Source organism: Punica granatum, chromosome 2 (genome assembly GCF_007655135.1).
Source record: "Punica granatum isolate Tunisia-2019 chromosome 2, ASM765513v2, whole genome shotgun sequence".
NCBI classification, from domain to species: domain Eukaryota; kingdom Viridiplantae; phylum Streptophyta; class Magnoliopsida; order Myrtales; family Lythraceae; genus Punica; species Punica granatum.
The window spans coordinates 4516747-4630475 of NC_045128.1; the positions used below are offsets into that span (position 1 = coordinate 4516747).

General features: G+C 37.9%; 11 protein-coding genes and 3 pseudogenes across 13 annotated transcripts; 5 read left to right on the top strand and 9 right to left on the bottom strand.

The window, feature by feature from the left end:
* The first annotated feature begins 2184 nt into the window (after positions 1 to 2184).
* On the top strand, positions 2185 to 4548 carry LOC116197779 (annotated as a pseudogene).
* Positions 4549 to 21816: 17268 nt separating this feature from the next.
* On the top strand, positions 21817 to 25716 carry LOC116196702 (protein NUCLEAR FUSION DEFECTIVE 4-like). The gene is made up of 3 exons (XM_031526561.1): positions 21817 to 22268; positions 23940 to 24823; positions 24910 to 25716. Exons 1-3 carry the CDS (start codon positions 21927 to 21929, stop codon positions 25382 to 25384), a joined length of 1701 nt encoding a protein of 566 aa, XP_031382421.1. The 5' UTR covers positions 21817 to 21926; the 3' UTR covers positions 25385 to 25716.
* Positions 25717 to 26246: 530 nt separating this feature from the next.
* Positions 26247 to 28767, bottom strand: LOC116196703 (thaumatin-like protein 1). Its single transcript, XM_031526562.1, has 4 exons — positions 28552 to 28767; positions 27750 to 28089; positions 27235 to 27564; positions 26247 to 26777 (listed from the first exon to the last, which is right to left on the bottom strand). The coding sequence occupies exons 1-4, from the start codon at positions 28625 to 28627 to the stop codon at positions 26468 to 26470; spliced, it is 1056 nt and encodes a 351-aa protein (XP_031382422.1). The 5' UTR covers positions 28628 to 28767; the 3' UTR covers positions 26247 to 26467.
* A 1845-nt stretch (positions 28768 to 30612) lies between these two features.
* Positions 30613 to 33789, bottom strand: LOC116196704 (thaumatin-like protein 1b). 3 transcript variants are annotated; one of them, XM_031526564.1, is made up of 3 exons: positions 32544 to 33789; positions 31536 to 31639; positions 30613 to 31131 (listed from the first exon to the last, which is right to left on the bottom strand). In XM_031526564.1, the coding sequence occupies exons 1-3, from the start codon at positions 33341 to 33343 to the stop codon at positions 31115 to 31117; spliced, it is 921 nt and encodes a 306-aa protein (XP_031382424.1). In that variant the 5' UTR covers positions 33344 to 33789; the 3' UTR covers positions 30613 to 31114. The 3 variants fall into 3 exon arrangements, with proteins under 3 accessions (XP_031382424.1, XP_031382425.1, XP_031382423.1); XM_031526565.1 differs by lacking the exon at positions 30613 to 31131 and adding an exon at positions 31152 to 31423 and having other exon boundaries at positions 32544 to 33787; XM_031526563.1 differs by lacking the exon at positions 30613 to 31131 and having other exon boundaries at positions 31152 to 31639; positions 32544 to 33785.
* Positions 33790 to 34995: 1206 nt separating this feature from the next.
* On the bottom strand, positions 34996 to 36030 carry LOC116196706 (glycine-rich protein 2-like). Its single transcript, XM_031526566.1, has one exon. The coding sequence runs from the start codon at positions 35927 to 35929 to the stop codon at positions 35333 to 35335; it is 597 nt and encodes a 198-aa protein (XP_031382426.1). The 5' UTR covers positions 35930 to 36030; the 3' UTR covers positions 34996 to 35332.
* Positions 36031 to 48572: 12542 nt separating this feature from the next.
* On the bottom strand, positions 48573 to 50955 carry LOC116194360. The gene has a single exon (XM_031523163.1). It carries the CDS (start codon positions 50720 to 50722, stop codon positions 48782 to 48784), a length of 1941 nt encoding a protein of 646 aa, XP_031379023.1. The 5' UTR covers positions 50723 to 50955; the 3' UTR covers positions 48573 to 48781.
* A 14804-nt stretch (positions 50956 to 65759) lies between these two features.
* LOC116194598 (chaperone protein dnaJ 11, chloroplastic-like) lies at positions 65760 to 66609 on the bottom strand. Its single transcript, XM_031523447.1, has one exon. It carries the CDS (start codon positions 66560 to 66562, stop codon positions 66044 to 66046), a length of 519 nt encoding a protein of 172 aa, XP_031379307.1. The 5' UTR covers positions 66563 to 66609; the 3' UTR covers positions 65760 to 66043.
* A 2103-nt stretch (positions 66610 to 68712) lies between these two features.
* LOC116194743 (ankyrin repeat-containing protein BDA1-like) lies at positions 68713 to 72254 on the top strand. The gene is made up of 2 exons (XM_031523633.1): positions 68713 to 70448; positions 70883 to 72254. Exons 1-2 carry the CDS (start codon positions 69843 to 69845, stop codon positions 71711 to 71713), a joined length of 1437 nt encoding a protein of 478 aa, XP_031379493.1. The 5' UTR covers positions 68713 to 69842; the 3' UTR covers positions 71714 to 72254.
* Positions 72255 to 72371: 117 nt separating this feature from the next.
* LOC116194744 lies at positions 72372 to 73600 on the bottom strand. The gene has a single exon (XM_031523634.1). It carries the CDS (start codon positions 73473 to 73475, stop codon positions 72510 to 72512), a length of 966 nt encoding a protein of 321 aa, XP_031379494.1. The 5' UTR covers positions 73476 to 73600; the 3' UTR covers positions 72372 to 72509.
* A 7215-nt stretch (positions 73601 to 80815) lies between these two features.
* Positions 80816 to 81905, bottom strand: LOC116197152 (dirigent protein 21-like). The gene has a single exon (XM_031527197.1). The coding sequence runs from the start codon at positions 81874 to 81876 to the stop codon at positions 81301 to 81303; it is 576 nt and encodes a 191-aa protein (XP_031383057.1). The 5' UTR covers positions 81877 to 81905; the 3' UTR covers positions 80816 to 81300.
* A 985-nt stretch (positions 81906 to 82890) lies between these two features.
* On the top strand, positions 82891 to 84933 carry LOC116197283 (annotated as a pseudogene).
* A 6576-nt stretch (positions 84934 to 91509) lies between these two features.
* On the bottom strand, positions 91510 to 92205 carry LOC116197301 (dirigent protein 21-like). Its single transcript, XM_031527397.1, has one exon. It carries the CDS (start codon positions 92168 to 92170, stop codon positions 91595 to 91597), a length of 576 nt encoding a protein of 191 aa, XP_031383257.1. The 5' UTR covers positions 92171 to 92205; the 3' UTR covers positions 91510 to 91594.
* Positions 92206 to 105368: 13163 nt separating this feature from the next.
* On the bottom strand, positions 105369 to 106258 carry LOC116197989 (dirigent protein 21-like). Its single transcript, XM_031528279.1, has one exon. It carries the CDS (start codon positions 106179 to 106181, stop codon positions 105606 to 105608), a length of 576 nt encoding a protein of 191 aa, XP_031384139.1. The 5' UTR covers positions 106182 to 106258; the 3' UTR covers positions 105369 to 105605.
* A 639-nt stretch (positions 106259 to 106897) lies between these two features.
* On the top strand, positions 106898 to 109670 carry LOC116197302 (annotated as a pseudogene).
* The last annotated feature ends 4059 nt before the right edge of the window (positions 109671 to 113729 follow it).

A 113729-nucleotide genomic window follows, 5' to 3' on the forward strand; every position in this document is an offset into this window, starting at 1 on the left:
AGGCGATTGTAATTTACCTCTAAAAGAATATATTGGGGCAAATACAGTTGGATTTAGAAGCAATTAAATCTTTTGCTTTCTAAAAGCGGATTTAGTGACAAATTTTCTATATGTATCTACTTATATGTTTCCAAAAGTTGTTTTTTAGAAGCAAAATAATTATTTGCTTCTAGAAATTGTGATATAGATTTACTATTTATTAAAGTATAAATATTTGGTGCTATAGAGACAAATAAAATCCATATAAGAGGTATATATTATATTTGTCTCAGTATAAGAGTTTTAGAGACAAATTTTGTAATTGCCTCTTAATATTTGTCTCTAATAAAGGTATTTCTTGTAGTGATATTTCTTGGAATTGATAATTGATATCTGATTAATTTGGACCCCACGCACATAAGTTTCATAAGCTTCAAGTAGTTTCTACTGAGAGGATGGTCCATTCTATGCGATTAGTCACACTTACAGAAAGACATCAACGTCGACATGCACACAAATTAGGCGCGGATAAGTACATTTTAACAAAGAAGAGAAACCACCATCGTGTTTGTTTTGAAGGATGGTTCTGCTTTAGGATTGATGAAAAGATAATGCCTGGGGTCTTTCCCTGCCATATCTAGTATTTACGTACGTACGACGCAGTAAGCTAATTATTTGTTTCTAGAATCGATAATTGATATCTGATTAATTTGGACCCCACGCACATAAGTTTCATAAGCTCCACGTAATTTCTACTTGAAAGCATGGTCCATTCTATGCGATTAGTCACACTTACAGAAAGATATCAGCGTCGTCATACACAGACGACGATAAGTACATTTTAAAAAACAAGAGAAACCATCGTCGTGTTTGTTTAGAATGGTGGTTCTGCTTTAGGATTGAGCAAAAAATAATGCCTGGGCTCTTTCCCTGCCATATCTAGTATTATACGACGCAGTAAGCTAATTATTTGTTTCTAGAATTGATAATTGATATCTTATTAATTTGGATGCCATGCACATAAGTTTCATAAGCTTCACGTAATTTCTACTTAAGAGAATGGTCCATTCTATGCGATTAGTCACACTTACAGAAAGACATCAGCGTCGTCATACACACAAAACATTTTAGCAGACAAGAGAAACTATCGTCGTGTTTGTTTAGAAGGATGGTTCTGCTTTAGGATTGAGCAAAAGATAATGCCTGGGCTCTTTCCCTGCCATATCTAGTATTTACGTATGTATGACGCAATAAGCTAATTATTAGACCCTTGTAAGGGTGAATAATGTCTTTGTCACCCTCTCTTTCCGTCAGTTGTGTCTCCAGTTTTTTAGGATATATCTATTTTCGTTTAATTGTAACATGTATAGATTCTAGAAGTAATTAATCAGTCTTTCTTGAAAATCTAATATAACTTCTAGTGATATTCAATGTAATAGTTCATTCGTGATTTTCAATTTTCAATTCAAAAAGTTCTAAAAATGAGAAATCTCATTAGATGTAATATCTGAATTTTTTTGTTTTGGTAAGATTATAGGTATTCTTAACTTTGATGACTGAAATCAATCATAGATATCTGATTTTTTTTTTCTTTTTCTTAGGAAACAATATTATTGCAATTCCAAAGACTTTAAAGCATTTAAAGTTACTCTCCTTCCCAATACGTGGACTTCTCGGAAATCCAACTCGTATTCTCCTCTTTTACGGGATTGATATCGCTTATCACGTAATCAATAATTTATTGACAGGTACATGTATCATTTCAAATAATTTATTTATTTCACCCCAGAAAAGTTTATTTATGTATTAAGTTTTGTCTTTCCCTTGAAGTTTATGACTTTTCCTAATCTCATGTATGTCTCAATCTATTCTAAATCTGTCATATTTTCTACTCCTAAATTTATTAATGAAGCGATCACCACAAACCAGATATCTTAGATAATTGTACTTCCTAATAATGTACTTCAAATGATGATTAATGAGATGCTACATTTTTTTTTCACCTTAGTATGCAGAAGCCCAATTGGGATCTGACTAATCTAGTCGGGAGATCGAGTATTAAAGATTATTCTCTCTCCCAAGAAGTGCGCTTCCCGAGGTTCGAACTTGTATTCCCCTTCTTACGGGGGTGAGCTGCTTACCACTCAATCAACATTTTTGTTGGTAATGAGATGCTACATTTACAAACTATAAATCAAGACATTTTTAGTGTAAAATTAAAGAGAGATTCAGTTTCCAATGTCCATTTTCTGGTGTACTGCTTAACTCTCATCAACCTGTTAGTTAGCTAGCTCCATTGATCGGTCCAATGAGATTCCGACAAAATCTTCCCAAGACCGCCTTCACCCTGAAATGGCTCGGGTTTGTTACAGCGGTGTGGGTGCAGGCCATCTCCGGCAACAACAACTCATTCTCGAACTACTCAGATGCCCTCAAGTCCATAATGAACCTCACTCAGCTTGAGCTCAACATTCTCTCCGTCACCAAAGATGTAGGAAAGGCCTTTGGGCTCCTCGCAGGCCTGGCATCCGATCTCTGCCCACGTGGATGATCCTTCTAATCGGGTCGGTTGAAGGGCTAGTCGGTTACGGAGCTCAGTGGCTCATTGTCAGCGAGAAGATCACAGTTTCCTACTGGCAGGTAAGTTGCAAAGACCTTAATCCGCATACATTTTGATAGTTCGTTCTAAAACAACGGAATGATCATCTAGATATATAGAATGTTGATGTTGCATACTTGCATTTGAGTTTATAATTTGGCCTTAGATACAAATCTAACAAGCAACTGGCAGAGATTAGTTGCTCCATCGAATTTGACCTCAAGTTGTTGCAGAACTTTGTCTCCATGCTCTTTATTTTTCTTCTCGTTTTCAATGCAATGGAAGACGAACATAGGATTTTCCGTCTGATGTTGCGGTTATCCTAAAATACTTAAAATTGTATCCCTAGATGTGCATTTTCGTATGCATGGGAGGCAACAGCACGACGTGGATGAACACAGCGGTACTCGTGACATGCATCAGGAATTTCCAGAAGGACCGGGGCCCCGTCTCGGGCATCCTCAAGGGCTTTGTGGGCCTAAGCACCGCAATCTTCACCAATGTCTGTAGCGCCCTCTTCTCTGACAGCGCCACCTCCTTCCTCCTCATGCTCTCCCTCGTCCCATTGGGCGTATGCCTCGCTGCCATGGTCTTCCTCCGTGAGGTCCCGCCCGCTGACAATCAGCTAGAGGAGAAGGAAGAGGCCCGGTATTTCATGGTCACTAATGGCATCGCCATTGTGGTCGCGCTCTACCTCTTGGCCTACGACTTTAGTGGCTCACATGGACAAGTATTCTCGCTCGTGTTTGTGGGAATACTCCTGTCTCTATTGGCCTCACCTTTGCTGATTCCCCTATACGCTTTTTTCAAGACTTTCAAGACCGGATGCATTATCGAAAGCAATGATGACGAGGGGATTGACGAGCAGTTGCTTAGTCAAGAAACTGCATTTGAGACTCAACAAACGGCCCAACAGACATTGACAGGAGCAACATCTGAGGCAGAGACAGAACTTATTGAAGCTAAGAGGAAGCCGGTGATCGGTGAGGACCATACGATACTTGAGGCTGTAAAGACTTCTGATTTTTGGATATTGTTTGCGTCATTTCTTTTTGGCGGGGGGCCAGGATTGGCAGTTAATAATAATATAGGCCAAATCGGGTTGGCTCTCGGGTATGATGATGTATCGGTGTTCGTTTCACTCTTTAGTATAGGGGGATTCTTCGGCAGGATCATATCGGGTTCAGGTTCAGAATACCTCATTAAGTAAGTTCCGCCACCATGCTCGACTAGGCAAATGAGGATGATCTACTATTTCATTCTTAAACATCATCAAGTCCATTGAGTTCGACAAATTTTCGAGAGATGACAAATATATACATGTTTTTTTTTTTCCCAGGAAGATGGGATCGCCAAGGCCTCTATGGACCGCAGCTTCCCAGATCATAATGTCCCTGGGGCTCATCGTGATGGCATTAGCCTTACCCGGTTCCCTTTACATTGGCTCAATAGTCGTCGGCCTCTGCTACGGGATACGCCTATCAGTCACCGTGCCGACCGCCTCAGAGCTCTTCGGTCTCAAGCACTATGGCCTGGTGTATAACGTTCTAATCCTCAACCTCCCGCTTGGCTCCTTCCTCTTCTCCGGCCTGCTCGCGGGCCTGATATATGACATGGAGGCAACCACCACCACGGGTGGCGGGGACACTTGCAGCGGGGCTCACTGCTACCGGCTCGTGTTCATCATCATGTCCATCACCTGCCTCATAGGGTTCGTGCTAGACATGTTGCTTGCGATCAAGACCAAGGGTATCTATGCCAAGATCCAAGCTAGCAAGAACTCAAATAAGTCGCCGGGTTCATCGGAGTGAAATAATCGACCCATGAGAGATCTGTAAGAAAGATGTCATTAAGTAGTCTAATCCACCATCAGTTCTTGTGGATAATTTTCCAGTTTTTTCAAAATTTTGTAATAATAAGAAAAAAAAAATTATTACCCTCTGATTTATAATTTTGGTCCATTAGATCTATGCAACAGTCTCGGCCCGATCCAATACGCACCAAGGCCCACTTAGGCAGACCCACTTAATAATGCAATCCGAAATTTCTAAATTGTATGAATGAAAATGAAAAAAATCACAAGTGATGTTTCAAAGTGCTCTTTACAATATATATATTCCAAAGTGAAGGATGGCACATCAATGATCCAATTCTTGTCTCCGAAATTGTACTTTCAAAGGATTGGAGTGACTTTTTTATTCAAAAATTTACTTTCAAAGGATTGGAACGACTCTTTTGATTCAAAAAGCGTAAATAACTTTTATGGTATATCATTTAGCAAAAAAAACTTTATGGTATATCTTGAGCTCTTTCAATGTCTTTTTCAATGTCCGCGCAAAATAGATAATATCCTGATTTTAAGTAATTCTTCCATAGAACCTATATCTATCTATATGAAAAATAAATTGTGTAGAGACAACTGCGATAGTTTTTCACATTTTTGGAGTAATTTTCAGAAAACCAAACCAGACCGCGAAGAAGTTAGGAACAATAAAGAAGTATCTAAACTGGAAGAAACAAACAATGGGGAAAAGTATGATGCCTGATTTATGATCAGAAACATTAATTTGATCAACGACAATTCCCGAAATGTGCACAACAATAGACCAGACACTAGAGGTCGTGTCGTTGTCAGTTTTTACGGTAGAAAAACATTAGAAAACATAATTCCGTGACTTATTTGGTTTTCAAATGTGATTTTAAATTCACAATTTTAATTTAATTTTACTTATAATAAAATAAAATAATTCATACAAAGTCAAAGAGTGGACCCCATTTATATCACTATTTTTCAATAACAAAATAAAATAATTCATACAAAGTCAAAGGGTGTGCTCCATTTATATCACTATTTTTAAAAATCAAAATCTAATTTTAAAATCATACTTTGAAACCAAACGCAAGATGAATTCAGTGAGATTAGATTTCACTTTGCTGACTGCGATTTGATGAACAATATTTCATACCAATACCAAAAGTTTTTGCAAAAATTTCATCCAAATGCAAAAAAAAAATTGCACTTAGAAGTTAGAAGAACAAAGTTTCGACATTTTCATCTTAGAAGAGCAATTTTTTTTAAAAGAGAAATATATTTGTACTAAATAAAAAAGCAGTTGCGCGAAAAAATTTTATAATTGATTTCAAAAGTTTTGTATCGATAAACTCAATACGGAATATTATTTCCTTTTGTTTGAAAAGATTTTTGCACAAGTAAAACAATATTTCGTACGCAATATTTTCTCTTGAACGAAGCGTTTTTCTCTTTCGGGATAAAACTTTTTCGCTCAAGAAAAACAACATTCATACATACTTTTCGCGAATATCGTTCTATGGAATATTGTTCTCCAAGTGTGAAAAATTTTGGCACTCGGCTAATTGATCCGACTGAATGCTAGGATTTCCGCATTAAAATATTCGGTGTATGTATGTGGTCATGCATACATGTATATATGTATGTATCTACGTATATATGTACAAGATAGCACATGTATAGGAAGGGAATCTTCCTAGAAAGCAGCCCTTTTTGACCAAAACCAAACCTTATCAGGAAATCTCTTCTTCGCGTCACAAAATGTGTGAAGTTCAATCAACTCTCTTTTTTTTTTTTCCTTTAGATTTTTTTGCAAAATAATTAACTAGACATGTAGAAATTCATCTGATATGTGGATCTCATATTGTGTCAGTGACTGGTGAAATAGTTGAGTTGTCAATACAGGCCCCACTCACAGTCGTTTTTAAATTTCCGCCGTCGATTGAATTATCAATTAATTATAATAAGAACAAACGAAAAAAAAATGCGAAAAAAAAAGTTATGGATATGGATCATAGATCTCTTCCAGTACGTTTCTGGAGTATTTTCAATGACATACAGAGCTGGACATTATGTTCATTAATGCCAATAAATAAATATGATTGCCTGCAAACGAAATCAATAACACATAGATATAAGAAAAACATCATGCCTTATTTTTAGAACGACTTGGAAGATTTTCAAAGAAAATCAGAAGAAAGAATAGTTTCATTTATATCACAATGAGATTAATTGTCTGTGGTTTTGGCAATAGCAAAAGGGAATGACTGAGGGGTACTTCTAAGGAAACTCATCCAATAGAGATTGTATAATATTCTCAATTTTTTTTTTTATGAAATTATTGATATTTGCTCACTAATTCGAAAAACGTGACAATGATATGCAGAAAGAGATAAGATCTTGAAAACGGATGATGGTATGATCAGTTTCTTCGGCTAATCATTAAAGTGGGAAATAAAGTGAACAGAGCTACGGCTAATCCATGGAGTTGATGCAGAGAATTATGATAACGAAGGATTATTGATCGATGTTGCATAATCAAGTTGGTTTAACAAAAGTTTGAGATCTCTCCTCAGAGTCAGTATATGATCGATCTGTGAGGGACACTGAATAGAGACTGGATCGCGATTTCCAATATGAAATGGGATCAAAAGGGATGCAAGTGGGATTACTATTATCATGTTAGACCGCAAATCACACAAATCAATCTTCAAAATCTTTGAATTTTCATTATATTTACAGAATTAGCATCTTTTGTCTCATCTTATTTATTAGTATTCTCTTTCAAATGGAACCAGGCTGTCAAAAGTACCGTACGGATTAACCTATCCCGCCAACACTACATGTGGACGCCTTATATGCCACATGCATCATGTCGACATTGTCATTATCTTTGATTTTTCTTTATTCGAGTTGCACTGCAATCTGTTATTAGTTTAGTAGCTGAGATTTATCTCAGCTCGAATATTAATGTGCTGTGAGACCTCTAATCACGAGATGCTATTGTTATCAATGGATTTTTTTTTTTATCTCTTTACTGTAAATAAACATCACCTACTGTCAAAAATGGATCGAGAACGCTAAAGTTATATATATTGTTCCCTTAAAATTTTCTCAAATTTGCATGTACTTTTTAAAATTTTGATAAATATTTCTTATTTTTCGTTGTCTAGTTTGGAATTTTTTTTTATCATTTGTTTCCATAAGGATCCCTCCAAATCCAAATCTTGGGTCTAGACTGTCCTGTGGCTACTGTACGTCACGTAAATTGCGCAACCACTCATGATATTAATTTATTTTTTTTTTATTTTTCCGTCTGATAGGCCAAAGGATAATATTTTGCTGGACAGATTTGATTGATAAGCAGCGGACCTTATGCGAAATGAGGACCGTGTATTTCATGAACTGCATCCAGAAAAATCTAATTTCACACGATAACGATGTCCAATTGGGGTTCATATATATTATTTATATTCTTTACAGCTCACTCTTCTCTGTCCTTTTACGATTGAGTCCTTATCATCATCATACGACAAAGAAATATTTTTATTTGGAAATTATTATATTATTCTCCTTATATGCAACGTGCGTGAAAAATTAATTATACTGGACTACAGTATATATATATATATAACAGCTGATATATTACACAACCATGCAATTCGGATCTATATATGTGAAATTCGAGCATTAATGCTCCAACCTAGGCTGAGAATCGCCTGTTAATCCTTCCATCGGAAGTGTCATATCTATTGAACTTTCTTCTACGACCGATGGCATATATTATGTCAAGTTATGTTACTTTATCGTGTAGTTGGTGTCAGTGATTTAAACTGGACAATGGCAACTAAATTATTTTTTTTTCATTTTTTTTCTATATTTGACGGAATTCTTTCGCTTGTAATGTTGAAGAGTGCAAGCAACATGGGTATGTTCATCGGCATTTGATTTGGATCAGTTGATTGACTAAACGGACTGGAAACGAATTTAGACCCTGACATGAAATTATTTGAAGTTCATATTGGAATATATTGTCTTCATAGTGACCACACCACTTCGTTGGCGAGTTCGAACGACGGTGTCAGAGCATCTTTTCCCTCTCTCTGTTTTTATTTTTTTATTCAGATTTTGGCAGAGTTGTCGGATCATCTAATCAATCTATGCAAAATGCCAATTTAGCTGTCTTACATCGTTCCACTAACTTATCACTCTGTCGTTTCAGCAAAAAAGAAACTTATCACTCTCTCTCTTTACCAAACAAACTAATAAGCAAATAATAATGAACTCAGCGATGAATGAGGGAGGGGTTGAAGGCGGAAGTGATTTCTTTAAAATTTTAACACTAAAAGAAAATTTACATATTTTTTTATTAGTTTACGATGAAATTACTATTATTTGTCCCCTTAATTCAGAAATTTATCTTCTCATTTACTCCTTTGAACGCCGCTCTCTCCCCAAATCTAATTTTTGCATCCGTTGTATGAATGAATGATTGAATGAATAAACGAATAAATAAATAAATGTTGGAGAGCTACATATGTGACACCTGCAATTTGCATTATCCTATGTGCTTTTCGATGGTTTATGCTTCCCACTTGCGCAGTATACCCTACATAGTAATTGTAGCAAATAGTTGACTGATTGAAAAGGTTTCCAATATGCTGCATTAAACTGTTTAAAATTCCTCTTAACACATACTTTGCTTTCTTTGATATCTCACCTTTCACGACGAAAAAAAAAATAAAAGACACGATGCAAGGGATATAATATAGCGGCACAATCTCTCAATTTGAAATTAAAATGATTCTGAATTCAAACGCTTCCTAAACTAATAGAAGCTCCATAACCTTTGATTCCCCTTTTCCGACTAACTATCATATGGGATTTCCTCAGCAAAATATTTTCGAAAAAAAAATATAGGAAGTGGAAGATGGCGAAATGTTGAGATTTGGATGGTAAAATACAATTGATCTTTCTCATGATCTCTCCTTTACTTTTGAAAATGATAAGATTCGGCTACTTTTTGAAGCAATATAGACTACCAACAGAAAATGGTTAAAAGGCATGCCCATTGCCAATATAAAAAATTAATAATGTTCCTTGAGATATTTAAAAGCCAAGGACACCAATTAAATTTTTTTTATAATATTGTAATATATTTTTCTCGGAGGTGGTTGTTTTGGCAGTAACTTTTAATGGTCGGAATCTTTTGGAGGAGAGGCCTCATCTCTCTCGCCGTTCCGTACAAATCAGGTCCCATCATTATAATTGATGTGTATGGAGATAAACTAGTGCACGTTTCGGGGTACATGTGCACTAAATAGATAAATAAATGCTAAGATTGTTTAACTAATTTCTTACAAAATTTTTAAAAAGTTATTGCTTAGAAGTTGAAAATTAAATTCCTCAACCAACCACACAACGCCCCACCCCCCCCCCCCCCCCCAAAAAAAATCCGGTATAAGGGATGGGTTTAGAAATTTCTTGAGGGAAGCAATACATAATATTGTATCAATCGGAACTGTGTGCTTGTCTGTTCTGAATATTACACCCAAATTAATTTAATTACTTAATTACCTGTAAGTTTCTTCATTATTTTTTATGCCTGCCTTCGACAACCAAGACTTTTTATATTTTTTAGCATAGTTTAATTAATGTAAAAAAATAGCCATCTAACCCGAATGTTACACGGACTTTTTACCAATTTTTATTTTATGTTAGTATTATTGTATTTATGAATTTTGTAATAACAAAAAATTTGGAATGAATAATCTCCTAAAAATATATAATATATAAATATATCATAAAAATTTGAAAGTAAATTAATTATGAAAATGAAATATATGTATATATTAATGTACAAGGAATGTGAATAGTTGCTCTTCCAGGAACTGAGAGTTACAAACGGAAACTCCTCACTAATCGAATGAAGATCACGCATGAGCTCTCGTTTCATATAAGGAATCTAAATTACATAACATGTAGATTACATTGTGCATTCTCAATATTGTGCAGACTCAAAAGTTTATATATTCCCGGATCTTGTCAAATATAAAATTTTAAATCTCCAGAATTTCCTTTATCTACCAAATTCAAGTTTTAGACTACATAAAATTTTGGAGGACAAAGATTATATATTCTAAAAAACGAAAATTTCATACTAGTTTTTGGAATTCTAAAAACCCAAACTGAGAACAAATAAAATTCTTTATTCTCAATTAAGCAGGACAGGAGCAAAGCAATAACCCCACAACTGCGTATTATATATATTAGCTTTAAAACATATGAAGAAATGTTTTCCAATGTGCCATACGTCTTATCAAGTTCCAATGGGCTGAGCTTTTTTGTACTCTTAGCAGATTTTTAATTAGGAGTTGCCAAACTTTATATATAAACATATACATATATCTATATATATATATATTTTATGAGTGATGCTATCACGGTCGGCTAGTAAAAACAATCTTATGATTATTTTTCCAAGCCGGTAGATCCTCTTACATAAAATCCCAACCGTACACATATTGAATATCTTTTTACTTTAAAATTCATCCCTCATGATTTAAGCATCAATATTCTCCACCACATATCTTCTCAACAACACTCGATCATGCTCGTGAACTATTCGGATCTGCTTTGATATTAAACCGAACCGAAATCTACCGATTCAATCAAATAAAATACAATTTAATAACTTTAAAAAAAATAAAAGGAAGAAAACAAATAATAAACAAACTTTAAAACCAACTAATATATATATATATATGAAAACGAAACGAGAGCGGAATTCTTACGTCGTCACATTATAAAAAATAAGAGATGAATCTCTCTCACGTTGCCATGTCATCATGAAAATATAAGGGAATTTTATATTCTTTTATCATGAATATTTTCATATAGATTGCCAATGAAATATATAGATTATATCCACAAATAGCTAACATAATATATGTATATATATATATATATATTATATACGAGGCAAGAATACGCAGTAAAATACTTAAATTATATATACATTGCCCAATATATAGATTATATACAATCGACTAATATAGCCCAAACGTATATATATTGTTTGCATATATATATATATATATATATATAAGCTTGTAGCATCTATATATGTAAACTATATGCCGTTCGTGTACATATACATATATATAGTGTATTGATTATATATATCGTTTGTATACATATATATATATATAGATGTAAACTATATGCCGTTCGTGTACATATACATATATATAGTGTATTGATTATATATATCGTTTGTATACATATATATATATATATATATATACACCATCAAGAATCAAAAATTGAATATAGTGCGTGGATTCTCGAAGGAAGAAGAACATCCTGATTCGCGCATGAGTAAAGGTAACTATGACCTCTCATTTCCTATATATCTGATAGAGTGTGTGCTTGGAAAAGATTAAATTCATGCTCATGTGTGATACAACTCATTTTTTTATTAATTATCTTTTCGATGTATAAAATTGCAGATTTTTGAGACGCTACAATGGATCATATGATAAAAGATTGAGAATTGAAAATGACTTAAGGAAAATTAAAGCAATTCACAAATTGTGAGATGTCGTGAACGCGATGAATAATGAAATCATTAAGTTTTTGAGATGATGATTTCTTTTTTATGAAGCAACTCATTTTTTTATTAATTAAAACTTTCATGTATAATATTGCAGATTTTTTAGACGCTACAATGGAATCATATGATAAAAGATTGGGAATTGAAAGAGACTCAAGGAAAATTAAAGCAATTCACAAATTGTGAGATGCCGCGAACACAAGGAGGAATTAAATCATTAATTTTTTGAGATGATGATTTTTATTATGAAGCAACTCATTTTTTTATTAATTATCTTTTCCATGTATAATATTGCAAAGTTTTGAGACATTACAAAGGAATCATATGATAAAAGATTTGGAATTTAAAAAGACTCAAGGAAAATTAAAGCGAAATTCACAAATTTTGAGATGCCGTGAATGCAAGAGTAATGAAATCATTAATTTGTTGAGATGATGATTTTTTTTTATGAAGAGGTATGTTTTGCACTTTTGACTAAATATATTTGCTTTTAATATAAAATTTGATAAATTATTAAATTGATACTTCTAATGAAATTAGATTACATTAGAGCGATTTGTTCCAATTGTTAATTCGTAAGTAGGCTTATACACCGTCAAGAATTTCAAAATAACCACATTTATGTTTCATGCACCACCAAATAAACGCTAACGTAAAGAGCCATATATTAGTGGATCAACTTTGTCCAATCGATATGAGTAGCAATACTGCACTTTTTCTTTCTTGGATATCAATTCTTATTTCCTTTTAACACATCATATTTAAAAATAATAAAATATTTATTATACAATTTAAATAAAAATAAATATGCATTTAAAACATTTAGAATAATTGCAATAACAATTGCTTTGAAAAGAAAATATTTACCAAATATAAATTTAAGATACGTTTGGAGATCCAAATGTAGAGTTATATTTAATTATTATATAGCCACCAAAAAAATTTATAATCGCATATTACGACATAATTAATTCAATATACATGTAAAGAATATTTTAAAATAATATATTTAATCTTTATATTATTTAATTGATAGGGCCACTCGCACAACGCGTAGGTACTCATCTAGTTGTTCATTATACGTTAAAATAAACATAGAACAAAATCCATGAAATTGAATCTCAAAATTCAATTCAATATCAGCACCGCCCTCAAATAGGCATCAATGTAATTGGATTTTATGGCCATAATTCGAGAAGAGAAGAAAACAATCTCTGCAACAGCCAACATCTTACTATCCAAAGCTAAGAAAACCCCATCTAATCTTCGAGTTCATCTTGATCATCAGTCTTCTGCCCGAACCCTCTGGGGCTATAGCTGTTGCCCTGACGTTAACCTTCTTCGCCCCACACAACCACACCCCAAAACCCCCCCCCCCCCCCCCCCCCCCCCCCCCCCCCTTCCCTTCTTCTTACCTGCCTCTTCCTTCTCAAACTAAAATTCCGTCACTCCAACGTAGATAATCTGGTGAAAGCACAAATTAAGAATTGGCCACAGACCCACGTTCCAAAATTACAACTTTGGCCCAATTTCGGGAGGAAACAATCGATCCGAGCTCTGAATAGAATAGGCATCAATTGGTCCGTTCCAAAACCCCTAAAAATAAATCACAAAATTCACTTGTTTTCTTGAATCGTAAGCACTGAGGAAGCATTCCTCAACTGTACCCCTCAAACGGGCATCAATGTATATATATCAACCTAGAAAACTTTAGCTCATGTAATTGGATCAACCCGTTGTCCAAAAAGCTCATTCATATGACCGTGGAGATTGCCAGTGGGAATCCTTTCTCGCACAATAGCAGGCTTCCTTAGACAGCTTATCGAAGAGCAGAAACGATATTGGATTTAATTTTGAGATTCAATTTTAAGGGTTTTGTTCTCTATTCAATTTAGCGTGTAATGAACAATCAGATGGTTTTAAAGTTTGTTTATTATTTATTTTTTTTCTTTTCTTTCTTTTTTAAGTTATTAAATTGTATTTTATTTTATTGGACCAATAGATTTCGGTTCGGTTTTATATCGAAGTGGATCCGGCTAGTTTACGGGCGTGATCGAGTTTCGCTGAGAAGATACGTGATGGAAAATATCAATGCTCAAATTATGAGGGGTGAATCTTAATGTAAAAGGATTTTGGACACGTGTACGGTCCGGATCTTACGTCAGGGGATCTAATTGCTAGAGAAAAAAAATAACCATGATAGCTATTTTTGCTAGTCAACCGCGGTAGGATCACCAATATATTTATATACTTTTGTATTTCATTTATAAACATATGTTGTTATTAAGCTAAGTACGTTTTGAACCTTCCCATCCATTTTATCCAATCATGAATTATTATTAATAACTAGGTCGGAAGCTTGTGCGCCTTTGAAAAACATAAAATTTAGTTTGATGACACGCCATGTGCCTTCTCTATAATCGAAAGAAAAAAGATACCAAACAAATGATAAAAGTTTGTGGAGAAATTATAAAAATTAGAAAAGGAATGCCAAAAATGCTTTAGTTAATTATATTATATATAGATAGTTATAGACATGGTAATTTTAAAATTTTTTGGGGATGTAAGGAAAAATCAAAGGGTTGGACACTAAAGAGATATAGGACGTAATGCAGAGTAGTTTTCTCTTGAAATCAAAAGGTTCTTGATTCGGTTGTCTTTCCAATCTCTTTATTTGACTTTTTTACATTTATCTTTATTGAGTTCATGTGCCATTTTTGTAACCCAAAAAAAGCTAGGGAGAAAAATAAAATACAATTATAGTTTATAGGAGAAATCACATAATTAGGAAAGTTAAGGCAAAGAAGGGACAAAAAAATCAGGCCCCGTTTGGATAGTGGGTTAAAATCACCATGGTTTTAACTTTAATTTTAACTTTACACTACATAACAAAACACACATTTGAAAAGTCAAACTGGTGGGCCACATATCTTATTCAAACACACAATCTCATTATACACAATTATCTACTACATCCATTCATTTTATTTATTACCGACTTCATCTTGTTTCCGCTTGCCATATTGCATTTGCAATACGGTAACGTAATGCATCCATTTCCCTGCTTCTCATGTTTACGTCAACCCGATCTCCAATTAGATGAGGAGGATTTCGGAATTCATCGTAATATTGCCATGCATTTCCATGCTCTGCGAATAATCTGTCGTGATAATTATTAAGACGAATGAAATTATGCAATACGAAGCATGCAAGAGTAATTTGTCCTTGGCAAACCGGGCCGTAATTTGACATTGACCGCAGTATGGCAAATCTGCTCTTCAGCACCCCAAAACACCGCTCGATAACATTACGAACGGATGCGTGCCGCTGATTGAATAACTCTTTCTCCGTCGTTGGTGGTGTGTCGTCATTAAAGTCACTGCGGTGGTACCTCTGCCCTTTGTAAGGAGCCATATAACCGGGAATATTGGGATATCCCGCATCAACTACATAATATTGTTCTGCAATATTATAAATATAGATCTAATATATAAGAGTTGTAAAATGAAATTATGGAAATACATACGCAATTGACAAGAAAACATGCGATATGAGTAAGAACTTACCACCATATGGAGCGGGGAATGTCTGCAATGTAGCGGCATCGGACAAAATTCTCGAGTCGTGAGCCGAACCCTCCCATCCAGTCACGACATGTGTGAACATCATGTCATGCGAACAAGTGGCGAGAACATTTTGCGTAATCTCGTTATTTCGATCGCGATACGCGCTTCTCATCGATGAAGGAACAGTAGCAGCCACGTGTGTTCCATCGATTGCTCCAATGCAATTCTACGAGAATAATGGAAAGAATACGAATTACAAATTAATTGGAAAACTTAACTGCCAAATTAATATCTCAGATGTATGAAAAATACCTTTTCGGCATCTCTGAATGGGTACCATTTTCGGCATCTTTGAATTTCAGGCTGCACGTCAACGTTCCTCCGTCTTATGTACGTTGGTGACAATGAATGAATTCCTCTAACTATTACCTTGATGAGCCGTGACACCGTCTCCTTAGAATGCTGAAAGCGTTCGGCAACCACAGACAATCGCGTACTATGTGCAACAACCATTAAGAACATGCCGACCATTTCCTCGACGGTTGTACCTTTCCTGGTATTTCTGATTCCACAGTTTGCCCTTAGCGTATCGCACAAGTTATGAAATACGTGAGGGTTCATCCTGAAATTCTCGAAACACCTTGTGTCATTGGCAAGAACTTCCTCTATGTAATGTCTACCTTGTAGCGTTGAGGTTCTACAATGAATGTTGCGCGGGACATGTTGTTCGGCCGCTGCATTCTCAAGCGCCAGATAAATCCACATAAGCTCATTGTCGTAATCTTCTTCATAACTTGGTTGAGTTTCATTTCGCCGTGAATTACCATGTCTTGACATCGTGCATTCCCTTTTGCTCAGCAGACTATAGTGACAAACAATATGGCATCAACTACGTAATTTGGATTTATAAGGTGAAACGAAACGAGTTTAAAACACTGTATACGAATGCAAGACCAGTGCACAAACAAAATAGACAAATAGCACAGTATTCACATATAACCAAGGTAAACAATCAAAGCAACGTACTTGCACACACAACAAATATAAAAGGGAAGTGTTTAGTTAATGTCATAGCATTTAAACGATACAAATTATGACAGAGTAAAGGATGCATCATGCCCGCTCAAGGGGCAACAAGGCGACGAATCCATGGAAGCCTTGCTTCATCGAGAAAGCACATGAATATACGCCTTGTCTGCTCATCCTTGGATAGACAGTCACTGGCCACGAGGTACTCTTCAATGGACAGTTGTGGACGCAAATCATTCAGTACAGCCATAGACTCCTCGATAGAACCCGCAGCTGGTTTCTCGGGGCTCGTCACGGATTTACTTCTCTTCGATGTCGGAGGGGTACAATTTCTCTCCTTCTCCCTCCTGCTCATATTGCACTTCAACATGTCGAGGCACTCCTGCAATCGGGAGTCAGCGTTGGAACTCCTTGTACGCACTTGACGACGGGACGCTGTAACAACAGGTTCGGTAACCTCATGGACCGGGTCATCACCATCGCCGGAACCCTCTTCAAGATTGACTGGTTCTTTTCCTCGACTTGTCGCTGCTGCTAGGAAGTCCTCTTCCATGCGTGCATAAGTTGCTGGGCTCTTTGGTGGTTCTGCAGATGAAATACGTAACGCACATGTTGCTGTCTTAGATTTGAACAACTCATTTAATGAGTTGTAATGCTTGCAGCCTTTGGCTTGGAAACTCTTGTACCCACTGTTCTTCTGCATGTAAATAAAAATGAACAGTTGTGCAGTAACAACTTACAGTGAAAACATACAAATTGGAAAGAGCAAGAAACACAGGTTATTATTACTATACATTAATAAATTTGTCCCACACATCAGCACTCGCCTTTACGGTGTTAATTGTCTCATCCCAACCGACACCAGTGTGCGAAACAAGCTCAGTGAACTGGGTGTATTGGGTCCGCAGCCTGCGAAGCTTCTGTTGTAACTTCTTGCTGCCGAGAGTGGTGCCTAGAAATTGCTCTTCCAGCTCCTTATTCATTTGTTCCCAATCCTTTCCTTTCCAAGATGTAGTATGCGTCCTTGTGAACTTCTTGAGCAACACGTCAATGAATGCACTCTCCAATGCATCTGTCCACTCAAGTATGCCATCACCCTTGGGGGCCATCTCTTTCTAAATGCTGCAACAAAAACTTACAAAGCCACGCACGTAACTACCATTATGAAACCACGAACTGATTAGCGCAAATATCAGTCCAATGCAGTACAGATCAGATTCACACGCAGCTTGCCAAGAAGGGAGTCCACAACGGTAAAGCAGCAAAGTCGTGATAATCGCAGTATGGCAAATGCAAATACATAATGGTACCTAAGTCTAGGATAAGCGAAACACAGCTGCCAAGAAACACAGGTCATACTGTACTGCTCATACAACAAGCGAAGTGAAATCAGAGTACAACAAAAAACAAACGAACTGAACCATCCGAGAGACAAGTTTCGATCAAACACAATATCAGTCCAATTCAGCGAACACAAGGAGTACATATCAGCGAAACACAGCTGCCAAGAAACACAGGTCATACTGTACTGCTCATACAACAAGCGAAGTGAAATCAGAGTACAACAAAAAACAAACGAACTGAACCATCCGAGAGACAAGTTTCGATCAAACACAATATCAGTCCAATTCAGCGAACACAAGGAGTACATATCAGCGAAACACAGCTGCCAAGAAACACAGGTCATACTGTACTACTCATACAACAAGCGAAGTGAAATCGGAGTACAACAAAAAACAAACGAACTGAACAATTCGAGAGACAAGTTTCGATCAAACACAATATCAGTCCAATTCAGCGAACACAAGGAGTACATATCAGCGAAACACAGATGCCAAGAAACACAGGTCATACTGTACTGCTCATACAACACGCGAAGTGAAATCGGAGTACAACAAAAAACAAACGAACTGAACCATCCGAGAGTTACAACAAGTTTCGATCAAACAATTTCTCACATACATTTCATCGAACAAATGCAGTACAGATCAGCGAAACACAGCTGCCAAGAAACCAAACGTTCATACTGTACTGCTTATATAAAAGCGAAGTGAAATCGGAGTACAACAAAAAACAAACGAATTGAACCATCCGTAAGTTATAACAAGTTTCGATCAAACACTTTCTCACATACATTTCATCGAACAACTAATGTACATATCAGATTGTGTTCTGTGTTAAGCAACCAACGTCGGTAATAAACACAAAGTGACATGAAATTGGTCCAACAAATTCACCAAACAAATGCAATACAGAACACAATCCAACGGAAATTAACAAAAAAATCGAAGAATGCTTCGACCCTCAGTAACGGCATTGACATTCTCGAAACCCTAACCAGGAATTCAACGATACAATTCAAATTGGACATGAAATAGGTCGCAGAAATTACCTATAATGTCGATGTGGAAGTTGGAAGTGAGCTCAGGCACTTCTTAAGAAAAGAAAGAACTGGTAGGGGACCGGCTTTGTTCGTAATACTAGAACTGATGCACTGCCGACACGATGCTTCAGAGGTAGGTGTAGCGGCTACTCTTTCTCGCAAAGGACAAGCAGGGTAGAACAGATTCGACTCGTTAACCTTGAGATGTCGAGCAGAGGAGGAAGAAGGATGGGGGGTCGGCGTTGTGTCGCAGGGGAAGAAGACGGTTGCAAAGGGGGGGGTTGGTCCTCCGTCTTTTGCCAAGAACCCTGAAAGTCAAGGGGACAGATGAAGGGGGCCCACAACGGTAATAAAGCCCTTTTGCCTTCTTTCTCAATTAAAATCAAAGTTAAAGTTTCGTGACTTTAACTCCGAATCCAAACGGCCCGTCAAAGTTTAAAAGTTAAAAAGAGAGGGCTAAAATGAAAGGAAAAAGAATGTGATGCCAGAGACCTTTACACAAGAGATTTAAAATAGTAAATTACAATGGTAGTTCAAAAAATTTTACAAATATTTCAATATGGTACAAAAAGGTTTTTTTTGTTACTTGATGGTACAAAATGTTTCAAAGTTGTTTCAGTATAGTATAAACTGTCATCTCACCATTGACGCCGTTAAGCTGTCCTTTACAAGATCTGTAAATTTTGCACTACCATGTAACTTACGTAAAACATTTTGTACTATTAAGTTACAACTTCAAAACATTTTGCACCATGTCCCACTAAAATCGATTTTGCACCATCAGCGTCAGCTTGATGGCGTCAATGGCGAGATGACGGTTTGTACTATATTGAAACAATTTTGAAACATTTTGTACTATCAAGTAACAAAAAAAACTTTTTATATTATATTAAAATATTTGTAAAACTTTTTGAATTACCAATGCAATTTACCCTTAGTATATATTATCTTATGTTTTCTTATTCCTTTTTGAGAAGAGATACTCAAAAGTGGAGTTGAAGGTTACAAACCTCGAAGATATATATTTAATTGCTGAAAATTATTGAAGCTAGAGGTGTTGCTTCACCGAACAGTCACGTTTTCCTTCGTCTGCCATGATATTAATTATATTTGCTCGGAATTTAATGAAAAGATGGGGAGCGTGCACGTCGGAAAGTATATATGTGTATATATACATACGTATATGTGTGTGTGTATTGCGCAAGGTTCAATTTTATCCAAAAATCACTTACGCCTTCACTCTCACTCCCTCAAGACTTCAACGCTAAGAAAATCCATCCTTCGCTTTAGATTATTAGAATCAGTTTGCAAGAAGAAAATACTCATTTTGATCAAAAGAAATGCCTTTCCCTTTCTAAGAAATTAATTGGTAATTATATGGAACGTGGAAGGAGAAATGCCTTTCTCTTTCTAAGAAATTAATTGGTAATTATATGGAACGTGGAAGTTTGTCTTTAATTAGACTAGAAGATGGGGGGAGATACTTCTCAGTTGTTTCCAAAAACAGAAAATTCCGGTTTCCAAATGAAATGCTTCAATCATAACATTCAAGATATATGTATAGTGTAGGCAGGCTGAACTTATCTCGGTAAGTTATTACGTTTACTATCAATATATATCCCGATAATTAATTTCCACACAATTTCAATTTATACAATTCATCGACCATTGTACCCTTTATTCAATGTAGACCAAGTTTTGCCACGTAAACGTTGATCGGTTTATCGCCCTATGGACCGACCATGGAGAATTTGGCTTTTGGCTGGGTGATATTGATTGGCTTTTGGCGTACCGACACGATTTTTGTTAGTTCATCGGGCTAATTGTACTTCATGGTTGCTCAAAGTCAGGCAAACGGGGCCCTCACTTGTAATTATATTGACTTTCCCGGATTTACTCCTCGTCCAATGTCTATAATCCTTGTCGGAACAATGGTTTGTATGTTTTGCAAGTAAAAAACGTGATGATTCCTTGATCTCATATTTATATTTTTTTTATGAGATCATAAGACATTCTCAATTCATTAACTGAAATCAATTTTAATTTGATTACTGATCACATAATATTTTCACATATATCCAATTCTCACGTCACGCTGCCATGAAGCCTGCACCTACTGCGATAGCATGATTATTATTTGATAGTTAATTGCACCAGCCCTCATATTAATCTCGTATTAATTCGTCACATATACATCCACTTGGAGGAAAAAAGAAAAGATCATAGAATGCATGTACATAAAGGACTTTTCACTTGCCCGGCGCCCTACGTCAGCGTGTGTCCCTTTGCGTTCTACCACCTTGGCACCTTCACCCCTAGAAACCCCCTAAACCATTTTTCTATTTCCCTTTATTACTCATGAGATTCGAAAGTGTTTTCAGTCAATTCACTCTAATCTCATTCTAGTATATCAGTTTAGCTCTAAATACGACTGGAGCGTTTGGTTTCAGAGTCAAAGTAACTTTGATTTTGATTGTGGAAAAGGACAAATGTTGTATAGTGTGTTGAGTTAAAGTTAAAGTTGACTTGGAAAATATGTATTTTTGTTGTGTAGTGGGTTGAGTTAAAGTTAAAGTTAAAATTTTTGTGATTGTAACTCTGAAAACAAACGGGCTGAATAAGTTTTCAATGAATTTCCGACTATGCATTGCCAATAAAAGCTCGTTCACATGAAGCATTATTTGGTAACCGCGACAAATTTGGTAATTTTTATTTTTTACAATTTCTTTATTCCTTTGAAAATTACTCTCAAGAGTCCACTCTCTCTCTTGCGTGTGATGGAAATTCCGAGCATATTATCTCTCTACACATATATTTAAGAACCCTCTCCTCCTCTGTCTCCACTTTCCTAGCAACCCACCATTCAAACTCTGTAACCTTTCTCCTCTCTCACCTCCCGCTAAGACCGGCCGTTAGTTACAACCCGGTGACTTGACCGAAGACCAATGGGCTCCCTCCACCTGCTCTCGGCGCGGCCCTCCACCGCCGCCCTCAAGTGGCTCGGGTTTGTGACCGCAGTGTGGGTGCAAGCCATCTCCGGCAACAACTACACGTTCTCAAACTACTCCGACGCCCTCAAGTCCCTCATGGCCCTCACCCAGCTCCAGCTCAACAACCTCTCCGTGGCCAAGGACGTAGGGAAGGCCTTCGGGATCCTCGCCGGCCTCGCCTCGGACCGACTCCCCACCCCCGTCATCCTCCTCATCGGCTCGGTCGAGGGGCTCATCGGATACGGGGTTCAGTGGCTCGTCGTCAGCCGAAGGATCCAACCTCTTCCCTATTGGCAGGTGATCAATACATAGATAATAAAATCAACTATTTTGATTGAAAGTATGGTTTGCATTCTAAGCGACGGTTGTTCCTCTCTCTCACTCAAGAAGTCAAAAGGTTTAAAGCTTCATCGGTTTATCAAAGGGAAAATTGCGATTTGCACCCCGAACTTCGAACCTTTCACGTTGGCTAGGGCTCTCTTCGGATACTTGCCATGTTGCTTTCTCTTCCGGTTGATCCGAAATTGCATTCGAGGATTCCCATTTTGTCCTTGAAAATGAATACTGACAATAAAAACGTTTCGGGTATGTTACAGGGATTTGGTGTATAACGGGGCACAAACTTATACTTTAGGGTGCATATTAGGACATAACAGACTTTAGGGTGCAGAAACTGTAAAAATAAAATTAAGTGTCAAAGTCGGCTCATCTTGTTGTTGTCTTTTCTTTTTTTTCGCCTTTCTGTTGCGGTAGAGGCCGGGCATAATAAAAGAGAATGTAAATAAAGAGGCGCAGTCAATTCCTATGAAGTTCTTTATTCGATTTTTTGCCAGTAAAAATCTCCAAATTTGTACCAATTCATTTTTTTTCCTATTATAAGGGAAATCTATGGTTTAATACAATAATAAAAATAACAAAACTAACTAAATGGGTATAAAAATCTCACTGAATTCGAGACCTCATGTTTCCGTACAACATCTTGCATTAGGAGCGAAGCCAATGTATTGACAGGGGAATAACTGCCTCTCAAACTTTGAATTTTTTAAAATTTACCCCAAAAGTATATTTATTTATAAATTTTTCTATGTAAAATCAGTATTTTATTCTCCAAAAAAATATTTATATACTATTTATATGAAGTAATATTTTTACTTTCCTGAATAAAAGTCATGGCTCCCCGATTCATGTTTGTTGGGGGTAATTTCATAATAGACAATTACAAATTAGGGAAAGAGACAAAGGTAGTTGTCGAAGCACCTCTTTTACTCATTCAACAGTTGGTGTACGGTGTAACCTTAATTTTTTTTTAACAGGTGTCATCTTAATTTTCTTATTAAATAAAATTCCCCGAAATTTGATTAGTCTAATTTTGTTACTTTGGTCATGATTAATTAAATTTTGCCAGCAATTAACAATACGATCTTCTTCCTCGTATATGCTTATGTCATTTGTGTGGAGGTCTCTCTTAAACCGTTGATGCATTAGATCAGTTTACTATATTAAAGGTCTGTGAAACCGATTGGTATGGGTCTCTCTCAGTAGGTACATTAAATCTCTTACGATATTAAGGTTGCGTTTGGTTTCATAATAGGATTTTAAAATTAAATTTTGATTTTGATTTTGAATGGAATAAATGGAGCTCACCCTTTGACTTTGTATGAGTTATGTTATTTTGTTGTGAAAAAAAGTGATATAAATGAGATCCACTCTTTGACTTTATATGAGTTATTTTATTTTGTGATTGGTAGAATTAAGTTAGAATTGTGATTTTAAAATAGAATCTTGAAACCAAACATGTCCTAAGATCTTTGAAACCCATCGGTACAACCCGACAATAGTCTAATAAATTGTTCCTGTGACGACTGGTCCCACTGGTTAGCATTAAAACTATTGCACTTTTTTCTTATGAATGTTAATTTTGTAGAAGTAAAAAAAAAAATAATTTGACATCTCTATGTGTGGGGACAGATGTGCATATTCCTTTGCATGGGAGGGAATAGCACTACGTGGATGAACACGGCGGTGCTGGTGACGTGCATCCGCAATTTCCGCCATAACCGCGGCCCTGTCTCCGGCATCCTCAAGGGCTTTGTCGGTCTCTCCACCGCCATCTTCACCGACCTCTCGGCCTCCCTCTTCCCCGACCCTTCGCCCTCCACCTTCCTCCTCATGCTCTCCGTGGTTCCCCTTGCCGTCTGCCTCTCCGCCGTCATCTTCCTCCGCGAGCTACCCCCGACAACCTCCTCTTCCTCAACCTCTACCGTTGAGGATCCCGAAGAGGAGGCAAGTTACTTCGGGGTCTTCAATGCCGTGGCAGTGGCCGTGGCACTCTACCTCCTTGCTTTTGATGTCTCTGGGCCCCACGGCCCCGTCTTCTCCAAGATATTTGCCGCCGTCCTCCTCATCCTGTTAGCGTCCCCAATATCAGTACCGGTGTATTCCTTTCTGAAGACTGTGCAGTTCAGCGGCAAGCCCGTTCTAGATGTCGAGAGGCCCGAAATCGCCGAGCCACTCCTAAGCAGCCATCAGGAGAGTACAGTGGCGGTGGAGAAGGAGGTGGCAGTGGAAAAGAAGGCTGTGGTAACCGCAGCAGAGGAGGGTCCGGCTGTGACTTGGCGACCAGTGATAGGAGAAGACCACACGATCATGGAGGCAGTGACAACAGTCGACTTTTGGATTATGTTCGTTTCGTTTCTGTGCGGAGTGGGAACAGGGCTCGCAGTTATGAACAACATGGGGCAGATGGGGCTTGCGCTCGGCTACTCCGATGTTTCGATGTTCGTATCACTGATGAGTATCTGGGGCTTCTTCGGTCGGATCGGGTCGGGAACTATATCGGAGTATTTCCTCAAGTAAGGCAATTATAACTTCTGCAGCTAACAATTTTTGGGTTGAACTCGAATCATTAAAATGATCTTACTTGGTTACAATTTTACAGGAAGGCTGGAACACCGAGACCTTTGTGGAACGCGGCGTCGCAGGTCCTGATGGCAGTCGGCTACATACTAATGGCTCTGGCCCTGCCAGGATCCCTGTATATTGGCTCGGTCGTGGTCGGAATCTGCTATGGGGTCCGCCTCGCAGTTACGGTGCCCACTGCCTCTGAGCTGTTTGGGCTCAAGTACTACGGCCTCATCTACAATATCCTGATCCTCAACCTTCCCCTGGGCTCATTCCTGTTCTCGGGCCTGCTTGCTGGCCTGCTGTACGATGCACAGGCCACGCAAACGCCCAGTGGTGGGAACACGTGCGTCGGTGCCCACTGCTACCGGCTCGTATTCGTGGTCATGGCTATGGCGTGTGTCGTTGGGTTCGGGCTGGACGTGTTGCTCGCAGTCCGGACCAAGAGAGTCTATGCCAAGATCTATGCAAGCAAGAAATTGAAGAAGCAGGAAACCTCCAATGGGCAATGATAAATATACTCCGGCATATCGAATCAGGATAGGAGGGCAACGATCCAAATTATACGAAGGGATCTTTTGTCTGATGATATCCTTTCGTGTTACACTCGACCGCCTCACAATTCTTTCCAAAGAGCGTCAACTATACATAGTAGATCTTTTCCTCTTAACTTTTTGAATGGGTCTATGTATAAGGCCATTGATGTTCCTGCAACGTGTGATTTTGGATGATCTATGTATACTGTGGCACACATTCTAGGTCCATCTTTAGGCAGTGTAATATAACAAAATCGGCACAGACAGACATCGGCTCAGAGTTTGGCGCTAGCCGTTTCACGTTCAAACGTTATAGCATATCAGGTATGCGGTTCTAGTTTCTGCAATAAACTGGCGAACCAACTGATGGCAGAGTAAATCTTAGAACAGAATTTGTGCTCTGCCAGAAAAATGATACAAATATGTTTCGAGTGCGGTACCTGAATTTGACCGCCCTGTTCTGGAGAAGGATCTTCCCATCGAATTTTACGGGTGATCTCGAGAATGTTTCAGAGGTGCAGATCCCGGCTAGGATTAAAGTAACAAAACAATAAGAAGCTGAAATTAAAGTAACAAAACAATAAGAAGCTGAAAACGATACGTTCTCTAATTAAGCCAAGTGGATTAGCCCTACTACCTTCCCATAGTAGAGTAACGGGCAAAGAAAGGTCAGCTCAACATCTCGAAAGTAATCCCAGCCGGATCACTTCTTGAAGAAGTCCTCGTAGGCCACCTACTCGTAGACACATCCGTGAAGATTACTATAATCTTCCATCTTCCGGCATTTCATTAGCTGAAGTAATAGCGTATTCTCGGAATCTTAAATCGAGCTAAAGTGAGATACGAAATCGAGGCCGCTCTCATATAGCAATTTAAGTATTAAAATGCTTACAAACAGCGCATTCATCAGAGACATTAATCAATGGGAACTCACACTTCTAATAGCAGCCATTCATATTAAAAGGCCATAACAAAACCAAAAGCAGGGCTGCAAATTTTGGTCGTATATACACTTAACCAAACCAAAAGGGGAAACCATGGGATTGAGACATTACGAGTTTACGAGCGAAGAAGAACTAGCAGGAGAGTCAGAGTTGACAGTAGGGCAAATGGGGGGAGGGACTCAGTCCTCGGTGGTGAGCCTCCCATGGCCAAATCAGCAAGATATGACCCGTCGGCCAGCAGCGCCCCGCTCCCTTCTTCGGTGGATCCCATATATGCCACCGACCCTGACTCCGAGTGTCCTGACCCGAACTCCAGCTCAGAGCCGGGATCCGACACGAAATTGGAATCCGAACCTTGTGGTGCTGCTGTCGTTTCTGTTGTGGGCCCTGTTACGGGTGTGGAGTAGTCCCGAGACGATTTCTGACTGCAAATTGCACACACTCCAGATTAGCAGAAGATTTAATTTAGGGGTCAGAGCTTTTGGTGGATACATTTGAAGCTGTGCATCGAAGACCACCCGATGACCTCTCAGCAAACACCAAGAAACACCAGGACAGAGTCAAGCCGACACCCGAACTAAAAATTAATCTATCAATAAGCCAAGAACATCTTGTGGACTTCCCGAAAAAAGAATACATACAATGGAACAAAGAACAGAGCACAAAGCAAATACACAGCCCCAAAAGAAGAATCTCTGGCTTTGGTCCTTGCCCTTTGCATGTACCAAGATAAAGTTGCCTACTTTAATGCAAAAGTTCCCATGAACCCATGAAAAACTTATTACTTTTAATGCAAAATTCATACCAATGAAACAACATCTCGGAATCTCGAGCTCACGCATTCCAAGAACGACTTCCAAGAAAGTAGTGGAGGTAGCTTACCTTGGAGTGGAGGGGCAGAACGTCACAGTGTAATCAGCCCCAGTGCACGTGAATGTGCTCGAGGCGTCGTCATATGCATAGCTATATGACCTGGGACAGGCCGCCTTGAACATCTCGGAGTAGATGTTGGGGCGGCAAGTAGCGGGTGTGCTGTATGCGCCGCTGCAGCAGTACTCAGGGCTGCCAAATGCACCACATGCACTCTTGCATGCGCCGCCCCCTTCCGCTTTCAGTTCCATGGGGCACTGCTCGTTCAGGTCCGCCAGACACCCAGTTGTCGTGCATGCACCCGAGCCGCCGTTAGGTTCTACTATCATCGGCAAGTTGTACCTGTAAATGAGAAGATATCAGTGAATTATATTCCGAAGACCACATTACAGTATCCCCAACGTCTCTGGTCCGTCCCCTTTAACCACTCAATCAACGCGGAGAAAGTCCTATTGAACTTTATGCATGGTAATAATAATAAAATGTTGTCGAAATAGGAAATAGGAAATGTGCAGAGACGTATTCACCCGTCTACGAGGCTAACATCGTAGAAGTCCTGACTGCCCATCCCGAGAGTGAACTCTGCGAGTGTGGCGGGCGGAGCAGCTCCCAGCCCATTACACTCGACCTGACCCGACCCGCAATCAGCAGTTTGGCATGAAACCGAGCTGGACCCATCAAAGTTGCAGCCTGTCCGGCCCCAGAACCTGCCAGACCAGCCAGTTGGGGCCTGAAAAGAGCGGGAGGAGCCTTTGGGGAGCTCGAACCCGGTGCTGTCGAGCCTAGGGCTGCCTGCATTCGCGAGAATGCCCGGCCAAACCGTGTACTTGCATCTGTTGACAAAGGTGAACGTTGCTCCTAATACACCTGAAGTAAAACAACCAAAAAACCCCCATCTTTTTCATTATTCCCAGATTTACCAGCACAGGAAGCTAAGGCTACTAAGAGACATCAACACGAAGGAATCAACCCAAGAAGCTAATCTAAGTGAACAATGAGCACTGCAGCTGAAAATGGAAAACAATTTCAGGTTTGTCTCCTACGATGTCTGATTTCCTACCCCATTTTCCAGTTCTTTAAGGAAACAGAAACTAATTTCTCCTGCCAGGAAAGCTCTCCGAAACATGAACTCCAACATAGGCCTCTCCTAATCTGCATTGTCTCCTAGGAACAAAGAAAAATGGGGACAATGGAAGAAAATCCTACTACTGCCGAACAATCTAAACAAACAACCAACGACCAATGGCAGACATAAGCACAAGACCAAGCACATTTCAACATAGTAAAAGCTCGGGAAAATCTATAAAAGAAAATGTGACACATACTCACCAGTGGAAATGGAGAGAAGGGCTACTAGTATGCCCAGAATGCTGAGAAGGGAAGAGCGCCTGACGAAAGGACCCATGGGAGCGAGCGGCTGCAAATGGGGGGTGACTGTGATCTTGGTGAGAGTGAATGAGTGAGCCTTGGGGTGAAGATAAAGAGGGGAAGTGTTGGGGAGAGATTTTAGGGAGATGGAAGAAACAGAGCAGCTGATGGGACAGGGCACTGGTTAGGTGTTGGGGAAAGGAAAATGACGAAATGGTAAAAAGAGCAAAAAAGAGCGGGGTGGGGCTCTTGCTCTTGGCCTATTTCAGGACTACACCCAAAATAAACATAATCTACGAGAAAAACGGTGCAATACAATGTCACTCGCCCTTAATTTGAAATTAAGAAGTCGTACATTAGTCATTGGCGCTCTGATGATTACTCTCCAGTGTATTTTGCAACATGAAATCCAGATTATACCATACTGCTACAATGTTTACTTAGTGATGCTCGCACTTAACAAGAACGTAAAAGATTTTAAATTTGTAGTTTATTAGTGAATCTTTTTCAACCCTCTTTTTTTATGTTTTCCTATCTCGTGTTAGGGCAAGCGCTCTCTTGCAACGTAACTGATAACTAAAACAAGTAAATGAATAGATCAATGATCTGCCTCTATGGCAAGAAGCACTCGCACGTTCTTCAAGTTGTGGTGCGAAAATGGGACCAAACCCAAAATTATAGGGAGCAAACTGGGATAATGTCAGTCTCAAGGACTGAACTAAAACCAGTGGTGATTTTCAGAGTGCAAAATACAAATTTCCCGTTAGCCTGAGCTTATTGATATTAAATGAGTAATAATCAATCAAAATGGTTATAAGTGGGAATTTATGAACTCATTATGTGTCCAATTTTTCGTTTTCAAATATTATGATCGAGTGTTAAACAGTTAAATGATTAAATAATATTCACGAGATACAGCGTGTCTTATTGACTGCTGGCTATGGCAAATTATGGAGCTTTGGGACCCTCTCTGTCCCTCTGGTCCTGTCAATTATATGCTGGTGGGTCAGACTTTGTGGGAATAGAAACCCTTCTCGTGTCCTTAATTATGGAGGAAATTTTACCATCTCTTCGGTCCCTTTAATTATCGTCTCTCACCCTTTGCAAACGTCTTTACACAGTGACTGTTTCTGTTCGAGGAACGGGATCGATCTCCCGTGTTCGATAACTCATCGCTGATGAAGCTGCTGTCGCTGAGTGTCCGGGTGGAAAAGCCGACACACCGTAGTTTTGCTAGTAAATTTGGAGTCTTTGTTTCTTTGGTTTCTCAACTTTTCGCCCGAGATCCGTATTCCTAGATCACCGTCCTCGACCATAGTTTTGTTTGCCTACAAGGCCATATGGCTGAGACCGACATTCGAGTTGGTGTAACATACTTCAAAAACCATAGCTGATCTCGAGCCATATAACGTAACCCAGTTTGCAATCTAAGACAAACCCACCTTATGACTTGTGTCTTTATAGGTTTAGGAATGAGTAAAGTTGTTTTAGCTGCAATTATTTCCCTGGCCTAACAAAATATCCAAAAGCCTAATTCCTTTGCAAATAAATGTGAACAGTAACTTACGTACCCTCATTTTCGTTTACGTGCATTGCGTGGTCTCATTGATCTATTGCCTTAAGCCTCTCGGTCTCTTGCCGCGGTCTACGTGACCGTTGAATTATCTCATTGCATCTCGAGATAATGAATCGTGACGGCATTGGATTCCCTGCTTGGGCGCTCTCTTCTTTTCAAGCAGGGAAATAATAATAATAATAATAATGTCTCTTAAAAATAATAATGACACGTTTGATTTCGGATTAAAATCATAAAAATTTTAATTGTAACTTTAACTCAACACACTACACAATAAAAATACACATTTCTCAAGTCAAAAATTTTAACTTTAACTTTAACTCAACACACTACACAACATTTGTCTTTTTTCACAGTCAAAATCAAAATTACTTTAACCCTAAAATCAAAACTACTTCTATTTTTCGATTGCACCACCTGATAGCTGTAAACAAAATGCGCCCAACTAATTTAAGTTCCAGTCCAATAAGGTAACTAAGAGTTAAAGCTCACCCAATAATGCATTTTTTCTATTCACAATATTTGAAACCGACTTTTAAAGGGAAAAAAAAAAAAGTGTCTAACCACCTAGACGGCTAGACCCATCCACTTTGTTCCGTTCAAAGCTACTTTACTTTCACAGATTTTGCAGAGAAATGGAATAGATATTGATCAGAAAAGGGAGGGACTTTGGTGTAAGAACAGAAGAGATGAAAATGCAAAAAGATGAGGATACCCCTCACTTTTGTTGTTCCATCATTGCCGCAAATCTGAGGCCACCCTTCGTTGCTGTAAAGCGATGATCCGCTTGATTTTTCGAGTGCCAAGCTTGCGTTTCGGGCTAAAAGAGCGATGCGCCCTTTTCTGTGCCAGCTGTTGAAGATGAACACGAATATGCAAAGCGAAAGACTCAGCATTCTCTTGCTGCAACATGGACATTCCAACGTGCAGTGCTGAGTTGGGCTGACATCAAGTTAAGACTGAGCCTACAAAATGCATCCTCACATCATCCTTAATGACTGCGATTTCTTATGACGCGGTACAGTGGGATTCAGAACTAATCAGAAGCAATGCATACTGACGGTTCAACGACTACAAAAATTATCAATACCCACAGAGAATGAATATACAAGATTGCTCATGGAATTGCAATCTGGCTCGAGATGGGGCGTTTTGCATCTATATCATCTTCCACTGAACTGAACCGACCTTTAGACAGACTGTGCAAATAAATACTCTATGAGGACCTGCTGCTCTTGTGACGGCTTATTTATCTGTCTGGGAGTTTTCAGGATTGGAGTCAGTCATGAGGGAGACAACAGCGAGTAAAAGAGCACATGTGCTGTGAGAACAGAAGCAGCGAGACTGATTAATCGAACTTTGACCAGACCTGGGGATGAAGCTGCATTCGGGTGTTTGCTTGGAAGGTACATCGTGGTCTTGTTCACCAGAGGCAGCGGGACTCCATCATTTCTCGCACTCAGGACTTTCTGACTGCAAAGACAAATGATAATCGAGCTTATATGCTCTGCAGGGATTCTTAGGTAACGCTTCCTACTTACGCGAATAAGAAAATGCCAATATGATCGGCCGAGTTGTTTGACAATAATATATGTTAGAAGCACACCATTATCCTCAATATGACTCAATGGAACAAGCCACACAATCATTTTTAACTACTCTAGCAACAAACAGCATTATTGATCATTCAGTTAAGGCAGCTCATGTTCTCAATCTGGCCCTCCGGGCAAATAAAACATTGCAAAAAAGCAGTCGATGGTTTGGCCTCACATCTACATCGAAACCCAGAAAAACTAACAAAAATCATCTAAAAGGGTCAACATTTCACTGTGCAATAATGCCACCAAAGTTAAAAGACAACCCTGAAATTAATGAAAAGCAGTTTCCAACAATGGAAAACATATACACGCCTCGACTCCATTGCAACTTCAGCTGATCTTGTAAACAAAACTCCAACAGAACGAAGTCAACTACACATACATAAGGGCTGCAGGGATTAACTGGAGCTCTATTATGGAATCCCCACCCTCAACAGACTTACTCGTCTTACCCCCATTTCCACAATCGCAAAAGAACTCAAAGAGTGCGGTGACGGCGCGATATAACTTTCCAAATAGATTGAAAGCACGAATCATTTACAATATAAGCCACGAGCTATGCTAAGGGACTACTAATACTTCTTCGGGTAGAATCATAAACAGCTATAGTCCCTTCGTTCACCATTAGGACCCCTTTGGTACTGTTCAATGGATTATAAGCTATTCATCTAATCAGTGCCAAGTGTGACCAATCAATAGCTACATGCTTGATGCAGCAAATAATCATTCCGACAAAGCTCATCCAACTGAACCAAATTAAGCAATCTAATCGAAATTACCTTGTGTAAGGCAATGGGCAGAATATGATGATGTAGTCGCCGGAGGCACAGGTGTAAGTGCTCGTCTTATCGTCGTAGGCGTAGCTGTACGACCGTGGGCAGGCGTTCTTGAAGAAAAGGGAGTACGGGGATGGAGCGCAAGTGTCCGGTGTCGAGTACGCCCCACTGCAGCAGTATTGTGGGTCTCCGAACGCCTCGCAGGCGCTCCTGCACGCGACGGACTCCCTACTCCGGTTATTGCGGGCCACTTTCAGGGAGCTCGGGCACGCCCCGTTCAGGTCCACAAGGCACCCCGTCGCGCTGCAGCTCCCGCCGGAGGAGGATGCGTTGGCCGGCCTCCGCCCCTTCCCCCTCGCGACCACCAGCATCGGGAGATTGTACCCGTCGACGAGGCTGACGTCGTAGAAATCCAGCCCCCCCGCGCCGTTCAGGGTGAACTCCGCCAGGGTGGCGGGGGGCTTGGCGCCGCCGCCGGCGCACTCGACCTTCCCGGAGCCGCAGTCGCCGGTGAGGCAGGAGAACTGGCCCGTCTGCGGGTCCTTCCCGCAGAGGGCCCGGCCCCAGATCCGACCCGACCATGCCTGGGGGATGGTAATGGTCCGGGACTCGCCGCTCCGGAGGGTAAACCCGGTGGTGGCGAGCTGGGCAGTGTTGGCGCCGGACAGAAGGCCAGGCCACACCGTCCGGCGGCACTTGTTGACTATCTTAAAAGAAGCCGAGCTCACCTCCGACGGCAGCGAAAAGAAGAGAAGATAAAGAATAACGGTGCTGCCGGCGACCGTGGAGAGCCTCCTATCCATCCGATCGGCCGGAAAGAGCTCAGAACCGATCAAAATTTTGTGGGCAATCCGGGAGCTTTCATGGGAAGCTCTTCAGTGGAAGTTGTGACCATCAAAGATCGAACTTTACTTTCCTTGCGAAAGGAAAAACAGCCATTGTTGCGTTGTTGCTTCTCCTTCTACACTCTACTCAACTTTCGCTTTTCCCAATTTCTGACCTTTTGCTGTTTTTTTATTGATTTTTTTTGGCTCGTTAAGGATTCACTCAAACAAGCTTGTCCCGTGCTCGGACATAAATTGTTGCATTCATCACATCACAACCTTCATCAACATCCATTAGTCGGGACGACAAGGTCCCGGTCGAAAGAGGATACGAAATGCGGAATCTCAAACATCTCTTTCACCATGGTATAAAAGCAAATGCATTTATTCCCGCTTTTAATCCTGATCCAACTCTTCCATTAGTTGTTCCTTAATAGAGCCAAAAAGATTATAAAAAAAAAAAAAAAAAAAAACCTTCTATTCTTGAAGGATCGGATCAAGCGAACAAAGGATTTCCCATAGAACGGTCCTGTGGTTACAACATGGAGTCCCCTCTTCCATCAGACGAGCTTGGGATGCATCCATGAATGAACTTGATTTCCAGTAGCAACTTACCACAATAGCATATCGTTCCCCACCAAAATTCTGCACCATAGGCCCGGGTGCCTCTATGTGCATCGAGAAAAACCGTATTAGGATTACCTCTGAGGACTTGATCCTCCATCATTTCTTCGGACCAAGTTAGCCTATACCAACTACCCCAGTGGATTCCGGATGCTTCCTCCTTTTGCCTATTCATTTACTGAGGGACAGCTGCAAAGGGCAATTGGATATACGCATTTTGGGCCTAATGGACACGGACAGTACAGATATTCTGGCCCACGGACACTCGGGTCGGGTCAAGAACCAGCCCAATGAGGAAGAATTGATCAGACCCGTCTCGTAGCCGATGCCACCGTAATTCACTTCATTATATGATGACCTTAATCATGATCAAGGAGGATGGCAACCTTCTAACTGTTGGCATGTAGTGATCCATCACTTATCAAAAAGAAAAATAATGTAGAGATCCATGGAACGGGGCATTGGAGCACCATGCCCATGATCATGCCGCCAGCTTCACCATTTGAATCATGAATGAGCAATCCGAGATTAACCGTCAGATCCCAACATAGTGTTTAGTAACGAAATTAAATTTGACAATACAAACTACGAGCTATGCTAATGGACTACTAATACTTCTTCGGGTAGAATCATAAACAGCTATAGTCCCTTCGTTCACCATTAGAACCCCTCTGGCCGAAACAGAACAGCAATAGAGTATAATGGAGCGAAGTACAAATAGAGTCTAATGGAACGCCATACAAATTACACGCTGCAGTGCCATAGTTTCCTTTCGATTTCTCTATCCCGGACGGGCTATCGCTGTTTTCTCCAACGAGAATCGAAATGAGAAGAGATGCATTCAATCAACCATGATATACTTACTTCGTGCTTCTCAGTAAGCATATGAGATCACAGTGAAGGTATCGACCTCGAGAGTACACGTGAGATAAAAAATAATGTAAGGTAATTGAAGAACAGGATGGATCTCGATATTTTCATAATGAAAGTTAATCAGTCCAATCGAATCGAATCGAATCAAAACGAGCATGTATAGATATTTGCGTTGCCTCTATGAACACTTACAGAGAAGAGCGATCAAAGATCCAAACCTCATCTCCTCAAATCTACCTAAAAGCGGAAACATCAACACCATGCCATTTGATTTCGACATCGATTAACAAAACCGGAACACGCGAATGTAGAAGTTCTCGAAACAACCCAGAAAAGGCTATAACGATCGATCAAAACGAAGGGCAAAACCGCAAAAAAAGAAAAAGAAAAGTTCCATCAAATCAAAAGCCACACTACTACTTGCAGGCTGCAGCTGCTACTGCTGCTGCTGCTACTGCCCATTGATTAGTCTCAGTTGGCAGCCTGAGTGCACTCGCGGGCGAAGTGGCCCGGCTCGCCGCACTTGAAGCAGTTCCCGCCCCCGCCCCCGCCCCCGCCCCCGCCCCCGCCCCCGCCCCCGCCGCCGGAGCCACCATACCTTCCTCCACCTCCGCCGCCGCCGCCGCCCTGGTAGCAGTCCCTCGCCATGTGTCCTTCCTCCCCACACTTGAAGCAGCCCCCGCCGCCGCCTCCACCTCCGCGTCCGCCGTACCCGCCGCCATAGCCACCACCACCACCTCCTCGGCTACTGCGGCCGCCGTAGCTGCCCCCGTAGCTGCCGCCCCCGTAGCTGCCTCCACCGTAGCCTCCTCCCTTGCCGCCACCGCCGCGGGTGCTGCCCTGGACAGAGGCGCCATCGGGGCCGGTCACGTCGACAGCCTTGGTGCGGTTGCCGTCGGCCTCGATCTGGAACTCGACGGTCTCTCCCTCGGAGAGGCTGCGGAAGCCATCAGATCGGATCGAGGACTGGTGGACAAAGAGATCTTCGCCGCCGTCATCGGGGGTGATGAAGCCGTAACCCTTCTGGTCGCTGAACCACTTCACCTTGCCAGTGATCCTCTCCCCCATTGTTTCTGTGACGGCAAATCGCTCAACCCTAACCCTAACAACCCACAGATCCCTTCACTCTCTCTCTCTCCTTTCCTCTCTTATCGTTGAGGTATTGGCGTAGCAGACCTCGCATGATTTTATACAGGGATATATATCCCCATTCGGTGCCCATGCTATTCAACATTATCGATTTCCTCCCAATTGTTTGCTCTTGTATTCAGTCTAGTCCTCAGCTTCTATTTTATTTATTTATTTATTTATTTTGGGATAAGTGGTTAGCTTCTATTTTGTTTTAAGCCTCTCTTTGTATACTTGGTTCAAGGGAAATTGTCTATATGGAGAAATGCATTGTCTAGTTTAATAGTTGGCGGCGAATTTAATTAACACCCATATGTTTGGATGGACGCAAGAGAACTGACCCTAGATCCGACCTGACCAAGCTTAGGGAATGGAGATGGTTCGAAGTTAGCCGGTTCAACGGTGAATTCTCCATTCAATCAATAGTTCATCCATGCAGAAGCATTTTGAGCACTTGAAGTTACACTTTTTTTATATGTATTGCTCCTAAGCTTGCTAGGGATCTCAATCATTTGAGGTTGCAATACATGGGACATAGTTGGTTTTTCACTCCTCTTGAAAGTTTAAAGTTGATCTTAATATAAAATCTCTCCCATGTTTTTTATGTGAAGAATTTGGAAATGCTTTTGAAGAGTATTAATGACGAGAAAGTCTAAAGTTGATCTAGACATAAAGTCTCCTTGTGTTAATCATGTGAGGAATTCGAAAATGCTTTTAAAGAGTTCTAATGATACATTGTGATTATGATGTATAAGGCCATATGTTCGCAAAAGTGTCTCGGAAACTTCATCAGCCTGACAATTTTTTGAAAGGGGTTGTTATTTCATGGTAATTCCAAAATATAAAAGCAAAAGAGGATCATTCGATTTAAACGAAATTGGTTAGCCTAATATATGGTAACTTATTAATTTTCTATTCGATTCTTGTGTAAAGAAGTACTATAGATGCAATAAGAGGAAAAAGACTATGTAAAGAGATAATAGTGGACCTTGGATTCGTTTTGTTTCATAGTTTGAATTTTACATTACTCCATTCCAATATAATAGGGACCAAAGTATGTATTATGTATATAATATATGGAAAAAATATTATTAAAAAATTAATTGTAATAATAATTATGAAAAAGTATATGTAAGAAATTATTATTAAATGGAAGAAAAATATAAATATATATAGATGTAAGGATTAATGGTCCAAAAAAACATGAACTTTGATCATATTTTAATTTTGGCACGAGCTTCATTTTTTGGCAAAAAAAGCACGAACTTTAATTTTCTTGTCAAGTTAGATATTTGTATCATTTTCCATCAATTTTGCTGACGTGACGAAAAATCGTGACTAAATAGCAAATGGTATCACATTATGTTAGCAGAAATAATAAAAAATTTAATTAAAAAAAAAAGAGAAATACTTTGATTGGATAAAGGGTGAGAGCCTCGACTAGCTACCGTAACCCCGATTGGGGTCGTTGGTGATCTTAGAGGGCGTCGGCTACCTTAATCAGGGGATGGTGACCGAGATTGGAGTTCTACCTGTTGAAATCAGGAGAATCCCCAAGGGTGATAGCCGAGATCGAGGTCCCACCAGCTGAAATGGGAATAACCCCAAATTTGAGGATTCTCCCAATTTCGCCTGTCCATCACTCCCCTAATTAGGTTTGTCGGTGCCTTCTAGATCACCGGTGACTCTAATCGGGGGGTGGTGGCTCACCCTTTCTCCGATCACCTTTATCACTTTTTTTCCTTTAATTTTTTAAAATTTTTGCTAAAATGGCAGGACACTATTTACAGCATAGACATCGTCTTCTGCAAAGTCAACAAAATGGATGAAAAATTGTACAAATGCTTAACATGACAAGAAAATCAAAGTTCGTATATTTTTTAACTAAAAAATAAAGTTTGTATCAAAATTGAAAAAAGTTGTCAAACTTCATGCTTTTTTGGATCATTAAAGTAGAAGTAGATGATGAATTTATTTTTAAAAAATTGTGTAATAATGGTTACGAAAAAATATGAGTGAGAATTTATTATTAAATAAAAAAGTAATGATTATGTTATTAAATTGAAGGAATAATAGAATTAGAGTGGAGCAGAATATAATTTTTTTCAAAACCAAACGGCACCTTGATCTCTTGAAATTGTGATAGAAAAAATTTCCACTATTTTGTTCACTAAAAACTTATATAGTATAAATCAATAAACCAACCTTAAGCAAATAGGGAAAAAAAAGGATATAAAAACACAAGGGACTAAGAACAATAAGAAAATTTATATGGACTTATTTGCTTAAACACGAAGGTATAGGGCTATTTCTGATAATATAATTTTATATACCCGAGGCACACATGTGTGGCGAGTGCCGATTCGGATATACTGTTTAATAATTGATTTAACAATTGGTGGGACCTACCTATCCTTCTCCTATTTAGGAATCCCAACGACGGCAAAGGTTGGGGCCCGCTTCATCGGACGGCTAGGAGTGTGGCCTGGTGTCACAAGAGATATGAAGCGTCAGATCTGGATGCAAAATCTTGGAAATGGTCAAAGTTTTATTTTCAGCTTTTATCCTTTCTGTGCCAACTAACCTAGACATAAAATATCTTTTCTGGTGCTTGCTTTTAAAATAGGAAAAAAAACGCTTTATTATTCAATGGCTTGGCACCAAAATATTTATTAAAAAAAAAAAGCAAAATAACTTTAAAAATATATGGTGTCAAGGAGGAAGAGTAGCAATGGCATCCATCCTTGAACCTGAAATCAAGGGATTACATCATAGACATGCGACCTTCTTAGTCCTTTCTTTCTTCCGTCTCTTACTATGACGAACATCATTTATATCCGAAAAAGAAAAAAAAAGTATAGAAAAAAAGAACATCATTTATATAAAAAAAATAAAATAAAAGAAAAATAGGACAGTATAGTCTCGCCTAGAGTTGAATGAACTAGAGCTTTTCCAAATGCCATTGTTATATCGCGTCGCCATGTATAGGACTAATGATAAAATGTCTAATGACTTATTGTATGGAGTGTGAAATATAAGGTATTCACTCGTTGTTATGGCACCATGAGAGCATATGCATAAAATGTTTTCTTAGTCACGATAACAACGAGATTCACGCGTATTATTTTAACGTGAGGGGTTTTAAGCAGAGATCAGTTTGCCATTTATTATTTTCGGTTATTAGAGAAATAGATAGGCCTAATATGATGAAATAAAATACTTAATAGCCAATAAAAGGCATGAGTGGCTCAAGAGAGAGTATATTCCTTTGGCATGCATGACAACAGGAAGATAAGGCGATCATCCGTGTTTGCAGGAACAAAGTGTGGAAATGGCCAAGAAGGGATGACCCACAGGCTGAGGCTGGTAAGGCAAATGGTTGATCAGAACCTTGTGTGTTAATGAAGCTATGGAAAGCCAATAGCAGACTTCAAGAATCGGGGATTCATGTTTTATCGATGGAATGCGAATTTTGTGGTAACGAAGTTGAAAAGAGAGATCACCTCTTCTTCACATGCATGGTTACTGAAATTGAACAATTAATACAACTTAAAATAACTCGGGATGTTTTAATTTTTTGATCGTGTACATTGTGACAATTTCTTGTTATGAAATATTCGAGTTATTGGAAACTTTTGATGAATCCTCCCATCTATTCTTCTAATCAATATGACGGGATGTAATTTTTACTAGTTTTCAATGGTATTTTAATAAATATGAGTATTAGAAGCATAATTAGGTATACTTTTTAAAAGGAATTGATTATTGTTTATCTTATTCTTAAATTGTTTCATAGTAGTAACAAAGTTTACTCATATGACTTGATCTACGACCATTACATTTTCTATTTCTGTAACTTAAAAATTAATAATTTCTCAAAAATTGATAGGTAGGCAGACATCTAGAGCTTAGAAAATTGTTTTCCCTACCATCAGCCCCACATGTTTTCTGTTTTATTGTTGTTTTATTTTATAGTTTTCTTCTTCAGTTGACTTTTTAAACTTCTTTCCTCCGACATGAACCTTCAAATCATACCCGCTCCATCTTCTTTCCGGCCTTTCACTTTTTGCTCGATTTTTTTTTTCATATTCTAGTTTTTAACCTTTTATTTTAAGGCTTGTTTGGATTGTGAATGTGATTTTAAAATCATAATTTTAACATAATTCTATCCACAACAAAACAAAATAACTCATACAAAGTCAAAGAGTGGGTCCCATTTATACCACTCTTTTTCAACAACAAAACAAAATAACTAATACAAAGTCAAAGGGTGGACCCCATTTATAACACTTTTTTCAAAATCAAAATCTGATTTTAAAATTTTACTTTGAAACCAAACGCAGGATTAATCTCTTCAAAATCAGAATAATCAAAACGGGGAAAAAAAGTCCAAATCTAAAAAGTTTTGTTTAGAATCGGAGAATAAGAAATAAAAATTTTGCAGGAAAGATAGAAACGGCTCAGTATAGTATAGATTTTAGTCTCAAGTTCTATTTACAAGGGGAAAAAAAGAGAGAATGTTACCCCTTAAGAGTTTTTTTTTCTTTTTTTTGCTCGGCTACCCCCTTAAGATTTTTTTCCCTGTTAAGTAGATTCATTAAACTCCAAAAAAAAATGGATACTGGAAAAAAAAATCCAATCGGTTATTACAATATTGGAAAAAATGGTTTATCTGCCATGCAAAAGACAAAGGAAAAATAAGTGAAAATTTTACTTCGGATAAAACAGATACAACTGATATTTATCATCTTAAAATCATAATTCCGATCACGATCTGCTAGCTACATTCATCATGGAGGGGAGGACCACAGCTTCGAGGGCGGCCATTGTCTTGAGGGTACATCGAGCTTGACCAGAGGAGGGGATGACTGAATCAGCCAAGGAGACGATGTCAGCCGCTAGTCAGCCACAAGAGAGGGTGATCGGGACGCCGAGACGGCCTAATTGCACAGTCGAGCCTCACTGCCTATAGCACCACCACCATTCGATCGGAAAGGAAAGGGAAGGAGAAAGGAGAAAGGAAAAGGGAAGAGAAGAAACCACTACCACCGGCAAAGAGAGGGGAACCCCAGCGACCGGGTGGCGACGGGTGTCACGCTCGGCCGGAATTGGACCCGCCAATAAGGAGGTTGAATTTTAGGTTTTTTGAAGTTTTGCATGGAGAGAAAAGTCAGTGCTAGTAGTTTGGCGCTGGCTACCCTTTATGGGTAGGTTCACCTTTTCTCAAAAATATATTAAGAAAATTGTTTTGATGTGTTTGTCATGTTACATAGTTTATTATGTATATAGAAAAACTCAAAAATACAGACAAAAAGTTTCATTTAATTCTAATTTATCCAAATAATATGAATAACCATCTTTTTAACGGAGTTCTAGATTCAAGTTTAGGAATTAAACAAGAAAACCATGACCGAGAAATTTCTTGTTTATGTTTGGCAGAATCAAGCTTTCAATAACGTTTTATCATAACAAGGGGGATTAGTACCAAAAACAATAGAAATTTTGCGTAGTTTCTTTTTTGGTGATAATGAGGGCCATTAGTTTAGTACAAGAAAATCTAACTAATAAAAAAGAATGAATATTACACCACAATAATCGAACATAAAACTTTTTAATTATAATTTTTACGTGAATTATTCACATTTTTTAACAACAATATTTCTTATTAATAAAAGTAAGTGATTAATTTGAAACTTACAACAATAATCTTCAATAACATTAGATTAAGCATAGTAGTTCAATAATAATTTTGCTACTAATTGTCCTATTCAATGTTAATCATATATCGTTTTAATCATTAATATATTACAAAGATTTATCAAGAATATTCAGTTCATGCATTTATTAATTTATAGATTTGTTGTTGCTCTAAAAATATTATTTTGGGAGCTTTTAATTTTCAAATGTCAGTTTTATTTTTATTTATGAATCATAAGTTCATAAAATTAGCAGGTAGTGATTAATTTTAAACTTTTCAAATGATCTTAATGTCATTAAATTAATGTCTTGTAATATTCTTTTTTTAATTACCTAAATAATCAATTAGTCTTTTCTTTTAGTTCTATCTATTGCAGTGCACCGGTTCATCACAAACCATATATAATTTATTCATATTTCTGCAAAAAAAACTTGCTTTTAAGTTAATTAATTAATTAATTAATTAATTATGTTGATAATCTGAACAATATTAATTTAAATTTGTTATATTTATGAAATTATGCATTTTTATTTATATAAAAAATTAGCTGAATTATATATGTATTAATCTACATATTGGATTGAACTCTATCTAGAAAGCGATTTTACATTTATTAGTTCTTAATTATAATTTTCTAAGTTAGATTAGTTTGAAAATTTAAATTTGTTATACTTATGACATTATGCACTATCATTTGTATAAAAAATTAGTTGAATTATATATATTAATCTACATATTAGATTGAATTCCATCTAGAAAGCAATTTATGCATTTATTATTACTTCTTGTTAACAATTTTCTAGATTATATTTATTTGAAGGAGCTTGCTCAGAGTATGGATATATGGGTTCGATAATTAAAATATGATGTTGCAATGATATAAATAATTTTGAATTATATTCTATCTTGTACCTTTACTAAAGAAATTAATATAGTAATAGATACAGATAAACTCCTTTTTGTATTTGTTTTCAAAATTTAAAATAATATAAGAAATTTATACAAAAATTATTAATAGATGAAGCAAATTGACAATTTTAGCTCTATTAACTATGGCCCTATTAAATGTCCGTGGGAGTCAATTTTACTTATATATGGATATGGATACATATATGGATAGTTTTAAAAAATTAAATGCATCTGAACAAAAATGTCATATAAAATCATTTACCAAAAATATATATATATATAATCTTCAGAATTTTCTTTTCAGCAAAATAATAATAAATGCCCTTGCATGTCGCAGTTTTATTTTTTTTTGAACATGCATTTCATAGTATTTTATTTATTAATTTTGCACTTAATTTATTCGCTAAAATAAGGAGGAGCATATCGAGCAAATGAGAAATTGAAACAAACTTGTTCGGAATGTGAAATAAGAAAGTTTTCATTTGCCCATACAATGAGAAGATGGAGTACTCGCCTTAGGCGAGGGTAAACCACTCTCATGTGCGTGTGACGTACAAATGAATATGAAAATCTAGATTTTAAGACAAAAAAGCATTTTCTTTAGAGAGTGAACTTCCTCCACTTGAAGTTTATTATCGGATATCTCAAGATACGTCAAAGTCCTTATGTGGTATGAGATTAACCTTATTGAATAACTTCCTTGTTTCTATCTTGAACTTTTGAGATGATTTTGAAATAAGGACTTTGCTAGGTTAGGGTACTCTATCTATAAAATGTTAGAAGATATTTTATATTGAACAAAGAAAGGATATCTCAATCAATGATCTCTTTGTAAGAGACATATTCGTACGGGATACACTTTCGCCCAATCGTTTCCTTTAGCAAATTTGTTATAGACGAATTTCAACTTTGTAAAAAAAATATGAATTAAGGAAAATATAACTATTCACTCCCTAAACTATAACCAATTTTTAACTGTCATTCCCCAAATTTGAAAGATATAATGTTACTTCCAAACTATCAAAAATGAAAATAGGGCAAATTACAAAAAAAAATTCAAATTTTATAAAAAGTTTCAGTTTTGTCCTAAATTTTGTTTTATAACAAAAAAAACTATAAGTTTTTTAAAATGTCTCAAAAATGACATCCGCTATAACTTCCGTCAATTTTTGCTGCTGATGGTGGGTCCCTTTAACAGTCCATGTAGGTCACACGTAGGCAAAAATTGACGGAAATTATAACGGAGGTCATTTTTGAGACATTTTGGAAAACTTATGGTTTTTTCTGTTACAAAACAAAATTTATGACAAAATTGAGATATTTTACAAAATTTGAGTTTTTTTTTGTAATTTACCCATGAAAATATTACTTAATCCAGTAGAGTTCCTAAATTGCCGACTAATAATTAAAAAAACTAAAAAATAAAACAGGGTGAGAGAGAAGTGGTCTACTTCCCTTTCCTAATAAAGCGAAAGCGGTGAAATTCATTGCAATCCATAAATCAATTCCCACTTTCATTTAAAAAGTACAATCAAATTTTGCTACATTCCTATTATTTGAATTTTCACCCATGGAGACAAAAAATGAACAAAAAATTCTCTTGTAACATTTGATAGCTTAAACAGGGATTTTTTAAAGAAATCTAAAATTAGAAAATTTAATATCAAAACGAATCTCCATAACATATAACTTAGGAAAAGAGTTAATAGGGTTGATAGAGAAATGAGATATAAAAAAATCTACTATAACGTGAAACAATTTTGTCGAACATTAATTGAATAACGCTTATTTTCAATTCAATAACACAATTATACTTTTTTCTTTTTCTTCAATTTTTTTAACTATTCAATTCAATTTTTAATACTAAATTCTCTCAACTATTCATTATTTTTTCTACAATTCAACAACACAATCATTATTTTCTCCAAACTATTTATTACTTTTTCACACTTTTTCTCATAATTCAACAACACAATCATTACAAACCAATTAAAACCAAAACTCAAATCAACTCAACTCTAATACCAAACACAACCTAACATTTTGACTTTGTTTATTATTTTTATTTTTATTAAATTTCCATAAAAAATTATATATCCTTCTATTCCTTTCATTGATCAAGGATTATTATGTCATTTTGCAATGGTCGGGAGCAATATTTTTATTTATGATAGTATAGTAGAAATTTCATTTTAAAAATTTATGGAGTAACATCTACAAGTGTTAAAGTATAGAGAGTGCTAGTTATAATATTTACCATATGAATTAATTTCAAATGTTTACTTTTAAAGGAATAAATGGTCTAGCAACCATGTAAGGGGTGGATTACGAAAGTTAATTTTATCTAAATATATTGAAAAAGGTAAAAATAAAATTATGAAAAATTGAGAGACTTTTTTTGTTTTATACTTTCGTACTAATATAATAGTAATGATAATATACAAATGGTCTAGGAATATAGTAAGGGAGTTGTGGAAAATTAAAGTTCATCTAAGTATATCAAAATGGTAAAAGTAAAATTAAAAAAAAAATCGACAAACTGTTTTTCAGATCCCTACTTTTATAATAGCAAATAAATTTACATTAAACTTATATGAATCTACGCTCATATCTACTTAAAAGTTTAAGCTAATGAGGGGTAATACTTAAGTCTCATATAAATCGATAGTTATTCTTTTATTTATTTTTATGTGGGATTATAATTCCTAACACCCGCCCTCACGTGTAATGTGTGGTTTATTTTTACCTATACGTTGTCACGTGTCCTTAAACACTCGCGCTCAATAACTGACCTCGAACCAGGCTTATCTTCCATGCTCGGACGAGGGAGGACTAACACGAGACACTCTTTTGATTGCTCTCGATATTGGATCGGCATAGTGTGAACCTATGTGGGCGCACGAAAGCGTAACCTGTTATGATATTACGAAGAATGTGCAGTAGATTATAAGCTAGTCAAAAGAGTCGATAGATAGTCAAAACATTCAGCTGGATAAGACTTGAGAATGTGTCTTTCGTCTTTTTATGCTCTTAATTGCAGAACATCATCGAGTTCATCTTCATTCAATGAGCCCATCCTGTTGAGTTTTTGACATGACTGAAAGTAATGCACTAAGAGAGAAATTTTATTCTTATTACTCGAGGGTAAATCATAGAAGAAAACAAACGTGAGTGTGAATGCTCGTTTCGATTAACCCATCTTTGCGGAAAAATCAAAGCAAGTAATTCATACTCATCGAGGAGAACTCATAGCAATATTCCCTTCATCCCGGCTTCTCGATTGGTTCTCATGAACAAAAGTCCACTTTTCTGCAGTGGTAAAAATCTCGAAGAACGCCGAGGAAAAAGCCCGTGGGTGAAGCCTAAGTGAGTCTGAGATAGCCTCGACAATGTCATTATTGGACCCATTGAGAAATTGTAAGGGCTCGAGGATTAGCATCTTCTGGGTTGGCCAGCTCCAACTTCACTAGAGTCCTCGAAATTTAGTACTGGGCCTGCTACAATTTGTTCTTTTTTTTTTGGTGAACTGCTACAATTACAGTTTACCAAACCAAACCTATGTAAACTATCTAGGGAATGTGGCCAAAAAAAAAAACTGTCTACGGATTAAAAGGAATAATTATAGCGAAACCAAAATTGACAAGAAAATCTATGTGCAATGCACGTGAGAACTAGTATAGTATAACCAGTATAAATCTATGTACAATGCACGCGACAACTTTTTTCTTTTTTTGTATTACGAAAAAAAATTAAAATAATATAGAGACATGTTAAATATAGATGTCAATATAAAAATGTATCTGCAAGACTCGAATATATAATTTTGAAAGCTAGTTATATATATTTGACTACCATCATATTATATCTTATATGAATTTTTAAAGAAACTTTAACACATATAGATCCATGCTTTAGCAATAAAAAAAAGGTATTTAATCCAAGAGAAACTGAAAACTAAACACAAAATAGTTAAAATAAATTTGAAAATGTATGACTTAATTAGCCTCTTGCAAAAGAAGTATGTTGATTAATCATGGAGAGATAATGCAAATAATATACATTACAAAATCTAAAATATTTCTAGAATGGTATAGGATATTTGCGCGTTATATAAAGGTGATTCATAACACAGTTATACAAGAGTAAAATAGAGTTTATCTTAACGAACTTTTTGCGAATGCAATAACTTCGTTTTCCTTTTTGTTCTTTGTTTTTATTTTTTTTGCTCAATTACGAATGCAATAACTTCTTCTATAAATGGAAAAGAAGTTCCTACCAAATTAACTTAAATAAAAATAGCAGATAGTGGAAAAATAAATTGGAAGTGAAAGGAAGCTAGAGGGTTAGCCCGTGAAATAATGCTCAAAATGCAAAGGAGCAGAGATGCGTGGGCTGCCTTGCAGAGGGAAAAGAGATAGAAGGGTGAATATTGTTGGGGGAAAATAAACTGGGATTTTACCCACACTACTTGAAAAACAGGGTTTAGGAACCTTTGCTTGTCGATAAAGTGTCACTAAAACTTACGCTATAGGTGCTGAGAGGACACTATAAAAAGCGGTGCCGCAGGTTTGATCTTTCTTGACACTCTTTGAAACTTCGGTGAAAGAAATGCTGAAAAATGCTACTACGCTAATGGTTCTTGATGTGTTGAAGAGTCGCGAAGTTAACGGGCATTTAGGGTATTCTATTTCTGTGAATCCCTTCGAGGCTGAAAGCTTTGTCAATCGAGTAGCTGAAAGACTACGAGGTTAGTCCTAAGGTACCTGTCGGGGCTTTAACCTCTCCCGGCGGAAGAAAGAGACCTTTTGCAAAACTACCATGTTAGGTATGGAGGGAGATAGGACCAAGTCATTTCCCATAGCGACCATGCCCCGCTCTGGCTACGAAAGAATTTTTTTCCCTTTAATTTTTATTTTTTATAATTCAAACGTGGTACTATATTTTTCTAAAACCGTCGAGAAATCTGTACCAATAGCGGAGCTGCCGACCCTTTTAAGCATTGAGTGACCTCGCCGACGCTAAAGGCCCAAAAAATTGTCAGAAAGCCAATGCCGATGTTTTCAGTGAGGGGGTGTGAGAGGACAGGTAAAGTTTTTGTCAACCTCTTGCTCTGCCACTTTCAATTTTCACGGGATCCATAATAGAGTTGTTTCGCAGGGATTTATTGAAGAGTACAAAATGTAAATTAATATCATGAAAAAATGGCTGGGGAAGACCCGATGTTTTTCTCTGCGTAGGACGATCTGATCGTTGTTATGTAGGGTGTCACCGTAGCTTTAATTTGCCCACACATGAAGTTAGATCTTCAGGTCCAAAGTGTTCTTATCATTGACCGTGCTTCTGCTTTCTGCTGTCTTCTATTTCTGTTCTTATATCACTTTTGATGCTTCCTTGTTTTCTGTTCATATGCACTAGACACTGTACTATGGGTACTAGATTCGTTCTGGAACTATGCACTAGACACTGTACTATGGGTACTTTGGTTTGGTAGTTAAAATCAACTTGATTTTAATTTTAATTTTAACTCAACACACTACACAATAAAAATACACATTTTTCAAGTCAAGAATTTTAACTTTAATTTTAACTCAACACACTACACAACAAAAACACACGTTTTCCAAATCAAATTTTTAATCCCAACTCATTTGTTTTTTTTCACGACCAAAATCAAAATTACTTTAATTCTGAATTTAAACGCACCGTTAAATGCTGCCTTGAAGTACATTGCAGAGGGAGTCTCGGAGTGTTCGGAGACAGTTTATCATACAATTTATCATCCAACGATCGGTCCAATCATAGTGCTAGTTATAGGCATACAGATCGATGGCTGTTATTGATTCGACTGAAGAGAGTCGTGTATACAGTGGACTGACATCTGCCGGAGTGGACAATGGAGTGATTAGGATCGATCGAGCATTTGTAGCATAGCAATTTAACGGACACAAAAGCTAGAAATATAATCAAAGATCAACGAACAGGAGATCCCGTTACTTACGGGAAGAATCGTTTCAACATTTACGAGAACAAGTCTAGACACACATTAGCAATAATGCCGGTTTATTTACATTTCAATGCGACCAAAGAGTTGAGAAACCAAAAAATTTTCAAATTTTTGGCCCTGCTGGATTAGCTGAACATTAATGTCATGTAGACAAATTGCATCGACCGGTCGAACTGATTATTCAGTGGAACCGTCTCGAGCTTCTCGATTGGTAGAGCTCAAGTTGGCTCTGGGCCTTGGGCAGTAAGGCCTTGATGGCTGGGTCATTGATCAGGTGCGCCTGCTTCGTTGACCACTCGATCACGGTGAATGCGTCCTCTTGGGCGAGTGTCTCACTATCGGGGACATGAATTGCAACATAACAGAGCAGGACCAGTGCCGGAATTTGAATTGGGTGATCCCCGGTGTGGACGAGCTGGGTCAGATGCCTCAGACCGCCTGAGGCCACAATGGCCTGGCAGTGATTGACGTGGAGGAAGTTGGCAGTGCACGCGAACTTGCCAAGCGTGATTGCAGCCTCTGCCTTCACCCGGGTGTCTCGGTCCTCCCCATCGAGCAGCTTCACGAGTAGCCCGATAATCCTGGTCTCAGTGGCCCTGAAAGTCCTTGCTAGGCTCCCGATGGCTCTGATGCAAGGGATCAGGACATCAGAGTCGGCCTTCTCAATCACCATCATCAATTGTTCTACCACGGCCTTTGCAGCAGGAGAGGTGGGTTTGAACGCCGAGTGCCTTAACTCGGAGTGGTGTTCTGCGACGGCGGTGATTTCCATGAGTGCCTGGGCTGAGTACGACCGAACATCACCCTGGGCATTCTCCAGCAGCACTGCGAAGCAGAGGAGGCCTTTTGACTCGGTGATCATTCGACAAATCCTGGCATTTCCCTTTGCAAGCTGACAGAGTGCAAGCGCCGCCATTGCCTTCATCTCGGCTTTGGTCACAGGATCCTCGAACTCCCTCTCATCAACGCTTCCACTTACAATCGTAATGTGCTGTTGATGATGATGATTGTATGGCAGCAGTTCGTATTGGGAACTTTTCACCACACTGTCCGTATGGCCTGGAGTTCCATTTAACACAACTAACCGTGCCATTGGACCAGTCATCGGGCTTTTCTCACCATGTTCCCCATGTATGCTTGCAATATTCCCGTTTTTCCCCGTGTTATCGTCGCCGTTTGTCATGACCACTGAATGGATCGAGTACACCTTCGTTTTCTTCAAGACAGCGTACTTGTGGTGCTCTCGAACAGTCTCGAATGCAAGATGGTTCACAAGAAGTTGTACAATGTTGCTTTGTACTAAGTGTTCCCTGCACTTCGGGTGGTTCGTGGCCAATTCTGAGATAGCCCATGCCACCGCAGCTCGAGCTTTCATGTGTCGACCTTCTCTAAGGACTTGAGCAAATACTGGTCCCACGCCTGCTTTCATGATCCGCTCGACATTCTCGTGTGCCCGCCCCAACACCCCGATCGCCCTGGCTGCATATTCCAGACCTTTGGCTGCTCCCCCTTCCTTGGCCAGCTTCAACAGTGGCGGCACTCCGCCCTCCTCCACAATCAGCTTTCCATACCGGTCATTGTCCCTTGCCAGGGATACCAATGTTGCCGCTGCTTCTGAGCAGTCCTCGGGGACGCCCGCATGGAGGATAGCAATCTGCTCCCATATGAGGCACAAGATTGGCTCATTCGAGGCGATTGGCGGGAGCCCCAGGTGGTCCTTGTCGTCACGGTCTGATACCGAAACTGACACCCTCAGCAGCCATGATACGTCTCCAACCGAATTCTCGAGCTGCGCCAAGGCCTCCCGGAATGCCACTGCAGCCACGGGGATCATCATGGTGAACACCCGCCTCACGAGGCTGTTGCGAGCCTGGCACTTGAGGACGAGAATGAGCGCCCTGCGCAGGGCCACCTCGGCGTCATCCGCGATGCGGCGTGCCGGGCGTTCATAGAGGTCGCCGCTGGCCCGAGCCACCTGGCGGAGGAGGGAGGCGAGGCTATCAGCCTTGGCCCTGATCTCAGCGCACTCCTGCTTGAAGGAGTGCGCATCCTCGGCGGCCTTGCCTAGACGGTCTGCTAGTTGGATTGGCCGGGCTAGGATTTCCCTCACAATGTCTGCCATGATCAGGCTAGTTGTCGACCGGACTCGATCAAGGCGAATTGAAGAACTTGGAACGACGAGAGCAGGTACTGTGGAGGTTCTTGTTCTTGAGAGTTACGGTGAAGGAAGGGACTTGCGGTGACATTTGAACAAGGAAAGATGTACGTCCCTAAAGGGGACTGGGTGGAGGGGGAGTTTTGGTTTGGGGGCCCAATGACCGGGGGAAAGTAAGAATTGAAAGAAATGGTGATGGAATGGAAGAGGGGCTGAGTTGATAGGGGGGGTCCCTCTTTACTTATATTGCCAAGCGACAAGTGGAACACGTTTTACATAAGTTACTGATAGAACTAGGGGTATGCAGGTTCGATCGGCTCCTGATCTATCCTTCAGACGTGCATTCTCGTAGTAGTAGAGATTGTAAAATTTTAACCACGGAAGTTACAAATAGCTAAGCTCATATCCACTCCAAAAGTTCTAACTGATCCTAATTATCTTATAAAATAATTTCGCATTGATTTCCCATTGTGGAATTCCAACTCTCAAAGTGTCAACAAAGATTGCGTAAATTTTCATTCATAAAAGTTATTGATTTTAGGGTATGTTTTCCAATGTGGGATTTTGACACTGTAAACATGAGTTTGACACTAACATAGCATAAATAGCCGTTCTTCATGAGAATGTTTGTTTCCCCGATCCGAATCGAAAGAGAGAAGTTACCAGATCATGATCCACCCGGATCCGGTTCTTTTCACTATATCACTTGTTCTACAACATTCATGTAACAAATTTCACTTTTCACGATCCACTTTTGACTAGTTATATATATTCTTTCGGGATATTTTGTAGCGACTAATTGCCAACGGACATGCGATACTTCACGTTGAAAAATGTGGTACTTCTATTCAGAAGCATAGTATTTTGGAAATTCATCATTGTACTGACCCCCTGTAATCGAAATCTATAATACATAATGCAAATGTATAATTGGTGCATTTAAGATGAATTAAATGTACTCAAATAAGTGATTAATTTTATTTTCTATAAAATATTTGATCAATTTTAATTTAATTCTCTTGAAAATGATTCATAATAAAATGATCTTGAAAATTTTATACATTGAATACATATAGGGCAATTGGACTTTCCTTAATAGGCCATCCCAACTCTATACTGGATAAGTCAGGGCAATTGGACTTTCAAATATCACGATACATATCGAAAAAATATTATTTTTTTATTTTTTTATTTTTTTTATAAATAGTGGATGGAAATGAACAAAACCCGACGACTGTACATTACTTCCACCACGTGTGCCAGAAAAATATACTCTGTGCCCAACAAAGTGTTTTCTGGGAAGGAAGTGGTTAGATGCTTTTGAGGATGATTTCATTAATTTTGGACAATTTCATACATTTGGAACAAAAGAAAATAAGTTGGACAAAACTATACGTGGGACGGTCTGGTTATAATTAGGTTCTTCCAACTTTTTTATATTTAATTTTTAAATTTAATTTTTAATTTAAAAACATTCTTAAAGATGCCCACCACAATTCTAGATCTATATGAAAATATGTATTTTTCATGTCAGAATTAATCATAAAATTGACGATTTACTTACCTTGTTTTTGTAATTATTTTTATTTAGTTGTTAACCAAAAGCATGGCCTCGGGGAAAGACCAGATTTTACCTTCATTAAGCAAAAGATTCCGGTTTCTCTTCATGAATTGATAAACTATACATACGTTAGCATATTCGGAAGAGTATTATTGGTAATATATGCTTAATCAAGCATTTATTAAGTAATGAAATACATTCTATTTTCACGATACATAAAGCATATGTATCCACCTCATCCTAAGTTCGAATTCCTCTAGGGCCAGCTTACGCGGCTTTTGGTCGATTTAGTTTGACATAAAAATATGGGAAAATAGTTTGTTGCAACCCCATCATTTCCTTAGCTTTCAAGCCACAAGATCCCAATCTAAGTAGCGTTTCTTTTCATAAATAAATGAAAAAAAAATTTCGGTAGAAAAATAAATGAAATTTGTTAAGGTATGAATGTAACTGATATCTACTGGTTCTTTCTGTAAATAGGATAATTTTGATAAATATCAAACGAAGAAATTATCAATATACTGGCACGGCACGGTTGAGAGTTTGACGTTTGATAACTTGGTAGTTAAGTTGGAGTGCGATTTGATTATGTTTGATAATTCATTGAGGGGGAAAAAAAGAGAAGAAAACTCAGGCGAGCCCTGACATTACAGTTTGGAGCAGTTGCGATTGAGACGGTGATAGTTTGACATAAACCATTAGTGAAAATTGTAACGCTCCGTTTGTTTTCAAGTCGTGATTTAAGATTTTAACTTTAACTTTAACTCAAAACACTACACAATAAAATACACATTTCAAAAGTCAAATTGGTGAACCCCATATATTATTAAAATACAATTTCATTATAATTAATTATCTATACCTTCCATTCATTTCATATTTCAAAAGTCAAACTGGTGGGTCCCATATATTTTTGTCTTCTTCTACAATCACAATCACAATCACAAATTCGTGACTTTAACTCCGAAAACAAACGCATTGTAAATAACCCAATTTACAGACTACGTTGTACGTGGACGTACGGGATGATCTATTTACAGCATGGATTAAAATCCAGTGGAACTACTTCATTGCCAGATGAAGTTGACACTTTAAGTGTAATTACTTTCAGCTTGTAATTCCACTACCTAAAAATTTAAATTTCTTTAGAAAAGAAAACTCAAAATTCGAGAGTCTCACCTCTTCTCTTGTTTGGTAGAACTCTTCTTGATTTTAATACGTCATATAGCATGAGTCAGTCCAAAATTAAAACAGCAGAATTCCACTGCTTAAAAATTACATTGGTTGACCAATGTGGTTGATGCAAATAGTTCGGCATTTATTCTCTTTAAGCAAGATCTTAGATTCGAGTATTGTGAATGAAAAAAATTCACATTGAGAGAGTTCTACCTTAATAGGCTGATCCTGCTCGACTGAATTAGTCGAGGTCTATTGAATTTCTTGATAATAGGTTCATATTGAAAAAAAAAATTACGTGGGTTGAAAACTATAGGAAGGGTTTCTTTTGTCTGTGTCTAGTTAATTACGTGGTTGGTCGCCGTTAATTGATTAATTATTCCCTTTGGCTTAGTTGCTTAGTGATATATGGTAAAAAGTAAACATTAGGGGGCCACACGATCCCACAGGGCAAGTGTGTGCCTGTTGGACCTACAAATATCGTCATAATTCTGGGGTTGTCCTCAATCACCAACTCCAAATTTACGTATAGACATCTACCAAGCAACAACCAAATTCAGGACGACCAATTATGTTACCTCAAACGGAAAGACCGCTTTGTTAAGTTCAGAATATAGAAAACCGAGCGCGTTGATGTACATGAGGAAATAATTTCTGGAAAGACTCAACTGGTCCGATCTATTGCTTATGGTTTTCTCTTCTATCTTGCGTCGAATGAGAGTCAATATTGTGGATCGATTCGACTAAATTTTTCGTAGAGCATGTGCCTTTAATTATGTGGCTTCCACAATCGAGGGAGTAGCTAGATATTGAATATACATTCATCCAAGGTTTCCGAAATATAGTAAGAAAGTGCATCCGCAACTAAACCAAACTTGTGGATGTGCTTGGAATTGATATTCGATCTGTATCAGACTTAATTATATAGATAGATTACGTAAATATCAACCGATTCATCGACCACCTTGATCAATGGTTGAAAGTCACTGAATTTGAAAACTAACCATGTAATTGTCGTTGCATGATAGTAGCCATTATGTAGGTCTTACTTTTAGTAACTTCAACAAGGTGCAATAGTGATACTCTCGATCCACATAATGTAATATATGTCAGAGATTTGATTTGAGGGACGCAGATAGTTTCACTGAGTATCGAACTTACAACTTCATGGTAGGCCAGGGCGTGCACCACTGCGTTATACCCTCTTTCGATTCGAGTTTTTTGCCTGCATATCTATATACCCATATGACTTGATTAATTCAGGTTGTGTCATCAAAATTTTTCCTTGGTCGATATCTATATACTTATACGACTTAATATAAAAGGATCATTTGCAGATGCATGGTCCCTCGATCATTAGAATATATAGCGCTCGTACGGATTCTCATCAATATTCCATATCGACCATGGAAAATTTTTTAGAGTACATAACCAATTCCACATACGTTTGAGAATGTGCACGAGGTCAATTGCTGATTAAAGAAAGTACATAGCTAGAGACCAGGGTTCCATATACATGTTCTATCACCCGAATTAAGGAGAACATGACGAATGCAATCCAATTTTGCCGAGTGAGAATATGGATATACTAGCTGCTGGGCCAGAGAATCCGCAAAGGAATTTTCTCCTTAAGTTTTGATTTCAGAGTTACAAACATCTACGTGCAAGCCTGCGCTATTGTACGAGTTATGCTAGGGTAACCGTTATCCAGGGATAAACGATTCAAAACTATGTATACCAATGAATCCACCTCCACTACAAATCAGCAAATACTCAGTGACCACTGAAGTACAAGTCACGTAAGGCCTCACCAGCTCGGGGCAAAGCTACATGCGAGGCAAACATGCTGTTCAAGTCCCTACCGTCCAATTACCTGGTGATCTCAAACGAGTCTGAGACCGCTGGCTGAGGGATGCAGATTCTAATTTTGTAGGTAAATTCTAGTAAAGAAAGTTTTATTCAAAATAGGTAGATAAAACTTAAAAGTCATCAATGAACGAGTAATTCTAGGCCGGGCAACCTTGAATGCCCGCATGAGATAAGCAAGATTTACAAGGACAATGTTCAATGTTCATGAGAGATATCAGTAAGATATTAAGGACAATAATGTTTTATTGCCTGGGGGCCAAATTAATTTGGTGCATAGTCGAAGAAAATAATTCAAGTTAAAAGACATTATTACAATTATGATGCAAAAAAGGAGAATCGGGAATGTGGACAGCATACATTTATCGATCGATGAAGGGCATACAAAGTGGAGTTAGTCGTGGAATCACAGTTTCTAAAAGAAACAAGATGACATTCCTTGAGTAATAGAGAGATGTGAAGAGAATTTTGTTGGGAAGCAAAAGAAATTGAAGATTAGACAAATTAATTAACTCTGGTTTAGATATATACTTATGGAATGGATAGGCAGTCACCATTGTCATAGCATTAACTTTTGCATCTATCATAGTTGAGGCATTAAACAAAGTCGATGTGCTACTAACTAGCAATTAATTTGTTGTGGGGGGGGGGGGGGGGGGGGGGGGGGGGGGGGGGGGGGGGGGGGGGGGGGATCATCGCTCCAAGTGTAATAACTGTTTTTAATGACGAAAAACGAATCCCTGACTCATTTGATTCCAAGTCGAGGATGCGTAATGCTGTACCGAGTCCATTTCTCTCAAATTCTTACAGTACATTCCTAAAGGAAGTTTATGTAAAATGTTTTATTTTTGCATTGTGGTGGAATGGCATCATGGTCCAAGCCATTAACGTATATATGTAACCTGTTTCATATACATACAATCCATAATTCACTAAAAGTCCAAATTAATTCAACTCCGTAAAATTTCTATACAAAGGATAGTAAATACGTCGTGCAAGTTAGTTTGAGCCTAATAGTGTGTTTGGTTTTAGAGTTAATAAGAGTTGAGTTTTGATTTTGATTGGGTTGTAATGATTGTATTGCTAAATTATGAGAAAAAATGTGAAAAAGTAATGAATAATTAAGAGAATTTAGTATTAAAAATTGAATTGACTAGTTAAAAAAATTGAAGAAAAAGAAAAAGTAATAATTATGTTGTTGACTTTTGTTATGTAGTGAGTAAAGTTAAAGTTAGAGTTAAAATTTTAAAAAATCGACCCTAAAATCAAACGGGTAGTAAAATTTATGTAAGTACTAGAACTTGGTTCGAGGAAAAATTAAGGGATTCAATTAATTGGGTATTTTCCTATCTATAACCTAATTTGTATTCAAGTATTCTTCAATTTTTTTTTTGTGATCCTACTCCGTCACTTAAAATGAAAAGACACCAATTAAAACTAATAAGTGGGCACTTGTAATCCCACCACGAGTATCGAACTTGGAATTACTTGGCGAGAACGTGTGTTATTGTGCTACATCTCCTTGATAAGAAAGCACCAGTTGGATTGTTAAAAAAAGTAAAGAGAGAATGAGTTTCATCACTTGAATAATTACCACAATTATTCTTAAATTTTATTGATTTTTTCTCGCCGCATCATTGTGAAATAAGTGATACTTCATTATAGAATTATTCTGGAAGATGCCAAATTCTAGGAATTTAGAGCTAGAAGAAAGAACAATGAACACTGAGATATACGTGGTAAAATTCTTGGAGTGAGGGAAACATCTACGGACAAAGCAAGAGATTTCACTATATAAATCGAAGATTATAACATCGAGATCACACTCATGTTTCAGAGCACCCGTTACAAGATCTAACCCTAGAAGAGCCTTACAATCTTCTCGATTCTCACCACTCTCCCACTAAACTCTAAAAACTCCAAAAGAGTAAACCTGAGAATTCCCAAGAAAATTACTCACGATTCTCACACAACGTATTTTCTTAATACAAAATCCTTTCCCCTTTAAATGGATACAATACATTCCCAATATTTCAAAGATATCCTAATATAATCGTAGAATATTTTTCAATTTGAAATATTTTAAAGATTTTATAGAATTACCTCCAACATCCTCTAGAAATAATTTATCTATTTGAAGATCAGTAGATCTCTTGAAGAGGGAGGGAATGATAAAGGCCGAAAAGATGTTCTCTGAGGGATTGATAGTATCAATAAAGGAAAAATAACTTACTTTATTAAGTCAATTTTTTTTTATTCATTAATTTAAATCCTCATATCTCATATCTCCCTTTCTCTCTTTCATCTTCCCTTATAACTAATTTGTAACTAATTTTTAAGCATTTATTTAATTAAATTGAAATAAACACACTTTAACTTAATGAAGTATATTTATATTCTCCTTATCTATTTGTATCATGTAAAATCTACTCAATTAAGAGAGGGTATAGCGCAGTGGCGCACCTCTCGCCTAGTGATCAAGAGGTCCTATGTTCGATATTCAGTGGGACTGTCCATGCCCCTTTGTTAGCTATTTATGATTTATATTTTAATATATAAGCCTCTCTTGTAATTAAAAAAAGAAAAAAAGAAAAAAGTCTACTCAGGACTTTGAACTAACGTGGCAGAGTAGTAGAAACCAATAGTCTAAACCTCTCGACGCATAACATCATTGCAACGAATAGGTGTGTTGACAGTAACCCAACGTGAATCGAGTGGTTCAAAAGGTTCCGAGTCCAGATAGTGGAAGGGAGATATATGTAGAATGATTGAAGAAGGAAAGTCTGAGCGTAAGCATAGCGGATTCTGGGGGTCAAGTACTGATTTGTCTTGGTTTTTTCTTGTAAAGAACGTATGGAAACCGCACTGAAGATTCCAAATGGGTAGGGACAAAATCCTATTTTGTATCTATAAGGCTCCATACATCCTCAACCTGTATAATTCTAATCTTCAGAACAAGATCAGTACGATTCTCTCAGCCCATGGATCATTACATAGACATTTATGAAGTGATTGCGACAACTATTGATGGTTCGATACGGACCATTAGCAACAACAAATACCCTCACTCATGGCTCGAGGTCTACAGTAGTTCCGTCGGATCAAGTTCTAAATTGCCTGTAGTCACTTGAACTCATGATAATAGATGACATGTTGAAGGCCATGTTCGGGTTGATGGAGTCGTGCATGTCTGCTGCCACATTTTTCATCCACGTACACGTTATAATCTGCAATTTCTGAAGTACATAAGTCTCTCTTTGCAGTTGCTCTAGTGAAACATATATGAGAAGACCTTGTTTAACGGACCATTTCTGCCGATTTGAGGTTCGAATTATTGAACATAGTGTCTGCAAGACCGACATTTATATGTGTACAATATTTAATTTAACTCTTACACGGTGCCACAGAGAGGCTTTTCCATATAGAGAGCTCGCATGACGTCCTTATAACTGGTTAACATAGAAAACACGAGTGTTTTCACATAGCTTATCACAAGATATCAGTTCCGACTTCCGTGTGATTACGAATGTTCGTGATTACCGTTCAATGAAGATATATATATATATATATATATATATGCCGTAAAAGACGATTGTTAAGACAAGAGGACCCGCAAATTTTTGACTACGGGATAGGCATATGCATGGAATTATGATCAGCTGATATGTTGTTGGCTTCTGCAAGGAAGAGTCATGATATCCAATCGTAGGATGAAGCCATAGATAAGTGCTTGGGGAGCTTATAAAGTTGCTGACAAGTAGAACTTTCCTTGCAAGCTTCGTAGGTGGTTTGCTGGCAATAACCCAAAGGAAGAATCCTCACAACACAACAGCATAGGGTGCTTTCATATATTCCTGAAATCCTGTTGATAAGCAGTTCTACTATTGGGATTTGCGAATACTTCCGGATTATTCTGCTCTTTCGACATGTAGCGTATAGTGAGAGGGTGCTTCGCTACCCGTCTTTTATACTGTTTAGTTTTCTGCCGATGAAATTGGGCCCATGAGAAAGGAGTATCAGTGTAATGGCACAAGCTACCGCCTTGAAACCAAGAGGTCCTGACTTCGATGCTCATCAGATTGAAAGTAGAAGGTTATTTTCGGTCCGATTCCAACACCTACATCAGTAACGACAAGTTGGTAAGTTACGGGTTTTCTACGCATTGTTTTAGACCTCTTCAGTAGCAAATCCTCCTATAGATCGATCCTTATAGCGTCATAATGAATACCATCTCGGATGGTCCCCCGGATCTGTGTTCGGTATCGGTGTAATGTATTCACTTGCATGTCACGTAACCCAATTTCGGAAATAGATGCGGTAGCGTAATATACATTTTTTGCTTTACTACACCCAAAATTAATTGCTGCCAATTAATGTTTTCCAATTACATTTCCAAGAGGACATTATGTACAATTACTATATAACATTAATGTATGTATATAAATCGAGTTTTGATTAATTAATAATATTTGTCCTCTTTTACATGTTTGCCAATAAAACCATCACATACACGTGCTTTGCTTGATTTATTATGCTTTTCTGAACCATTTAGTTTCTCTTTGTTTTGGGCTTCAGCAAGAAGGCATCGCCTTCGTCATGGCATGTGTCGTTCCTGATGTTTGGCGCAAACAACATGTTCCCAATCTATTCATATACGCTATCGATCGTAATATATACGTTTTCTCCCATGTGACAATTTTTATCTGACGGGAGAGTTTCTTCAAATAATTAGAAACTGGGACAATTATTGAACAAACGACATGATACTAGTTATCCCATGCTTGTCTTTCTTTGTGCTAGCCTTGCAGTCGCATCATATATCGAGAATACTCTAAACCATGGATACGAATATTAATGCACCTTATACCCATCCACGCCCTAATTTCCGTTGAGGCCCATTAATTTTATCCATTGAGCCCAAATGAGAGATCGGTTCCCTTTCAGACAGCAAACATGCTTTGTTTCATTGTAGGAGTTCTGCCTTGCATACAATATGCCTCTTCATATGCAAACAGGGATGCGAAGAAGAGAGCCAAAAGAATCTATGGGAGTACATGTCCTATGCAAGAGTGTACATGCGGGGAAATGGGCTTCGAATAAGGTTTACATCACGCTGCTAGCGAACACCTTATCACCGGCAATGATTTGAGTTCAGACCCTACTCGTTTTCCTTATATGGAATCGATCATGTCTTGCATATTTTGTACAGAGTGACTGGCTGATTACGTTGCACTTGGAGCAGAAGTGAAGCTTGTCTACTGCATAATATCGATATCTTACTTCACCGAATGCAGGATCCTGTCTTGGGGGATTAGGTGTCCAATTTTCTAAGTTCAGTAATGTTCTTTTGGCCATAAAGAAAAAAAGGAATCGCAATCTGCCCTGAGAGGAATTGGCGAGGAACAAACTAACAATCTATACGGGACATTGATATCATATTCACCCTTTTTCCCATATGCATACGAATTCATTCATCGATGCTTTGTGCGGGTTAATTTTTACATCATGGTGGCGAGGACATTTATAGGAACACCAATCCGCCCCCTCTTCGTATCCGGTACACCTCCACACACGTAATTGATGTACATTTAAGCAAGTGAGTCGGTCAATATTCTTGCATTGAAATCCTCTTATGGTATCTATTAGAACTTTGATTATTTAATGGTAGTTAATTAGTTATATATATATCTCTGCGACTGCATCTTGCATCTCCCCTTCACATATATATACATATATCATTCCATTTCATTTTGTTATCATTGCATCAAATCGGCCTTCCATAGTAATGGAGCCTTAGCCAAGGATGAGGTAGAGGACGGCGGAGTCACAGCGAACCTCCGACCAGAGAGAGAATGCTCAAATTGGATTTTTTTTTTAAAAAAAAAAATTAGCAAATTGGAAAGTTGTTAGTTGCCTTTCTGTGAAAGGGCGCTATTTATAGCATAATCATGGAAGGTACTGTCAATAATGGGCCTTATTTGGGCTTCTTTTCTTCCTGGGCCGGGCCTCAGGGCCCAACTTTATATTCTTTAGTCCAGACCATATTATTATCCTTTAGTCCGGTCTACATCATATACGAAACCGGTCCTTTTAGGGAAAGAAGGGAATACCATTACGTACATATTCATACCGGGGAAAAAAAAATCAAACAAATTGCAGGATGGGTGCATTCTGTACGGATTATGGGCCACCAAATGGGCCACAAGGGAATAAATGAGATACTTCATTTGTGGCCCAGCCTATACTCCGGACTCTATAGAGGCCCGCTGAACTTTCCATTCAGTTCCTTTTGCTTGTTCTCCCCATGCAACGAAAGAGCATTTGTCATCGAGAAAGGGGCTTGTCTGCACGTTACCGACTTAGAACTAAGAGGTCGTCAGTTAGATTTATTGGCGGATTTCTCGTGCCTCTTTTCCATATCCTTGTCCCATGTTTAACTAATTAATCATAGGCCAATGGTAACCAAGAAGAAAAGAGAGCACTTCTTATTCGTGAAAAGTATAAATATTTTAATCCCTCGCATGGGAGAATTAAATTCATCTATTGTAATTCTTTGCTTATACTATTTCCCAAAAATGTAATTAGAAATTTGTCAAGGAATATTTTGTTTCCAGAAGAAAATGGCCGGGGACCTAGTCCATTACATTTATAAATCATAACAGTTTTGTCCGATATAATTATTTTCATAGGGAGCAACCCACCACCAAATTGTTGGTGATAGATTTGTGTTGGCTTCGCAGCTGTCACCTGCCTCAAGTAGAACCATTTCTACAGTTCTAACCATTAATTGATTCTTACCGTAGAAGAAATTTGGAGGTATGAAGGGGCAACTCAAAACTAGGAAAGCACGAATATATTGTTCTTTGGAACTAAATAGATTTTAGCGACTCTTGCCTCATGTGTGAACGTGCTAATGAAGTAGTCGTATACTTGTACACGTACGGAGGATTGAGGAGAATAAGCCCGAGGATGGCAAATCCGAAATCGGTTCGTAGTTTCTCAAGATTACTAAGATCATTAATCCGAGTTGGTCACTTGCTGCTACGGTCGTCAAAACTTGTTGCTATCGTTGTTCCGCTGGAATTTGTCCATTGAAAAAGAAAATCCATGGCCAGGATGGTGCTGGCTTGGTCTCACGAATTTCGTTCTAACATCTCTTATGGCGGAACTTCTACTCGATTTACATTTCAAGCATCAGCATACGCCTGAAAATATTTTCACTCGGAAATGATAATGCACTGAAAATTTACACGTACATAATGGTCAGGGTGTAATTAATCAAGGCGGGGTAAAGCCTAAAACCGATGCAATTTTCAGCCCTAAGCATCCATGTTCAATTGCTCCACATCGATGTATTGCACTGCCAAGGTTTCCGAGTCGGACAATCTGGCTGCTTTTGGGCAAGAAATTTATTGCTCAAAAATATGTATTTTTCAATATGTGTCATGATATTTAAAAATTTAATGAGTCCGAATAATTCAATTCAAATTGAAATCTCTTTTTGTGAGATAAAACTTTCTCACAATTAAATAAAATTCAAATTCAAATTTTATTTAAATTACGAAAACGTCGAATCCTGAATCAATCCTCGGTACCCGTTCAAATCTTTATTTTATTACTGGTCATCAATCCACGTGTGTTGTGACCATGACGACGTTGGTTGGTTAATTTCATCCTAAATTTATTTTCATTTCTCCTCGATTAGAGCACCCTTGTCAGCAGCTCTTGGCAACAAATCTCAGGCTAACCGCCGGTCAATACGGAAACTGCCCAAGAAATTCATTTATAGGTCTAGGATCTATGAATCTCCTTGCAAATTCCGAAAAAAATAATTTCAAATACTTAATTTGAATAATAACATATATATGTATATATATATTGCTTAGTAGAATAGTCATATATTTTAATGAGTCGATTACGTTGAAACTGAATTAATCGAAGTCTGCTAGAATTTTTTATATCAGAATATATACTTAAAGAAAAAATTTTTACGCATAAGTAAGGTGATCTAAGGAGAAGATTATCCCTGAATTCAAAAAATTACGATAATTTCTATATAAGTTTACAAAATTAATGAAGTATGAATTCATATTACGTAAAGATTCTTTTGATTTTTTTACCAAATATGAATTTGTTCAAACGGTTCGATTTTAAGAAAAAGTTCGAATTCAAGTCCTTATAAATGTAGAAAATTCATGCTGAGAGAATTTTATTTTTTAATAGACAGACTCGACTCAACTGAATTAGTGAAATATCATGATTCACTGAAAAAGATTGTTATGATTATTTTCTCATCGCGTTAATAAGAACAATTCAAATTTATCTTCTATCGATAAGGGATGACATAGGGCTGACACATGGCGTGTCCTGTCTTCCTCACAGGTGTCAAGCTACCTAGCTCAAATGCTTGACACGAATCCTCAACAAACAGAGCTTTTTTATCATGTCTCCCAGGAAAAAAAGAAGGTACTTAAGGGGGTCCATGTCCCAACATGGTACTAATTGATGGATCGAACTCTTTCATACATAAGGCCCTTCCTTTGATGGAGAGTAAATTCCTATTTACTACTTCCATGTCATCTTAATTATTTTTTCTTTCGACGTCCATAGTTTAAGATAAAGAATTGAAGCAGTGCATAACGAGATTTCTTCTTCATTTTGAATTAAGAAAAAAGCGTTGTAATACTAAATCCTATTGTCTGTCCTTTTGTTTTTAGCTAGCGAGCATAGAAGGTAGATATGGTGGATGGATATGACCCTCCCAGTCCCACTTATTCAAGCTGATTTTACAACCCTCATTGATTCGGGCCACGACCTGTCGCTGAGTCTCAAAATGCGGCAGGCGTTGGAATATAGGATTATGGTGTGGATCATGCTAGCTAGGAATCAATGACCAAAATGACAAATCGCAAAATTCATTATTCATGTGATGAGATATTGAATCTGTGTGAGTCGAAACTTGAAATATATTAGGTTAAATTCTATGATGTGTGTATATCGGCTTATTTCATCCGGCTGGCACAGTTGTTCAACTGTCCTGCCAGGGTTCATACATATTTTGGCCACTCGAAAAATTGGAAGGGCAAATTAGATTTCATACTTCGAAGAGGACAAAAGCCTGAGGAAGAAGACTGTTAGTTGGTAGTTTGTCGAGAGAACTTACAAAAGGTTCATTGGGATTGAGGTCATCTCTATAGAAGATGAGAGTCAAGAGTTTGGGAGAAAAATACTCTCACGTTACATTCAATTGCAGGTTTTACATCAACATATATACACTTACTAGAGAGAGAGATAAAATATGCTAAACTGCCTATCTATTTACAAAGAAAGAGGAGTTTAGGTGAAGAAGAATTCAAAGGGGAATCTGCTGATAAACAGAGGGAGAAATATCCGAACTGATTCCCTTAACAATCTCATCATATCAAATCTATACACTTTATCGTGAAAAATCGAAAACCATAATATATTTTGATGGGCATAAATTACAAAACAAATATTTATTTTTTAGGTTTATAGAACTTTGTTCCATATGAGCCTCCCCACATTCTGAGTCAGCTCCTACTCCTACTTTTTGGACAGAAAATCCAATCAATAATTATTGTATTCCATAATTTTCTTACATTTTGAGAATGAAAGTATGTAGTTAAATTCCTAAAAGTAAAATTAGCAATAATTAACCGACATAAGTTAATTCAAGTGGTACAGTTCATGTTTTCCTTAAAAATGTCTCAGACTTGAGTTTTGTCAATAGAGAACATCTATTCATCAATGAGAGAGTTTCATTCCTTAATGATCCGATACGGATTGAATCTAAGATTAGATAGATGCCATAAAGTTTCTACATAGAAGTGGTGCTGACTAAAAAAAAAAATAGAGAAGTGCAACAACTATATAAGCTGCTTAATTCTCTAAGCTTTATATGTTTTGACGAATATGTCGTAATATTCCATCGAGTTTGATGGGGGACTATGAATCTCGTACTCCATACGATAAATCTTCGGGCAATGGACGAACAAATGATTGGTATAAACTTATGTTGAGCTCATATTTGAGGAAACTGCATGAGAAATACGCAATTATGATAGAGTGTTTCTCCATACGGTAAAACTTCGAGCAACGGGCGAACAAATGATTGGAAAAAACTTGTGGAGATCATATTTGAGGACACTGCATGAGAAATACGTAATTATGAGAGAGTCTATAAAGACATAATAATCCTGGTTAGGACAAGACACGTACAACGTCGGACTGGGAAAACCTTACAATCACGACGGGGAAGGACAGCACTCTATTTTGTTCCTTTTCAACAAAGGTTGGTTGCCACATCTCATCACCTCTTCAATTCCATGTCATTTCCATGTCATTGTCACTCTGGAACAGTAAGAGGATAAACTTCAGGACTTTTGGTGAAAGTTTTTTGTTCACATTCGACTATGATAGTGCCATTTGAAACATCTCGAATCAGTCCCTTAGCTCTTCCGGGTACAACGATGGATGTGGCCTGGAACATGTTCTCGTGTCGTATTGCATAAAACTTCACGGGTAGTTAATGATCGGTTGTGTTTCCGGTCGGAGAAATTACGAATTCTCATCATGCCACCTTTCCTTTGTTCTTGAAATTTGAAAATAGTTGAATCAGAGGAAGCAACTATATGATAATAATCTAATTTTCATTAGTTGATGAGCTACCAACATTGGTCACTCTCCCACCTTTTGCCGGAAAACCCGGAAAAAGGGGACGGGGATGACATATTCATTGATGCAGCAGTAGCTGCCATCATAGCAGAATTCAGAGAGCTGAATGCCTGGGCATGCCCGTAGAGGTCCCGATCATAGGTCGCCCTCTTGTCAGGGTCTGAGAGGGTCGAGTAGGCCTCGTGTATTCTCATGAACTCACTGGCGGAATTCTCCCTCTTGTTGATAGCCACAACATCAGGGTGGCACACCCTTGCGAGTCTCCTATAGGCGGCCTTGATCTCGTTGAAGGTGGCACTGGCAGAGATCCCAAGGACCTCGTATAGGGACGAGCCTGACATGGCCACTTGGAAGGTTGTATGTTGTGTAGTAGCGTAAGAAGCGGAAACTCTAAGCCGAGGATGTTTACTGGAAGACGAAGATGAAGGCGGCGTAGTCTTGTTAGGTTTTTGTGAGGTCTTGGAGTGAATGCTGGGAAGCTGAAGGAAGCTGGGGGATAGGGCAACCATTGGATGTTGTGCTGTGCTTGTTAGAGTAGCTTTTGATGTGCGAGTGAAGATGTCATGGGTTTATATAGAGAGGGAAGGGAACGAGGCTAAACTATAATGTAATTTTCAAATAAAGAAAAAAATTAAAAATAAAAAGATATAGACAATTAACTAAGTAAGTAAAAAAAGATATAGTGATTTTGTGATAAAAAAGTATCAAATTCGATAGTGCTGATTCTAATTCGATGTGGTGTTGCTGTCGGGATGGGATTCGTGACTGACCACATATGGATCGAGTTTCGTCGACATAGGATTATGTTAAGTAGGATGGAGTTTCTTGTAGATTGAAAGGAACGAAAAATGAAAAGAAGAAAGGGCAAATTTGAGTATGGCTGAAATTGTCCAAATGGCCTCATCCATAGGATGCTGTCCCAAGCTGACTCAGCCAACTCTCTGTATGGATAGGCATAGGCTTAACTTTTTTACCCAGTGGCCCCACCAATCCAATTCCTCCTCTTCCTTAAATGGAGGAGCTTGTGACACTTTTAAGTGACTTTGCACTGCAAAATTGACAATTAATTATGATCTACTCAAGTCTTCTCTCATTGGTCCAGACAGGTAATTAAAAGGGTTAATCAACTGATGTTTTTTCTTTGTTGGATAAGTATTAATTAACTAATGTTGACTCGAGTAAAAGCTAACGTCCCCTTTAAGTCAAACCTGAGATTGCTGATGAGCAGCTTACAAAGATTCGAATCCTGAGGACCCTTCTTGCCAATGAGAACATGGCGTGGTACTTGGATGCTAGACGTGCTCTATAGTTTGTTCGTCAAGAGATGTCACTATAGCATGTGGAATTTGAAACATATGGCAAGCAAGCCAGAGGTTTCGGGCAGTCGTTTGGTTATCACGGACTTAAGATGAATGATTGGCCCAATCTTAAAAATACATTGTGTTTCGTCGAGGTCATATGGTGATGAATCCTACTACTATCTTCTCATTTGCTCACTGTTCGCTGCCCTTTATTATATCACTCTCCTTGTTAAAGAAACACGGCAGCCTCTTTCCACGCCTAATGCTTTTTTTTCTTTCTTTTGTCTGAATGGACAAACAAACATGATGTGGGGTCTACAGAAGATGTACAATATCAATAGGGTGATCTCATTTGTCTACTTAGCTTAAGCAAACATATAAGCGGAGTTTTATTATTTTTTGCATTTATGTGCTTACTTTGTGACTACTCCTAGCTAGAATGGAATTATCTGCGAATTGGAATCTCATTATTTCAGTGTGATTTCGCTTCTAACCTGCTCTTATCCTCTAGACATTTCCATGTCTTGTTTCATCGATTTGTTGTACAACAAATGTCTGTGACGATCACGAACCTCTCCTAGCTTTTGAAACTACATCAGGCTCGTTTTATGTTTGAATCCTCGTTTTGGTGAAATCTGATGCTGCAAAACTGTAAACCTCTTTGGCAATTCTTAATCCTAGTTTAGGTGGTTCAATTGATCTTAAAGGTAAATTTTGATTCGAGACTTAATGGCAGTCATCAATATTTTCTTTTGCAGTATCAGCGGATAGGATTGGCCTTAGTGGTGCAGAGCTTCGTCAGAATTCAAGTAAATTTTCATTGCAGCGCCCCCCTATACATCCTTTCTTCAGGTTTTCTAGCCGTACCAGATGTACGAAAATTTCCTACCGGAAACAGTCATCTTGAAATGTTCTCCCTGCCATTGAAAACAAATTCTTTGCCTCTGTACCATGGGCTCAAAATGAATCAAAGCTGAATTTAGCAGACACGAACAAAATATACATGGCATATGTTCCAGAGTGTCGGAGATTTGGCAGCAGTAGCAAGTGCCAGTTAATGGTTCACAACGGGCAGTTTTCCTTGTGGTTATCTGCCTTTCTTTATTCTTTTTTTTTTTCCTTCTAGATCGATCTCAGGTTGCTTGATTGTTGATGTTAGTTTGAGCATGCCGGCTGAGTGCGTACTACCGTTGGGATCGTTTTGTAGTATGTCCCACTCCCACCTGTGAATTGTGACATCCACCTAATAATAGGAACATCTTTTATATTAGACTATTCCATTATCAATACTTTACAGACTATCCATTATTAATACTTTTTTTTACTTACATTTGCAGTAGATATGAATGAATATTGCCATGAAAATTATGACTCGCAGTACAGCACAGACCCATTTGCAAGGGATACTTTCTTGCCGTTTAAGACCAACACTGCCACTTACTAGCATTACGACTTGTTAGATGCGCCTGCAGGGCATGGAAATCTACCATTGGAGAGGAATGGTGTCACGGTATTGGTAAGATCCGCGTTGTCGTCAAGTCCCAATTTAACTTACTTGACTCACCACTGCAGTGCATCAGCATCGGTGTTTTAGACGAATCTAATGGCTTGGACGCACTTACTTTCCAATCTCTGCCCCGGGGCTAGGTCAGGAGTCATTGGCAAAAGCATGCCTTTTCCAGATATGAAAATGACTATGGATCTTAGACTAGAGCAGATCCAACTTTGAGCGGATGCCAAGTTTCATTGATACCTTAGAGCACATCAGATATCCCAGTCTATGGCTTCAATGATGTCACTTGTGAGAGCCTTGGAAAATTACTAGATATATATCGAAGCTAACTAGCCTCTGGATGCTGTCAGGATCCACAAAGTAGAAGAGCCTGAAGAAGAGTGGAAAGGAAGGCTGAAGTCTCTGAGATGTTTGCGCCTTTCTTTGAAGGAGTGGAGAGGTTGAGCCTTACTGCCCTAAGAAGAACCTCGGTTATTCACCGGCACGCGAGTCTAAGATCCATCTGAATCAGTAGATTTAGATGTCCAACTTCACAGCTCTAGTTCTTTCCCACGATCTAAATCATCCCGTTATTCCTCAAACAATTGATAATTGGCGGTTAGCTTGTACTAAAGCTTCCTCTAATATCAATGTGGACCTTATCTCAGCAATTGCTATTACTGCATACCATGATGTCTATACATAGCTGTCTTGTTACCATTAATTGGCCACTACTGATGATTAGCCGGCATTTCGATATTCCTGATGTTCACTTTGTGGAAGGAACTGAGTTCTCTGTAATTTTTTTTTTTTGGTTTATGTTTTGTTTTGTTTTTATCTGCTTCTGTTGAGTTTCCAATGTGAACTAGTCCAATTGAAGCTTGGCTCTCCTCACCATTTGCTACTGCGGTCTTTAACATCAATTGACTCTCTCAGGGGTTGATCCAACTGCGCGCGCCAAAAAGCGATCAGTGTCTAAGTTCTTTGCAGGAAAAGATGGATGATCGGCTACACGGCGCTGCTGAAAGAGGAGATATTGAAATGTTGTATATATTACTTCGAGAAAATCCTCACATTTTGGATCCGATAGATATGGTACCGTTCGTGGATACCCCTCTCCATATAGCTGCTTCATCCGGTGACCATAAGAGGGCCTACTCATCCCATGGGAGGGCTGAGTTCATCGTGGAGATGGCCGTCCTAAAGCCATCGTTTGCCAGGAAGCTGAATCCTGAGGGTCACACGCCAATGCACTTGGCCTTGCTAAATGGGCATTGGAAGACAGTGAGGGCACTGATGACACTTGATGCTGAGCTGATTCGAGTCAGAGGCAGGGGCGGTAAGACTCCTCTACATGTTGCTGCTGAAGTTGCTCCTACCGAGCTGCTGGCCGAACTCCTGTATGTTTGCCCTACATCAGTTGAAGATGTGACAGCGCAATGGCAGACTGCCGTGCACATTGCCGTGGAAGCAAAAAATTTCGAGTCGTTTGCAGTTCTTCTTGGATGGCTGTTTAGAGTTGAAAGGGAAAACTTGCTGAATTGGAAGGATATGGATGGTAACACCACATTGCATATTGCAACACGAACAAATCAGATTCAGGTATGCACGGTCTTTCCACGATTTCGCCGGTTTTATGTTCACCCTCCACCGGCCATGATGATTTCAATAATTTAAGCCCGTCTGAAAATTAATGAACATCTACAGGCTCTCTCTGTTTCAGGTAATCGGTTTTCTGTGATCATGTTTATCGGAAAGTACCATACCTGGAAAATCATTATGTTCCGATATCTGCGTAACTATGCTCTGTTATTTTTATGGATATTGATCATTGCCATGCCTGTGAACTCGCCAACCAGTTCACTATATACCTTTATTGGCTTAATGGTCACGCCCAAGAAAATTTCAGCCGAGGACTGGCAATACGTTCTTGGCTGGAGTTGACTCATTCATATCGATCTTTACATTTTAATAACTGTCAATGATGTATCCAAATTGTTTCCTATATTCTCCACTAACTACAATTGTATGGGAAGGTGGTGAAGAGGCTCGTGAAGCATATCAACGATGACATCAAGAACTTCATTGGGGAGACAGCGCTAGCCATCCATGAAAAGGACAACGGGCTACATCGTAGTGAAGAAATTGGGAGGCTTCTACGAGAAGCAAAGATGGGACATTTTGTATTTCCTCTGTATCGGAAGGGATGGTATCTGACAGGAAAATTTAGACTCGGGGAGTACCTTAGGCATGAACTCCCTGAGCTCGAACTGTGGAAGAGAAGAATCAAGCGTACCTTCGGCAACACAGCAATAGGAAATGCAAGATCCAGGGAAGTGATTGTAGTGATAGCTATATTAGTAGCCACAGCCACGTATCAAGGCATTCTAAACCCACCGGGGGGATTCTGGCAGGACTCCGGTACTACTGATATGGTGGTGAATATAAGTAGTAACACTGCAGAGCACTCGGCCGGACAGATGGTCATGAATGGTGCATCGCTTTCTAATTATATCTTGTTAAACAGCATTGCCTTTGCGGTCTCTGTATGCCTGATCATTGCCTGCATGCCGGCAGATATTCTATTCGGCACATACCTTATGATAACCATGACTCTACTTCTGTACACCTATCAATATGCATTAAGTAGCATCCTCCCCCCGGAACACAGCCAAATGGAACTTAGGGTAGAGATTTATATAGTATACGCTAGCATCGTTGCAGCGGCGATTGTCATCTTCCGGATCTTGAGTTCTCAGAATTCATTTGCCGTTCTTAAGCTGGACACAGCAGAGAGAGGACATCGAGGGCAGCTTGTGGGATCCGATGAGGATGAGAACAGAAGAAGCAATCAGCATGGCAGCTGAATTCGAACTGCTCATCCTGAAGGCGTGACATCTCAGGCACCTGAAGATCCATAACTTCATTCTTGTCCCAAAACAGCTTGATCCATAAAGGTCCTGGAATGATCTCTGGGTACATCAGGGCACGTGGCTGATGAGTAGTTGTCATCAAGCTTAACCCGAAGTTCCACCAGTTTCCAGTACAGTTGTTTATTTGTTTCCTTTACTTTTGAGAAGTTGCTATAATAATTGGCTGATGAACTGTATGGGAGTGACGCTCTCCGTGATTACCTCATAAGCGAAATTCCGCACAATGTCTGTTTGTTAGGATACTAGTGTAAGTTCATATGCGTTGGCCCCCTAACTCAAGTTGTAAATTCCTGAGTTAAGCTTGCGATCCCTTGGAGCACATCATATATCTCTCTCTGTCTGAAAATTGCAGAATCAAGAAACCCCCAATCTCGATTTGCAATTTGCAAAGACCACAAGTTCTATGGCTCGACAACATCAGCTCCGTCGTGTTAAATCGGGCCTACAAGTATTTTAAGTTTTCTTTCTCGTCGACATAAACTGTCTCATTTCAATCAAGTTCCTGCTCTCCCTCTCTTCGATCCTTGTCTTAGCAACAACCTCAGCAGTTGTACTTTTAAGACAAAATTAATTAGCAAAAAATACCAAAACATCTTATAATTCCATCTTGTATTGAACATGATCTCATCTTCTTACCATGCCTTGTATATGTATATACAAATCGAGAACTAACATGTAATAAATAACAATTAAAAAAAGAACAGACCGTAAATCACCTCTCTCAGGGACTTCAGCATTTCGAGGCCTTCCCTTTGATTCTCGCATATGTGAGGCCAATGCAGGCATCAATAAAATCCTCATCCACGAAGTCTGTCGAGAATATCTGAAACCGATTGGCAAAGCCTCGCAAGAAGCACTGGGATATAAAGAGCCTCCCGAACCCACGGATCTGATCAGTGACGGGTCTCACACACATTACCAGGCTGTCTGCCTGAGGCGTAAGGGTGTCCTCGACCCTGTAGAAGTAGTTCCTCAATGAAATTAGTTTCTGCTCGCTCAGATATTTCATGTTGCTCTCGAATTTTGTGAGTGGCAAGTCGGTATCGACCCAGTCGTCCCTCAAGTATCCTTCACTCCACAAAGGCCCCCCTGCCTCTGGGTGGGCCGAATTCCTCGGCTTCCACACTAAAATGACTCTCCTTGGCAATAATTCCGCTATTGTCTTCTGGAAGACATCCTCATCCTGGTGAACTAAATACTCGCCAAGCTGGTCTACCAAGTACTTATCAAAGTCCTTCGGGTCCTTGTGACCAAACTCTGTCCTAACCTCAAGAATTATAACCTCATACTCGGTCTCAGACAAAAACCTCCTAATATCATCAATAACCAGATCTACACTGTACGACAACAATATCCCGTGGCATACTCGATGGTCTTCCTGGACTCGGATATCAAGCACACGCGTTCCCCGAACCAACTGATCATATATGCTCCAAGACTGACATTGCACGAAAGGCCGGGACACACAGGGGATTCCAATCTCATTGGTGGCCGAATCGTGCGTTCCTGGCCAGACAATCTTATTGATTGGGACCCTTTTCGGGTTGAGGCCCGCCATCCAATTTTTCCTGTCTGAAGGAAGGTAATCACAACCCGGGAATTCATCACCGCAGCTCTCATTTAGATCGAACAGAGCTTTCTCCTCCCTCAGTATATCGATCCGTCTCTGAATCTGCTTGGAGACCAGAGAACCCATTGCTCATCGTCCTACAGAAGAAGATGAAAGCGGACGTTTGACTTATTCCTTCTTTCCTACCTGCTACGAACAGCCCATGCACATCAGCATATGTTATACAGCCTTGGAAATGCAGTTGATTTGCCTCGCCCCAAATTAAAAAAAAAAAAAAGTCAATTTGGGAATTGAATACCCCAATTATTATGTTCAAACTTACGGGTTAGTTCATATAATTATGGATTTAAATAAGATTTTGCACATATTTAATGGACTCTACTTGCGTGTATGCGATAACTATAATGAATTTTTCAATACATATGTGGATGGATTGATTTGAAAGAGGAATAAAAATCTTACTGATGAGAGAGTTGTGAATAACAATTTAAAAAGAAACAAAAATAATGTGATAGTATAATGTTAAGGAACAATATTATCTTTTAACTCCTCTCTTTTATTTTAAATTGTATCAAAGAATAAGTGGTTCTTTCAATTTCTTAACTCTATATAAATGAGGAGATTATATAAAATTGCGTTTTTGCTTAAATAATAGTATAAGACATAAGGTAAGATATATATATATATATATATTCCTTTGCTTTGCTGTCGATGGAATAAAAAAATTTATTCCAATGTTGATTAAGACATACTTAATTGTTTATATTCGACTTTTGTAAGAAAATATGCTGAATTTTGTCACTATATGTGATATTACCTTACTAATTAGAATCTCGGCTGGAATCGTCATTAATTTTTTTTTGGATCAAGCGATATTAACTTGATAATCCCATCTACATCTATATTTGTATCTATATGTGTATATATATATATATATGTATATCCATATACATATAAAAGCAAGGTTAATGTAGATCCATCTAGATAGCCTCAGAACGCTTCGTTTCTGAATGAAAATTTATCGAATTTTTTAGTTTTTAAAATTTTTAATTTAATGAATTATTATAGATTAAAAATATTTTATCTATGACATCTTCTTGTATATTTTCATCTTTAATTATTATATATATTAAAGATAATTTATCTACAGGTATTTTTGTAGATATTATAGATATATATCATATCTATCTATAACATATGTACTATCCTTTTCTTTATTTGTTTTTGGTTGATCCTTCCGTGTACATGTGCCTTTACATGTACATGGTGTATTATACATTTATTTTTTTATTGATCCTTAAACATATTTATATATATCTACGACGTGTCCATGCATATGGTGTCCTTAGAGAAAATATCTTTATTAGTATCTGTTTACCTATTAACTAGGCACAAGTTCAGCGCCCTGTTGCGAGGCGAAACGGCTCATCTAATCAATAATTAGTTGAAAATATTTCAATAATATTTGGTCTAATCCAAGAATATTAATTAATTGTTTTCAAATTTTAGGTAATTGTTCAAGGGAAAGATTATATTCTAAAGCATGATCGATCTCACAATTAATTGCAATGAAGAGTAAATATGTAAGGAAAGAGAAATCCTTTAATTAAATCAAATTAAATTTCTGACCTAATTGATATCATAATAAATTTCATGTGCCTTTGTATTTGAATGATTGAGGATAGTTTTGTTATATTTGAAAATTATACACCTTTGTATATATTTTAAAATTTTTACTATTTTTATGTTTAGCCGACTTACCGTTTGTTTTATTTATCTTATGTCATTCTTCATATGATGGGTTACATCATATTATTTAAGTTTAGTCAATAGATAAATATAAAATAACCATGAAAATGTATTTTAATATAAGTGATGAATACAAATTTTTTTTGCCGGAAAGTGTGTATTTTCGGCCTAATATTAAATACCATACCTAATAGAAGTATGGTCATTCTTAAATTATGGTTTTCCTTTAGAATGAGAAAAGAAATTGAAACTTAAAGGGGTTAATTTAGATAAATATTAATGATAAATATATCATTTATAACATAAAAATGAAAAAAATATGGATATGGAGGTAACTTCAGCTTTTAAAAAATATGCGTCTACCACTAGACACGAATTCTCAAAAAATACGTCTACCGTTACTGCACGTAAGGTGGGTTGTTCAATTATTAATATTAGTGTTGTTGTTGGTATTATTTTAAAATTTACTTTTTATTGTTTCACGTCAAATTCTAAATCTTAAAAATGTGAAAATCGTGATAATCAATATCAACTTTTTATTTTAGCTACGTCTACCCATGTTTTATTGAAAACATTATTTTTTCATTAAATTGAAGTATGTTTGCGTGCGCACACCCATATATATATATATATATATACACATACACTTCCATAAACATATATCTATATCTATATATATGAAGTCAAATATATTTTAAGCTGGGGCTATTTTCACCCATAATTTAGCTAATCCACCCATTTTGCTGTCAATGATACCAAAATGCCTCTATAGCACATTAATTTACTCTTATTAAATATGGATAGACTTTTAAATCACTCTTTAATTTCCCGTTTTAAAATTTTTCTCACATTACTTTACATATCCACTTACCCATAATACTACTTAAAACAAATCTCACATTTCCATATAAGAAGTGATAAGAAAATGAATTTATCCCTAAAGTCCCAAATGTTAATTTTTTTAGCATGGTATTCTATTACATGGTTAAATATCTTGATATAAAAAAAATGCTACCACAAAAAAGAACTTTTCTACTTAAAAAATATAAACATAAATAGCTGAGAAAATATTTAGCTGTTATGAAATAACGTTGTTGCCTGTTGGTTAATGATTTCAAGTGAATAACTTTCAAATGTTTATTAGGAGAAGACAATATATAGTATGCTTTTTTTTTGTTATTATTTACTCTTTCGTTTTCTTAGGGGGCGTGATATATCAAATCAATTTTTCATGTAATACTGCTAATATAATATGTATGTATTATTAAAATTTGAAATTCATGTATTTAATTTAATAATATTTTCACAACTTGGACAACTATCTAACTAAATGAAAAAAATAATTAATTATTTTTTAAGTAACATTACTATATGTATACAATTGTGTAAATTTATTTTTTCAAAACATGCGAACTCAGTACTTGAATAAATTACTAGAAACAAATAGTCGGTAATGAAAATGAAAATAATTTTGTTTTGGTATGAAGTTTTGGTTCTTCTTTAATTATTCTAGTATAAAATCTCTAAAAGAGTAATAGAATGCGAAGCATATGGGATTTAGATATCTAGAGTGAGCTTATGTTTTCTCTCATTTATTGCACAAAGTTAAAAATACTTTTTTTAGTGAACAAAAATATGTATATTTATTTTTTATAAAATAATTTTAAGTTAAAATTTTACATAAAGAGAGATAAAATTTGAAAATAGAAAGAAATTGCCTGCATTGATTAAGAAGGAAAGAAATGAGAATTTAGTGAGTAATTTAAGGGTTTTAGCCATATGAATTAGAGTAATTAATATGCTATTAGGGACATTTTGGTAAGAAAAACAATAAATGGGGTGGATTAATCAAAGAGGGGGTGGAAATAGCCCTAGCCAAAATATAGGTTTCAATACATATTATATACGTTTCTTTATATATACATTTTTTGGTCATATATATATATATATATATATATGAAAGTAAGAACATTGTAGGTCCCATCAGATGACTTCCAAATATGGATGGAGTTTTCTTGGATTTTTGAGTTTTTTAATTTAATGAATTATTATATATAATATAAAGCAGAGCTATAGTGAGATCGGCCAGACAACCTTAGAATGCTCAATTTCTAAATGAAATTTTATTATATGTATTATTTTTTCAAATTTTTGTATTTATTTTTTAATAAAAACAATTCTCTTTTAATCTTTAAAAGATACAAATTAAATAAAACAAAATATTTTTCTAATTTTATATAACATATTGTTGATTGCAAAAAATTTAATTTGAAAATCACGAATTTTTTATTTAAAAATAAAATGTATATTTTTTAATAAGATATTGATCTAGTAGAATACTTTTGAAACTCTTTAAAAGATTTTATCATCTACATACTATTTGATAATCTTGAATTTTTTTATTTAAGATAAAATTACTATCTAATCAACTCGATATTATCATTAAAATAAGTATATATTTATAAATATGAATAACTATATAGTTCTATTTACAATATTGGTGAAATTTAGTTAACAATGGTCATATATATATATATATATCCAATATAATATATTTTTATTGATTGTAGATTACCATTTATATGCATAACAATGTATACCTATTTCCCTTATTGTTTGAAATAAACATATATATGATATATAATTCAATTTATAAAAAAAAACACACACACACACATCACGACTGGTACTTCGATATTTAAGATCAAAATTTTGAGATTCACAAGGATTCACCGCCAAGTAAACTATAAAAATTCTACCTTGAGATATCTTATTATAGTTATCCATTCCGGCTACGATGGTTACACATACGGTACTGATCAATATATATGAGAAAGGAGAACAATATCTGATGGACAATATTATCCAACTTCTTAATTTTATTTTGAGATGTATGATACCTAAAAGTAAAAATAAAATGTTATTTTCAACTTTTTCACTATCCTACAAATATGAAGATTGTTACATAATCCAACTATTGCTTAAATAATAGTATAAAATATGCTGTTGGAGTAATCGCATTAAAGTATAGAAAATTTTATATGGGATGTGGAGGTAAACTTCGATTCATATAGCATTCGGCCCATAATTTTATAGAAACCTCGACTGGACAGTAAAGATCCGAGAAGGCTTGTATGCCCATTATCAAGGTCCCTCCATCCCATTCATTTAACATGCATCATCTCCATTCCACTATATAAGGAAATCCTAAGGTAACTTGAAAGGTTCTCTCTTGGTTACTCTTCGAAAATACTCTCTAACTTGGGCGTCAGAGTTAGCTCTTAGGCACAAGTCCGACAGCCCTTCTTGCAGGTCACGGGAGCGAGCAGACTCGAAGGAGGACCTAGGGATCTTTTGTGATGGGGAGTGAATTCTGACTCGAATATTTTTTCCGCATCAGAAAACAACAAGGCTTCGGTTGCATATGATATGCTGATGTTAAAATTTTCTTTTTGGGCTGCAGTGCTTACATTACATGATCACATACTTTAATTTGTATGGAATATTAAATTTTCATTGTGGATGATTGTCAGTGTAAATGGAATGGCCCGGGAAAGCTATTGTAAGCGGTCACATCAGAATTGGGCCGGCGGCGATAATTATTATAGTGGAGAACATTATGTTTGTTAGTCTTGATTGGACCATCTACATAAGTACTGAATGGACCATGTAGAGGGTTTAATCTCAATTAGGGGGATCCCCAAGGATATCGATTTAGTATTTATTACGGGAGATCGAACATCGTATGTTCGTTTTCATTAAGACGTTGTTCTAGCACAATGAAAGTTGAGATTGATCCCCGGATGGCATCGTCATACACAAAAGCCAATGGTCCGGGTGTTGAATTAAAAACTGTTCTTTCTGAAAACGATCATGTTGAAGCATGTGCAGATTTTGACAATTGTTTTAAAAGTTTACTAGAGCAAAAGCCTGGGGCAATCCTCCTTTTTTATCATCGACATTTTTGTTGACGTCAATTTTCTGATCGTTATATATGATTTTAGTTTATTTTGCTACTCGTTTTGGTTATCATTATCATCATTTTACAAAAGTATCAATATAAAATTGGTTGAAGAGTGAAATGGTGTTGTCGAATGGGCAATAGTTTCTTAGTGAATAGAACTACGCAGAGGAGTAAAAAAAAAAAGAGTAGAAATAATGATTTTTTCTTTAAAAATGTAGAAATTAAAAAATCTATCTATGTACGTAGATATGTAAAATTTGAGTGTTTCTTATACATATATGTAAAAACTAAAATTTTAGTAATGCTTATGCCATCCTTAACTTTTCTCAAATTTGAGACCATATAGCAAAGTGAAAGACTTAGTTCGTGAATAAACATCCTCTTCTATATATTTCTATCTAGAACCACTGAAATGATCCTAGTATGAATATTAGTTAGGACTTAAACTTACAACTCAAGAAATTGTTTATTGATAATATTAAGTTAGTCATATTATTCACAATAAAAGGCACATCGAAAAGAAAAAAGGGAACAATTTCGGTGTATATTATGCTATTTGGAAATCCAATAGACCTTAACTAATTTAGTTCAAGTTGGGTCAACCCACTAAGGGGTAAATCTCTTTCAGCTTGATTTTCTTCATTAACAAGACTCGAGCTCAAGACTTTATTTAAGGGGAACAACAAGTACCAAATTACTTAAATCAACACAAGTCGGTAAAAAAGAAAGAACAATTTCAATAATATAACATAAAGGAAAGGAAGAAATAAATTTGAAAGTAAAATAAAGAGAGTGATGTTGAAAATAAAAAAAAAATGCTGAAAGAAAAAATTGAAAAAAAAGAGAAACAAAATAGAGTGCAATTGAGAAGATTTAAACCAAGTCCCATTAACTCCATTTGGAATTTTGGAGACGTTCTACCATTTCCACCATATATACCTTACAATCCTTTTTTCCCCATTAACATATATATCGGTAAAAGATCTTTAGAAAAAGAAAAATAAAAGGATAAAAGTGAGAAAAATTGCTAAAGTGATATGTGGCCTCTTTGGAAAATCAAAGGGACCAGTTGTGAAGCATTACTATAATTTTGGGATTATTACACTAAATATCTTATGGTATAATCCATTTATCAAATCTATCCCATGATTTAAAAATTACCCAAAAAGGTCCGTGATTTACATTTGGTTCCAAACTATCATGGCATTAATTTCTCCGTTAACATTTAACGGTGTTGTTGACGTGGAACGTAAGTGAGCCATTCTTGACACAATGATTTTTTGCTTGGGATAGGTTTGAGAAAAAATTTAAAATCGTAGGATATATTTAAGAAAAAAATTAAAACCATGGAATAGGTTTGGAGCCACTTACGTTTCATTGACATACAAATTGATGGCGTGATAAATTTGGAACGAGATATAAATCATAGGCCTTTTTGAGAAAAAATTTAAAACATCGGATAGATTTGAGAAAACTGTAAAACCATATGATATATGGTGTAAAAATCCCTACAACTTTCATGTAAAGATGAATAATAATTAATAAATACACAGTGTTGGATTAACTTTTTGTTGTGTAATCTACAAGAAAAGTTTATGGTGCGATTAGTTAGATGGTGCAATTAGCATTTTGACCATTGGATGATCAGTAAATTATATATTTATTCTTCAATAATTGCAATTCAATATTTAAAAAATGTAATTGCACTAAAAAAGTGATTGTGCTATAGAATTCCTGTGATCCACATCACATATAGTCGATATAAAATCACATGCATTCTCACCATTTACATACAATGCCAAAAATGAACTACGAATTACATCCCACAGACAAAAGAGCGAGGGAGATAATAATTTCCGACAAAAAATAAAGACTATACATCCAAGATTAACCAATAGGGCAGCCATTTTTTTCCTCGGAACAATCATACCATGCATCGATCCACTGCATCACTCGTGCAGATATTGTAAGCCGTAGAAGGTATAATAGCTTTTAACTAGAACAGACAAGATCAATATTTAGCATAATATATTTATTACATGAGAGGACGATGGCCTAGTAAATGATAGATGGAGGAATAAAAAGGACGGAAAGTGCAACCGACGGGAATCATCTCATGTAAACTAATTATCTAGATGCACCGAACAGTATACGATTTCACCAAAACATGCATGAAGATGTTACGTTATTCATGATGACTAATTAAGAAATATTAGCATGCATGACAAATTTTGATATTTAGTAATGCAGGACCATGATACTATACTCAACAATTGCGTCGCCACTGGTGATGTTGAGAGAGTAGGTCTTCGACGTCACAATCCCACGAGCCAGCCGGAAAGCCCCTGTCCCCCCTGTGATCGGCATCTCCCGGTACGTCTCGAGAACGGGATTATTTCCCAAGACGCTCAGGGTGCTGCCATTGTACTCCTTACTAGTGAACACGAAGTTCATGTTCGTCAGCAAGCTGAATGAGTCCTTCCCAGCATACCCATAGATGCCCTGGGCCCGTCCCACAGGCTTAGAGTTCGGGTCCGGCCCTACCGTGAGCACGTCATCTATCATTTCGACAATCCCAAACAGGGTGGGGGATTTGTCTGAGGTGGGCGATTGGGCTATCTTGATGGAGGTAGGGTTTTTGCCGGAGACGATGTCATGGAGGTAGAAGTGGAGATGAGTGGTCTTCTCCTTCGCAAGCGGGAGTACTGCATGGAACCAATGGGCAACCTTCATTGGGTCATCGGCCGTACATTGAACCAACGGCAGAGCCGTAATTGTCGCTACAACGATTAGCGCGAGTACCACCCTCTCCATCTCTCGATCTTGGTTTTTCAGGCTCTCAATCAAAGAAGAATGGCTGAAAGGGACTACTGAGGTAATATGATTTTATTGGAGGAGGAAGGCATCAAATTGACTTCTTTCTTTGGAGATTCTTTATCATCGTTTATGTACTTATTAATGATTCCATGAAACATGTGCTCGTAATTTGGGAGCAAGTTTTTATATAGATTAGACTTATCTTCATATCTGGTTTTATTGAACGATATATAATTAAATCGCGTTGTATCTAAAAATATTAACATTTCGGAGCAAACGGTTCTAGCAATCGGAAAATTTCATATGGTATATGAGTGCAGGTTCGATACATTGCACAAACTCTTGTCTCCCATTTAATTAATTCCATGCAATGGGCCTTCAAAATTTTAATTCAACCCACACGTGAAGGGAATATTGAATAATATGTAATAAAAACATGTAAAATTAACTTTTTAAAATAAGTGATTATGATGATCCCAAAATTCCATAGGTTTATTTATTTACTCTGTGGTGGGTTCGTAAAAGTTTTTCGTTAATTGATAATCCATAGATAATCCAGGAGTATGCTTGTCACTATGTATTAATTATTTTATTTTATTTCATGACAATTTGGTAATTGATTAGTCCATGAAAAATGCAATTATCTTGTATTAATGGCTCAATGTTTGTTCTTATGCTGAGAACGTATGTTCTTAAGGATTGATTTTGATGGGGACTATGGAGGAAATGGATTATAAATTATTATTATTATCGTTGTTGTTGTTATTGTTATTTTGTTATTATTGTAATACTACAAACTCGTATAATAAGTTTTCATAACCCAATCATGCCCTTCATAAAACCTTATAACTCTTGAACCAACAAAAAAAAAAGAAAGAAAAGAAAAGAAAAGAAAAAACACGATAACCCTCCCATTCATGAACTCTTGTCACGGGTAGTGCAAAGACATCCGTCTTGAGAAACTCAAATTTCTTGGACTCTATTAACAACTAAAAGTTTGAACTATGTGTCATGAGAAATTACGTATATCATAAACTGTCAGGTACGTACTTATACTATTGAATATAATTTCATGTAAAACTCCCTTGACGATTACTAGGAACAACTATATCTATAATCTTTAGTCCTAGATTATGTTGGTCTACCCATGCCATTTATAGAACTCATGCGAGCTCTCAAAATCGGTCTTGATGCTATGGTATTAATTTTTCTATGCAGTATATTGAAAGTTTACGAGACGCTAGTCCCATGCCTAGTTTCCACTCAAAATTGTTCAGAGATGTACAGTATCATCCGATTGATGCCATAATAGTGCAATCTAAAAAAAAAAAAAAAGGGTGTCCTCTGCAATGTCGCTTACTTTATATTAACATAAAACCGAAATTCTTGTGATTAATGGAAGTTCACCGAAAAATTTATGATTAATGGAAATTCTTGTGCCCTTAATTTCCCCTTTTGTTTTTCTCTATTCATTAACCCATGGCCACAATTATCATTACGGCAAACAATAAAACAAATTTTCAGTGACAAATAGATGAGTTGGAATAAGGAAAACGTCCAAACTTAGTCGGCATCTGCTCACATGCGTCCATCGAGTTTGAGTATCCCTTTTGTTCGCTTCCAATCAATCCGATTTTTGCCACAACTTTTTCATCTGTTACCAACCAAGGAATATTGCAAGATTTGCCATATATGAAACACAATTTACCAACTGCAGTATGTTCACTTTTAACTCAAAGATATATTTTCTTTTATATCTCTCCTGAGAATAATTGGTTAACATTGTGGCACGTTAGAAAATAATTTTGGGGAAATATTTCTTCTATTTGGGATAATAATGTTGAAGTCAATTTGGTTTTGTTGTGTAAATTTTGGAAAATATAATTTACCTGAGATTGTTGCCAAGATTTTTACAATGTAAACCGGACTTTTCAAAAATTAATATTAATTTAGTCCATTAAAAAATGATTCTTGATTACGAATTTAACAGCTTTAATTGAAAATTCAATCAGGCTGAATGGTTTTGGAGCTGTCGTGAGTGCTTTTGGACAGAGAATGCCTTATCTTCCTCAGATCTGTGGTATTATCAGGTGGCGCTTGAATAACAAGAGTGCGAAGGTGAGACAACAGGCAGCCGATCTTATTTCTAGGATTGCTGTTGTGATGAAGCAGTGCCAATGAGGAGCAGCTCATGGGAGGAGAAGCTCATGGGCCATCTCGGTGTTGTCCCGTACGCATACTTGGGAGAAGAATACCCCGAAGTCTTGAGTTCCATCGTCGGTGCATTCAAAGCTATCATCAATGTGATTGGTATGACAAAGATTACTCCCCCAATAAAGGATTTGATTCCTAGGTTAACACCGATCCTGAAGAGCAGGCACGAGAAGGTCCAGGAGAACTGCATTGACCTCGTGGGTTCTATTGACGATTATGGTGCTGAGTTCGTTCCTGCTAGGGAGTGGATGAGGATCTGCTTTGAGCTGCTAGAGATGCTCAAAGCCCACAAGAAGGGCATCCGCAGAGCCACTGTAAATGCTTCCAGTCACATCGCCAAAGCCATTGCTCCATAGGATGTGCTTGCAGCTCTCTTGAACCACCTCAAGGCCCAGGAGCGTAAGAACCGTGTTTGCACAACTGTGGCCATTGCAATAGTCACGGAAACCTGCTCTCCTTTCACTGTCCTTCTGGCTCTCATGAACGAGTACCGTGTCCCGGACCTTAATGAGCAGAACGGTGTCCTCAAGTCCCTCTCCTTCCTGTTCGAGTTCATAGGAGAAATGGGGAAAGACTACATCTATGCAGTGACTCCACTGCTCAAGGATGCCCTGATGGACAGGGACTTGGTCCACAGGCAGACCGCAGCCTCTGCAGTGAAACACATGGCTCTGCGAGTTGCGGGACTAGGATGTGAGGATGCCCTGATCCATATGCTGAACTATGTGTCGCCCACGTTTTCAGTTTTTTTCTTTTAAGTCAAGTTAAATGAAGTTTTTGTGCGCTGTTCTCTCTCATTTTTTCTCTCTGTTCTAGTTACCTTGCTATCTCTGCATTGTCTGTACTGTTTGTATTATCAGTGGTATCAGAGCTGTAAATGATCTTGAGGGACCTGTGCATGAGTGTTTGAGAGATTTGTGAGTGATCCCGGTTACTTGAAAGTTGTGTGAGCTTTGAGTAAGTCTCTTTCTAGTCAACATAAGATGGAGGCAGGTTCGAGTAGCATGTCTGCCATAGCACCACCGGTATTTGATGGGGAGAACTACCGAGCATGGGCTGTAAAGATGGCAGCCTACATGGAGGGCACTGATTTGTGGGAAGCAGTAGAGCAGGACTATGAAGTAGCCTCTCTTCCCAACAACCCAATCATGAATCAGATCAGGTATCACAAGGAGAGAACCACCATAAAAGCTAAGGCAATGTCATGTCTGTATGCTGCAGTTTCTCCTACTATTTTCACTAGAATCATGAGACTTGGTTCTGCAAAGGAAATTTGGGATTTTCTTAAAGCTGAATATGAAGGAGATGAGAAAGTTAGAAGCATGAAAGTGTTGAATTTAATGAGAGAGTTTGAGAGGCAGTAGATGGATGAGAGTGAGTCTGTGAAGGAATATTCTGAAAAGTTGATAAATATAGCAAATAAAATCAGGGTTCTCGGGTCAGAGATGAAGGATGAGAGACTTGTGCAGAAAATTTTGGTGTCTTTGCCAGAAAAATTTGAAGCAACCATAGCTTCTCTGGAAAACACCAAGGATTTGTATTGCATGAGATAGGTTGCGACGCAAGTGACGTGCCTTTCGAGACTGCATCGATCATACACAGCTCCTATCAAAATCTAACTATAGTACAAAAATCAACAAATTTTTCAACTTTGGGGGACTAAATAAAAGAGGCATACAGCAATACCAGCCGATAGGGCAGCAATTTGTTGTCGTCCCTGGAATAATCAAATCAGACATCCACTAATTATTTGACGTAGGGATCGAGCATTTACCGTACTTGAACCTAAACGGTATTGTATCTGAGAGTTTAATCATCACGGAATGAGTCATAACTTAAAAGACATTACCTTTTTTTTTTGGCTGAAAACACATAACTTATTCAATAAGGCAGATGATTCAACAGGTAGGGAAGCGCATCCAGCTGACATGTCTTTCTTTCTTAAAGCAATTTATTGGCAAGAGTTAAATTAGTTGTTAATTTCTATTTTTTATTTTTTGGTTTGCGGTAAGGGGGTGTTCGTTGGGCCAATTTGCGCGCAACTTGACAGGTCTAACTCCGCGGGTGAGTGAAAATTATTTATACTTATTTGTGATTTCCATAGATCATAAATTTCACATTACGATGTATTAGTATGATTAATTTGTTGGTCAATAATTTGGTCAATAATAGTAACGTAATTGATGTAGATTGATAGTCCACTAGTGGATCTCATATTATCTGAATTAGAAATCCTGCCAATTGTTATATTATGGGGGTTGGTGTTGGTTATGATGCTGAATAAAAGATATATATTTTATCTATGTGGACCTCAATATTAGAAAGTCCTACGGCCTAGACTAATCAAGTTTGAGCTGGACCGGCCCATTAAGGAGTAAAACTCTTTTAGCGTAATGTCTGAGAATATTAGTAGTTAGAAAGTCGAACTTGAATAGATCCATTGACTTTTCTCATATTTGAATTATTTGATTTCAGAGTTTCATATCACTTCCAATGAATAGGAAAACTCCTTGGAATCAATTCGTGGCCAAACCAAATCAATATCAATGTCCGAATAGAATCGATCTTAATTAATTGGTTGAGAACACATTGTGATCTCATCGAAGAAAAAAAAGAGGAAAATCATATATATTATTATATAGCTCGTTAATTATTTGACACTTATGAAGAAAAACCAATACGTTGATCTTGCTTTGTCATTTGTCTTGAAGTTTTGATGCCTTATATCCCATTTTTCTACGCACAAATTAAAGCGTATGATGCCTTGCACTCAATTTCAAATGTTTATAACCAATTTTATATGTTCCAGTGAAATTATGAGCAATATGACTAACCAATACGTAACTTAATTTTTTCTTCTCCGGATAAACTGAGTGCTCGCGAGTGTACTTCATTACCTCATAGGGTCGGATAACGCAACATTGGGGTTACATTAATTTCTTCCCTTTCATTACTTCGCTCCATAAAGCATAGGTAGGACGTATAATAAAGTTTTAAATTAATTAAGTTCTTTGATTTCGCCACCCTCTTGATCATATGCAAAGTTCGCACTCCTTCGAATTTAGGGTTGCAACAATCACGATTCGACAAACTTCGATTTCGTTTTTAACCAATCAAGAATCCCTCTTAAACAATTATACGATAGCGTTGGAGTATCCCTACAAAATCAGATGAAGTGTGCCAAAAAAATAAAAAAAATCTTGTTTATTTCCGAGGCTAAGAGCAAATGGCAGTGTATAGCAAATAGCTACTCCAACTCTATATAAGAGCTACGCGCTAAACAGTAGCATTCTGGATCTCCAAGCTTCAAGCTCATACCCAATCATTTGTATGTATAGTAGAAATTAGGAAAAATTATAAATTTAATCCACTAACTTTGCATGCCTTTTTCTTTTTAATCCATTTTCTAATATTTTATTCCGTTTTCATCATATACCTCTGAATATTTTTTTATTTTAGTCCTTTTTCCTTTTTATTTATTCGTTTTCATCTTGCAGCTTTATTTGTTTTCTCGTTCATCTTTTATTAAAAAAATGTTATCGGAGGAAAGTCAAGTTTTAATCTTCAATTTTCATAACTTTTCCTTTTCATCCCAATTCTATTTTTTCTTTTTCAATCATGTCCACAGTGTTACAATTTATGCTTGTCTTAGCTATTTAATTTTAATTCAAAAATGCTAACATGACAATTTTTGAAATAAAATTGTATACCTTCAATATCTTAAAATATAATAATTAAAAGAAATTGAAAATCAAGGTGGAAAAGAGGGCCAATGGGGCTTAATTATGGACACCAACCGTGAAAGCGAGGTCACCTATGAACTTGAGAGAGTGTGTCAAAGCCGGCCACCACTGTCCCAGGCAAAGTCGCAAACTCCTTGCTCAAGGCGGTGTGGCAGGCATCGAGCCCCTACTATTTTAGTCTATTCTAAGATTTGTCCTTCCTCTCTTTAGGTTGGATGGCCAGCATATTTGAGCTCCTAATGATCGCGTCTGGAGCAATGGAGGCCAGCTTTGAACCCTAAATAGCATTGCATAGGGTATAGTCATGGACGAATTTCATTGGGATAGTGGTGAGGGCTTTAGACCCATTGCCTCGTTCAGTCCCTACACCAATTTTGTTCCCCCACTCTCTTTATATGGTGGCTTCCTGCCCCTCATTTACATGGCGGTCTCCATGCACAATTATGCTCCTCTCTTCCCACTCGAGTCTCTCAAATCTTTTTAATTTCATTATTTTTAAAATTTTTAATTTTTTAAATAATGTTTTACTTCAAAAGATTTTTAAATTTTATTATTTTTTTAATTGTTAAATTTTTTAAATAATTTTTACTTAAAAAAATTCATTAGTGCTTTCGTGGAAAAAAGGGGAACAAAATGCGTGACACTATTTATATGTTAAAAAAGAAAATGATAGAATTAGGATAAAATTGAAAAGCGAGCAAAGTTGAGGATTAAAATTTGAGTTTACTCTTAGGTGGCGTTTGGTGGATTGTTGGTAATCAAATTACTAGGAATTCACATTATCTCGAGATAGATTACCAGCATTTAAATTACCGGAAATCTATATTTCTATGTTTGGTGTCCAATTAATATTACCGGTCATCATATTTTATATTATTTGATTTTATAATAAATTTCTAAAAATTAAAGACAAGCTTCCTAAAATGTTCAACAACTGGCCTTTTCCATCTACTCCCTCCCATTTGTAACAACACCGCAGCCGCATCCAAGAAACCAAAAAGCCATAGCCTCATCCTGCTAGCACTTCCTGCATCTCTCCTCCACGCCTCCATGCCGGAACTAGTTCCACTCAGGTTCTCTTCCCTGCGTCTCTACCAAATCAGCATCTTCGATCTTTTCTTTTTTGTTTGAAAAGGAGAGGCTTTGTCCCTATTGTTGACGAATTCGCAGCCCTTGTTGTTGCTAATCGAAGCATAGAGCTCCGATTAGGGGGAGAGGCTTCGATTTTGAAGTCCCAAACTCGTGTTCCATCATAAGAAAAAAAACACAGAAACTGAAACTCGAAATTAGGGTTTGTAGAGTAGAGAAAGAAGAAGATGGGGAATGGGATGACCGCGGTGGTGGTTTGAGGAGATGGTGGTGTCTGGCACGGCGGCAATGTTGGGATGGTGGCGGTGCTGGGATGGTAACTGTGGTGGCGAGGATGGCCATGGTGAATCGGTGATGGCAATCGTCTTGCTTGATTGAGAATGAGGTAAGTATAAGGAAATTTCAGTATATAAGATCACCACTTGGTGGTAATCCACTTAGGCACCCTCCATGGGCGCTATCCACATTACCATTTTGGTGATGTAGTGGATTGCCAGATCACTGGCAATGTGTGGGCTCAGGCAATTTAAAAGACACATCCCCAGTAATTTAGATAGATTATCTCGTACCAAACGCCTCATAATAGAAAATTGGATAAGATGATGAAAAAGAAAAATCAAAGGTCTAGGACGAAATCAAAAAGGTAATTAATTAAGAAGTATAAAAGAAAAATAAATGAAGAAAAAGATAGAGGATTAAAACACAAAAATATATGTAAAAATATAGGGTACAAATGAATTAAAAAAATCAACTAAAATAGAAAAGCAAGTGAAAAACAGCTATTGTGGCTAAATCACACACATATGATTTCTCAGCTCCAGCCTCGGGATCAATATGCGAATGACTTACTGGACTTTATGGACCGACTTTGTTAGTTTTTCAAATAATAAATTTACTCAACTCAAATCTATTTTTCCCAAATTTAACAATATAATCATACCGTTTTGTCTTTTTTTACCATTTAATAATCATTTCTTATTCATATTTTTTAACTTTTTTTATAATTAATTTTTAAATAAAAAATTTTCATCTACTTTTTTATAATCAATTTTTAATAATAAATTCCACAATATACGTACTTTCACATATACATACATACATACATACATATATATATATATTCTCATACATCAATTTATTTGTCAATATTTGTAATCATTGTACAAAATTAAATTGAGTTGGATCACTTATCCAACTCGAAAACCAAACGCAAGCTTAAAACGAACGGTGAAAATACTAGAGGTTATCTAAGAAATTTGCTTCGTGAGATTTAAGTTGTGACAAAACGGCCTACTTCGCAGTCTAGCCAGCTTTTCATGCTCGAGCTAGATAATATATCAAGTTTTATTTTTATTTTGTTAGACAGCTTGTCGCTTTTGCTGATCTTCAGGGTCATTATATTTTTACAATTTATATTTTCAGCAAGAACTTACCGTCAATGTGTCATTCTCAGTTGTGCACTAATCACTCAGTGATCACTTTCACTTGGGATTGAGGGTGTTTATTAGAGCGTATATATTATTTCTGATATGGTTTCTCTTTTGAGTCGATTGGGTAATCTATCAAGCATATTTTCTCGTAATCTCTATTATTTGTGTAAATAGGTAAGGTGTGTATGTCAACTCAATTAGGGTTGTGTAAGACACATTATTCTCCTCAAATTTTTTCTAATTTTCCCCGGCCTTTATCAAGCAATACAAATTTTCGAGGCTAAAGCACTTGGCTTACCATGGCTTCTCATTTTGGGATCTATATATGTTGATGTGAGACTTCGGGTAGAACTTCAAATCCAGAGGGGAAGTTGAAATGCATATTCCTCCAAATTAAGTTCCACATACGTAATGTAAAAATAAACTTACATTACCTAATAACAAATTCAAGAGGAAGGGGTCTTTGGTAATTTAATAATATAAGACATGAACTCGAAACTAAAAGATTCTGAATTGAATCCTCTTTTATGATCATGCGCCTCCGGACCAAAATAACAAAGCAAGTTTCGTATCTTCTTTCATTTGAAGATTCTCGGTACTTGGTTCTAGAAATGCTTAACAGACGACATCTATGCAAAAAGCCGTATTCATAGTTTACTGAAAAGTAGCAATGATGGTCATTTTCAGTGACAGGTCATATGTGATAGCTAAATGTCCCAAGTTACCCCATAGACGGCTATAATGTCATTAGTTTGTATCAAGAAAAATTTGTAAGAATCTGCTCTATCTATTAATTCTATGTAAAGTGTAGTCATTTATTTCCGTGAAATTACGGACACCATCATCTTATTAATCCAGAGTAATTTCATTCAGATATCAACTTACTCCGAATGCGAAGTGTTTCCGATGAATTTAAAAAATAATGTAATTGTGGCTTTAGGTCAAGGGTAAAACGCTAAATTTCATCACTTTCTGGGACCAAACAAAAGAGCAGGCAGCGAGGTGACCCAATAGGGCAAAGCCATCATTCTTGCAACAATCAAACCACGCACCCGAAGAATGTATCTCAGAAGAAGGCCAAGTATATAGCGCCAATAAATGGAGAGGATCGTTACTACGCTAATGGCACATAATTAGTTAAATGCACTAACTTATGAACTTACTAAATATAAAAATATGATGATATTAATTAGTCATGATGAAGCGAAGAGTGAAGACCACATGATAAATTGTTTACATTTAGTAATGCAAGACTATAACGTTATACTCAACAATCGCATCGCCACTGGTGGTGTTGAATACATAGGTCTTTGCCGTTGCAATACCACGGGCCAGTCGGAAAACCCCTGTCCCTCCGGTGATTGGCATCTCACGATAGGTCTCAAAAACTGGGTTCCGGCCTAAGACGCTCAGGGTGCTGCCATTATACTCCTTACCTGTGAACACAAAGTTCAGGGTCATGAGGAGGCCCGCTGAGTCCTGCCCGGCAGACCCATAGATGCCCTGGGCCCGTCCTATGGGCTCGGAATTTGGGTCCGGCCCTACGGTGAGCGGGTCGTCCATCATGTTGAGGAGACCAAACATGGTTGGGGATTTGTCCGTGGAGGGCGCCCGGGCTATCGTGACAACGGTGGGGTTCTTGCCGGAGACAGTATCATGAAAGTAGAAGTGGAGCTGAGTGGTCTTCTCCTTCGCCGAGGGGAGCGCACGGAACCACTCGACAACTTTCTCAGGATCATCAGCTGTGCACCGAACGAACGGCAGTGCCGTAACAGCTGCAAAAACGATCAGCGCGAGAACGGCCAGCTTGTCCATCTCTCTTCCTCGGTCCTTCCGGCTCTCAACCAAAGAAAAATCGATATAGAGGACCGAAAGGAACGACTTTATATAATATATACGAGATGCAAATTGTGACTTATGTATATTTATGGGCCTGCGTTAAAAGGCATGGCCCATGAGATATGAAGGAAACAAATTCTCGTCGTTGGAAGAATATATTTATTTAGTATTATTTACTTATCATAATTTCCATAAATAAAACCCGAATTACGAAATGTTTGATTTTTTGGTGGAAAATAGTAGATTTCTCATTATCTATATATTAACTTTCTTTTTCTCATTATCTATATATTAACTTTCTTGCGGATTTGGTGTTGTGTGTTCGAGATAATGCAATTATTTTTGGGTTTGTGTTCATTTTCACAAGAAAATCAACCTTTCACGGGAAATTAATAAGAAAATGTTAGTAATTAAAATCCTCATATTTCTCGAAATTCATTAGCTTACTAAACTTTGAATTATTAATTGATGAGTTGGTATTACTTTTGGCATAACGAGTTATATATATTTTTTATTTTCCGATTATAAAGGAGATTTATGAATTTGGTATAACAAAATAAAAATTATATGGGTAGTGCTACTATGAGAATCAAATCTAAAACATTTAAATGATGAGGCGAGAGTATTTATCATGACACTATATTTCCTCCCTCATGCATTCCATTTTTTTTTTTTTGGGTTAGTACCTTTCCATGTCATGCACGTTTGGGCACTTAATATAGGAAAATTATTTTTCTTATCTTAGATTTGTTTGTCTTGCAATGCCAATTTTCTATCCAAATTAAAGTGTGTATCATTGCACTAGTCGCCTAGTCCATGCCTAGCAGTCAGAAGCCTGCCAATTTCCATATCTTCACACAAGCAAAATTTCACAAGAAATGCCGCAAATCTGAAAAGGGGACATGTTTTATTATTAGGTTTAGGGATGAACATATATATTAGTGTTTCAAATTACTTTTTGCTTGTATTATATCTTAGATTAGGAATTTCCTATTTGTCACTTTCCCAATAGTAATTAGCTGCTAGGTGGTGAAGATCCTTTCTTGCCATGCGCAATATCTATATATATATATATATATATATATATAGATATATAGATGACCAGTGGAATAATGATAGATGAGCAAAAAAGAAATTTAACCAATTCCAAATCAATCTATCCATTTAGATATTTTGAGCATTCCCTCTCCTCATAATCGATTGAATTTTTGAGTACTTATCATTAAATATTTTCATTGAATTTTGAAAATGTCCAATCAATTTTTCATGCATTTGATCTATTTTTCATGTGCATGTAATCATTCCTATGACGAGTTGGCTAATAATATATCCTTTGAAGGGGGAAAAGAAAGGACTAAGAAGAAGGTTTCAATTTGAAAGAAACACTTGCCAAAGGACGAAATAAAGAGATGAGAAATCATCATTAGACAATTGATGCTGAGCCACCCATATTTATTGACCCCGTACATAATTTTCCGAGCACTTCCTCGATGGAGAATCTGTACATGTCATTAAAGGTCACATTTCTTTATACTTAATTATACTTTTATTTTTTAATAATTCTATATTTGAGATTTCAACTTTTAGTCCCCTTTATTGTTTTTCTCTTCTTTTTTGTCCTGTTGAAATCCAAATACTGCTCAATATGTTGTTTCATTTTCGATCATATTTATTTCTAATGTATGCATGTAGTTAAGCTTTTTGTTTCCAGTTATAAAATAGGCATATGGTTGTTAGAAATTATAAATTGCAAATTCATTGAATTTTATTAATAGGTCACTTAGTGTGATTCATGAGTACTTGGACGAATTCGGGTTACGAAGTGAAGGTTCATTCATTCAATGGATACATTTGAGTGCAAGACAGGTGATGTATATGGAAGTGTCTACATTAACTAAGTGTTCATGTAAGATCATTAATTGCTTATCCATGGGTGATATTCCATCTAAGAGTTACGTCAAATACGAAGGGTTTTGACTCTTTGATAGTGTCCATTGAGTGCATATAAATAGAGACGCTATAGTGCTCAAATGATCTGAAGAAATTTCAGAAATCAGAGTGAGAGTTAGCGAATTCCTCGATTTTGCTAGTTGAAGGAATTCGTAAGGCTTCGTTGTATCCCGGGAGAACCTTTGCCTTAACCCTCTAGCAACTTTGTGTGGGGGCAAATAGTTATCTTTGGAAAGCGTCATTCGCGCATCGAATCCTATCGTGTTAACCCCACATCGCCTCCGGATCGATCGTCTCCACCCATTTCCCCAACAATCAAAGAGAACTATTTTGAGATGGCGACGGAGGCTACCACCGCGTTCAAAGTGATGAACCAAGAGTTCGTGAAACTCGATCGATTTGACGGCACAAACTTCAACCGCTTGAAGGACAAGATGTTGTTCCTCCTTACCGTCTTAAATGTGCCGTACGTTCTGGACCCAAACCTGCAACCCTTTGAAAGATCTCGCCCCCGATGCAACCCCCGAGGAAATCGCAAAGGTGGCCAAACTCAAGAAGAAACGCGAGGAAGACAAATTCACATGTCGTGGACACATCCTCAACACTTTGTCCAATCAATTGTACGATCTCTACATGTCGATGCAGTCCCCGATGGAGATATGGAAAGCTCTTGAGGAGAAATACAACACCGAGCGGCAAGGTATCGATAAATTTTTAATGATGAAGTATTTCGAATTCATAATGCTCAATAGTGTCCCTATCATGGATCAAATTCATGAACTACAAATCCTTGTAAGCAGGCTTCATGACCTGAAAGTTATTATTCCGGAATCGCTACAAGTCGGGGCTACCATCTCAAAGTTACCATCGCCTTGGAACGATTACCGGAAGAAACTCCTGCATATGGAGAAGGACTTCACTGTGGAGAAAATACTTAGGCATTTGCGTATTGAAGAGGAAACTCGGAAGCGCGATGCGGTATATTTTCCCCAAAGTTCTAAAGTGAACCATGTGAGTGAGTCCAAGAACTCTCGGAAAGGCAAGCGAATGGCTACGTCCGAGACCGAGGACACGCAAGAGAAGAAGAGAAAGTCTCGCAATTGTTATCATTGCAATAAGAAAGGGCACTGCATTAAGGATTGTAAACTTCTCAAAAGGGAGAAAGATGCCACAACTTCCAAAGCCAATATGGTTGAGGACATGGACTTAGTGGCCATGGTTACGGGAGGAATCGAGATATTGGAGATTGGTATGATTACCGAACTCAACATAGCCATGTTTGATAAGTCCTATAATTAGTGGTGTGCGCACCCGAATTTCGTCTCGTCGGGGCACGCATGCGCGCGCCTAACTGCAACGCGGCTTGGGAGTGTCCACCTTCCCGGGGACGCGCGACGGACGCACGTGAGAAGGAGTCGCCACTTGCCATTTTACGACCCGAAGGTCGAGGGCCGACAAGTTACCAGGTCTAGGGGTACGGGGTACACCTAAAATGTTAAGGCAATGGTCTGTACGGAACCGAAAATTCCGAATTCGGGGGTTCTATTACGTGTGGGCCTATATCCCACACGCCCTTTCGGTACTCTAGCTTGTCTAGGCTTGCTATTTTAATTTAATTACCGCTTAATTAAGTTCCGCTCATCTTATGCATTTTGACACCGTAAATTCGAAAAAACACTTTGACCCGTCCACTCTCCAACCGGGATTATTACATGAATAAATATGCATCATAAAACCTTTACATTGTTCTCTCAAATAAAAGATAAATTACAATGACTGAATCCCGGTCGGTTCGCGTTCGGCCGTTATTTCACTCATGCTCACCGTATGATTTTGGAAAAGACCGGAAATTAAATTAAAATGCGCACTCGGTGTATGGGGGCATTGGACCCCGTGATCGAAGGTTATGGGCATTGGACCCAGTGAATCGTATCCTAAAGGATCGGGCTCGACCCGCATAACAAATAAGTGTAAAAATGTAACAAGTAAGCGCAAATAAACAAACAATGAGATTTTGTTATTGCCGAATTTACGTGAGTTAATCAATTATTATCCGGGGTATTTTGGCATACAAATCCTACCATAAAACAAACAAATAGGATGATGGATAGGGTATGTAGCATTCGACATCATTTAACGGACTCGACAGACATGATATCCATAGTCAAGTCTCGAATGAGTGGGTTATTTTTAGATTATTCTGTATCGTGACAATATGGCTTTTACAGATTAAGAGTGTTTTTACCTAAAACCCAAAACCTAACCCTCTACTTGACTATTTGCCCATGTTTGATTTAAGCCGAGTTTGAAATTAATCCGTTTTCCCATGTTTTAACCCGTTCTAAACACAAACCTACACTAGAGTGACCGCAGGACAAGAACCGGTAATTATGCCCTTGAATCGGTAAATATGTGTATGCATGAAAATCAAGATTACGTTGTACGTATCTCGGTACTTTTGAAATTGTGAATTTTGAAAAGGGCATGACTAACAGTTCTTGAACTTGTCGATACGATTACAGATTATTAATCAGTTCGTACCATTTATTGAAGAGAGTCCAGTGATTTAATTTAGCCAAATTTAACGTCCCAATTACCCCGCATGTAGAATTTTAGATTAATTAGAAATTTGCCGAATGCTTTAGTTTACGGATTTCGAATTGTCGAGATAGCCATTAGTTGATTGCCCGATAAACTCTAATTTCCGACATGGTCACGTTGTATACATATAATTACAAAAATAAAATATTTAAATGAGGCACATACATTGTCGGTGGGTGATCCAAGTAGGAAAGGGTCGGATATTTTTAGAAAATGTCCAGGGGACTGAATTGAACGATTTTAAAAGAGCATGGACTGATTTGAAAATTCGGATGAAGATTCGGGGACCGATTTGAAAATTCTTAAAAAAAGTTGGGGACTATGTAAAATTACTGAAAATGTCCCAGGACTTGTTTGAAACGAATTTGAAAATTTGGACTGATCTGGAAACGAAAAAATGGTCCCAGGACTAAACTGAAACAGCTTGGAAAGTTCCTTGGGATGCTTGAAAATTTCTAGGAATTCCAGGACTGATTGGAAAATAGTAAAATGACCGGGACTTCATTGGAAAGAAATTTTGAAATTCGGGGCAGATCTGAAAAAGGTGAAAAAGGCCCCGGGACTAAACTGAAACAACTTGGAAAGTTATTTCGGATGCTTGAAAAATTCTGAAAAATTCAAGGACTGATTGGAAAATAGTAAAATGATCGGGACTTGATTGAAAATAAATTTTAGAGTTCGGGGCAGATCTGAAAAAGGTGAAAAAAGGCCCCGGGACTAAACTGAAACAACTTGGAAAGTTATTTCAGATGGTTGAAAAATTCTGAAAAATCCAAGGACTGATTGGAAAATAGTAAAATGACCGGGACTTGATTGAAAATAAATTTTAGAGTTCGGGCCAGATCTGAAAAAAAATAAAATGCGTCCTCTGGACTGAAATGTGACGAAATGAAAAGTTCTTAAAATCGAGTTCGGGACAAATCCGATCACCCACGCGACCCAAGAACACTCATTTCACATTATATCCATCAAGCAAGCAATAATATTCAGGAAATGAGCCTTAATCATGCCACTAAGTTGAGAATTTACCTAGTTCGGGAAGTTGAGGGGCGGTTCTGTAAATAAAATAAAAAATAAAAGGAAATCGGCGGACGAATTGGGCTGCGATTGGGCTGAACTGGGCCGGATTGGGCCGCTGGGATTCGGGCCAGTTGTTGGGCCAAACTAGGCCGCTGCTGGACGGACCGGGCCGAGGCTAGTGGGCCGGTGGACGTGTTGCTACTGGGCCGAGCTGGATGACTCGGCTGGGCCGTGGAGATCTGAACCGGGCCGCGCTGGGCTTCTGGGCCGGGCCTGTCTGTTCAATGGAGATCCGGATCCGATTAGAAGAAAAAAAAAAGGTGAAGACGAGGAGAGGCCGACCGAGTCGTGGGCGAGGAGGGGGCGGCCGAGTCGTGGACGAACTCGAGCTGCGGGTTCGGCGAGGGAGCTGGAAACTTTTCAGCCGTGGGCGAGCTGCGGGTCTCGGCGAAAAGTCGAGCTGGGAGTCTCTCATGAGCAAGCTGTGGGTCTCGACGAGAAGTCGAGCTGGGAGTCTTCGGGGCGTGAGGTCGAGCCGTGGGTCTCGACGAAAAATCGAGCTGAGGGTCTTCGGGCGTGAGGTCGAGCTCCGAGTCTCGGGTGTGAGGTCGAGTCGCGTTTTTTTTTTGTTTCTGTGGACGAGCTCCGAGAAATCCCGGTCGTTCCGAGCCGAGAGGATCCACAAAATCGAGCCGTCGGCCGTGCGTGAGGACGGGCCGAGCTGAGGTTTTTTTTTTCGGTTTTCCTTTCGGAGAATGAGCGAGCTCCGGGATTTTTTTTCTTTTTTTTTTAAGGAAAAGGTGATAAATTGGGAAATGATAATTTCGCTCCCCCGGAGCCGATGGACCGAAATTAGGTGCAGACAGGTGGCTCGACTCCGGAGCTATTGTCCATGTGTGTAACGACTGGCAACAATTCAAGAGCTATGAACCAATGGCAAACCGTGAGGTGCTTATGGGCAACCATCAATCGGTCAAGGTGCTCGGTCAAGGGACGGTGGAACTCAACTTTACATCCGGGAAGAAATTGATCTTAATCAACGTGTTGCATGTTCCCGATGTAAGAAAGAATTTACTGTCCGCGAGTCTTTTGTGCAACAAGGGGTTCAAGGTTATATTAGAATCCGAAAAAGTTAGTCTTGCTTAAGGGTGATATGTATTTGGAAAAATGATATTATAGCGATGACATGTTCAAGTTGAGTATTGATATGAATAAAGCTAATTCTTCTGCTTATATTGTTGAATCTTATTCTTTGTGGCATGCGCGTTTAGCACATTTTAATTTTAAAACTTTACAATATATGCAAAAGAATGGTTACATCAATCTAAGTGATGATAAACTTGTGGATAAATGTGAAATTTGTGTTCAATAAAAAATTACCAAGAAACCGTTTCTTAAAAAGAGTGAAAGAAATTCACAAGTGTTAGATTTCATCCATTCGGATGTTTGTGAATTAAACGGAATTCTAACAAGAGGTGGAAAACGATATTTTATCACTTTTATTGATGACTTCTCAAGATTTACTTATGTGTATCTCGTGAGGAGTAAAGACGAGGCTTTTGCATGTTTAAACGTTTTAAGAATGAGGTTGAGAATTTGTTTAACAAGAAAATCAAAGTGCTTCATAATGATAGAGGTGGTGAATACTTTTCCAATAAATTTGATATATTTTGTGAGGAACAAGGTGTGGTACATGAGTGTTCCGCGCCATATACTCCTCAACAAAATGATTTGACGGAAAGAAAGAACCGTACCTTAGTGGATATGGTTAACTCGATGTTGTTAAATGCTAAACTTCTATATAACCTATGGGGTGAAGCATTATTGACTGCGTATCATATCCTTAATAGGATACCATCGAGAAAATTCAAGTTATCTCCATATGAGTTATGGAAGGGTCGGAAGCCAAACTTAGATTATTTCAAAGTGTGGAGGTGTTTGGCTTACTATAGAGTTCCCGACCAACAAAGAACAAAATTAGGACCAAGAGCCATTAAGGGTGTATTCGTTGGATATGCCCAACATTCTAAGGCTTATCGTGTTCTTGACTTGGTGTCAAATACGATAATTGAAACTAGAGATGTTGTATTAATTGAAAGCAATTTTCCGACGATTCGGTAAATTCGGAACAAGAATATGAACCAATGATCTCAAGTGATCAAAATAAGAGACGTCTTTGTGACAATAAGGATACAGAGCCGAGGAAAAGTCAAAGTGTGAGAAAAGAAAAGGACTTTGGTCCCGATTTCATTTCCTCGCAATCTCTAGCGTATCTCGTTGAGGGAGATAGAGAATCCGTAATTAGGAAGATCCCCATAATGCTTAATGTGGAAGGTGATCCACAAACCTATGGTGAAACAATGGCTTCTAGGGATGCGGCATTTTGGAAAGAGGCGATCAATGATGAAATGGATTCAATATTGTTCAACAATACTTGGGTCCTAGTTGATCTTCCTCAAGGATCGCAGCCTATCGGGTGTAAATGGGTGTTTAAACGGAAGAATAACCCAACCGGAGGTTCTCCGACTTTTAAGGGTAGATTGGTGGCAAAAGGATTTAGGTAAAATAAATGCTTAGATTATTTTGATACCTATGCACCGGTGGCTAGGATGAATTCTATTCGAGTCCTTATGGCACTTGCATCTATCCATAAGTTACATGTGTATCAAATGGATGTTAAGACGGCCTTTTTGAATGGTGATCTCAAAGAGGAAGTCTACATGGAGCAACCAGAAGGCTTTGTGCTTCCCGGGAATGAATATAAGGTGTGTAAATTGATCAAGTCATTATATGGCTTGAAACAAGCGCCTAAACAGTGGCATGAGAAATTTGACTCGGTTATTTTGTCATATGGTTTTTCGCATAATTGTGCGAATAAGTGTATTTACACTAAATTCACCGATAGGTACGGTGTAATTATTTGTCTCTATGTGGACGATTTTTTGATCTTTAGGACGGATTTGGAAGGTGTTCGTGAGACCAAAGAGTATCTAACCTCGAATTTTAAGATGAAAGATCTCAACGATGTAGATACAATCCTAGGTATAAAGGTGCAAAAGCATGAAAGGGGCTTTGCACTAAACCAATCTCACTACATCGAGAAAGTATTGGAGAAGTTCAAACACTCCATTCGATCCGAACTTCAAGTTAAGTGAGAATAATGGCAGGGCTATAGCCTCACCTTTCCCCTTGCCCCCAGACTTCACTCTTTCAACACTTGTATACTTTATAAATAGTCAGACCTGCCCCTGTCTCCAACAAGTGTGTGATCCACCGATTCACTGAGTGACTCTTTCTTACCGCTGGAGTCCCTTCCCTATCTTAACAAGCCCTATCAGACTTCCGATCCATCTCTTCTTGCAATTAGAGTACGTTAGTGCAATTGGAAGTCTAATGTATGCAATGCATTGCACCAGACCCGATATCGCATTTGCTGTGTGCAAATTGGCGAGATTTACAAATTGTCCTAGTACCGATCATTGAAAAGGAATTTGTAGGATTCTTGGTTATCTTAGGAAGACCAAAAATTTGGGATTATTCTATGGTGATTATCCCGCGGTACTAGAAGGTTATTCAGATGCAAGTTGGATTACGAGTCTAAGTGACAATAAGTCCACATCGGGATGGATTTTTACGATTGGAGGTGGAGCCATTAGTTGGGCATCCAAGAACAAACTTGTATCTCACATTCAACCATGGAGGTTGAATTTATAGCCTTAGCGGCTACCGGAAAGGAAGCGGAATGACCAAGAGATCTCTTACTAGATATAAAGTTGTGACCACAACGTAGGTTCGCCATTTCCGTATATTGTGATAGTGAATCCACCATGTCTCGAGCGTACAATAAGGTGTATAATGGAAAGTCTAGACATATAAGTTTGAGACATGAGTATGTGAGACAATTGATTAGGGACGATGTGATAACTGTTACCTATGTTAGGTCAATTGATAATTTAGCGGATCTATTGACGAAAGGTTTGTCAAGGGATTTGGTTAAGAGTACCACCGCTAAGATGGGTTTAAAACCATTCTAATCGCGTCATTGATAATGGGAACCCTACCTCATTCTAGCCAAAAGTTAGTTTTGAGGTTCAAAGGGTAATAACAAGTTATCTAATGACACCGTGCACTAAGAATTAGGATTTAGCGCTTGAGTTTTAGGAGGATGAGTTTTACTCTTAATGGATGGACATTAATTGTCATGAAATCCACCTATATGGACATGAAGTGGTGTCGCTTCAACGAGAGTTTTCTTTATGGTTTTTTCTCTCGTACATGTTCATGAAACGAGATGAGCACATGGCCATAATAGTGCTAAAGCAAATAAACTCTTACTCGAATACTTTACGATTATGTGTGCGACTTTTCCGGTATTGATTTTAAGAGTGATGGTTCAAGCGATTAGCCACCAATCATTTTGTTGATACTTTGAGAGTTTGCACTAAGGAATGGTTCAATCTGCGGACACCACTTCTTTATGCATGATCGTTGTGTACTTGTGTTCTGGAATTAGCAATCTAGTGGGGGATTGTTGGAAATTATAGATTGCAAATTCATTGGATTTTATTAATGGGTCACTTAGTATGATTCATGAGTACTTGGACGAATTCGGGTTACGAAGTGAAGGTTCATTCATTCAATTGATACATTTGAGTGCAAAACAAGTGATGTATATGGAAATGTCTACATTAACTAAGTATTCATGTAAGATCATTAATTGCTTATCCATGGGTGATATTCCATCTAAGAGTTACGTCCAATACGAAGGGTTCTGACTTTTCGATAGTGTCCATTGAGTGCATATAAATAGAGACGCTATAGTGCTCGAATGATCTAAAGAAAATTCCAAAAATCAGAGTGAGAGTTAGCGAATTCCTCGATTTTGCTAGTTGAAGGAATTCGTAAGGCTTCGTTGTATCTCGGGAGGACCTTTGCCTTAACCCTCTAGCAACTTTGTGTGGGGGCAAATAGTTCTCTTTGGAAAGCGTCATTCGCGCCTCGAATCCTATCGTGTTAACCCCCATCGTCTCCGGATTGATCATCTCCACCCATTTCCCCAACAATGGTTTCGTAAAAGAATAGAAGCAAAGCTAAATAAAAGAATATGGAGGTCTCACTGACGAGGATTGAACTAAAGACCTCATGATTTCTGGTGACGACTTATATCATTACACCAAATTTCTTTCCTCATAGAGTTAAGTGTATTCATCAGTAGCATATATAATTATTGGATTTATAATACACTGCTAGAATTAATTATTCTCCAAGAACGAGAGTAATAATAACTTTAAGAAGTAGTTTGTTTTATTCTTTTTCAAGGCTCATGAAAAGTTAACAAGATGACCTTTTGTGGGTAAAAACCATTGTTATCAGAACCGGACCGGACCGAGCGATTCGACCGGTCAATTGGAAACCGGACCTATGACCGGTTCGGTTTTCTTAAAAACCGAAAATGCACAAAAAAAACTGACAAACCCAAAAAACTAGTCACTTTTTTTATAAACCCATAGAACCCATTCGAACCGGCCGGTTGGATGGGCCCAGGATTTATAAAGGAAACCCAACTCGAATCTCCCCCACCCGACCCGAAATCGAAAATGAGCAGAAATTGTAGAGTTGAATCGAAAACCCTAGTTCCTGTGCGGCTAAGCCTCTTGGTTCCTCCCTTTCCGAGGCCATTGCTGCCCTTTCCCTAGCAGAAATTGCAAAATTGAATCGAAAACCCTAGCCTTCCTGCAGCTATGCCTCTTGGCTCCTCCCTTTCCAAGGCCCTTGCTGCACTTTCCCCTGCCCGACATTGTCTTCTCGAAGAAATAGAACAAGCTTTTCGACGAATCAAGCAGAGAGAGCAGATATAAGCGAGGTTGTTTGATTGAGTTTTGATGGATGTGAAATGGGGAAGATTGCGGGATCAATTCTGCCATAGCTCCTCCTCTCTTTCTCTTCCACCTCCTTCTATGGCTTCTCTCTCTAGTCATCACCAGAGAACCCCACACACAGATACACACACCGAACCGGTCGGAATGAAGAACAAGATTTGGGGCTGTTGAGCAGGTGTTATGGGAGAAGAAGAGGTCGGTGGGGAGATGAAGAGGAAGAAGAAGAAGAACCGGGAGGACATTGCAGAGGAGGCTGGGAGATTTGAGGGAGATTTGATGATTTCTTTTGAAGAAGAAGAGGAAGGGTGAAAAGATAGACTTGAGGGAGATTGCAGAGGAATCAGGAAGGAAGGAGAGAAGAGAGAGGCCATGTGGCCATTACTGCATTCTTAATCAAACAATTGGTCGTCAAATCCTAGAGCTTTTGACAACTAAAGAATATCAGTTGTAAATTACTCTAATAATAGGGAATAATTAGAAAATATCGTTATAGAATTGGTAACTGAATATAGGTCGCTAATCTAATATTCTATCTTTTCTTGTATTTTTTGAACACATATAAAATATTATCTAATATTTATTACTATTTTGAATTTTCTTGTATTTTATGTTATTTTTTTAGAATAATAATTATTTATTTATTTTATAATTAAACAAGCGGTCCGACCCATCGAACCCCTGGTTGAACCCACAAACCCATGAACTCATGCCTTGACCAGTTTGATATCCGGTCCGGTTCTGATAACAATGGTAAAAACTAAAAGATAACTTTAGTCCTACATGATGAAAATTACTTAGCCAAGATATATATTAGAGAGTATTATATCCCCGAATATCCACGGCCAAGATATATATTAGAGAGTATTATATACCCGAATACCCATTCACCGTGTGGAATACACGGCAAGTTTATATTTAATTTGTATTGAATGGTTTGAAATAACGAAAAGCTGGCACCTGCTCAAGTAATAAGTCCATATTTCCAATAAAATCTTCTTCTTTTTTACACGTCCGGTCAAATCAAACGTGGCTGCACTGTTAGCGGTAATTTGTTGGTTGGCTTATCATATATAACGACGAGGACCAAGAAGCTAAATAGACTCACTAAGACAAATTATGCTCCTCAAAAAATTTTCTTAGTTTCCCCGTCCTTTATCAAGTAATACAATTTTTCGAGGCTAAAACACAGCTTGCCATGGCTCCTTCACGAGGAAGGGGTCTTAGTGATTTAGTAACATAAGACGCGAACTCGAAACTAAAAGACTCTGAATTGAATCCTCATTATGATAATGCACCTCCGGATCAAAATAATAAAAAGAATTTCATATCTTTCTTTCAGTTGAAAATTCGCTTAATAGACAACATTTAAGCAAGAAGCCATATGCATAGTTTACTGAAAAGTAGCATCGATGGTCTTTTTCAGTGACGGGTCATATGTGATGGTAGATGTCCCAAGTTACCCCATATAAGGCTATAATGTCATTAGTTTGCATCAAGAAAAATTTGTAAGAATCTGCGCTACTATGATTTCTATGTTAAGTATAGCAATTTATTTTCCCGAAACCACGGACACCGTCATCTTATTAATCTAAAATAATTCCATTTAAATATTAACTTAGGTGCTTTTAATGACTTTAAAGAATAATTTAATTGTCACTTTCAATCAAGAGAAAAATTCTAAATTTTACAACTTTCTGGGACCAAACAACTGGCAGACAGCGATGTGACCCAATGGGGCAGAGCCATCATTCTTGCAACAATCAAACCACGCACTCGAAGAATGTATCTCAGAAGAAGGCCCAGTATATAGTGCCAATAAATAGAGAGGATCGTTACTACGCTAATGGCACATAATTAGTTAAATGTACTAACTTATGAACTTACTAAATATAAAAATATGATGATATTAATTAGTCATGACGAAGCGAAGAGTCGAAGACTACATGATAAATTGTTTATATTTAGTAATGCAAGATTATAACCTTATACTCAACAATCGCATCGCCACTGGTGGTGTTGAATACATGGGTCTTTGCCGTTGCAATCCCACGGGCCAGTCGGAAAACCCCTGTCCCTCCGGTGATTGGCATCTCACGATAGGTCTCGAAAATCGGGTTCCGGCCTAAGACGCTCAGGGTGCTGCCATTATACTCCTTACTTGTGAACATAAAGTTCAGGGTCATGAGGAGGCCCAGCGAATCCTGCCCCGCGGACCCATAGATGCCCTGGGCCCGTCCTACAGGCTCGGAATTTGGGTCCGGCCCTACGGTGAGCGGGTCGTCCATCATGCTGAGGAAACCGAACATGGTTGGGGATTTGTCCGTGGAGGGCGCCCGGGCTATCGGGACAGCGGTGGGGTTCTTGCCGGTGACAGTATCATGGAAGTAGAAGTGGAGCTGAGTGGTCTTCTCCTTCGCCGAGGGGAGCGCACGGAACCACTCGGCAACCTTCTCAGGATCATCAGCCGTGCACCAAACGAACGGCAGTGCCATAACAGCTGCGAAAACGATCAGCGCCAGAACGGCTAGCTTGTCCATCTCTCTTCCTCTGTCTTTCCGGCTCTCAACCAAAGAAAAATCGATATAGAGGACCGAAAGGAACGACTATATATAATATATATGAGATGCAAATTGTGACTAATCTATATTCGGTAACTCGCTTTATGGGCTTGCGTTAAGAGGCAAGGCCCATGAGATATGAAGGAAACAAATCTCGTCGTTGGAAGGATATATTTATTTAGTATTATTTACTTATTATAATTTCCATAAATTATAAAACCCAAATTAGGAAATGTTTGATTTTTTGGTGGAAAGTAGTAGATTTCTCATTATCTATATATTAACTTTCTTGCGGAATTGTTGTTGTGTGTTCGAGTAATAAGAAGGTTTCAATTTGAAAGAAAAACTTGCCAAAGGACGAAACAAAGAGATGAGAAATCATCATTAGACAATTGATGCGGAACCACCCATATTTCCTGACCCCGTACATAATTAGAAACATAGTAAAGCCAAAAGATGAAAAGTCTACGATATTTGAAACATAGTTGTCCCTCTAACGGACTCTCTCGACATACTTTCTTCCTTAGCCTGTCTCTTCTGGTTAATTAGCAGTGTCTCTCCATTACTATTTCTTTTGCCGTCACCAACAATGGCTCCTACGTACTAATACCAATTTTATGTTCTCTAACACGTACTCCACCAATCCACGGATCACGATGAATATCTTTCCCTCCTACCGTGGCAGGTAGCGTTCCATGGCCGAAAAATGGTATAGCAGCAAAATGGGACAGATTGTGGAGGTAGATGGTCAACGTATACAAATACGCACGAGGGATATTTTGTGGATCAGCAAGGCATGCGGCTTGAAGAAGGAATGACAACAGTATGGCTTAATTAACGAGGTAGGGCAAGGGCATGTTACTGTGATTAGGGATGACGATCTTTTGGCACAAAGTTGTTTCGAGTCGATATAGCACAGAAGGTAATGTATTATCATGCATCAAATGCGCCCTTCTTCCTATTAATCTCTGACAAAGTGTGACATGGTGATGTTGTTCCCTCGAGTAGAATCCCTATAATCTAACGGCAGATCCATGAGGGTCCAGCAGCGGATCAGCAATATCTGCGGCAGCAAACCTGGTGGCAGTGACACTCGGCTCCGAGACAGATGGATCAATATTTCAAATGCCTTTGTGCGCATTAACCTACCGTTGGCCTCACCAGTCGTGGAGGTCTAGTTCCAATTACTCCTAGACAAGACACGGTTGGGTAAGTATAGATAAATTAAATTCTTGTGTGATTTAGGAATAAACTACTTTTAACTGTTCCCTACTAATAATATCAAGCAACTATTTTTCTTGATAAAAACGTTAAACGTCTTATGATCCTTTATTGTAGTCAATCGGGTACGAAAACGCCACTAATGAGAACGAAACCGAAAACTAGAAATTGATTTCATGTTGAGAACGGCTCAAGAAGTATTACTGCACTAAATTCATTTCTCAATCAGTTTACTTTTTCATATTCGTACAAAATAATAATCTAAACATGTGATGTACTTTTGCACATCAATTTCTATGAAAAAGATATTGCACGCCAATTTCTATATATAATGAAAAGTTCCGTCATCAAAAACAGAAAAAGCTAATTCCCACGTTTCTTTCCAACTTTATGTTGCATTCTATAATGGCCACTAGAAATTTCGCAGCTTTTCATGCACGTCATTTTTTTTTTTATCAGGCAACGACATGAAGAAAGGCCAAATATTGTTAGATTCTTTCTTGATGTGATAAATCAAGATGTGTCTTGAAGTGTATTGTTGTTTATAGGCCAATGTGCAGAACAGTGTCCGATGCCCAATATCATAGTCGGTTTCGACCGTCACGATGCCCAAGCAACAAGGGCAGCTTCAAAATAGGTCCCACGGGGGGCTACAAGCAATTTCTCAAAGCCGATGGGCTCAAAGGCAAGAGACTTGGAATTGTTAGGGATGCTTTCTTCAAATTCGCCGAAGGATCAATTGAAAGTATAGTTTTTAAGAGCCACTTCAATACATTGAGGTATATTTATTAACTTGGCTAATCAATAAATGGAAAATCAAATTCAGGATATATCGCTATACACTTTATAATTCTGCATAACAGTCGCAGTCAGTCGAAAGTTTTACGCGGTACTTTATATTTCCCAGGAAAAAGGGTGCATTCTTGGTGGACAATCTGGTCCTGAACCGAACATTTTCCAATGGCACCTCGGAGTCAGTAGCGACGCTGTTCGAGTTCAAAATAGCTCTTAATGCTTACCTTAAGGATCTCGTGTCTACCCCAGTTCACTTCTTGCAATATATCATTGCCTTCAATAACTAGCACAAGGCTGCGGTAAGAGAATATCGATGCATTTGTCTATAGCTCTATACATATTGCATCGTATAGGTTCCTAGATAGCTTGATTCACACAGACGAGCTATATATTTGACACTAATCCATCATTGTACTCGAAAGTGAAACCGAGATTCCAACGGTCTAGTGGAAATGTATTTTGTGAATTTCACGACCGGTGCACAAAACTGGAGAAAGTGACTGACAAGTATAATGTTGGTTTCCATAAACCAATTTCGTGATAATTGCAGGAATAGATCAAGGAGTATAAGCCGCAGCTATTCGAATTAGCCCACATGACCAATGGGACAGATGACCCCAATTATAAATCATCAGTTCAAAATCTAGCAAAAATCAACAAGAATGGCTTCGTGAACTTCATGAAGAGGAACAAACTCGACGCTTTGGTATCATTAGGCTCAGATGTGACCTCCATTCTTGCAATCGGGGGGCACCCGGGAATTAGTGTCCCTGCAGGATATGATGCTGATAGAGTGCCATTTGGCATTTGCTTCTCGGGGCTAAGAGGTTCCGAGCCTAAGCTCATCGAGATAGCCTATGCCTTTGAGCAATCCACCAAGATCAGAAAGCCTAACCCCTTGTTCTCCTGATGAACAAAATACGCTATTCCGATGGTCAGATTCGAAGGCATCTGATTATGCAATAAACTAGTTAGCTAGCTAGCTAGTATATGTGAAATCGTCCACATATCCTTTTCCGGCTAGCAGCTAATTTTAAGGAGAAATCATATCCTACATGTATGTTTATGATGATATCATATTGGCAACTTTGATGAAAATGCAATGGTCATACGCATGCATGCATTATAAACCTTCCGATAATCACTGCCCGGCCAGATGCCTCGCCTTTCCTAGACTCCTATCCCGGGTCCGTCCATCCTCTCTATGGATCTCGCCCCTCCTTGCTGTGGATTGTAATTTCTTCTCACGAACGCTTTGGCTGGAGTTGTAGAAATGTCCACCTTCTGAATCGTCTTAGGGAAGTGGGTGAAAAATATTGCATTTGCAGCGTCTAGGCCTTGCTTGGCAAATGAGTAATTTTTTTAACTCTACTTCACTTTAATTTTACTTATCTTCAATTCAACAACACAATTATTATTATTTCCCTTTTTCTTCAATTTTTTTCTATTCAATATTTTATACTAAATTTTCTCAACTATTCATGGCTTTTTCCACGATTAAGCAAACAATCATTACTTCCTCTCAACTATTCATTATTTTTTCTCACTTTTTCTCATAATTCAATGATACAATCATTATAATCTCATAGAAATATAATTATTTATAGTTGAAATGGAGTAAAGTAGCCAAACAAAGCCCTAGATCCATTCATTTTCATCCCCTATCCCATTATCTACTTTTATTTCCATAGGCTTCATTACTTGTAATTAATAGGTTGAGACACGCCAAATTGTCGCCCGAACGAGGATCAATCTCCCCAAATAGACTGAGACGCATTGTGTGTCCACATAATCAAATAGCAACTAGAGTAGGCCCCGTTTGAATTGTTAAACTAATTTTAGAATCATAATTTTGATTTTAACTCAACACACTACACAACAAAAAATACACGTTTCCCAAGTCAAATTTATAATACTATCTCATTTGTCTTTTTCCACAATCAAAATCAAAATCATGATTCTAAAATCATACTAACAATTCAAACGCAACCTAAATAAAAATTCAAGTAAATTACTTATAACTCAAGTAAATTATGTAAAAAGCAAGAAAATTACCTAAGATCATGTAATTTACTTTTTTCTCGGTTATAAGGGAAGCTTATGAGTCTAGTACAAATATAGAAAATAAAGTTAAATAAAAGGACACATAAGTCTCACTGGTGATAATCAAATCTGGAACCTTTTGGTTCAAAATTGGCACTCTTGTGCCACTGCATCAAGATCCATTCCTCATCATACGTGCATTTTCAACTGTATGTATGATAGACCAACCCCTATTTTTCTATGTCGTATCCATTAAAGAAGAAAGCAACATGTGAGCGTCCATTCGAGACTGTTCGTTCGGGAACCACTTAGAGATTGGTTTGACCTTTCCCTGGCCACTCTGAGCTCACCATTCACTTGGAGCATTGCCCCAGAAGTTGGCCAACTCGCCCAGGCTAGCATTCCCCGGGATCACAGCTGCGGCATTCCTACGCGGGCCACCACCCCTGCGTCTGGAGGCACAATGGAGCCGACCAAAGCCAGTGAGCCAGCAGTCGTGCTCAGTTTATCCTTTATGGCAATGTTGTCCTTGAGCAGCAGGGGCATCTCGTGCAGTCCGCCTCTTGGCCAAATCCGCCGTTCTCGGTTAGCCCTCAGGGCTTGGTGGATGGCATCGGGGTTGACCTCAATGACAGATCGGGTTGAACCGACAGATCCGGGCAAGGTAGAACTCGGTGAGTTGCCTGGAGGTGACCCGGTTCTTAGCAAAGGCGAGCTGGAAGTCGCTGACGGTTGCCTTAACGAGGCGCAGAGAGTTAGGTCTAGTAACAGTTGGCTTGGAGGATGCCGATGGTGTAATGAGCATAAGAAGAACGAGGAGAGAGGAGATGAGAAGGAATTTAGTGGAAGCCATAGTAGAGTAGAGATTGATCATGAGGGAGCGCAGCCATCCGTCTCACTTATGTACAAAGGATTGATAAAATGATTCACTACGATAACACTCGCTTTCGATCCCAAATTAAGAGGTTTTAATTTTAATATCATCAGTGAGACTTGCTATATTTTTTTAATCAATGCATTTTTCTTTCGACTAAACCAAAGAAAAAAAGAAGAATATACAACAAACGATTCACATAATATTTAATCATTGCGAAATTCTATATGAGTCTGTGTCACTGTGACACGCTTTATACTTTAATTCAAAATGTTTAGTATTTTAGTTAAATTATTTAGTATTTTTGCTATTTTAATGGATTATACAAAATACTAAACATTTCAATCGTAATACTAAACACTTAAATTGAAAGCAGAAATAAAAAACACTTATACTAATCAAGATTACTAAAACTATTAAATATTTAAAGTGAAAGTATCATCATGACATGGATTCATGTTACCAAAACCCTTTAATCATTAGTTTGAGTACATATGGTGGGATACAATTCATGCTTTTGGTTTATAAAAACCCAATGTCCACGTGTGGCTGCTTTTTCTTTTCGATGGGTATTTTTATATTTGGAAGTTTAATGAGTTCTGACTAATTCAATTCGAGCCGGATCTGCTCACTAAAAGATAACACTATTTCAATATGAATTTTTTCCATTCACAAAACTCGAACCCAAAATATTGAATGAATAGAATAAATACCGAACTGTTTGAACTAATTTATGTTAGTTTCGCTACTTTTTTTTTTCTTTGGTGGAATATGCGTGGATGCTTTATATATGTCAATATTATCGAGGGAGGGGTTTTGTTTATTGTCAAGAGATTGTTCTAACTTCTTAGAATGATCCAATTTATACGCGCAATAGATTATCGAGGTGCCTTCAACTAAATGTGACCCTAAATTATATGACAACCCTCGAAGCGATAAAATAGAGACGTTGAAATGATATGTAAGGCAATAAAAGTGAATATTAAGCTCTAACAATATACTACGTGATATTTATCTCTAGTTATTTGAGCATAAATTGATGATGGGAGTACCCTCGAATATAAGTAAAACGATTAATTAACTCTTTTCGAACTTATAAGAATTACTTAGATTTTTATTTAATTATATATCACGATACTTTATATATTTATGTGTGTGAGGAAGAACTTAGTTGATTTAATGGCTTCGAGTGTCCTCCGAAGTCTGAACGGTCTAATAGCCCGGCTATGAGGGGGACAGATGCAGAATTTGGATTTGAGGGGTGAGGTTCTTAAAGGACAAGTAAGACGATTTTTTTTTCGAATTAAAGGAATAAATGTAAAAGAATTTTATCAAATTTTGAAGAAAAAAATAAATATTTCTTAAGACGTTAAAATTTTGGTTGATTACCATCCTCAGCCCCCAGTTCATCCGACCGTAATACACGTAACACATGGGGTTGAGACTTACCATCTTCATCATGGAAACTGAAAAAGTATATTTTGAAAAAGCATATTTTGACTGAATGAATTAACTTTTGAAATAATGATTCAAGCAAAACTTTCATAATAATGAGATCGTGTCCCTCTTTGCAATGTGGAATGCAACTAACCACACATTCAGAATATCTATCTATCCATCCATGAAATTATATCTCATCCGCGTGGTCCAATAGGAATCAGTACTTAAAACTAAGAGTACATTGATTCGACATCCAGTAGTGTTTTCACACCATCGCGCTACACTATGCGTAAAAATACCCACTTGATCCTACATGGATTTAAGCCCATCTGCAACCCAAAAACTTAAGTTTTTGAATTGCAGATGGGCTCAAGTCCGTATAGGCCTAAGTGGGTATTTTACATAGTATCAGAGCGGGTTACGCTTCTGCGCGCATATGTGTGGGTTCACATCACGCCAGTTGAAATGTCTATTTGTCGATGGGCAGTCGAAGTACGCCCATGTTTGGCCCGAGTGTGAAACTCGTAGTCTCTTTGAAATCTAAGTGCAGAGAAAAACCCGCCTCGTCTTAGTCCGGCCCAATCGTGGCCTCACTGTCAATTGTCGTCCCCCCTCCTCCCGAGCACAGAAGTCCAGTCCCGGCTCGTGGTTTGTTCTTGAGGGCGGGTTGTTCTAGTCCACGTGGCACGTGTAGGTGAATGTTAAAGCTACACGTTGCCACGTGAGGGCGGGTGTTGAGAGTAAACATTCCACACGGAAAAACTAAGAAGAATCCAATGGGTTTATAAGAGATTGGGTATCACAATCTATTAGGTCGAGCTTTTGGGTTGGAGATGGGCCCAATCGCTTATAGACCCAGTAGGTATTTTACACTATGCATCACTTTTCATCATCGACACCCAGACTATTACGATTAAACATTTCAAATATTATGTGCGTACTTTCATTTCCGAATTTAGTATCCCTGAACCATTCCGGATTTCTAATCTAATTAAGGTTACCTCAAAAGTATTTGTTGGTCACACGATCCATTTAACTGTACGATGTCCGGATTGGTACAATAATGGGGAGAGGAAGATACGCTTAATGTACATGAAGCGATGAAGGAACACACACGCCTCTATCAACAACTATATGGTTTGATTACTGAAAAA

Excerpts from the sequence above, each read along its gene's own strand:
- LOC116196702 (XM_031526561.1), top strand. The coding sequence starts at position 21,927 with ATGGGCTCCCTCCACCTGCTCTCGGCGCGGCCCTCCACCGCCGCCCTC. Across the intron at positions 22,269-23,939 it reads AACCTCTTCCCTATTGGCAG|ATGTGCATATTCCTTTGCAT; the intron begins GTGATCAATACA and ends GTGTGGGGACAG. Across the intron at positions 24,824-24,909 it reads ATATCGGAGTATTTCCTCAA|GAAGGCTGGAACACCGAGAC; the intron begins GTAAGGCAATTA and ends ACAATTTTACAG.
- LOC116196703 (XM_031526562.1), bottom strand. The coding sequence starts at position 28,627 with ATGGGTCCTTTCGTCAGGCGCTCTTCCCTTCTCAGCATTCTGGGCATA. Across the intron at positions 28,090-28,551 it reads CCTTCTCTCCATTTCCACTG|GTGTATTAGGAGCAACGTTC; the intron begins GTGAGTATGTGT and ends GTTTTACTTCAG. Across the intron at positions 27,565-27,749 it reads GATGTTAGCCTCGTAGACGG|GTACAACTTGCCGATGATAG; the intron begins GTGAATACGTCT and ends TCTCATTTACAG.
- LOC116196704 (XM_031526563.1), bottom strand. The coding sequence starts at position 33,343 with ATGGATAGGAGGCTCTCCACGGTCGCCGGCAGCACCGTTATTCTTTAT. Across the intron at positions 31,640-32,543 it reads TGCCCATTGCCTTACACAAG|TCAGAAAGTCCTGAGTGCGA; the intron begins GTAATTTCGATT and ends TTGTCTTTGCAG.
- LOC116196706 (XM_031526566.1), bottom strand. The coding sequence starts at position 35,929 with ATGGGGGAGAGGATCACTGGCAAGGTGAAGTGGTTCAGCGACCAGAAG.
- LOC116194360 (XM_031523163.1), bottom strand. The coding sequence starts at position 50,722 with ATGGCAGACATTGTGAGGGAAATCCTAGCCCGGCCAATCCAACTAGCA.
- LOC116194598 (XM_031523447.1), bottom strand. The coding sequence starts at position 66,562 with ATGGTTGCCCTATCCCCCAGCTTCCTTCAGCTTCCCAGCATTCACTCC.
- LOC116194743 (XM_031523633.1), top strand. The coding sequence starts at position 69,843 with ATGGATGATCGGCTACACGGCGCTGCTGAAAGAGGAGATATTGAAATG. Across the intron at positions 70,449-70,882 it reads CACGAACAAATCAGATTCAG|GTGGTGAAGAGGCTCGTGAA; the intron begins GTATGCACGGTC and ends TTGTATGGGAAG.
- LOC116194744 (XM_031523634.1), bottom strand. The coding sequence starts at position 73,475 with ATGGGTTCTCTGGTCTCCAAGCAGATTCAGAGACGGATCGATATACTG.
- LOC116197152 (XM_031527197.1), bottom strand. The coding sequence starts at position 81,876 with ATGGAGAGGGTGGTACTCGCGCTAATCGTTGTAGCGACAATTACGGCT.
- LOC116197301 (XM_031527397.1), bottom strand. The coding sequence starts at position 92,170 with ATGGACAAGCTGGCCGTTCTCGCGCTGATCGTTTTTGCAGCTGTTACG.
- LOC116197989 (XM_031528279.1), bottom strand. The coding sequence starts at position 106,181 with ATGGACAAGCTAGCCGTTCTGGCGCTGATCGTTTTCGCAGCTGTTATG.